The 144179-nt window shown below is 43.4% G+C and overlaps 2 protein-coding genes across 3 annotated transcripts; one reads left to right on the forward strand and one right to left on the reverse strand.

The window, feature by feature from the left end:
* Window positions 1–12460: 12460 nt before the first annotated feature.
* Window positions 12461–52197, reverse strand: TGDS (TDP-glucose 4,6-dehydratase). 2 transcript variants are annotated; one of them, XM_073664142.1, is made up of 12 exons: window positions 52135–52197; window positions 47660–47726; window positions 44622–44690; window positions 43957–44047; window positions 38009–38151; window positions 35287–35385; window positions 32948–33007; window positions 28332–28375; window positions 25825–25990; window positions 23312–23370; window positions 19880–19977; window positions 12461–14314 (listed from the first exon to the last, which is right to left on the reverse strand). In XM_073664142.1, exons 2-12 carry the CDS (start codon window positions 47714–47716, stop codon window positions 14238–14240), a joined length of 963 nt encoding a protein of 320 aa, XP_073520243.1. In that variant the 5' UTR covers window positions 47717–47726; window positions 52135–52197; the 3' UTR covers window positions 12461–14237. The 2 variants fall into 2 exon arrangements, with proteins under 2 accessions (XP_073520243.1, XP_073520242.1); XM_073664141.1 differs by having other exon boundaries at window positions 51900–52161.
* Window positions 51928–69723, forward strand: GPR180 (G protein-coupled receptor 180). Its single transcript, XM_073664140.1, has 9 exons — window positions 51928–52404; window positions 54913–55071; window positions 58346–58546; window positions 60069–60249; window positions 60338–60387; window positions 61426–61583; window positions 61697–61888; window positions 68166–68243; window positions 69071–69723. The coding sequence occupies exons 1-9, from the start codon at window positions 52272–52274 to the stop codon at window positions 69227–69229; spliced, it is 1311 nt and encodes a 436-aa protein (XP_073520241.1). The 5' UTR covers window positions 51928–52271; the 3' UTR covers window positions 69230–69723.
* Window positions 69724–144179: the final 74456 nt, after the last annotated feature.

A 144179-nucleotide genomic window follows, 5' to 3' on the forward strand; every position in this document is an offset into this window, starting at 1 on the left:
CTGGAGCCTTCTCCGCTCCTCTTCCTTCCTTCTCCCTCTTGCAGGCCTGGGCCTCTGTTACTAGGCCCGCCTCCGGAGCAGAGCTCATGCAGAGCCCCTGCTCCCTGCCACTTCTGCTCAGACTTCTCTGCACTGAACTAAGATGGTGCCCACCTTTTATACTCCCTTCTCAATGCACCCAGGAACTGCTTCCTCCCTGCTCCTGCACTGCAGGGTTCCCCTTCCTCAGTGTTCCCTCCCCCCACTCCAGCCAGGGACAGGGACTGTCGTGCCCATCTCAGGGGCATATTGGTCGCCCTGCCCCACGGCAATGTGGTGTAATGCATGCAGGTGTCGGGTCCTGATCCACACTCCATCCTTATCTGAGAGTGAGATATCACACCTCTGGGTGAGGTGCAATACGTCTGTAGCAACCGAGCCCTCGGTGCTACAGTTCCATTTATCTTCAGCCTAGGTGACGTATTGTGATACAGGGCCGTGATTTTGGCTATAAAAGGGTCCCCTAGACCCCTACCCCAAGCTTTTTAAGAGAATCATATATGGCGTGCCAGGAGACTCTATGGAATGCTTTCTCAGCATCCAACGAGAGTATCTACTTACAAATTTTTAACTGCATCTAGCCCAGGAAATACTTTGTGCCTAGTAGCAGTGTCTGCTAGTCAGCGGATTATCCCGGCTGTTAAGCAAGCTACACCACCTGTAGTTTGGACACTTAATTTTTTCAAAGGAAATGCTTCGGGACCACGGGATACTTAGTGAAGAGCATGAGGAGGCACCCCAAGGCATAGGGGCTGGGACTGGCACTAGGATGCCTTGCGGTGGACAGCCGAGCTCGATCCTTATAAAAACTTTTTAACTGCAGCAGCTTTAGTGGACGCTACTGGAGCTGGAATTACGCGGCTGCTGGCATGAGACTTGCCCTCCAATAGATCCTTGTAAATGGATTTAAAGTGTATTCATTCAAATTAGAGGGACAATTTAAATTAAAAAGCTTAGAGCTGCCTCCACCACAGGGGGGCTCTCTCGACCCACCAGCGGACAGGCACCAGTATTGGGAGAGGGGGGCTGGCCGTCAGGGTTCACCGCGGCTCTGGCACAAACCCGGCGACACGGAGGTGGCACGGGCAGGAGCGGACTGGCCGTCTCGGCTTCTCACTTTTTGGATTTTAGAAGGGCATGACATGCCTATATCTGTGTCTCCCCCTCCTTTTACTCCTCCACCTCTTTTCTTTTCGCATGACTATATGTACTTGTCACTTTTCCATGTGTTAGTTGTGTCTTCTGAGCAGTTTGTCAGCTTTTGGACACCTTTGAAGGTGTTTTCTATGTGTTTCTATGTGTTTTTGTTTGCCTGCCATTGGTTTTAACGGTGTTCGAAGGTGTTCGACGAACAGTTCGACGAACAGTTCGGCGAACACACGGGTGTTCGACGAACCGAACCGAACTCGAACACTACGGGGGTGGCTCAACACTAATGACAATATGATTCTCCAGGTCAGTACGAGCATGCACTGATTGGAAATATGAGAAAAAAGGAAATTTGCTTGTGTCACCATTTTCCGAGACCTCTAACATTTTCATTTTTTGGGATATGAGGTTCTGTGAGCTTATTTTTGCGCCCTGAGCTGATGTTTTTATTGATACAATTTTGGGCTAGATGCAGTTTTGATTGTCTCTTAATGCATTTTTTTTGCAGTGTTGGGGAGTTTTTCTTTTTACGCCATTTACCGATCAGGAAGATTTTTATATTTTGATAGATCTGACTTTTATGAATGCAGTAATACCAAATATGTGTATTTTTATTTCTTTATTTTTAATGGGGGAAAAGAGGGGTGATTCAAACTTCTATACCATATTTTTCAGACTATAAGATCCACCGGACCATAAGATGTACCCCAAATTTTGGGGTGGAATATATAAAAAATATATTTTTTTATAAAATGGGGTCCGTCTTATAGTCTTAATAGGTACAGTATCTTACCTGGGGGTCAGAGGAGCGAAGATCACAGGAAGCAGGGTCCTTCAGGAATCCGGTGCTCCAGCAGAGGGGAGTTGAGGTGGAGCAGGATTGCAGGGCCCTCCGTTCCCTCCCTCAGGAACCTGGCAGCTGGAGCAGAAGAGATGGCTGGGGCCCGATGCCAGGCTGGGGCCCGATGCCAGGCAGGGGGCCGGGGCCTGATGCCAGGCTGGGGGCTGGGGCCTGGCTGAGGCCCAGTGCATGGCTGGGGGCCTGGCTCTGGCTGATTGCCGCCGAGGCCTGCCTAGGGACCGGGACCGGTGGTGGTCATGGTGGCGGCGGCAACAGCAAAGGAGGAGGTGAGGTGCTGCGGGTGTCTGGCTGAGGGCCCTTGGTGTCTGGCTGGGGTTAGACTGGATGTGGGCAGTGTCTGACTGTGGGCCAGGGCGGTGAGCGGCGCAGGTTTCCTGTGTGCGTGGCCATCTTCCTGAAGCTGTGGTCTACAGGAAAATGGCCACCCGAGCTACATGTCAACGCAAGCGCCGGCTCGGGCGGCCATTTTCCTGTGGATCACATATTCAGGAAGTGACTGTGCAGCACATTCAGTCCAACCCGCGCTGGCCCCCAGCCAGACACCCGCAGCATCTCACCTCCTCCTCCTTTGCTGCCACCACCACCTTAAGGGAGGGAGATCCCGCTCCACCACCACCGCAGATACGCAACGTTCGGACCATAAGACGCACCCCCATTTTCCTCCCAAATTTGGGGGGGAAAAAAGTGTGTCTTATGGTATACGGTATATATTTTTTAAAAATTTTGAAAAACATTTTTTTTAAATTTTCGCTGTACTTGTTAGTCTCCTTAGGGGATTTGAAACTGCGAGTGTCCGATCGCTTGCACTATATAAAGTAATACCACAGTATTGCTGTTTATAGCAAAAAATCACGGTCTCCTATGAACACCAGCCAGAAGGTAGCGTTCACAGAAGTGCCATCATGACAGACACAAGGGTCTTAAGCAGACCCCCGGCTGTCATGGCAACTCATTGGCACCCCACTATTGCGTCATCTGCCTCTAACAGCTGCGGGTTAAACGGAGCTTCGCTCATGGCTGTTAACATGTTGGATGCCGCTGTCAATCTCTGACAGCGGCATTTAAAGGGGTTTTCCCATGAATAAAAGTTAATTTTAATCAATATACAGTACAGACCAAAAGTTTGGACACACATTATATACTTAACAAAAAAAGTGTGAAACAACTGAAAATATGTCTTATATTCTAGGTTCTTCAAAGTAGCCACCTTTTGCTTTGATGACTGCTTTGCACACTCTTGGCATTCTCTTGATGAGCTTCAAGATGTAGTCACCGGAAATGGTCTTCCAACAATCTTGAATGAGTTCCCAGAGATGCTTAGCACTTGTTGGCCCTTTTGCCTTCACTCTGCGGTCCAGCTCACCCCAAACCATCTCAATTGGGTTCAGGTCTGGTGACTGTGGAGGCCAGGTCATCTGGCGAAGCACCCCATCACTCCCCTTCTTGGTCAAATAGCCCTTACACAGCCTGGAGGTGTTTGGGGTCATTGTCCTGTTGAAAAATAAATTATGGTCCAACTAAACGCAAACCGGATGGAATAGCATGCCGCTGCAAGATGCTGTGGTAGCCATGCTGGTTCAGTATGCCTTCAATTTTGAATAAATCCCCAACAGTGTCACTAGCAAAGCACCCCCACACCATCACACCTCCTCCTCCATGCTTCACGGTGGGAACCAGGCATGTAGAGTCCATCCGTTCACCTTTTCTGCGTCGCACAAAGACACGGTGGTTGGAACCAAAGATCTCAAATGTGGACTCAACAGACCAAAGCACAGATTTCCACTGGTCTAATGTCCATTCCTTGTGTTCTTTAGCCCAAACAAGTCTCTTCTGCTTGTTGCCTGTCCTTAGCAGTGGTTTCCTAGCAGCTATTTTACCATGAAGGCCTGCTGCACAAAGTCTCCTCTTAACAGTTGTTGTATAGATGTGTCTGCTGCTAGAACTCTGTGTGGCATTGACCTGGTCACTAATTTGAGCTGTTAACCTGCGATTTCTGAGGCTGGTGACTTGGATAAACTTATCCTCAGAAGCAGAGGTGACTCTTGGTCTTCCTTTCCTGGGGCAGTCCTCATGTGAGCCAGTTTCTTTGTAGTGCTTGATGTTTTTTGCAACTTCACATGGGGACACTTTCAAAGTTAGCCCAATTTTTCGGACTGACTGACCTTCATTTCTTAAAGTAATGATGGCCACTCGTTTTTCTTTCCTTAGCTGCTTTTTTCTTGCCATAATACAAATTCTAACAGTCTATTCAGTAGGACTATCAGCTGTGTATCCACCTGACTTCTGCACAACACAACTGATGGTCCCAACCCCATTTATAAGACAAGAAATCCCACTTATTAAACCTGACAGGGAACACCTGTGAAGTGAAAACCATTTCCGGTGACTACCTCTTGAAGCTCATCAAGAGAATGCCAAGAGTGTGCAAAGCAGTCATCAAAGCAAAATGTGGCTACTTTGAAGAACCTAGAATATAAGACATATTTTCAGTTTTTTCACACTTTTTTGTTAAGTATATAATTCCACATGTGTTAATTCATAGTTTTGATGCCTTCAGTGTGAATGTACAATTTTCATAGTCATGAAAATACAGAAAAATCTTTAAATGAGAAGGTGTGTCCAAACTTTTGGTCTGTACTGTATATGCAAGCTTTTAGAGCACAGAGGCTCCTTTGTCAGGCAAGATTACAAATGTATCCATAAGACAAAAGGCACAACATTTGAGAGATGTTACAACATGACATTTATTCATGAGGTGTAAGTTGTGATTCCTCCTGCTGATAAGTCAGGAAGATCAAATTAGTTTTTTTTGTTGCAAAATGAGAGGCCTTGGGAATGTTTAATCATCTGGAGGTGTGAATTGTGTCCATGTAGTGAGTCATAAACCCAGGTGTTCTATTTAGTCCTGTTGTCAGTGAATTGAACATCCTTATCAGTTTGAATTCCCAAATTTTTCTTTCTCTGTTGCCCTTGAAGTGACCTTTTAGTATTAAAACTTATAGATCTGTCATACAGTGTCCACGGCCAGAGAAATGTTTTCCCACAGGTGTGTCCAGTTCATTCTTAATTGTGTGTCTGTGTAAATTCATTCTCGTTTGCAGTTTTTGCATAGTTTCTCCAATATAAACTCCTTCCGGGCACCTTGTACATTGTATCATGTACACCACGTTGGAAGATGTACATGAAAAGACATCCATGATTTTGTAGTCCTGATTTGTGTTAGGTATGCAGACTGTATTTGATGGTAATATGTGGGTACAAGTTTTGGATTATTTGTTTTTTACATGGGAATGTGCCCGTCACTGATGATGATGAGAGGACACTTCTGACAAGGAGATTCCTTAAGTTAGGGGGCTGTTTGTAGGAGAGAAGTGGTAGTTCTGGGCATATTTCTTTCAGTTTGTGGTCTCTGTGGAATATGGGTTGGAGATCAGCACCAATTTTCCTTAGGATGTTCATGTGGGGGTTGTATGTGACCACAAGAGGTACCTTGTTGTTGTCCTACCTTTGTCTGTAATTCAGAAGGCTGCTTCTTGGTATTCTTGTAGCTCTGTGAATCTGTTCATCTATTACCAGTGGATGATATCCTTGTTGTAGGAATGTATTCCTCAGTGATAGTAGCTGCAGTTTTCTGTCCTTGCTGTCTGAACAGGTTCAAATGTACCTCAGAGCTTGACTGTATATGATGGATTTTTTTGTGTCATTTGACACATCAAACTTATTGAGAATTTCATAAGAAAAACAATGGTGTGTTTGGTTTTAATGTAACTTTATTCTTTCATGAGTTATTTACAAGTTTATGACCACTTATAAAATGTGTTCAAAGTGCTGCCCATTGTGTTGGATTGTCAATGCAACCCTCTTCTCCCACTCTTGACACACTGATAGCAACACCGCAGAAGAAATGCTAGCACAGGCTTCCAGTATCCGTTGTTTCAGATGCTGCACATCTCGTATCTTCACAGCATAGACAATTGCCTTCAGATGACCCCAAAGATAAAAGTCTAAGGGGGTCAGATCGGGAGACCTTGGTGGCCATTCAACTGGCCCACGATGACCAATCCACTTTCCAGGAAACTGTTAATGTAGGAATGCTGAGACCTGACACCCATAATGTGGTGGTGCACCATCCTGTTGGAAAAACTCAGGGAACGTGCCATCTTCAGTGCATAAAGAGGGTAACACATCATCATGTAGCAATTTCAGATATCCAGTGGCATTGAGGTTTCCATTGATGAAGAATGGCCCCACTGTCTTTGTACCCCATATACCACACCATACCATCAATTTTTGTGTTCCAACAGTCTTGGATGGATCTATTCACTGTGGGTTAGTGTCAGACCAATAGCGGTGGTTTTGTTTGTTAACTTCACCATTCAAAAAAAGTTTGCCTCATCACTGAACATAATGTTCTGTGTAAACTGAGGGTCCTGTTCTAAATTTTTGTTTTTCCCACTCTGCAAATTCAGTGCACCAATCTTGGTCATCCTCGTTGAGATGCTGCAGCAGCTGGATTTTGTAAGGGTGCCATTTGTGAGTAGCTAATATCCGCCGAAGGGATGTTCGACTGATGCCACTCTCCAGTGACATGCGGCGAGTGCTATGCTGTGGGCTCTTGCTGAATGAAGCTAGGACAGCCACTGATGTTTCTTCATTAGTGACAGCTTTCTTGCATCCACATTTTGGCAAATCCAACACTGAACCTGTTTCATGAAATTTGACAAGCAGTTTGCTAACTGTAGCATGGGAGATGGGGAGGACTTGTAGGGTGTCTTGCAATGAAATCTGCTGCAGTGACCCGGGTACTGCGTTCACCAGACATCAACACAATTTCTATCCACTCCTCACATGTTAACCTTTGCGACAGGTCAATGGCTGTAAACAAAGAGAAACTTGTAAATAACTCATGAAAGAATAAAGTTATGTTAAAACCAAACACACCATTGTTTTTCTTATGAAATTCTCAATAAGTTTGATGTCACATGACCCTCTTCCCATTGAAAAAAATAAAGTTGAATCCAAAATGGCCGACTTCAAAATGGCCACCATGGTCACCACCCATCTAGAAGTTTTCCCACTCCCATGTACTAATGTGCCACAAAGTTGATATCACCAACCATTTCCATTTTATTTAGGTGTATCCATATAAATGGCCCACCCTGTTTATGGTCGTGTCCAGAAAATGTATTTAGGATTTTGAGAAGTTGAGGGTGAGCTTGATGGTTGGGTGGAACCTGTTGAAGTTATCGTGGAAGGTCAGCAGATCATCTTTTGAGCCTGTCCAGATTATTAGCAGATCATCAATGTAGCGGAAGTATGGTAGGGGTTTAATAGAGCAAGATGACAAAAACTCCTCTAGTTTAGCCATAAATAGGTTAGCATATTGTGGGGACATTTTGCGGCCCATACATTAAAGAGAATACTTTTGTCATTTTTGGCTACCACGGTACCACAATATAACTTTGTATTGTGCATTAATCCTTTAGTGTAAATGCATCTTAAAGGCTTGTTTACATGTTGCATTTTTCCATGTGTTTTTTCAAGGGTAAATAATGGTGCACATTAAGTACCAACAAAGTGAATGAGATTTGTTTAATCTCATGCACATTCTGAATATTTCTCCCTGGGGATTTGAACAATCAAAGCATTTTTTTTCATATCTGCAGGATGTCCGTTCTTTCAGCAATTTTTTCAGCCTGTTTCACCCATTCAAATGAATGGGAAAAAAAACAAGTAAAAAATGCACATAAAAAAGTGCCAATTTTACACATTTTTTCCTCCCAAAACTCTGGTTTTTGGTGCAGAAAAATCTGCTGCAAATACTCAACGTGTGAACATACCCCAAGGTTATGTGCACAGATTCAGAATAAACTAATGGAATCCGTGGTGGAAATCCACAGCATTTCCACAATAGATGGCTAGCTTTTGCTTTTAATTTTACATATAAAATAGTGTTGGCTTCCAAGTGGATGCTACCAGAAGACTGGACCGGTCACTTCTTTCAGCCACTTCAGGACTTTCAAAGCCTGAAGCTGTTAAAGGGAACGTGTAATGTCCGATAACGCTATTAACCTGCAGGTTAATAGCGTTATGAGGGTGTTCAGCCAAAGTACTGAAAGTGTGGCTCCCAAGAAAATTAACTTTATTTCTGCCAGGAGCTGCCAGCTATCAGTCATGCAGGCGTGCCCCGAGCAATTACACTCACCGCTCACAGCACTGAAAGTGGCGGCTGTAAGCACACCCACGGCGCCGACTGACAGCCAGCTCTACACTAATGCCGCACAGCAGAAGATCACCTTCATGAAGCTATTAACCTGCAGAAAAGAATCCTATATCTGCAGGTTAATAACGTTATCGGACCTGACAAGACTCACTTTAAAAGAATTTACAAAAGACGGAATGAATGTACAGCAAACCATAATTATTTTTTACATTTTTTTAGCTTTTTCAGGCGGGTTAAAGGCCAAATTCACATGAAAAGATGCAATGTGCACATACCCGAAAAGCATATAACCAATCACCATGCAGCCTGTTATCTAGTGGAGATGTGCCTCTTCTGGTGGTGACTGCTACATTAGGAACTTCCCATAATTACATGGCAATGTGCCTAACCTGAGTGAAAACTACATCAAAACCATATTTGGCTGCTTTCACACTTCCGTTTTGATATTTCATTTGTTCAATTTTTAGGAAAAGACAAGCAAAATGAATGTAAAAAATGGATCTGCTGCATTAAATTAAAACTGAAGTTAAGGAGCCCCGTTGATTATTAAGAAGTCGGTGTGGGTACCATTTTGTATCAGAACTTTGGTTTCCACTCTAAATACTGAAACATAACAAAAACCAGACAGACTCCATAAAGATCAATGGGACACTTATGCAGTTGATCTCTTTTTGACTTTCTTCTGTTTGTCTGTTCCTAAAAATCAATGACAATATGGCCTTTTGCGTAGCTTTTATTACACTTTTTGTTTACAAAATTTTCCTAGGCAAGGTTACTAGAATTCGTTGTACAAAAAATAAAATAAAATTCTACCTATAAAAAATTGCAAACACAACCTTTAGGCTATGTTCACACACATTTTTTTCTGCAACTAAAACTGCTGCAAATCTGCTGACAACTTTTCTCTGGCAGGATAACAGCTGCGTTTTTTGATGAGTTTTTTTTCACTGTCCTTCTGTCGCTAGGCATGTACATAAAGTTTTGTTTTTTCTTCTTCCTTTTCTCTGAAGAGGCAATTTGCATAATAAATTTCCCAGAGGAGCATTGCATGGCGAATAAGTCTCCTTACCTTGACGTGCCAGAGCTGGTGTGTCACTCTCCATAAGGAGAAACGTTACCCCTTAGACCTCAGTCCAGAGCCTCTCACCTAGCCAAATCAGATCTCATACTTTGCACTGACGAGAGCCAATAGCCCGAAACACCGTGTCTGCAAACTGAGATTCGGATTTGGCTTTTATCCCAAGTCATATTGCACGACTCGTTAAAGGGTTGATTGTGACTTGTAGGATTGCTGCTTCCAATAGGTGGTGCTATAGAGTACAAGTCCTCTTTTTCTCTGAAGAGGCAATTTGCACATGAAAAAATAAAGAATCCCATTCTACTTTGCCATCAAAAACGCGTTTTTGCAGTGTTTTTTTCACCACCCATTACTTCCTATGGGTGAAAAAACATTGAAAGAAGTGACATGCACTATTTTCCAAAAACGCAAGCAAGGCAGAAAATAAGCAGCAAACAAAAAGCAAAATGTGAACAGAGAATTCTGGTTTCTCATACACTTTAATGGTACTGCAAGATGCAGCTGAGAATTGGCATAAAAATCTGCTGCAAAATATGCAGCAAAACAACGTGTGTGAACATGTGCACACGTTCAGTATTTGGTCGGTACTTCACATCAGTATTTGGAAGCGAAAAACCAGGAGTGGGTGATAAATACAGAAGTGGTGACGTGTTTCTATTATACTTTTCCTCTGATTGTTCCACTCCTGGTTTTGGCTTACACATACTGATGCAAAATACTGACCAAATACCAAAGAAGTGAACGTGGCCTTTAGGCAACATTCAGACAGCTTTTTTGCACATGAGAAAAAAAAAAAAAGACCATGTGCTAGATTTGGTTTTTATCCACTTTCAGTTTGTTTGCCCGTTTTCCCATATGCAGAGAAAAAAAATTTCCAAGCTTTTTCATGGACCCATTGATTTGAATGGGCGAGTTTGATCCATGACTCTGATCAAAACCGGAAATGTCTAGAATTTTTTTTACAGTCTATATAAATTAGAATAAGTACATTTTCAATCCATAAAAAACAGACATTGAAATGAGGCCTTAGTTGTGGTCTACAGCACTGAATTATTTCCACTGGGAAAACACTTCCCCATTAGAAGTACACACTACCGGCTTTACTCCTTCACTTGCTCATGCAGATTTCTGACTTTCCTTGTCCCTCGTTATGTATTCTCCAGTAGGAGGGATGAACTTTCAGGTTCTGCGTTACCAACCTTTCGCTCTTTAATTTGTCCTCTAACTTTGCATTATATTTCTTTTTTGTTTTCAAGTACATAATAAAATTAGATATTTTTTAATTAGGAATAATACGTTTTATACCTGAGTTTTTGTGATTGGTAAGTAACTTTATGTTGCATTCTTGACCGGTCTTGGTTTTTTCTGAACTTACTGTGATTTCTAGATGTTTTATTATTTGCAGGTGATGTACTGGTTATAAGGCTATGTGCCCACGTTGCGGACCTGAAGCATATTTTTTACGCTTCTCCCTGGCGGGAAAATCGCATGCGGATATTACATGCGGTTTTCCCGCCAGGTAGAAGCGTTTGTGAGGCGTCTTTGCATGCATTTCCGCATGCGGGTTATCAAGCACTTCTCCAAGCATCACTTGGAAAAGTGCTTGACAACTTGTTCAGAATGGTAAAAAATAAAAAAATAAACTTTATACTCACCTTCTGATGCATTCTCTGCCCCGTCCGGAGGCTTGAGCGGCTCACGCTGTGTGCAGGACCTGCGGTGACGTCATTGAGTCATGTGGTGGGTCACATGACTCAATGACGTGGCAGGTCCTTCAGACAACAGCGCGACGGAGGGAAAACATCAGAAGATAAGTATAAACTTTATTTTATTCTTTTTTTTACAGGTTCTTTGGTACCCAGGTCTGGATGAGAGTCTCCTCTCCTCCAGACTTGGGTACCATCCGCACATTGATTCCGCAGCGCTTCCGCAAAATTAATGAACATGCTGCGGATTTTTGACTGCAGCATATACGCTGCGGAAAAATCCGCAGCATGGGCATTGACATTGCGGAATGCCATTGGGGACCATGGGGTGCGGATCTACATGCGTTTTTCAAGCGTTTACGCTGCGGAAATTCCGCAGCATATACGCTTGAAAAACGCTACGTGGGCACACAGCCTAAGGGCTGTCAGATAAATCACCAGACCTCTGTAGGTGAGGGGAGCCTCTACTGAACAAGCTGGATTACCTTCTTTACTGCAGTTCCAGAATGATCAGTTTACTAAGTGCTGAAGCCAATGAAGCAAATAGACATGTAAAGGATTATTCCCATCCTCATACATGGATACTGTCAGGTAGTGATTGTATAAACAAGCACGTCTGCAATTTATTGATTCTAGTTTGCATGCATGACTTAATCAAAGTTTTCTCAAAGCCAAATACCAGGAAGTATCAAAAACCTAGCAGCTTTATTTAAAACATGACATATCAAAAAGAAACAAACGCAGGGTAAAAAAACACAAGTAATCGAATGTACCTAATAGCTGCAGAAAATTTGCAGCAGCGAAGACTCATCGTGGGAACATAACCTTAAATGGTATATCTGAGTTTCTGTGAAAAACTAAAAATATACCTGAGCACCAACAGGCAGGTGGTTGCTACCGAGCTGACTATTGTGCCTGGCGGCGTACATCACTGGTACAGAGCGGTCACAGACAGCTCCTGCCGGGTCTTCAGTTGTTTCTTTTCTGCCCTGCTCTGTCGACGGGGTGTGGTTTCCGACGTCATCCTGATTGACAGTCGGCTTCCCCAGTTAGGCAGCGGGAATCGGGCTGTCAATCAGAATGACTCACAGTCCCGCCCCGTCAGCAGAGCGGAGCGGAAAAGAAGCAGGCGCTCTGTTGACATGACATCAGTAGAGGCGGCTGAATCCCCGGCAGGAGCGGTCTGTGCCCGCTCTGTACCAGTGATGAACGGCGCAAAGTCCCAGATATTCCCTTTAAACAATGTCTTTTAGAAATCAATCTATGCCAAAGTAAAAAGAGGATTTCCCAGCCGATCTCAAAAGAACAATGCTGTACTCCAAAGCATTTTAACAGTGTAGACTGATTATGGAGGCTCATAATATGGGAGAACATTACATTCAAGGGTAAAGAAACAAACAGAATAGTGTAAAATATACCACATTTATTACTTACAAAAGTTGGATTTATTCAGCAATTAATACAAAATTATTTTACAATTAAAAAAATCTCATATTGACTTTTTTTGTTCAGAATGTTCCACCTAATATAGAGGAAAGTTTCTACCCCGTGCTACAGTTAATATTTCCACTGGCATTTACGGGGCCTGCGCAGGAGCCTCAGCTTTCATGAATGGCACACAATAAGGCCAGGTTCAGATGACGGTCTGCAAACTCGTCTGGATTTCTTCCAGAAAAAGATGACAGTTTTTCATCTGTATGTAATCAGTGTGTTACTTTTTTACATGAATAAATAATAAGAGGTCAAATACAGTTTTATATCTTCAGAATTGTAAGGGACCTGTGAAAAACACAAGACATACAGATGGTATGTGACCAGTATTTTGCACGCCCATTAACTTATAATGGGCGAGTCTGATCGGGACTCATTCGATTTTCTACATGCAGACCATGTAAAAACAAATGCGTAAAAAACAACAATGTGACTAGCACATTGACTAGCATTGGGCAGTGTGCTGTCCGTATGCTACACAGGACACAGACCAATTGTACGCTCATCTGAACAAGTATAACGAGCACTGTGTGATGTCAGGGACAAGAAAAGCATAAAACTAACTGTTCAATCTATTAACATTGGAAAGATTTGTGCAAATTGTACATTATCATAAAAAATTTCCTTCATATAATTCAGAACATTTGTAATAACTAAACAAACAATCTAGTTAACACTCCCACTAGGCTGCCAAAGATGACATGGTCCTAAAGGTCAATGGAAATATGCAGTCACACTTTCATCACTTATAAAATCTGACTATACATTTAGAAGCCACTCATATCAACACATATTTAGAAGGTGCATGAGCTTTACCCCCGGTGGGTTACAGCTGAGGCCAATCACGGCTTCATTTTCTGACGGCTGCTGGGTCAAAGATTTATTGCAGAAATTGAAGAGCTCGTCTAAATGAATGTTGCTTTAGATCCACATGGACGGGCCCGTTAACGAGCGGATCGACTATATACACATCGATCGGCACTTGTTTACTAGCCCGTTTATAGAGGCGGCTGAATACTGATGAGAGCAGAACAATTCTGTCTGCCTACAGTATCTTGCTATCGCATCACATCCCGTTTACATGGGGCAATGTGCTGCTAATAAAGAAAATATTTATGTGGCGTAAACAATCCAATCACAAAAAGAACTAGCATTTTGAAATCTCATTCACTGTCTATGGGGCTGCCATTCATAGCAATTTATGAACCGGTGGTTGATAGAGTTGGAACCCCTTTAAATTATAATTGCACTTCTCAAAACTTTTGACATATGAGAGGTTTTGTTCAGTGGGGTCTGGATGCTCAAATTCCCAACTTGTAAAGCAAATGAGCAGAAGTGCTCAGCCGAGCGCTGCCCTCCTCACACACTGAAGACGAGCCAAGCTGGAAAGTCTATGGAGTTCATCCTTAGGGTACAATCAGAGCAGCACGTGGCCGAGTCTCAGAACCTGGACCCCCACGATTAAAATTTGTTATGTCTCTCTGACATGCTAAAAGTTGTTTATTTTTTTTTTTTACAGTGTAGTTCTCTTTTAATTGCACAGTAGTCAAACATTCAGATGTAACCGTTCTACAATTCATATTGTAACTTGGAATGTGCCTTCACTTCAATCCCATGTATCTCTCATCACGTCTTCTTCAGAGGATAATTAAACAATTGGTGTTCCCAGAATTCTCCATTCCTTAATGGCTATGCTTGGCAACCAAATGGCTCTAGTGCACTCTCTGCATTCTTCCAATTGTGGAAATTGGTTTTATACCATTGAACTAAAACAAATGGGGGAAAAAAAAATTAACAGATCTGACATTTAATAATTAATTATATACCGCACAACTTAACTTTTCACCTAGAATAAACATCACAATTCGATATAAATTGCAGCTTTAATAAAGTCTATTCAGCTAGGTGACCGCCAAGATGCCCAGCTCCTAAAGGCATTCAGCTAGGTGACCGCCAAGCAGGGCTGTGGAGTCGGTAAGTCAAACCTTCGACTCCTCAATTTACATGACACCGACTCCAACTCCACGACTCCCTCATACATGGCTCATGTTTAAGTGATAAATTTACTGCAGCACAGATTCATCTCAGCTAAAAGTCTAGATCCTTAGATCAGGAATAGGACATTTCATAACTTTCCCAAATTTTTAGGAAAAAATATTCCCCACAAACTGCATTGAACTACTGTACCCAATTTATTATATATTTTAGGAGTCGGAGTCAGTCCATTTTATACTGACTCAGACTCCACCAAAATGGGCTCCGACTCCACAGCCCTGCCGCCAAGATGCCCAGCTCCTAAAGGAATTCAGCTAGGTGACCGCCAAGATGACCAGCTACTAAAGGCATTGTCACCGAGCCTACTTCAGCTCCTGATGTATCACAGCCTCTTCATTACACAGTGATATACCCACAATCCTAGATCGTAGCTTTCCTGAAAACCTCCAAACTATGGGAAGCTTTTCATACTTCAATAATGTATAGGATTCTAATTTCAATCACAATCATCCCAGCAAGTAAAGACTTGCAGGCAACAACGTAGTAGGAATCTCCATAGCATGCCTTCAAGAGTGTTAACCACGTTGATTGCAAGATCAGAAGATTGTTGCGTGTAAATGCAACTACTCAATCATCTTGTAAAAGGATATGCCAAATTACACCACACGATTGTAACAGATTTCTACTTTCTTCATGACAGGGATCTACAGTGGATATAAAAAGTCTACACAAATCTTACTAGAACAGCCAAACTTTGTGTTCTTAATTAGAATCACTGTAAACTATAATTTACGGTAATAAGGCAATTATGGCAGCTGCTCACTCACTACTATTTACCAGGAGTTTATATGTGAATGGCTAATTCTGAACACAACCACATCCCCAATTATAAGAGGGTGTTCACACTTATGCAACCACATTTTTAGTTTTGTTAGTTTCCCTCTCAAATTGATTTCAGTGTGTTTCTCAATGGATTTGTGCAGATTATGGGCGACAATAAAAAGGTGGAAAATGTTCTGAAATCATCCTTCACATGACAAAAACTTGGCATTTTAACATGGGTGTGTAGATGTTTTACATCCATTGGTTGAATAGTCATAATGATGAATCAGACGTATTACTGAAACATGGAAAGCCATGCTAAAAACTATTCCAGCCTAAAGAGCTACCACAGCAAAAAAAATAGCAACTTTATGTGAATCAGGCCCCAAGCTCAACTGTAATTATGCGTCACAAGTGACACAAGGCTGAGCTCTGCCTCCTGTACAGGGCAGCACGTCATGCCTATATAGCTAGACATGTAACGCCTACTCAAGAGTAAGTGTCAGCCAGGTTCTAAAAGTATATGTGTTATACATAATGAAAGAACAAGATGGATGATACGTAAGGTAAGGTTATTTGGCCTGCTCCACCACCAGGGACAGATGGGCACAGGCCATTCATATCATACATACATTTCAGAAATACGGCCGGTAGGGCTAAAGAGTGGGAGGGGGAGCCATAACCTAGGTAAAAATTATTGTTTGGAAGTGGAATCACATACTACCTTTATTCAACAGGCATGTGAAGAGGTCAGTGTGAGTGCACACGCACCAATCATATGGCGACCGGCGTTTCGCACTGTGGCCTGTGACATGTGCACGCTTATTCCAATCAGCCGTAGGTGGTTTTAATTAGCTGGTTCCTTCCTGCCCCATAAATTGTAGGCTTTGTAGTCCAAGAGAGTTTTTCATCAGGACAGGGACCCAACAACAAGGTATGCTTTGACATTAGCTGTTGGGCTCATAGACAATGGCCAATTTATGTGCCAAGTACCTTCCTTCTGCAGAATTTTCTAGATCAATATTGCGGTTCCATTGTGCCAAAGTTCTCCATGTACATAATGTGCACTTATCTGTTTTTTCATGGCAGTAATGTAGTTCCAATCAGGGGCGTACATAGAAATGATGGGGTCCCATAGCAAAAGTCCCAATGAGGGCCCCCCATCAAAAAAAAAAAATTGAGTGGAGTAGTTTTGGTCACAATGCATAGGCACAAGCACATAAGGGCATATCTTCTGTGTATTGTGGCACTTATAAAGTCATTTTGCCACTATTGAAGCCCCTTAGTGTCACGGGCTCGACTCATGGACCCCATAGTGGCCTCATTGTCTGTCACCATTAGTGGTCAGCTACTGTTTCATAGAATGATTTTGCTGGCTCTGATTTGCTCCTATTCAAATTGGTGATGTCTAGAGAATAAAGGAGAACCTGTCAGGCGGTTCATGCTGCCCAGCCCAGCATGAATCGCATCCTGGCTGCTGCAGGATTGTAGCTGTGTAGAATATTCTCTGAAACACTGCAGTATAATTAGAAGATCGGGCTCGACCCCGTCTGTCTTCTCCCAGCGTTGCAGAAGGTGATTTAAAGGTCTCTTGTGGAGGGGATCTGTTAAAGAACACCTGTCAGCAGGATTGTGCTCAGTAAACTACATACACTGTCAGGTGGGCGACATTACAGTGATTAAAATGATACCTGGGTTGATGAAATCCGTCCTGTGGTTCTTGTGTAATCTTTACTTTCAGTTTGGAGATAATGATATACTCATGCTTTGGGGCGCGCTCTATCTGGTGCTCTGCTTACATATTCATCTGTAGGCTCTTATGATAGCTCACTGTGCCTTCACTGACCTGCCTCCTATTTTACATAATGCATCTAGTAGTGCGGGCCTAGGTAAAATAGGAGGCAGGTCAGTGAAGGCACACTTCTAAATATGCATGGTGTCCATATATGGCTCCTCTCCGTGCAATGTACAGGACATGTATACCCTCTACTGAGATGCTTTGCCACTCTACTAATGGGGCTTTCCCCAATGCAACAGTGGCATATATATGACCTGGCGTTCCTGAGGACTGCCGCTAAACAATAGACGGGTGGTGAGGTAGCACTTATATGAACATGTACATACGGTGGTGCTCAGTGCAGTGGGCACAGAGGGTGGGGAGGGGGTTATAAAGACTCCTGGAATACAAGGCCTAAATAAGTTATATTTGTATAGCAAAAGAAATGAGGCAGCGATGCAACGTCTAGGAGTAAAAAGTGAAAAAGCCTCTATTCCTCATGCAGCTCTTCTCTAATTATCCGATCTCAAGCTGGAGGGCGACCTCAATTCTTTTTATATGCAATACTGTGGGATTTTTTTCATTACTCCACTTAATAGACTGCGTGTCAGATATACAGTATACACATATTTCACAAGCACATAAATATTATTCATAAATGTGCTTGTGAAATATGTTTATACTGTATATCTGACAAGCAGTCTATGAATGAGTATAGGTATATATTCATTTCCTAGAGGTGTTATATATAAAATTACATCTAGGAAATGAATATATACCTTAGCTATACATGTGCTGCCATGGGTCATATAGGCATTCCTTCTGTACAGGGGGTGATGGAGGGGTCACCAGCACAGAGCACTGCCGCTGCTTATCATGATTTATAGATATAATGTAGAAAGGGGTTGGGAGCTAGCAGAGCCGGCTGCTCTGCTCACCGATAGTATATCTCCTACAACAGCTGCCTGGAGCAGTCCGAAGTCCAGACATCCATCACAACACTTTAGTATTGCATTGCAGACTCACCCCCACCATGACCACTCTGCTGCTTCTGATAGTACTGCAGGAGAGTGAGCTCAGCGGGGATTGGATGACAAAGTCCCGCCCCTCCTTTTCTAGGCTTTGGATTGGCTGCTCTCCCAGGCTGCCTGTCAAAATCAAGCTCCGCCTTCCTACTGCCTCTGAACACTGGGAAGAACTTCATACAGAAAAAAAAACAGACTGTCGGTAAATTTACAGACTGTTGGCAACCCTGGCACAGTGGCCATTTTTTTCATGTTATAACCCTCTTCTCAGTCAGGGAGTATATGTGCTCCAATTGTCTCATATAAGGGCGATTTTTTTTTTCCAATTGGAAGGTTAAATGAGTTGCCGAACAGTTAAATATATTCTTTTAAGCATGGATTGAGTAAAAATGATAAACAGATAAACCCCCCTTCCAGCGCCCCCACAGATCTAGCGCAGGCTGCTCCAGAGAGACATCCGTTGCTCTTCTAATCACCTGACCACTAGTCAGTTGAAGGGCAGACACCACTACCGGAACAGCCACAGCGGCAAGCTTTGGATCCAACGGGGCGTGGAAAGGAGAGGATGTGTACGTTTATTATTGCCACAATCCGCTGCATTTGATTTGATGGCAAAAAGTTAAAAAAAATGAAAATTACCAATAAGTCATTATTGGGAATGTGGTGTTGGGATGAACGTGTCCCAATCAAATAGGCTCCTCCACCCAGGGTCATGTTCAGATGAACGTATTATACAGAAATATGCATTTTACATCGGACAGCACAAGGACCAATGTTACCCTATGGGGTTCTCCAGGTGACAATTCTTTTTTACATGTACTGTATGGGAAAAAAAACCCAGCATGCACTATCGTCTTCCGTATTTCTTATAAGACTCGCTTAATCAAGTCTATGGGTGCACAAAAAAAAAAACCCAACTGATATTATAAGAATTGTGTGAGTAGCATCTGATTTTTAAGGACACATTACCAATATTAACATGGGTATCTGATCATGTACATGTTTAACTGCTGACATATAAACACAGATGCCACATGGATGTAATAAATGGACACCCTGCATATGTGGATCATAATATGGTGGAAAATTGTCCCAAGTCCAAATGACAATTTTTCCTATGCCCACCTGAAACCGACCTAAAACTTATCCCCAGTTAATAGTGATCAGATCTTCACAATAGAAGATCCAGGTTTTCGGGATGAGTGTGAACAATCCTATATGTTTAGTGAATTCTGAGTTTGGTTTTGTAACAAAAAAGCCCCACAATAAAATGTTCCCATCTCACACAGTGATCACATACAGCTAGGATGTGCCATCCCTATGACCAGTGCTTGTCTGGCCTCTGAAACGCCTATCGATCTTGTGAACAGAGGACAAGCCCTGATGTAAAGCTCTGCCCCATTCACTGCTTTCCTCTGTAAGATGGAGCCTTTACCGCCTGGTAGCAGCACAGCCCCATGCAAGTGAATGAGGCTGGCACAGCAGGGTGATTGGGAGCATTGCAGGGAGAATTAGAAGGCGAGATAGCGCTTTCTACCCTTCATTTTCATCACCTGTGAGATCCTAGCGGTCAGACCCAAGGAATCATAAAGTGATGGCATATCCAAGAGATATGAAACACTGCTTCAAAAAGAGAATTATGATAATCAATGCAAATTCTGTGTGTAATGCAAATTCTGAAGCTTTCTCCCTGAAGAGATTATACAGCATACTTGTCCTTTTGATGCCTTCTTTCCACTCCACTTTTGGTCTCCATCCCAGAGTATTCATTTTTTCACACTTCATCACATAACGAAGATCATTGACAGGTCTGTAGAAGAAAAGGTAAATATGTCTAAGATCAGCGACATTTGGGTTACAGGGCATGTCATTTATATGCTATGCGTAAATATTAAAGGGAACTATCAGTTGATTCATTCTGCCCAAGTGACTGCAGATCAGCAGGCTTTTCTCTGTAGCACAATATATTAAATATATAATAAACAGAGGAGACTAGTCTGGAAGCGCCTCAGCCAGCTATTTGCAACGGTGCTCTTGGTGAAAGAAGCCGGCTGGGCACAGCGCCAGACATTGGGTGCAGCCCCGGACTAGTCTAGTCTCTTCAAACTGTATTTTCTTTAAACCCTGGCGGGAGCTTTGGACAACATAAATCAGCTGATTTTGTGGGCTATCCATTGAAAAGGCCAATAATATCGGATTGGTGAAGTTGGTTCTCTGCACCCCTGAAGAACATTTGTTCGAAGAGGCCAAGGCAACCGCTTCATTGTTTACATTGCTTTGTGTGCCCTGAACATTGTGCCACGCCTCACTTTGAAGTGAATGGGACAGTGCTGAAATGCCCAGCTCAGCCTCGACTATTAACAGGATGTGCAGCGAGATGGAGCAGTGTAAACAGGTCTGCAAATCGCTGATTAGCAGGATGCTGAGAGTTGGGCCCCCATTAATCTGTTATTGACAGCCTATCATAAAGAGAGGCCATTATACTGCGATCCTAGAAAACCTCTATCAAATTTAAACATTAAGTTATATGACTTATTATTGTCATTTGTATTAGCACAGTAGTCACAATCAGCTGCCACATCTCAGGATCTGGCATGCTCAACACAGGACATTTCCTCTGTCAGCATGTGAAAGGGGCAGATGGACTGTGTTTTAGCATCTAAGCCAGCATATATACAGTGCCTACAAGTAGTATTCAACCCCCTGCAGATTTAGCTGGTTTGATAAGATGCAAATAAGTTAGAGCCTTCAAACTGCAAACGAGAGTAGGTTTTATAAGACCTGATCAGGCCGGCACAGGTCTGTGGAGTTATCTTGGCCCACTCCTCCATGCAGATTTTCTCCAAGTTATCTAGGTTCTTTGGGTGTCTCATGTGGACTTTATTCTTGAGCTCCTTCCACAAGTTTTCAATTGGGTTAAGGTCAGGAGACTGACTAGGCCACTCCAACACCTTGTCTTTTTCCCTCTTGAACCAGGCCTTGGTTTTCTTGGCTGTGTGCTTTGGGTCGTTGTCTTGTTGGAAGATGAAATTACGACCCATCTTAAGATCCTTGATGGAGGAGCGGAGGTTCTTGGCCAAAATCTCCAGGTAGGCCGTGCTATCCATCTTCCCATGGATGCGGACCAGATGGCCAGGCCCCTTGGCTGAGAAACAGCCCCACAGCATGATGCTGCCACCACCATGCTTGACTGTAGGGATGGTATTCTTGGGGTCGTATGCAGTGCCATCCAGTCTCCAAACGTCACGTGTGTGGTTGGCACCAAAGATCTCGATCTTGGTCTCATCAGACCATAGAACCTTGAACCAGTCTGTCTCAGAGTCCTCCAAGTGATCATGAGCAAACTGTAGACGAGCCTTGACATGACTCTTTGAAAGTAAAGGTACCATACAGGCTCGTCTGGAACGGAGACCATTGCGGTGGAGTACGTTACTTATGGTATTGACTGAAACCAATGTCCCCACTGCCATGAGATCTTCCCGGAGCTCCTTCCTTGTTGTCCTTGGGTTAGCCTTGACTCTTCGGACAAGCCTGGCCTCGGCACGGGAGGACACTTTCAAAGGCCGTACAGGCCGTGGAAGGCTAACAGTAGTTCCATAAGCCTTCCACTTACAGATGATGCTCCCAACAGTGGAGACAGGTAGGCCCAACTCCTTGGAAAGGGTTTTGTACCCCTTGCCAGCCTTGTGACCCTCCACGATCTTGTCTCTGATGGCCTTGGAATGCTCCTTTGTCTTTCCCATGTTGACCATGTCTGAGTGCTGTTCACAAGTTTGGGGAGGGTCTTAAATAGTCAGAAAAGGCTGGCAAAAGAGATCTTTAATCCACACATGTGAAGCTCATTATTCTTGGTGCCTGAACTACTTCTTAATACTTTAGGGGGACCAAACAGAATTCTTGTGGTTTGAGGGGTTGAATAATAAAGGACACTCTGAATTAACTTTTAACGTTTAAAAAAAAAAAAAAAAATTGCTGCAGTGCATTTCCCACTTCCAGGCTGATCTACAGTACAAATGTCACAATGCCAAGTTAATTCCGCATGTGTCAACCAGCTAAATCTGCAAGGGGTTGAATACTACTTGTAGGCACTGTAATATATTTATTATTATTTTTTTGACCCATGGACAGAAGGTAGTAATCCTCGTGAAGACAGCAGCTCCAAAGTCTCAAAGCCTCAGGTTGCAAGAGTTCTCTTTGTGCCTACTGGAAGATTCTTTACATGCAAGTAGGAAAATTAGGCACCTCCAAAAACACCAAGGTTACAAAGGGGGCGTGATGGTCTATTTCACACAAAGTACATAACTATAGTTTGGGGCCCTTTAAGACAATTTAAGCTTTTCTGGTAAACAACTATGATGACCTCTTTGGGATATTCAATCAATTGAGAAGATATTGAAGGATACCAATGGTCCTATGGGAAGTCCATTTCATGGCAGCACTTGAGAGACCACTCTCAATGTCCATACAGCTATAAAGAATCCAATGTTTATTCCATTTAAAAATTACATTGAAAACAGTTAAGCCAAACAACCTGGCTCCCACGCTTTGCATCTAATCCTCATTGAGGCTATGAGTAGATTAGACCGCATTCTCATGTCCGTGTATGGCGTGCATGTATTGACAGCAATCCCAGTATCGGCCGCACTTCTTTTGGTCTGAGCACAGCAGCCTCATAACATAGGAGACTCTGGAGTTCAGGTCAGGAAACAAGCAGAAGATACGGACTGCGAAACGCGGCCAGGTGAACGCAGCCTCATGCTGTTCTAATGCATATACTGGGTTGTTCCCTGTAAACTCTAGTAGAAGTCCTACATTTTGTATGGCACACACTCTGATACTGGATTTCATCGTTCATACCAGTGACAAGCCTCGTCTCCGGGCTTTCTGTGCACACATGAACTCTTCAGCCTCGGTTACCATGTGGATGAACCTCGTACTCCAGCTCCATCCCATTTAAGAATAGGCAAAACCAGTCAAAAAGGGCAGAATGAGGGGCTGTAATGTCCAGCAGTGACAAGCCCCTGCCCTGTGCTGACCATTGGGGGCACACATTCACATGTTGGATTATACGTAATTATTGATAGAAAAGGATGGACTGTAATATCTTAAGTGCAGATAGTGATGGTAAAGGAGCATGATATTACCTGTCATTAACATAATCCATCCAAAGCTCCGTTTCGGTGTCGGAGGAGGTATTTTGTATCTTAAAAACAGAAAAGTACAACAGAAAATGTTTTGAAGAAACTTTCTTCCATTACAAAGAACATACCAAAGTAGCTATAAGACTGCAAAGTAGCGTAGTGATGAGGAGCTAAGTGGACATCAGTCTTATGCCGCTCCATCCATAACTGTAGACTATTTTATTAACAACAACTTGGCAGTAATAGGCAATCAGGCAATGTTTGCACGGAGGCCAGAGAGGCAGAAATGAAAATATCACACATTTTCTAATAAAGAAGCTATATGGTAGTCTGAAACTGCTTAATGGGAATCTGTCAGCCGGTTCTTGCTACCTCATCTGAGAGCAGCCTGATGTAGGCAAAGGGAAGCTGAATCTAACGATGTATCACTTAGTTTACTGGATGCAGCAGTTGTGACAGAGTTTTTAGATTTAGCATGAAGCAGAGCTGAGGAAGCTAGCCCCGCCCACACCAGGGTTTATCGCAGAAGGGGGCGAAGTCTGACTACCAGGCATGAGCTGCTCTACACCAGCAATGATCAGATCCAGATGCTAAAACAATCATTACAACTAAACAGAAAGAGCTTGATAAGAGGCATCACTGAAATCTGTGTTTTAACCCCTACCTCATTCTGTTTTTAGATTACATAGCAAATTTTCAGTTTTTTGCACTTTTGTTTTTTTGCTCCCCTTCTTCCCAGAGACATAACTTTTTTATTTTTCTGTCAATATGGCCATGTGAGGGCTTGTTTTTTGCGAGACAAGTTGTACTTTTGAATGACACGATTGGTTTTACTATATCATGTGCTGGACAGGAAAAAAATGTGAAGTGCGGTGAAACTGCAATTCCACAGTTGTTTTTTGTTTTTTTACCACGTTCACAATACGGTACAACTGACGTGCCATTACGATTCTCATTACGAGTTCGTAGACACCAAACATGTATAGGTTCTTTTTTTATTAAAGTGGTGAAAAAAAAATCCAAAGTTTGTTAAAAAAAATAAAATAAAAAAAATAAATATAAATAGATCTATATCTCTATCTATCTGGGCCGTGTGCCATTTTTTGTGCGTCGAGCTGACATTTTTAGTGAAACCATTTTGGAGTAGATACAATGTTTTAGTCGCCCGTTATTACATTATATCGCAGTGTTGCGGCGTCCAAAAAAACAGTAATTCTGGCATTTTAATTTTTCTTTCTCGTTACGCCGTTTACCGATCGGATTAATTCTTTTTATATATTGATAGATCAGGCAATTCTGAAAGCGGCGATACCAAATATATGTAGATTTGATTTTTTTTTTATAGTTTTATTTTGAATCGGGGCGAAAGGGGGGTGATTTCAACTTTTATATTTTTTTTTTGTATTTTTAAAAAACATTGTCTTTCTACATTTCACTTGCTTCAATAGTCTCCATGGGAGACTAGAAGCTGTGATTATCTGATCATCTCTGCTACACACAGGTGATGACCAGATCGCCTGTGTGTAGCAGAAATTCTCACTTGCTATGTCATGCCAACCCATCGGCGACTCGCAGTCATGTGACACGGGTGCCACTTATGACGTCCTTCCGCCGCGGCCATGTTAAATGCCGCTGTCAGATTCACAGCGACATTTAACATGTTAACAGCCGTGGGTAGATGGCGATTCCACCAGCGGCTGTTAGGGGCACATGACAGGTGTGCAGATCAGCTGTCATGTCCCCGGAAAGGTGCGGGCTCATCGCCAGAGCCCCCGCCAAAGGGAGAGACACGACATGTTCCGTACATGTACGGCGCATGTCGCAAAGGGATTAATGTGCTTCAATCTGCTGCAAGAAAAACAACAAAGACATTTCTAATGAGTGTCTGTGCCCACAGCCATATTACTGCACTGAGCAGGAACTGTACATTGGATAATCTTTCAAAGGAAGTTTACTTGATCTTACAAGAAGGGATCCCATCCAACCCTTAGCACTGAATCTACAGTATCACATCACTTCTTTGCCTAGTAAAACAGTAGTTTTTATCTGACAATACTGCATGGATACAGAAAAGCATTCAATAAAATGCACCACTGTATGGCAAGAGCTTGTTCACACACTACATTTTTGCTGAAATCTTTCCGAGTGTTTTTCGTGCAAAAAAAAAAACGTTTCACTTTACAGTAGCTGCAAATTAAATGAGATTCCTAAACTTTTATTCAGTGCATTGTTTTTCTGTTTTTTTTTTTTAGCTCAGATGCATTTTTTTTTTTACCTCACAGCAAGTCAATTTTTTCAGCATTTTTGCCGAGTTATTTTACTCATTCAACTAAATGATTTTTAAAAAAAAGCATCAAAAATGTACGTAGCAGAAAAAAAGAATCGCTGCAAAAAAGCACTGTGCGAACATACCCTAAAACTGCACTTCGGCTAAACAATGGCTGCTAGATGTGGCCCTATCCTTACAGGGGTTGTTTCACAGTTAAGACTGAACTTCAGCAACTACTACAACTCACCGTTCGGATTAGTTCTTTAGCAAGCTGGGTGACAGATATTTCAAAGGTGGCTCCAATATTGTAGATCTCTCCAACCTTTCCCAGCTTTAGAATGGTCAATATGGCGTCCACTGCATCAGAGGCATATAAAAAACTCCGAGTTTGTCTCCCAGAACCATGAATAAAGCTTTAAAGCAGAAAAAAAATAAAATTGTCAAATACATTCAGCCATTATAAATAAATGCACAATAAATAAAAGTAACAGACAGATATCTAGAATGTGTGTCAGGGTCACACTGGTGGTTAACATGGCTATGTGCTTGAGCACTCGGCCCAATGTTATACTATCAAGTAGTGCAGATCTACGATTGTTTTCTCATGCTGAATTGCCATGAGAAAACAATTTAATAATTGAATCGCACACACCCATACAAGTCTATGGGTGCATGTGAAACAACGGACTACACTCTGATGTCATCAGATGTACGCTCATAGATACAATGGAGAAAGTAAGTTCTCCGTCTTCTCCACTCCTGGGATACCATTCTCTCATGTGAGAGAATCAGATCACACTCCGATAACCCTCGGATCAAACTGTGACAGAGTTTGAGCCTTGTGTCATTAGCATAATCTGCCTGACTCTCTGAGAGAATATACACTAGTGTGAGCAAGCCCTTAGGCTGAGTTAACTTGACCAGTAATCATCAGTCTTAAATGGATCCAGTAAGCCAAAGAACTGGATCAGTTTCACAATGATGAAAACCAGATAGTCACACGGACTTCCAATTATTTCAAAGGGTTGTCCAGGTTGGGACAAAAGTCTGTCTATGTAACTGCAGACTACTGAATTGTGACAGCATGTAGTGAGAACACTCACAATTCCACGATTTGTATACAAACGGTCACATGCCAACTAGATGTGGTCAACTTCTCTAAAGTCACTTCTATTGAGAGAAGCCGAACAAATCTACTTAGCATTTGACTGCAAATATGCAAATCATATAAATGAGGTCACATGACCGCCCGTTCTCATTGGGGAATCACGATTCAGTAGTTTAAAATCATATAGAGTGAATGACGACTTTTTTCCAAAACCTGGACAACCCCTTTAACAAACCAATCCAGCTAATTTTTTTTCAGGAAAACAAAAAAATAGCGCAGACAAAATATGTCAGTCGGGTATAATGTAGGGTTTACTGTAGAAAGCCAGAAAGCTTGATGGGATTGGGAGCACCCTCAGAGCGTTTGTTAGATAGTTTGCATAATGGATCAATAGTTTGTTTTCTCTAGCAGTCTAAAAGAGCACTTACACTGCACGGTTATTGTGTACAAGCATTTCTAAATTGCTTGTTCCATAATAATCTCAAAGTGTAAACAGCCTGCTAATCATCTGAACAAACAAGCAAAACACTAGTTCATCAGGTGAAATGATATTTTGATTTCCCCAAAAGATCATCTGTCTTGCCAGCGTGTCATCTTGTGTAAAGAGGATCTGTGCTACCGAGAACTGCAGCTTATGCACACTGACAGAACAATCGATAACAGATTCATGATCTATAAAGCCCCCGTCTCACATAGCGAGATCGCTAGCGAGATCGCTGCTGAGTCACGGTTTTAGTGACGCAACAGCGACCTCACCAGCGATGTCGCTATATGTGACGCTTTGCAGCGATCAGGCCCCTGCTGTGAGGTCGCTGATCGCTGCAAAATGTCTTGGACCATTTTTTGGTCTTTGCCCTCCCGCTGGTCAGCACACATCACTGTGTGTGACAAGCGGGACCAGCGATCAGGCTGGTAACCATGATAAACAGCGGGTTACTAGGGGCACACGCGCTCCTAGTAACCCGCTGTTTATCATGGTTACGAGCCTGCTACGGTGAGCGGGAGGTTACCGCTCACCGTTGCAGGCTCCTAACAATGATAAACAGCGGGTTACTAGGAGCGCGTGTGCCCCTAGTAACCCGCTGTTTATCATGGTCACCAGCCTGCTCCTGCTTCAGCAGGCTGGTAACCAGAGGCAGGACATCGTGGAAAGATTCTTTCCACGATGTCGCTGCCCCCCTGATCGCTGGTGAGCCTGCCTGTTTGACAGCTCACCAGCGATCACATAGCGACGCAGCAACGATCCCTGACAGGTCGTATCGTTGTCGGGATCGCTGTAGCGTCGCTAAGTGTGACGGGGCCTTTTAACAGATTCATCTATCAGCACGCATCTAAAGAGCGGTCAGCTAGGTAAACAGGTTATTAAACGAATGCTAATCAGCAAGCAAGTAGCCAATCAGCAGTTGTTTAGTGTCGCCTGTCAGCTAGTGTAAACATACTTCAAGTATATATACAGCAACAATGGTATGTTCGCACATGTGTTACCATGCTACCCAGCAGTGTAATAGCTTTAATGACCAAGAAACGCATTACAGACTCCAGGACGATGTCACTGGATTCCACCATATGACTGCATTAATAAAATATCTCAACTGATTCACGTGGCTTCCGGATTTCTCACATCAGCATTTACTGGAATAACTCACCACTTTCTGTTGTGTTGCAATAATGAAATAAACTTGGGTATAACCTGAAAGCAAACAAACCAATTATTAGTAGGGTATCAACTATAACAGTGTAAAGATGAAGCATATTAATAGGAAAAAAGATATCAGAAGGAAATCTGTCTGCTCCATGTGACACTTTCTAAGAACACTGCGCTCACACAATAAACCACCAGCAGTGACCTCTTCCAGCAGGTAACATGCACTGCCTCACTCTAAAAAGTGGTCAGGAATCAATGAAAGGAACTCTTCAAAAAGTTTAAAGTTTTATTGTTCCTTCCAGATTCTCTAGTTGTATCAGATCAAACATCTGTGAGATGTGCTGAAAATACCTATCTCCTTACAGGACTTCTAGAGGTTGTCCACTACTCAGACAAGCCCTTCTGAATCTGTATATTTGCCCCCATAAAAATAACAAATCTTATACTCGCTTCCAGATTGAGAAAGTTGTCTGAGTAGTGGACAACCCATTTAAAGAAGCTGCTGTTAATATCAGACACACCAGGACACCTAAAGAGGTATTCTGGAGGCCATGCCTTGATGGATCAGAGCAAAGAGAAGGACCTAGAAATTAATAGCCGGGTTGTTTTAATGTTATGGTTGATGTGTGAATACCTTACAGTCTGTATGACCCTATATAACACATGCTAGAACGTGTCCTCCTGGTACAGAACGCAGCCATTTATCCCACACAGTAGGATAAAAGCTCACAAGTATAACCCATCAATTAGACCTTTACCAGCCTACTGAGTGCTTAAACACACAGCGGTGACATTTTAGCGGGTAATTTCAGGCCCCGTGCAGATTTACGCAGTAATGGTAAACCTAACACAGCAAAGTGCAATTAAGATCACATAATGGCTTTCTTTCATACTGCTTTACTTAAGAAATAACATGGTGTGCAGGCAATAAAACCAGAATTACAGAACAGGAAAACAGATGTTAACCATGCTTTCTGCAATTAATGCCGCATTTACAATCACACTGGAGCAGGAAACACTTCAAACCTTCTGAATGGATCACTATTAGGAGAAAGATAGATGAAGACTACAGTAAAGTGTAAAGATCTGCAGTCCTCCAAGAACTAAGACTAAACACCAGCTCTCCAGTGCACAAGTCCTCCTAGACATGCATCACAAATCTATAGAGGGGACATATCATCCCCCTCTGGCATAAAAATATGGACAACCAACAACCATATCCCCACTTGGCAAATGTCAGGGGAAAAAAGGATCAAGCCTCTTGGATTTCAACATAGTCTGACAAAGGCCTATTCTTCTCTCCCCATGGAAAGCGCATGTATACTTGGCTAAATCGGGAGAAAACCTGTCAGCCAAGCAGCAATGGGCAAACAGCTGGATAAAGTAAATGGATAGTTTTAGGGAATCATCTGTGAGCCCAAGTCTCCTATCCTGTGTGGGTACTACAATGTACTATTGTGGAAAATTGCACCATACATACCTCACTGTGTACCCCTCCTCTAATGTGCAAGTGTGTATGCATGAAGATATATATGTATGAAAAAAGAAGAAAACGGTTGCACTCACCGCCCATTTAAAAGTCCTTTATTGCACTGCAGCTAAAAAAAACGCAGGCAGGGGAACGAAGTGGATCAAAGTCAGACGACGGCCGTTTCGCGCTCCCTGCGCTTCAACGAATTCTCGGAGTCCGAAACGGCCGTCATCCGACTTTGATCCACTTCGTTCCCCTGCCTGCGTTTTTTTTAGCTGCAGTGCAATAAAGGACTTTTAAAGGGACAGTGAGTGTAACCTTTTTCTTCTTTTTTCATGGTCTTTTCTGCCAACTGCTTTCTTAAGGTTTGCACCCATGATCCCGGTATATCAGTTTGCTATATGCTGTGCGGCAGGTAATTATATATAGCGCACAGAAAAGGACATGAATTATAAAAAAAAAAAAAAAATCACAGAAAAGAAGCAGGCCTTACCAACACCAGGTCAGATTATCAATGCACAAGCAAGATGCTGTAAGCCAGACACTGTGCATCACACCTATAAGTGTGACTGGGGTCCTATGCAAGCCCCATCTGTGTGCAATTGTAGTACTACAAAGCCACTCACATATCTGCCAATTCATGGAGGGGGTGGCTGTCACATCAGTATTTTGCACCTGTGTTTGCCCCCACCTTTATCACTGGGGTCTGCTGCATCTCGCATTGGTAATGTGACCTGGTGTTGGGAAGGCCGGCTTCTTTTCTGTGATGTTTTTTTGAAAGCAAGTAAATATATGAAAGGTTGCAATGCAGAATAGTCCGCATGGCGGATAAGCAGATATATATATCCCAAAAGCAGAAAACAAATAAAAAATCTGCACCAAAAATCCCACTATCGCTGGTGTATATATAGTACATCTTCGTAAACTGCAGTCTAGAACTTGATTGGGGCTGCTTATCCACCATGCGGACTATTCTGCATTGCAACCTTTCATCATTTTTTCTCTGCTGTCCATGTCCAGGGAGATTAGCTACAGTGCTATGGGTTGTAAACCTCTTGATTATGTTCCTGGACAAAGGAATATCAATATCTCTGGAGATGGACTTGTAACCTTGAGATTGGTGATATTTTTCAACAATTTTGGTTCTCATGACCTCAGCCAGTTCTCTTCTTTCTGTTCTGCATGCTCAGTGTGGCACACACTGACAAGCAATGCAAAGATTGAGTCAACTTCTCGCTTTTTTATCTGGCTTCAGGTGTGATTTTCATATTGCCCACACATGTTACTTGCCACAGGTGAGTTTGAACGAGCATCACATGAGAGAGATTAGATATAGATATACACCACAATGTAAGGTGGATTTTAGACACCTAGTGGCTGGGAGATGAACTTGAAGTAATGCTTTAGTGCATATTGGACTAAAAGGGGTTAATCAGCCATGACAGGTTGATTGGGGGCAGCTGAACTGCTGCTCACTACATATAGGTGCATCTCACTAAATTAGAATATCATCAAAAAGTTAATTTATTTCAGTTCTTCAATAGAAAAAGTGAAACTCATATTATATTGAGTCATTACAAACAGAGTGATCTATTTCAAGTGTTTATTTCTGTTAATGTTGATGATTATGGCTTACAGCCAATGAAAACACAAAAGTCAGGAACTCAGTAAATTAGAATAATTAACAAAAAACACCTGCAAAGGCTTCCTGAGCATTTAAAAAGGTCCCTTAGTCTGTTTCAGTAGGCTCCACAATCATATACAAAACTGCCTTCTGGACATCTGTCAAGTCAGCAGTCATTGGCACTAAGTAAATGCAAAGTAAATTTGGCATTTCATTTGGAAATGAAGAGTCTGGAGGAAGAGCGGAGAGGCACACAATCCAAGCTGCTTGAGGTCTAGTATGAAGTTTCCACAAACAGTGATGGTTTGGGGAGCCATGTCATCTGCTTTGTAGGTCCACTGTGTTTTATGAAGAACAAAGTCAGCGCAGCCGCCTACCAGGAAATTTTAGAGCACTTCATGCTTCTCTCTGCCGACAAGCTTTTTGGAGATGGAAATTTCATTCTCCAGCAGGACTTGCCACCTGTCCACACTGCCAAAAGTACCAATACCTGGTTTAAAAACAACAGTATCACTGTGCTTGATTGGCCAGCAAACTCGTCTGACCTTATCCCCATAGAGAATCTATGGGGTATTGTCAAGAGGAAGATGAGAGACACCAGACCCAACAATGCAGACGAGCTGAAGGCTGATATCAAAGCAACCTGGGCTTCCATAACACCTCAGCAGTGCCACAGGCTGATCGCCTCCATGCCACGCCACATTGATGCAGTAATTGATGCAAGTATTGAGTGCATTTACTGAACATACATTTCAGTAGGCCAACATTTTGGATTTTAAAAACATTTTTAAGCTGTTGTTATTAAGTATTCTAATTTACTGAGATAATGACTTTTGTGTTTTCATTGGCTGTAAGCCATAATCATCAACATTAACAGAAATAAACACTTGAAATAGATCACTCTGCTCGTAATCACTCCATATAATATATGAGTTTCACTTTTTGTATTGAAGAACTGAAATAAATTAACTTTTTGATGATATTCTAATTTAGTGAGATGCACCTGTATCTCCACCCATGGGGGAGACTGACTGTGGGGTAAACTGAGAGCTGTTTGTTTCAGACATGGTGGATGTATGGAGATTGCAGGTCTCCTGGAATGAATGCCTTTGCTAAAGGACATGGAAGCTGGACTCTAAGCCAGGTGGGCTAACCAGCACTATTGTATGGACTTGTTATTTTATGTTTTTCCTTCTACAGGACAAATGCTGTATTTATGTTTTCTGGTGACGTGGTTTATGAGGATTGCACTAAACCAGTCGCACTTAAAACATAAACGCTTCCTGTACCTACTTCTTTAAGAAACAGAGTGAGTTGATCTACCACAATACATACACAAACATACAAGTGAGTATTGGGTGCACATACAGTGGTCCAGACACTGAAGCTGGCTACTTCATAGATCAGATTTAATTCAAAAAAGCAAATGCCGAAATTCTGCAAATGGATCCAAATCAGTTCAGAAACTGTTTTATACATGGGAAAAAAAATGAGCAAACAAAAAAGATAAAATGACAATTACTTTTTCTGGATACTGATGTGGTCCATACACATTGCTACTTCGGGTGATGATAACTGGAAACTGCAGAGAAACAACATGTGGATCAATCATAAATATTAAACTGGTGAACAACCAAAGGCAAATATTGCCCTGAATGTATACAGTACAGACATGGGCATCCTACATGATCAGCTACATAACTTATCAGAAGTCACAAAGCGAGAGCTTAGAAATCACAGGATATCACATGCAGTTGTCAGTAGGACATGACAGGTCATACTGCGGATTTCTGGTTACATCACACTGCAGGCACCAAGATTACACACCAAAAATGAGAAACCTCTCAGTAAAGTAACACGATGCATCATCTGCAGTTTTATTTCTGCAATTTGTGCATAAAAATCCTATGTAACTCATAGTGGCTACTGTAATCTCAGCCATGCCATACAGAAAATACATAGAGCCTATGCAGCAATAACACACAAGCTATGCAGTCTGTGAATTCTCTTCTTCCCCCTTTTGCTACCTACAACATAGCCTATTGGTATTTTGTTTTGTGGCACGTGGCTGAAAAATCCATCTTCACAGTGAACCTCCACCTTCAGTCGCCTACACTGATGGGGAACTACAGCATTTCCAAAGTCTTACTACAATCTCCACATGTGACGGCACTGAATGGAGAGATGCTGTCACTGGACACTACATCTGCGCCTCTGCTCTGGTGCCTTATTTATTGCTCGTTGTTATATTATGGTCTATATGCTGATATACTCAGCTCCAGGGGACAGACCCATCACATGATGGATCCCACTGGCATCAGACAGCCACCAATAAGTTAGATTAGGGACTATTGGGTTTCCATGTAGTGTAATTTTATCAAAAAAGGATAGCACAGCAGAATGTGGATTTTATTTTAACTGAAAGTTAAAGGGGTATTCCCATCTCCTAGATCCTATCTTCATACTCTATGTAGTAGGTGTAATAATATTGGCAAATCTAGTTCATCTGATTCGCTATGCTGCTTACCCCATGTGCAGTGCATTGCAGAGGCTTAGGTATCCAAGGTTACAACCCAACCATTAATACAGTGACAGTTAGTAGTTAGTGGTTTTAAAGATGGAAACCTAAGCTACTGCAGTGCCCTGCACATGGGGTAAGCGACATAGAGAATCAGATGAACTATACTACATTTCTAATCTTAGATCTTGGAGATGGGAATATCCCTTTAATCTGTAAATAAATTCTGGCTTCAGAAATTTGCGGTCTAAATGTGGACTATGATGCCCAGAATGTCCACTGGTCTTCTAATCCGAACTCTACAGCTTCATAGACATACAATATATATGGCTTTTGAGATTGGGTCAGGAGACCCTTGACTCCTCCCAGACCTTGCAGTCCAAACACGGCCAGTGAACTGCAGACATATGAACCGGTCTAAGGCCGCGGCCCCACTATCAGTATTTGGTCAGTATTTTTTCTCAGGAGTGGGAGCCAAAACCAGGAGTGGGTGATAAATGCAGAATTGGTGACTTGTTTCTATTATACCTTTTCTCTGATTGTTCCTCACCTGGTTTTGGCTCCCACTCCTGAGAAAAAATACTGACCGAATACTGATAGTGGGGCCGAGGCCTTAAAGGAATTGTCTCATCAGAGTCAACCCCTTCCACATTACAGATGGCATGGCGACCAGCAGTTGCAGGAAAACTGTGGTATTAGATGGAGGCCCCATACAGATGAATGTAGCACCAGAGAAGAGTGACTTTTTGTGCTGGTTTGTAGACGTGAGGTTCCGAGCAGTGCAAGAATGGTCTCTATGAGACGACCCCTATAAGTCCTCCTTCAGACCTTCCCTGCATATGGCAGGATAGTGCATTCAGCCACTGTACGCGGATCAATCACTGCTTATTACCACCCACACACAAAGCTCTGCGTGCGGTGCTATTTCTGATAAGTGCTGCAGTCATGTATTACTAGACATAACATATATGCTGCACTGACAACTTTCTATCATGTAAACTTATATTTTTAAGGCAATTGATTAAACTGAACAATCCTCACAAGGGGTAAAAGTACCACAGATGCTGTGCAAAGGCAAAAAATGGCAAGAGTGTATTTCTGCTGTCACCCTGGACAGATTACAGGCAGTAGCTTCATAGGTAAGAGACATGAATGACAGCTGGTGCACCGCAGAGCAGGTGGGACACTTTGGTCTACGTCCTAAATCCATCCAGCAGTATAAAGAATCATTTTGCACTTCACAACATATGGCCGTGTGATGCTTCATTTACACACATACCCCGCTGAATAGAGCTAGGACTCCCAGTGCTAATATATCCTTGGCTCTCCCATTGCCTCCTTACCTTGTATCTTTCCCAGAAAGACAGTACAAAGCTTTCTGCAGCTGCTTTGGATGACGCATATGGATTCGTTGGCCGTTTTGGAGAGGTTTCATCAAATTCCTAATGAAATATGAATTTTTAAAGATGGCAATGAAGTGGAATAATGTTCAGAAAACTGGGCAAGATATTCTGTAATGAAGAGATTCATCTACATAATGTTGTGCTGGGAATAACACAATCCAAATTTTCAGCATCATTGTTTCCATCAATGTGACCTCTAACCACCAGACTCTGTATAGAAAGGGAGCGTCAGTAAGTGACTGCTGCCAACAGGACAGGGGGCAGCGCTGTGTGGAAGCAGCTTTAGCACAGTATGGCACTTTTAGGGAACTGGCTAGATACCCCAGGACAGCCAGCGCTCTCAGTTATTGTGGTTTTGTATATACAAATTCCGACATTCTCACCTGTCAGTGCACATGTGGGGACATACCGTAATGACCCCTATCCTCTAATGACTGGACACTTTCACATGGAATGAAATATTAACCCCTTATACACGGAGCCATTTTGTTGGCTTTAGGGACTGTGACAATTTGGACCTATTTAAATACTTGTTATTTTTTTCATATTTTTCTTACATATCAATTTCGGGTATATAGTACATCTATTTGAGGAAAAGTTTATTTTTAGTTCTTATTGAAATATAGATAGATATTTACATTTTTAGGTCTTCTTGGGGTTATTTTAATTTGTAACAATTTTTGTTTCAACATAATTCTTTATGACAGCACATTACTGCCTGTGGACCTAAGGAATACTCTAATACACAGTTACTAGACATACTTAGGGGCCACATGCTGCCCAATAGATTTCTATAATCCCAACCGTGCTGGCACAGCCACTCATACAATCCAATGTACATATATTACAGGACAAGATTACTATGCACTTCTCATTTCAGCTCCAAAGACACACTGATAGGGAATGTGGATTGTGAGCCCCAATGGGGACAGTGCCGGTAATGTCTGTAAATTGTCAGAATTGTAAAGTGCTGCAGAATATGTTGGTGCTATATAAATAAAAAGATTATTGTTATTATTATTATTATTAAAGAGGACCTTTCACAAAATTTTTCATGTTGAACTGGACACAGGATGTAATAGTGGCTGCAGAGCTGAATACTCCTTTTTTCATTATTTATTTTGACTCTGTTCAAGTGGGCATTATCAGAGTTCACTGGGGGGGGTGTACTACTTCTTCCTGTATGATGCTGACCAATCACAAGCAGGCAGTAACAGCAGAAACAACACGGCTCACAATAACTTAGAGTGATTCTCTCAGTGTGAGATGTAATGATACAGCCCTGATCTCCTGGTCTAACCTCCTGTATGATTCAGTGTGTGTGTGTGTGTGTGTGGGGGGGGACAGTACAGCTGAGTCTAGCTGTGTCTCAGTACAAACACTTCAATCAGCACTCCTTTCACCTCTACTGTACTGCCCCTCCCCCACACACTGCCTGTCCAGGGATAGGACAGAAATCACATTAATGTCTGTTGTGCTCAGGCAACTTGTAATCAGTCTGCCATGAGATCAGTGCAGTGTGTCCTTAGGTCTCACACAGGAGTAGCCCAGAACAGACTGCTCCTGTGTCAGACATATGACATCCCTGATCTCACTGGAGAGCGAGACATAAATGTCATTACATCTCACAAGATCAGATCAGCAATACTTAATACTCCATCAATATTTAGTTGGCCTGTGAAACAGGTCAGTAAACGTCTGTGAATTGGCTATCATATAGTCAATCGGAAGTCATTTAATGGTCTGGATCATCCTCTCTAAGTTGGCAATTAGGTCTCCTGAAAATAAACTGATCTTATAGGGTTAATAATAAGCTACTATCTGAGGGGGCCAAGAAAGCCAAGATGACTACCAGACGAACAATGGTTCGGCCGGCTCCCTTCTCATGTTTATGGCAGACTTAAATGTTCATGCGCTAGGGTTTTATTGAGGGGAATTGCCAGATCTTACACTGTAGCGTCAAGAATTTGAGAGTCACAAAGTGATTTTACAATATATTCTCAAGGTGGATTCTGCAAAATTATTATTTTTTTTTACTTTGAGGTGAATTACTTTAAGGCTACGTTGGGATTTGTGAGTTTGATGTTGCAGAATGTGTGCACCTAGTATTTAAATTAGGTTACTTGCGTTTTTGTGTTTGGTTTTTTTACCTGCGGAATTTCCGCATCTAAATGTAATTTTATGGGAAAATTCTGCACAGAAAACTCTACATACCTGACATGCTGCAGATTGGAAAAAATGCACCGCAGGTGAGTTTACAAGGCGTTGGAAGGAAGCATAGGGGGCATGAGATTTCCAGAAATCCCATCCACTTTGCTGCATTTGTGACGCAGGATCAACATGCAGCATCAAAAAAGCGATAAAAACTCATTGGGGGAATGTAGTCTAAGAGTATGTTCACACTGCATCTTTTTCTAGCAGTCAAATACAGACACTTTTCAAGCAGAAGACGCTTCAGGAATCACTCCTTTCATATTGAGTTTTGTAAACCTGGTGCATCTTTTTTTAGCGGTTTTTGATCATCTGAGCACTTTTTCATGGTCTATAGGGGGCTTCCGTTTTTTTCATCCAGACACTGTCTATAGGGGACTTCCGTTTTTTTCGTCCAGACACTGTCTATAGGGGGCTGTCTTTATATCACAAACCCTTTATAAGCAGGTACCTCATTGAGGCTTCCACCATAAACTTCATCTGTACTTATGTAGACAAACTTTTCCACTCCGGCTTCATAGGCAGCATTGAGAAGAATGTGTGTTCCAACGATATTCACATATGCAAACTTAAAGGAATCCAAAAAAGACAGATCTGTTGGGAAAAAGCACTTTTAAGTAATGCAGCTGGTTAGAGTTCCCAACATATTTCTTCCAGTAGTCAAATACACAGTAGGTCTTTCCTAAAAGCCAACCTTAGAACCCCTGTCATATTTATAAAACGTACTCCTTATATATAGGTCCGCATTATGGATTAAAGACAAAGATTGCTCCTTGTGAACATTCACCACATTGTAGGCTGTCTTACAGGTTGGTTGCCACACACCGGGAAACATTTACTAAATGCACCAGAATTTTGGCTGAGCGAGCGCCAATAAACAGCCACGAAAAGTTTATCTGCTTTTTAACCACTTTTTTGCACCTCACTAGATCTGGTCTTTATAAAAAAATAAAAAAAATATTAAGTATTGCTTAATAGGCACCTACATGCTACAATAATTTTGACACAAAAATAAGTCAACCAAAAAGAACCAGTAAGGCTGTGTGCCCACTATGAGTTTTTAAGCGTTTCCACAGAGGCAGTTACGCTGAAGAAATGCTTAAACGCTTGGTAGAAAGTCTGCCATGTTCCCCAATGATAATCCGCATGTGCTGTGCACATGCTGCGGAAATTTCCGCTGCGGATTATCCTTGCGGAAAAAACGCAGCACTACCAATTATTTTGTGGAAGAGCGGCGTTTTTGCCGCCATTGACTTGCGTTGAATCGCTTAATATCCGCATGACTACATGTGCACATGTGGATATCATGCGGTTCAATGTGCGGATGGTACCCAGGTTTGGAGAAGAGGAGACTCTCATCCAGACCCGGTACCATAGAACCTGTAAAAAACAAAAAGAATTTAAAATAAAAAAAAAACAAAACAAACATTATACTCAGCTTCTAATGGCCCGCGATCTTCTATCCGGTACATCCTGGCACCCTGGTGGCTCGTGATGGTGTAAAAGGACCTTTCATGACGTCACTCAGTCATGAGACAGGTCACGCGACAGCTGATGTTGGCGGTCGCGTGACCTGTCACGTGACTAAATGACGTCATGGAAGGTCCTTTTACACCACTGCGAGACACCGGGGATACCGGAGAAGGAGACTGGGGGCCATCGGAAGGTGAGTATAATGTTTTTATTTTATTTCTTACCATTTTTATTCTTTTTTTTTTAACTAACTTGGTCACACTATATAAAATCCATGCTGGTTGCATGGATTTATATAGTGTGACCAAGTTGTCAAGCACTTTCCAAGTGATGCTAAAATCGCTTGGAAAGCGCTTGACAACCCGCATGCGGAAATGCATGTGAAGAACGCTTGACAAACGCTTCTACCTGGCAGGAAAAACGCATGTACAATCCGCATGTGTTTTTTCTGCCAGGGAGATGCAGAAACGCTCAGAAAAAATCCGCAGCATTTCTGCATCGTAGTCCCATAGCCTGAGCCAGTAAATAAGGAATAGTATCTAACAAGATGTGCCAGACTTATCACACAGTTTGCACCAGACAAACCTTGTGCATCTTATACCTGCCTGGTCTAGGTATAAGTAATCTACAATTAAATACACATTTTAAAATATTTTTGTTTACATTTTTTTATTTCTCATTAAATATCCAGTCGGAAAAAAAACAGGAAAATATTACAAAGCGTAGGTGAATTAATGATACTGTTATACTACTAAATAAGTAAGGATATCTGATGTAAATGTGTTAGTGTAAAAAAACCAAAAAAAAAACCACAATAAGTGCGATTCATTCTGGCTGGCACGGTACTTAGTATGCATAAAGATAACGTTCTGTATACATCGACCCCAGTCTACATACGACTGTGGAGACTGTAATCTATGACATTTCTCTGCCATTAAGCCTATGTTCACATGTTGCATTTTTTTTATGCAAATATTAAGCTGCGTTTCACAGTACCGCAAAGTCTATGAGATTTCAGAAATCTTATGCACACACATTGTTTTTTTCCCTGACTAATATGGCACACTGCTGCGTTTTTGCAAAGTGCAGTGTGTCATTTCTTTCAGCGTTTTCTCAGCATTTTTCACCCATAGAAAGCAATGGGTAGTGCAAAAAATCTGAAAAAAATGCAGGTATCAGGCTTTGCTGTGTTTATGGTGCCAAAACCTGATAAAGTTGAATCATGTTATTTTTTTATGCGCTAAACTTTATCAGCAGGGCCGGCTCCAGGTTTTTCTGGGCCTCGGGCGAAAGAGTCTCAGTGGGCCCCTTTAACACATACCACGATTCATGATGCAGAGATGTGGCGTAGAAAAAAAAAAAAAATATTATATTATATTATAGTACAATGCAAAGATTTCACTTCTTACATTACATGAGTGATATCTATTGTAAACTCCACAATAGCTCAGAAACCGGCGAATCGCTCCATACAGAATACTGGCCCCCATATAAGGCTCCATACGGAATACTGGCCCCCATATAAGGCTCCATACGGAATACTGGCCCCCATATAAGGCTCCATACGGAATACTGGCCCCCATATAAAGGCTCCATACGGAATACTGGCCCCCATATAAAGGCTCCATACGGAATACTGGCCCCCATATAAAGGCTCCATACGAAATACTGGCCCCCATATAAGGCTCCATACGGAATACTGGCCTCCATATAAGGCTCCATACGGAATACTGGCCCCCATATAAGGCTCCATACAGAATACTGGCCCCCATATAAGGCTCCATACAGAATACTGGCCCCCATATAAGGCTCCATACAGGATACTGGTCCCCATATAATGCTCCATACAGGATACTGGTCCCCTTATAAAACTCCATACAGGATACTGGCCCCTATATAACGCTCCATACAGGATACTGGCCCCCATATAACGCTCCATACAGGATACTGGCCCCCATATAATGCCGCATGCAGGCTGTTACCCCCCACATAATGCCCCATACAGGCTGTCCCCCCCTTATAATGCTCCATGCAGGCTGTTACCCCCCCCACATAATGCCCCATACAGCCCCCCCCCCCCTTTAATGCTCCATGCAGGCTGTTACCCCCCACATAATGCACTATGCAGGCTGCCCCCCCCCCCCTTTATAATGCCCCATGCAGGCTGTTCCCCACCTTATAATGCCCCATACAGGCTGTCCCCCCCCCCTTATAATGCTCCATGCAGGCTGTTACCCCCCACATAATGCCCCATACAGGCCCCCCCCCCTTTTAATGCTCCATGCAGGCTGTTACCCCCCACATAATGCACTATGCAGGCTGCCCCCCCCTTTATAATGCCCCATGCAGGCTGTTCCCCACCTTATAATGCCCCATGCAGGATGTCACCCCCCCTTCTTTATAATGCCCCATGCAGGATGTCCCCCCCTCTCTTTATACTGCCCCATGCCTCCATACATTAAAAAAAAAAAATCAAATACTCACCTCCCTTCTCCTCACCTGCTACCTGCTGCCCGCTGCTCGGGTCCGAACTCCAGCGTTGTCGGCGTCTTCCTGCTCAGCGCTCCCTGTGACGGCTCAGGGGAGGGCGCGGTGTAAAGACGTCACCACGCCCTCTGACCTGAGACGTCACAGAGAGCGCAGAGCAGGAAGACAGCGGATCTGCGGAGGCACGGGGAGGGGTAAGTATCCAGCTGCCGGGGCTCTGAGAAAGCGGGGGAGAAGGGCGGGCGCTGACACCGCTCTCCTCCGCCCATAGCCCAGCGGGGTGCGCGACCGCCAGTGGGCCCCTCTGCCTGCTCAGGGCCCCGGCATTTGCCCGGGTGCGCCGGGTGCTGACGCCGGCTCTGTTTATCAGCATGCACAAGAGACAAATGTACCCTGACAAAATGCAGTAAAAAAAAAAAAAAAGCCACAAACTCAGCAAAACCTGCTTTTTTTGACGTTGCTTCTTTTCTGCCAAGAGCAGATTTTGCCTGCGGAAAACAAACGCAGCAAAAATGCAACGTGTGAACATAGCCTAAGCGTACACACCCCTGCTGGACTATACAGGAGAGAAGTGTGTGTTACCAATGTAGCCAGCCCCAGAGAAGGGGGTCATTAAAAAAATATATGCCACCATACGGGCCCGATAATCATTAGAGGGTTTTTTTTTTTTTTTTAAATCACTTTTCTTTTTGTCTTCTGGTATTAACTGATATTTTTTTTCACTAAATTCTTCAAAATGACGCACGGGGTTCCTGAATTTTGTGCAAAACTAGAAATGTTCTTTTATTTTTTTTCCTTAAAGCGCCTTTCCAGGGATTTTTTTCCCTTTTGTTAGTTCTTGTGTCTTAAGTGTCATGAAAGTAGTGACATACCCACCGGTTGTGTCATCTGTCGGTTTCAGTGGCTCTCCAGTCCGCTGTGGCACCACGTGACGGTATATTTGGTTACCTGTGTTTGCTGTGTGGAGCAGAGGTCACTTTTTCAACACAAATCTATGAGACTCAGAAAGACGCTACAGAGTGTTGTTCCGAGCCTCATAAACTGACATTGAGAGAGTAATCATCGCTCCAAATAGTGATCTAGCCGGTTACAGATGTGGTTACACGGTACTGAAGCTGAAAGAATATGGTGGCCAGGGAGTATGTTACTACTTCTACAACACTGACATGCATGATACCTAACAAAGAGGCAAATCTAAAAATATGACATATCAAGAGAGGACTTTGACCTTTTATTTTAATTTTATGAAAATCGCGTGTTCTACTGAAATGTCCCTAAATTTGAACAAAAATTTCAGACACACTCAAGATCACTCCAGGTGGGGCGAGGGGCTAGAGGGAATGTGCACAACTATTTGGTGAGTTTTAAAAACTCGCAACTGATGAATCAGCCGAGTAGATCTGGAAATCCCACCCACAAAGACAAACATAAAAAACAAAGGTGAACACATAAAATAGACTATGGAAAAGATGCAAAAGAACAAGAAAGCGCAAATTAAAAACACACAAAAACTAATCGAATAACAGACGCAAATGCAATAGTGAATCTGTCTCTAAGTTCATGACCAGGAACATTGGGGCATATTCATCAAGTTAAATGCATCATAACTGTGCCAAAAAACCTTTCCTGACTTGCACCAAATTGATGATAGGTTTTAGAAACTTTTAACTATATGTTTGAAAAGGAGCGTAGCCTTTCTGAAAAGGTTGTGGCTGAGCGTACAAGACCGTGGCAGGATTGTGGTGCCCATTTTTGGAACAAAGTAAGCCAGTTGCTAGGTGGTGTAAACCTTAGGGGGCCATACACCTTAGATGGCTGTCAGCCAGCTCTACCACACATAGTAGCGCTTCAGTGTTCTGTATCAGACAGCAGTCACTAGACATCTCTGGCAATGTCGTATCTCTAGAAGACAATATGATCGGCAGTCCAAAATTGGACATGCCGGATCACTATCTTCCCCAACAATAAGTTGTCTGGAGCCTCCATACACATTGGACTAGTGCTTGAACCCATGAATATTAGTTGGTTCGGCCGACAGTCTAATGTGTATGGGAAGCTTTAGACTAAATAGTCTTACAATAAGGCCACGTTCACACACTCAGTATTTGGTCAGTATTTTACATCAGTAACCAAAACCAGGAGTGGGTGATACTTTTCCTCTGATTGTTCCTTTCCTGGTTTTGGCTTACACATACTGAGGTAAAAAAAAACTGAAGCAAAATACTGAACGTGTGAACGTGGCTTTAGACAGATCTATCACACAACATGGAGCAGTTTGATTGTTTTTGCACATTTTAAGGCTGTCTAAGGACAGTTTTGATAAATATGCCCCATTAACTTATTCACCAAGTTTATAAACTACATAATAAAACTAACCTGGATTACATGATACATTTTCCATGAGGACAATGGGAGTAATAATAGTGTCAGCACACTCACCTACATGGGTCTGTGCAGCAAAATGTAAAACCACATCTATATTTTCGGTTTCAAAGAGCTGCTTTATAAAGTGCGAGTCACAGATATCCCCCTGAGGTATAAGGATAGATGTAATCAGCCATAACACGACATCACATATTGACTCCCATTTCATTTCTGGAATTTGTCTGCAATCAGCAGCTTTAAAGACTGCACAACAAATCACTATATGGACTTATGTCCTATAGCAAGGACAGAATTGTACTTTTCTACCACACCTTACAGTACTTTTTGTGAAATCTCAAGTTGTGATTGTTGTGAAGCCGAGACACAATCCAAACTAGTTTTACCACAAAATGCTGCAGTTTTGTGTCGCACCTTTGGTCTCAATCTGTTAGGCCACATTCACACTTTCAGTATTTTACCTCAGCATTTTTAAGCCAAAACCAGGAGTGGGTGATAGATACAGAAGTGGTGACTTGTTTCTATTATACTTTTCCTCTGATTGTTCCTGTCCTGGTTTTGGCTTACAAATACTGAGGTAAAATACTGATGAAACACTGAAGGTGTGCACAGGCCCTTCCAGGTTTTTGTGTCACCGCTCCATTTTGTGGTAAAATGGCATGTCTGTCTCTGACCGCTGGGCTCTCCTGGTAATCACGCGGGATGTGAAGGACGTACCATACCTGTAAGAACTTGTAATTGGCTTTACTTGAAATGGCATCAAGATTTTTCAAGCTGGCACAATAATCAAGCTGAGGAGAAAAAGAAGTCGCACTATTAGAAATCAATTCACTCTAAGAGTAAAAGCTATATAATAACCCATCATGAATCTATGCGTGAATATTAGAACACCGCGTCCCGTCAGTACAGAACCTCATTTATTCATCTTTTTTGTTGTTGTTTTACCACATGCTGGAAATGACATCTCTGGTATATACCAAGGCTGTGGAGTAGGAGTCGGAATATAATGGGCCGACTCCTAAAATATATAATAAATTGGGTACAGTAGTTAAATGTAGTTTGTGGGGAATATTTTTTTCATAAGAATTTGGGAAAGTTATGAAATGTCCTATAAATGTCTTTTGTTCCTGATCTAAGGATCTTGGCTTTTAGTTGAGATGAATCTTTATGTACACGCTCAGTAGTGAGGCCGTGCTGTGGAGTCGGAGTCAGGGAAATTGAGGAGCCGGAGGTTTGGCTTACAGACTCCACAGCCCTGGTATATACTATCACTTTAGAGCCAGTGTGTTCCAACCATCAGGACCCCCACAAATCGAGAGGAGAGAGGCCGTAGGGCGTAAAGCTGCGTCTCCTTCGTAGTTTTTCTCTGCCCAATGCTAATAAATACAGCCGGCTGCACAAGTGCCTCTGTGCAGGGAAAATACTGAAGGGGATGCAACCCCTGAATTCTCAGGATCAAACATGGTCCCAGAGGCCAGACCCCCATCTATCATAGTTATGGGATATAACAGAAATACGTCATCATTCTGGAAGATGAAACGACCCTTCGGGTATGTGCACATGACGTCCGCTGAGAAACCCGCCTGAAAAGGTGCCCAGAAAATGCTCAAAAGAATGAACATTACTAGGGAAAAATAACTTGTACATATGTTCAGCCTCTCGAGCAGCTTTTAACCTCTTCAGGTTTCCAAAGACACCAAGTGGTTAAAAGAAGTGAGCTGACCATTCTTTCGGCATTTTCCGATCTGAACACGCTCTATACCTTACAAGAATTGTAAACGGGAAAGCTCAAAAAATGGCCAGGCATCTTTATGAGCATTTTGCGTGAAAAACTGATAGCGGTTGAATTGATTTAAAAAAAAAAAAAAAAAAAAGTCCAGAATATGGCACTAAAAAAAATAAAAATGCAGGATCAAAAAATGTTGGAAATCAAGAAATGACAAAAAAAAAAAAAACATTTTTCTGCAGAGTCTTCCTTAGAAAATGTGGCAGGTGAAAAAGACGTGTGCACATATCCTAAATGTTTCGGCAATGCCTTTTTGCAACACGACTGTGATAAAAGCCTTGACAGATAAACTATGTGTCCTCACCAGGGCTGTGGAGTCGGTAAGCCAAAGCCGCGGCTGTGACTCCTCAATTTCCCTTACACCGACTCCCACTCCACGACTCCGACTCCCACATATATTGCTTATATTTAAGTGAAAAATTTATTGTAGTACAATGTGAACATCAGACATTTAATCATTTTTATGATACAATAATCAAGATATTTAGATAGAATATAATATATATTTATTGGAATACAACTTTAGAACACAAAAAACTGTAATAAATTGTAAATATGTAATACACTATGTAGTATCGAATATATATATTATAAACTATGTAAGTGGCAACAAACAGTTTTCAACAAAAACATACTAAATAACATCTGTGCAGTCTATGAATTTGTTCTAAGAAATAGAATTGCCTCCATCAGATCCTCCTTCATAGATGACCTCAAATCTGACCTAATAATTTTAAGGCTAGAGAACAACCTCTCTACACTAACGTGGGTTGGAGGCAAAGCCGTAACCACATGGGCATCATCTCTAACAATTTCCGGGTATAAAGAAATTGCCTCATGCACAGTCGGTTTTGATGAACTGTTGAATTTTTCTATTTCTTTGAGAGCAAGTGAAACATTTTGCTGAAATATGGTCAATCTGCTTGCTATAGGAGACGGAGAGAAATCTTTTTCCTTGCGGCAATGCTTTGCCTGCTCCATGTCAAAGTCAAACTCCTCATCTGATGAGGATGAAGATATGGCAGCAGTAGCACTGTCAGGTCCCAAGTTCTCTTGCGCCTGGCAGACCTCCTGTAGGCCACTCATCCTAACTGCTACCTCAGTCAGAGCTTCTTTTCCTTTAGTAAGCTGTTGATCATCACGCAGTATATGATGACTTGAGTCCACATAAACAGCTGCCAGAAAAATTTTATTTTCCAATAGCTGTCTCTCTCTCTGTTTCATTGAAGCAGAAATGCCATCTGCGATTATCCCCTTTACAGCCTGTGACGTATTAGTACGCACAGACTGTAATCCCCCGGTTCAGTGAGGGCTCCGGCGGTGAGCCTGCGCTGAACCGAGCACATGTCAGCTGATTATTACAGCTGACATGTGCCCGCAACAGCCGCAGGTGGAATCGCGATCCACCCGTGGCTGTTAACATGTTAAATGCCGCTGTCGATCTCTGACAGCGGCATTTAACTCGCGCTTCCGGGAAGTGCGTCCTAAAATCCGCCCATCGGATCCTCACAAAGAATGAGCATGTCAGTTTGTGCGGCATTTTTCTAATCGGCTTTTGCTATTGAAAACATTATCTATGAGCTCAAAAACCTTTCAGGTGATGCGGTTTTTTAAAAAGCTGATCTGCTTTTGCAGCTGAAAAACGTATCCTCAAAAAAAGCAGCAAAAACGCTGTGTGTGAATGTAGCCTTAGATCAGGAATAGAACAGCCATTTATAGGACATTTCATAACTTTCCAAAATTCCTATGAAAAAATATTCAGCACATTCTGCACTGAACTACTGTACCCAATTTATTATATATTTTAGGAGTCTGAGTCGGTCCATTTTATACCGACTCAGACTCCATAGCCCTGGTCCTCACCCTATACAAGAACAAATCTAATGCTGATGTATGCTGGGAAGCTGCATCTATATAAATTCCTAATGTAACGTCACCCACAACGGCTTCTGCATTCAGAGCAGCACATCTTACCTTATCCAGATTTATCACCTGGTAATCGGGATGGTTTTCAACCAGTGAAATGATCATATGGGACGCTCTGCAAGAGAAACAGAGAAGGCTATCTTCTGCACTAGACATGGGGGACCAGCAGCGAGATGTGACAGGTTATACCCGCAGACCCAACCACGGCCACACGTGCCATACAACCCTCCGCGTGTGGCTCACCATGTGCGGCCATACAGCATCCACAATGACCATAGAGCAGACCATCCCAGATCAGGGCAAATACAGAAGAGACAATAGCAGGGAGTACAATGTAATACTTTGCTTTCCTCGCTTAGCACATCTCTTCTCGGTTTTGGAGTTTAATAAGGTAGTTTAATACATGTCCCTAAAGGACACCCGTGTGCCCCGCTCACACTAGGGACCATAGTACAATGCGGAGATTCCTAGCAGCACATGCTTTGGGGCAGCTGACTGACTCTAGGCCTCCATACTGAATGCTGAGGAGGTCAGATTGCTTCCAGCATTTCTAGATACAACATGTGCTTACAAATATCTGCATTACATAAAGGCACAAGACCCTCACAAGGTCCAGGGACCCTGACCAGAGGCCTCCACGTGGCTCAGAGTACAATGGGACACTTATATTAAGGAACAAACACAGAAGAGATGGAAGACAATACTGCCACAAATACGTTTGATCACATTAACCACTTCAGTACTCTTTCCAAGCCTCTTTCATTCAAGTGTAATATTCTTGGGTTGTTCAGTTTTTACACACAATGACCCCGATTCATTTAGAACAGCGTTTTGTATGCCAGTCTTAGTCCACACTATCAGTACTCGATCAGTATTTTTTCTCAGGAGTGGGAGCCAAAACCGGGTGAGGAACAATCAGAGAAAAGGTACAAAAGAAACAAGTCACCAATTCTGCATTTATCACCCACTCCTGGTTTTGGTTCCCACTCCTGAGAAAAAATACTGACTGAATACTGATAGTGGGGCAGGCAGGAATAAGATGCACCAAAGTTCAATAAGAGGCGAACACCACTCAAGAGCAGAAATATGAGCACTTAATGAGAGAGATAATAATATACAGATGAAATGTAGCCTTATAGAGGATCTGTCTATAAGGCCATGTTCACACGTTCAGTATTTAGTCAGTTTTTTTTGTAAGCCAAAACCTGGAGTGGTTGATAAATGCATTAGTGGTGACGTGTTTCTATTAGGGTATGTGCACACGATCCGGACAAGCAGCGCTTTGGGTGCAGTATACTTTATGCTGCGTCCAAAGCGCTGTGTTATATGAACGCAGGCGAATCCTCATGTATTCATTGAACCATGTGGATTCACCGCATTCAATACATTGTAGTGATCTAATTTCTCTTGCAGAGACTAGCGACTCCACGAGAGAAATTGACAAACTGGAAGGACGCGCCGCATGTCCGTGTCTGCATGTGATCCACAGGTGCACGGAGACGCATAGTGGGCATGAGATCTCTACAAATCCCATCCACTATGCTGTAACTTCTGGCTGCTGCGGGTTTGACGCTGCATAACACACAGTGACAAACCCGCAGCGGCTCCTGACCATGTGCACAAACCCTTATACTTTTCCTCTGATTGTTCCTCTCCTGATTTGGGCTTACAAACATGGCTGTGGAGTCTGAGTCCATTTTGGTGGAGTCGGTATAAAATGGACCGACTCCAACTCCTAAAATATATAATAAATTGGGTACAGTAGTTCAATGCAGTTTGTGGGGAATATTTTTTTCATAAGAATTTGGGAAAGTTATGAAATGTCCTATAAATGTATGTCCTATTCTTGATCTAAAGGTCTAGACTTTTAGCTGAGATTAATCTGTGCTACAGTAAATTTATCACTTAAACATGAGCCATGTATGAGGGAGTCGTGGAAACTGAATCGGAGGTTTGGCTTACTGACTCCACAGTCCTGCTTACAAATTCTGAGGTAAAAAAGCTCACGCTGAGTATTTGGTGTGAATGTGGCTCTCTCCCTAGCATTGTGTATGTGTTGTACACATGGCAGCACTCAGTCTGAAAGCCCAGGTACTGGGAGAAAAGGAACAATACATATTTTATTTCTCCCTGCAGCCTCCGGTTTTCAGTCACAGCTCAGTACACAGTGAGTGGCGGCTATACCCATGCCTGGCACTGACTGACGACAGCTGTGTCTGCATTGATATGCCGATGAGCCGGCTGCCAGTCAGTGCCAGGGCATGGTTACAGCTGACACTCACTGTATACTGAGCGGTGACAGAAGCCGGGCCGGCTTCTTTAACTGAAAGCAGGGGGCTGTTGGAAGGAACAAAGTTAATTTCTTCTCGGTAGCCAGGCTTTCAGGTCAGACAGCTTCAGAACGCTATTAACCTGCAGATTAAACCTATATTTGCAGGATAACAGCTTTTGGGGACATGACAGGTTTCCTTTAAGACAGACACATTTAGAACAAAATCTAAACCAGTGAAACCTGGTGGTGACCGCATCATGCTGTGGGGAGGTTTTCCAGCAGCAGAGACAGGGAAAATAGTTGAGGGGAAGATGGATGGTGCGAAATACAGGGATATTCTTGAGCAAAACCTGTTTCAGTCCATCAGTGATTTGAGACTGGGATGGAGGTTCACCTTCCAACAAGACAATGATCCAAAGCATACTGCTAAAGCAATACTCATGTGGTTTAAGGGGAAACGTGTAAATGTTTTGCAGTGGCCTAGTCAGAGCCGGGACCTTAGTCCTATTGAGAATCTGTGGTCAGAATTGAAGATTGCTGTTCACCAGAGTAAACCTTCTAACTTGAAGGAGTTGGAGCAGTTTTGCCTTGAGGAATGGGCAAAAACCCCAGTGGCAAGATGTGGAAAGCTCATAGAGACTTATCCAAAAAGGGGGGGCTCTACAAAGTACTAACTTTACGGGGGTGAATAGTTATGCACATTGAAGTTTTCAGTTATTTTGTTCTATTTGTTGTTTGTTTCACAATAAATAGAAAGCCAAATGTTCACAGTTGTAGACGTGTTCTTTACATGAACTGATGCAAACCCTCAAAAACAACCGTGAAATTCCAGGTTGTGAGGCAGCAAAACATGAAAAATGACAAGGGGGTGAATACTTTTCAAAGTCACCGTATATGACCGTTATTTTCATGCTCAGAGGAGCGGGACCCCCTTCCCCAGTCGTCCCCGCGTCCGGAAGAGCGGGACCCCCTTCCCCAGTCGTCCCCGCGTCCGGAAGAGCGGGACCCCCTTCCCCAGTCGTCCCCGCGTCCGGAAGAGCGGGACCCCCTTCCCCAGTCGTCCCCGCGTCCGGAGGAGCGGGACCCCCTTCCCCAGTCGTCCCCGCGTCCGGAGGAGCGGGACCCCCTTCCCCAGTCGTCCCCGCGTCCGGAGGAGCGGGACCCCCTTCCCCAGTCGTCCCCGCGTCCGGAAGAGCGGGACCCCCTTCCCCAGTCGTCCCCGCGTCCGGAGGAGCGGGACCCCCTTCCCCAGTCGTCCCCGCGTCCGGAGGAGCGGGACCCCCTTCCCCAGTCGTCCCCGCGTCCGGAGGAGCGGGACCCCCTTCCCCAGTCGTCCCCGCGTCCGGAGGAGCGGGACCCCCTTCCCCAGTCGTCCCCGCGTCCGGAGGAGCGGGACCCCCTTCCCCAGTCGTCCCCGCGTCCGGAGGAGCGGGACCCCCTTCCCCAGTCGTCCCCTCGTCCGGAGGAGCGGGACCCCCTTCCCCAGTCGTCCCCGCGTCCGGAGGAGCGGGACCCCCTTCCCCAGTCGTCCCCGCGTCCGGAGGAGCGGGACCCCCTTCCCCAGTCGTCCCCGCGTCCGGAGGAGCGGGACCCCCTTCCCCAGTCGTCCCCGCGTCCGGAGGAGCGGGACCCCCTTCCCCAGTCGTCCCCGCGTCCGGAGGAGCGGGACCCCCTTCCCCAGTCGTCCCCGCGTCCGGAGGAGCGGGACCCCCTTCCCCAGTCGTCCCCGCGTCCGGAGGAGCGGGACCCCCTTCCCCAGTCGTCCCCGCGTCCGGAGGAGCGGGACCCCCTTCCCCAGTCCTCCCCGCGTCCGGAGGAGCGGGACCCCCTTCCCCAGTCCTCCCCGCGTCCGGAGGAGCGGGACCCCTTCCCCAGTCCTCCCCGCGTCCGGAGGAGCGGGACCCCTTCCCCAGTCCTCCCCGCGTCCGTGCCCGCACACTATGGCAGCGATGCTGGATGTACATATACAGCAGCGCACGTGACCAGACGGCAGGGCTGGTCCCTGTTCACACTTACATGAAGCCGGCCCCTCCGGTCACCAGAAGCCTCTTGCGGAAGCCCCCTGGCGGCTGGTGATCACTGCTCATGGTGTGATGTGGCGCCTATCACAAGGCCTGAGGAACACGACATGTGGCTGCAGACAGCCCACTGCTCGGATACACGTAACGCCTCTGTACAGCGCACATCGTATGTCGCGACACTGTACTGGACTGCAGACGGACGTTACGACAGCCGCGCTTGACGACTTTACCTGGTGTCACTTACACGTAGCCAGTGTTTAGACACCAGCGGATTGGTCGCACGTCGTGACGTCAAGGCCACGCCCCGTTGACTCTGCAGATGTGGCGGCTGGAGCTGCACATGTCACCGGGCAGTTCATGAGAGGAGATGCTCGGGCTGCTTCTGGCCGTGGGGGCGCTCCTGCCACACACCGGGTGGGCGAAAACGGTGCATGGCAGCTTTGACAGCGCCCTGGCGTGGCACAGCCGGGGGCAGCACATCTTCACCTTTCTCTTTCATGGTGGGTATACGGTGGCAGCTGGAGACACTGCTGATCGTGATCGTGCTGTGCAGCTCCTGGGCCTAGTGCTGGAGGCTTGTATAGTCTCCTGCCAGCGACTGAGCGGTGCGAGGGGGCACCAGTGTGGCTGATAACAGGGAGCAATTACACTAATAATACTGAGCCCATTCATCCCCTGTAATGAGGAAATGTTTAGTGTTATACAGCGGGTAGTGTGCTCATATATGTGCCCGGATGGCCGGTGTCGTGCGTGCTCATCCCGTGCCCGGATGGCCGGTGTCGTGCGTGCTCATCCCGTGCCCGGATGGCCGGTGTCGTGCGTGCTCATCCCGTGCCCGGATGGCCGGTGTCGTGCGTGCTCATCCCGTGCCCGGATGGCCGGTGTCGTGCGTGCTCATCCCGTGCCCGGATGTCTAGGACTGTACAGTGGCATATAAACGTTTGGGCATCCCTGATAAAAATTACTGTTATTGTGAACAATTAAACAAGTTGAAGATTACATAATCTCTAAAAGGGGTAAAGTTAAAGATGACACTTTTCCTTTGCATGTTATGTGATCAAAATATATTATATTTTTTCTTTTTAATTTTAAAAATGACAAAAAGGAAAATGGGCTGATGCAAAAGTTTAGGCACCCTGCATGGTTAGTACCTAGCAGCACGCCCTTTTGAAAGTATCACAGCTTGTAAACGCTTTTTGTAGCCAGACAAGAGTCTTTCAATTCTTGTTTGAGGGATTTTCATCCATTCTTACTTGGAAAATTCTTCCTGTTCTGTGTGATTCCTGGGTCATCTTGCATGCACTGCGATTTTGAGGTCTAGCCACAGATTTTCAATGATGTTCAGATCAGGGGACTGTGAGGGCCATTGTGACACCTTCAGCATGTTTCTTTGAGGTAGTCTATTGTGGATTTTGATACAGTGTTTAGGATCATTATCCATTTGTAGAAGCCATCGTCTTTTCAACTTCAGCTTTATAACTGATGATGTTATGTTTGCATCAAGAATTTGTTGAAATTTCATTGAATCCATTCCACCCTCTACCCGTGAAATGTTCCCCGTGCCATTGCCTGCAACATAAACCCAAAGCATGATTGATCCACCCCCATGCTTAATGATTGGTGAGATGTTCTTTTCTGGAAATTCTGTGCCCTTTTTTCTCCACACATACCTTTTGATCATTGTGGCCAAAGAGTTCTATTTTAATCTCATCGTTTCACAGGACTTGTTTCCAAAATGCATCAGGCTTGTTTGGATGTTCGTTTGCATACTTCTGACACTGAATTTTATGGTGAAGACATAGAGGATTTCTTCCAATGATTCCCTTTGATGAAGGCCATATTTGTTCAGGTGTCTCTGAACAGTAGAACGATGTACCACAACTCCAGAGTCTAATAAATCTTTCTGAAGGTCTTTTGCAGTCAAGCGGGGGATCTGATTTGCCTCTCTAGGAATCCTAAGAGCATAGCTCATTGGAATTTTGCTTGGTCTTCCAGACCTTATCTTGTTCACTGCCATTTCTTAATTACATTTCAAACTGAGGAAAGGGGAACTTGAAAACGCTTTGCTATCTTCTTATAGCCTTCTCCTGCCTTATGGGCCTCTACCATTTCCATTTTCTGAGTTCTAGGCAGCTGCTTAGAAGAACCCATGACTGCTGTTTTTTGGCGCTAGGTTTTTATAAAGCTGGGAAATTTGCATCACCTGGCCTTTCCTAACGATAATAGTGAACAAGCCATAACCCTAACAGGCTAATTAAGGTCTGAAACCTTGGTCAAAGTTATCTGAGCACACAAATATCCAAGGATGCCCAAACTTTTACATTGGCCCATTTCCCTTTTGTTAATTGTTTTTTAAAAAAATATCTATCTATATATATATCCTAACAACATACAAAGGAAATGTATCATCTTTAACTTTAGGGCTTTTGGAGATCATTTCATCTTCAACTTGTGTAACTGTTCACAATAACAGTAATTTTGACTATGGTTGCCCAAACTTTTACATGCCACTGTAGTCATCCTGTGCCCCAGTGTCTAGTATCATACAGACTAATCCTGTGCCCAGATGGCTAATATCCTACATACTCATCTTGTGCCCGAGTGTCTAGTATCCTACATACACATTGTGTGCCTGGACGTCTAGTATTTTACATGGGGCACTATGGCCATAAATGTACTGAACACATGTGATTTTGCCTGTTAAATGCCCATCCTGTTGCAGACAACAACCAGTGCCGGCTTTTCTGCCTTATGTGGTTGGGTTATAGATGCATAATGGGCACTGCTGGCTGTTCTAATCCATGATATAAGCTACGACCTAATACCAGATGACAGTACTTGTACATGGATATAGCTGATACAATTCACCAGGAAAGGCCACATTTTCCTTCTCCTCCATCACTATAGTAATACACAATAACCTGGTGGTCTCCAGATCACCAGCACTGGTGATCTGTCTGGCTATATATATCTGACGCTGTAACTCTTTGTTTGCTTCTTCCGAGCAGGAGAACAAGCTGTGCTGCGTGTCCGGATCAGCAATGTGGCAGCAGCGGTTGGGAAAGATGCTGCCCTGTATCTATACCAGGATGAAGAATGGGTGAGACTGCACGGAAACATGGAGGAGTACAGCTGCCCGGAGAGACTGTCGCTGGCACAAATATCCAGTATGTACATATAGGCTTGTGTATACATCTTCTCCCTCGGGAGCTTGACCAAAAGCTTCTTCTCTGTAACACAAGGCCATTAGTGAGTGATGGCCTGGCACAGGCTTTACATGTAGAGGATGACATTGATCTCCACAAAAGTAGCAGCTCTACTGCTCTGCCATGATGGGCTCTAATCCCATTTTTGGCCATAAATAGACGCCTTCCACCTGTAGTCATTGTTTGCTTGTGAATAGTGCTTTTAGGGCTGTCTCATGCCATAGGGCATGTGGGCATCACAGATGGGTGTCCACCAGGACCTTGGAGTCGGTAAGCCAAACCTCCAACTCCGACTCCTCAATTTCCATGACTCCGACTCCCTCATACATGGCTCATGTTTAAGTGATAAATTTACTGTAGCACAGATTCATCTCAGCTAAAAGTCTAGACCCTTAGATCAGGAATAGGACAGACATTTATAGGACCTTTCATAACTTTCCCAAATTCTTATGAAAAAGTTTTCCCCACAAGCTGCACTGAACTACTGTACCCAATTTATTATATATTTTAGGAGTTGGAGTCTGTCCATTTTATACCGACACCAACCCCACGACTCCGACTCCACAGCCCTGGTGTCCTCAGCTAAGGACTGTGTATCCTGTTATCTCTATGAGGACAGTTATAATGCATTTCTACCATTTAACATGTGGCCTCCATACAGTGGATCTGTGAGGGCTGCGTGTCACGTGGCAACTGTCCTGCCTGTGGCATTTGAGAACTCCAGTTCCTGCCACTTTGTCATTGTATTCTTACGATGGATGTATGATACTTCTATGGGCACACTGCACTTCGTCTGGTCCTATACGAGGTCACCATAATGACTGCTCTATGGGGGGAAATCATCGGTAAGATCTAGAAGGAAGGACATCTGACTGCCGTTATTGCCCACTTACTAGGCCATTGATTTCCATGATACAAAAGTTTGAACAGGCTTCTTACGGTTTTATTAACCCTTTCTTCAGAGTTTGCACTTTAAGAAAGATAACTGTTCTGTTTACATCATGGTGACCAGTTATTGCTAAAGCTGCCAATTCTGGCTATAAGTCTAATGTCCTTAAATGGGAGAAAAGGCTGTATAGAGACACTAGTAACATATATCGGGGGTGCTCAGCCTGCAATGCCGTTCTGTGCAGCCCCCAACCTCTGGTCACATGTATTCCCCACATCAGACAGACGAGAGAGAGAGAGAGTGCGGTGTAGGTGGGAGCAGGGCCGAATAAGTACTAACCGTTCTCTATGTGGCCATCTTTGTATCAGATGTCCATCGATCCCGAGAACGGGGCTCTTCGTGGCTGAGAATGTGCACCTCCTCTCCATTCATTCTCTATGGGACTGCCAGAAAAAGAGGAGTTGTGTACTTGGCTATCTCTAGCAATGCAGGGCTGTGGAGTCGGTATAAAATGGACCAACTCCGACTCCTAAAATATATAATAAATTGGGTGCAGTAGTTCAATGCAGTTTGTGGGGAATATTTTTTTCATAAGAATTTAGGAAAGTTATGAAATGTCTTATAAATGTCTGTCCTATTCCTGATCTAAGGGTCTAGACTTTTATCACTTAAACATAAGCCATGTATGAGGGAGTCGTGGAGTTGGAGTTGTTGTCATGGAAATTGAGGAGTTGGAGGTTTGGCTTACCGAATCCACAGCCCTGTTTTCAATGCCATAGAGAATGAATGGAGCAGTGATGCATATGTGCTGCCCCCTCTGCATTCATACAGGCCTATGCCGAGTCCCATTCTCGGGATTGGTGGGGGCCCAGTGGTTAGAATTCTACAGTCCTTCACATAGGTGATCACTTCTAAAGATGAGTGACTCAGTTAAATTGAGGCTTTTGGGATTGATTAATCTTGACGGCGTGGACCTTGTACTAGGAAAGGTCGTGCACCCCTGACATCGAGATATGACACATAGTGGTTATAAGAGGAACTACCCTGATGTACCGGTCTGTGGATCTTCTGTAAGTTATCAGTGGTGGTGTGCTTTATGTGCACTTACCACTATTCCTCATGCTATAGTCTGAAATGCAAGATTTCTGTGTGCACATCCTCTGATTTGGCCAATTATTTAGAAAGGCAACCAGCATTTATAATGTGGGCTCCTGACTGAGCTTTCCCATCCAGAAGAAAAACAGAAGGTGGTAAGTGCATCAGAATAGTACTTGGCTGAATCTGAAGGGTATACAGAAGGAGAATTGGGATGCTGGTCTCCAATGAGTACAGTTTTTTTTTTTTTTTTTGGGGGGGGGGGGTTGTAAATTCTTGACATATTAAAGGGATTTTTCCACTAACAAAGTTCATTTTAATCAATAGATCTTGTAATAATAATAACTTCCACAATTGGATGTAGTTAAATAAAATGTTCCTGTGCTGAGATAATCTTATACACGTGCCCCTGCTGTGTACTGTTTAATGGCTATATCTGACCATAAAGAGACATGGTCTGATCATACCGCAGCTCCTGGGCAGAGGAGGAAGCAAAAGAGGATACAGACAGTACACCAGGGGATCACAGCTGATTCTTTGATAAAAGTTTTTGTAAAAAATTCTCACTGCTTGATTTAAACCGGCAGGTAAATGTTTTACCTTACGGAAAGCTGCAGCTAAGATTCCCCTCTGTCCTGTCTGTACACTCTTTTGTTTCCTCCCTCCTTATCTCTCCCGGCATCATCTGTCAGGGGAGAGTCGGGAGGTCCCCATATACATTAGACCGTTGGCCGATTTGGACAGGTTTCGGCTGGTGTTAGACTAATGTGTATGGGGCCTTCAGGCTTTTATCTCAGTTTTTCCTTCTGTAAACCATGTAGGGAAAGCTGTCTACGTCTAGGTTTACCATAAGGCTGTGAAGGTATGCCATGCAGTGACCTCCTTAATGGAAGGCTATGATTCGTGTCATACAGTGGCACTTGTCACCCATAGGCCATAGAAAAATAATATATACAGCGTGGAATAGCGTTTTTACTGTATCCTACTGTGTGAAATGAAACAGCTGCCATCTGGTGAATGTGCACAGCAGATACAGCGAGAGAAGCCATACTGCATAACCTGGTTATTGTACAGATTCCGCACACGCTGAAACATTAATTGTCATGTTCTGTGTTATCAGACAGGTACTGGAAAAAGTATATTTGGTAACCCAGCACCTCTCAGATCTCCCAGACTATGTAGCCACAAACTGCCACTTTAGTGGCTTGTATTGCCACTGATATTTTACATGTCCTTCTTCTTTTTTTTCAGTTCCTTTGAACCAAACTGAATATAACTACACTCTGCCACAGGCCATCTCTCCTGTAGCGTGGTACGCCATATATGTGGACAAGTACACCTGCCTGATGAGCTATGAGGACCCGCGGACAGATGAGATCACATTTCAAGTCACTTTGTTGAATCCCGATTCTGCGGGGAATCCTTTTGATCATTTTGGAGCAGATGAATCCGGTAAGGGTCGATGTACCGGACAGTTTACTTATAAGTTGTAATTTCCATGTAAATGTGAACAGTGTGTTACTTTATCCATAGTTGGAGAATACCCAGAAATCAAACGCCTTGGCTACACTACGAATTGTAGTAGCATTACTGATTGATTTTAACTATTTAGCTACAGCTGCAGTACTTTGACTTGTCTATAGTTGGGTAGACTGCAGCTGCCACTTAAGGCCGGGACCACAGGACCGTCGATTCTCTCAAGCGAGAGAATCGGGCCGATTATACTAATGACACTCTGCTGAAACTGTCAGTGTCACCTTAGTGCATGAGATAATGGTATCACAGGTGAGGAGAAGGAGATCTCCATTGTGCCTGTGAGCGTACATCTGATGACATCCGAGTGCAGTCTGATGTTTCACACGCACCCATAGACTTGTATGGGTGCATGCAATCCAAACATCAGAGCCACTTGCAGCATGTTGTGATTGTTCTCTCATGCTGAATCATCATAGAAAATGTCAGATCTGCACTGCACCATAGTATAACATTGGGTCGAGTGCTATCCGATAAAACATCTGATAGCACTCAACTGTGTTATCCGCCAGTTTGAGCGACATGGAGTCTGAGTCGGAGCCCATTTTAGTGGAGTCGGTATAAAATGGTCCGACTCCTAAAATATATAATGAATTGGGTACAGTAATTCAATGCAGTTTGTGGGGAATATTTTTTCCTAAGAATTTGGGAAAGTTATGAAATGTCCTATAAATGTCTATCCTATTCCTGATCTAAGGGTCTAGACTTTTAGCGGAGATGAATCTGTGCTACAGTAAATTTATCACTTAAGCATGGGCCATGTATGAGGGAGCTGGAGGTTTGGCTTACCGATTCCACAGCCCTGGTGAGCAAGCCCTATTAGCTAACATCAATCAGTAGCGCTACAACTTTTTTTTTCGGTGACTGCAGAACCCCCAATAATACGACGTTGTGTGCTCTTTTTATTGTATGTATGCCAGAATGGTGTCATTAAAAATGCAGAAAACAAATCTTTACAAAGCTCCATTGATGGAAAAATTAAAAAGTTTCAGGTCTCAGAATATGACGGCACAAACCAATTTTTTTTTCTTCTTTTTTTTACAACTTTCCAAATTTTTTTGTATAATTGAAATCTAAAATACCCTGTAGATTTAGTATCTCTGTAATCAGATTGACCTGAGGAATCATGCAACAGGTTGTTTTTACCACATAATGAGTGCCATAAAAGATTCAGTTTTCCGTATATTGCATGGTATAGGTAATGGTGTTCTTCAAAATTACAACTCGTCCTGAAGAAAAATACAAACTCTCATACGTCTAAGTTGATCGACAAGTAAAAAAAGTTATGACTCTTGGAAGAAGGAGAGTAAAATAAAGAGAGCTCAAAAACTGACACTTTCCTGGTCATGATGAGGTTAAATTAAAAGTTAATTACTTGTGACTTCTTGTTTGCCATTATGAACCCACAAGCAGCTTTTTCTTCGCTCTCGTCTTTCCCCAGGTTTACATGAGTTCTTTTTCCTGCTTGTCCTGGTGTATTTTGTGGCTGCTTGTATTTACATCCAGGCGCTGTGGCAGACCATTAAGAAAGGTGGGCCGATGCATACCGTCCTGAAAGTGCTATCCAATGCACTCTTGCTGCAAGTCGTGTCTGCCCTGGCAAACTACCTGCATTTCTCATGGTAAATATCCCAAGTCTTTTTTTTTTTTCTTTCTTTCTTTGATTTGTTGATGTACTTTTCTATTTCCACCAATTTCTCTTTTTTTCAGGTATGCCAAGGACGGTAAAGGAGCTCCTTTTATTGGCAGTTTGGCAGAATGTGAGCATTACAGTGCCAATATATAAATGTATTTTACTAATATATATGACCCTAGAAGTGTGTAAAATAAGTAAATTATAATTGGTGCAGCAGTTCAGGAATTCGGTGCCCTGACCATGTTCTCAGCACCCAGTATGCCAGCCATGGCTTATGATGTTCTTCAGCGCCACCTAGCTTTACACCTAAAGTACTATTTATAATACGGCGTGTCTGTATAGTGGGTGATCTACATATACAGACTCAATTTTGGACCTTTAAAAAATATATTCACTATAATTAAAGGTGAATATATGCAGTATTAGTTGGTGTATTTTATTAGGATAATATTTAGTATGTCAACATTTTTTTTCCGTCCACTTCTCAAATGGTTCCAGATTGTAAATACATTCTTATTTATTTTCTTGTGTTTTTTCTGTATTAATGCATTTAAGGCCACATATCAATACATCTTTAGAAGCTGTATAAATAGTGCAATGCACTAGTATTGTGCAGAAAAGCCGGGCAGAGGTGTATGATTTTTATATATAAAGTGTACATTATTTTTATATTTCTTTTTGAGCACCTTTTCATGATAATGTCAAGTTGAAAGGGAACCTGTCAGCCGATTCATGTTTCCCAAACCAAGGACAGCATGAATCTGAGCCTGGACGCACGACTGCAGCCAGTTATGTATTTCTATGAAATGCTGCAATGTTTCAGAGAAAACTTAGTTTGAAAATCCATCCGGTGACTATAGGGGGAGACGAGATGAATCTGATGCGGTCCCTGGTTGGATCTTCCACATCCATCTCTCCCGATGTACACACATGAGACCTGTTGAGAAGTGCAGAGAGAAGCTGGCAGGCACTGTATCAGGCTCCTCACTTCTCTCCCAATGAACGCCCCAGCATTTCCTGGAAGTATATAACCGGCTGCAATCGGGCAGCCAGGCTCTGATTCATGCTGACTGTAGTTTGTGCTGCTTGATTCGCCTGACAAGGTTCCCTTGAGCAAAAAGGTATTGCACATGTTACACATCGTCTTCCATTTCTGTTCTAGTATGTGACATAGCCTCCGAGGTACAGATGTTATATTTGCTCCTCAGCCTGTGTATAGGATGGACTCTCAGCAGAATGAAGAAATCACAAGGAAGACCTCTTCAGTGGGATTCCACACCAACCTCCACTGGGATTGCTGTGATTGCCGTTATTGCTCAGGTCTGTGGGTTTGTTGTATTGCTCCTCTGTGTGTGTATGTAGGTATGTGTGTGTATCTATTATATTATGTTACAATACAAGTATATCCCTTCTCTTCTGTGTGTTTTTTGCAGGTCATCTTACTGGTTTGGGAGCAGTTTGAAGACACCAATCACCACAGTTACCATGCCCATCAGAGCCTGGCCGGCGTCCTCCTGATTGCTATGAAGGTTTGTTTAGCCGCATCTCTGGCATGTGGTCTGTACCAGATTATCACAGTTGAGAGGAGCACAATGAAACGCCAATTCTACATTACATTTGCCAAGGTATGTGTCTCATAATAAACATTATGATTAGTCTAGTACCTTCACATTTTTCACACTAAATTACTAGGTGTCGTAGGCTTAAGGGGGTCTCCAAGTCTACACACCTAACTTTTATGCTATTTATTTTTTGAGGAAAAAGTATAAGGATTTTTGGGATAGTGTTAAAAAAATACATTTACACATGTTTGAAGTATGCTTACAAATTTTTTATATCCTGAAAAGAGTATAATAAGTACTGTAAAAATGCAGTGAATGGTGGCCACAATCCCGGCTGTTGTACTTGTCTGAAACAAAAAAGAGATTCTTAATTACTATGATTGTCTCTATCTCCAGTAGCAGAATCAAAAGAACTGAAAATTAAAAAAAATGCGTCATGCTGAAAATTGAGTATTTTGATTTTTTGCACAATTGGAGGCCTGTCAAAATAACAAAAAAAAAAAAAAGATTTTGACTTGATTCTGGTACAGGAGATAGGCACTTATATACTGAAAACGTGTGCACAAGCCCAATTCAATTGACCAATTGGTTCTGGAGATATCGTGGCCACCGATAGTGGCTGTGAGGAAAAACGCGTTAAAGTTTTTCATACTGATTACACAGACACGTTTACTTCCGATCAATCAGCTATTCCAGGACCATAGAGTGATCCTTCTCATACTCATAAAATTTCTGCAGAGCTGCTCTCTTTTCTGCGATGAAATCTGTCTTCTTGAACGAGTCACAGAAACACCGCTCCAAGCCGCGAGTGTACGCATACATATCTGCTTGCTATCCAAAAGTCATTCCCATCACGTCCATTACTTTAAGAATTGGCATAAATCCCTCGTTAAAGATAATTATTGCCAAAGACGTAGCTATGTTCACAATCTTTGCACCTGACTGAAGATGTCTCTGAGCAAAAGTCCAAATGAGTGAGTTGAGCGACTCATTGTTATTTTGTGTTTCTGCTCCAACACAACATTTCAGCAAATCCTATGACAGCTCTTCATAAATTGGCTTTATTACCTCCAATACCTTCGCAGTAAGAGGTGGTTTATCATGATGGAAGGTTGCAAGTGTACCATTGGCTTTACGCCACTTGCTACCAGGTGGGCAGTTATGTTGCGGTTAACATTGGTGGGACTTTTCTGATAGTACGTTGCACATGTCTGCGAATAGTCAAGCCTTAATACTTAGTGAGTTCACCAATAACTTTCCAGCACCTTTGCCACCGATACCTTTTTGGGTTTTTTTTCGCATTGCGAAGTCTAATGCCATTTCTTTTTTCACGACAGCAGCTTCATCTTCATATAGATTGGCATTTAAAATTCTGCGACACGTTTTTCTGTCCCCATCTCCAATATGCTTTTCGTAAAGAACTGTGCTTCTCCTGCGATCTCAAAAACATATCAGTGCTAGTGTCAATCTCCATTTTTCCACACTGTCTTCGTGATTTGTGGAGCAAATTTGTTTGTCTGTTTCATAACATTCATTGTATTCCTCAATATTGTCGTCCTTTTTTTTTTGTTCCACACACTACACGCTTGACACAACCTACTTCTAACCACCGCATCGACTACTTTTTTTTTTTTATATTTTCCAATTAGAGTAGACACCACAAATAAAGATGAGAATCTTTTTTTTTTTTTTTTTTTTTCCATACTTTGAAATGTGTTGCAACATTTTCAGCTTCTTCATCTTTTCTTCGTCAACTGCTTCCATTAAAATGCAATTGTACACTGCAGATGCTATTATATATATTTTCAAGGCAAGCGTAGTAAGTGTTTATAGCCATGGCAAATGTCCATAAAGCCGCAAAATAAATTTAGGCCTTCTTGTCCTACACCTAAAAGTCAAAAAACAAACACAATTCGACTGTTGATTTCAAATGCTTTGTCAAGAATTGGAGAGGCATCTGTGAACATCGTTACAGCAGCACTTGACCTTAATTTTGAATCCTACACCTCAAAGTGGCGTCTGAGAGAATTTTATATTGTTTTTGCATATTACGAGTGATGCAGTTGTCGAAAACACGGTGAAAAAATTCAGAATGCAGTAACCAAATTCTCTCGAAACAGGCAACTTGATATTTTTCAAAGTTGTTAGTTTTTTTGCCGACATGCTCGCAAACTGTGAATTCTGATCACTTGTGTGTTGGTTGCCTCAAAATATCAGTTTTTTTAGAACAATATGGACACTCTTTATAATCTCTCAACCCTTTTTTATTCATTTCCACAAATTTTTTTAAACTTCTAAAATTCACGAATAACTTCATTAGCGTCCACTTGCCTCGACACAGATCGCCTATAGCAAGCAGAGTGCCGCTTTCAGCATTGAAGCTGCTGAGGTAAAGTGAAAGCTGAGCTCTGATTGGTCGCTTTGGAAAACTAGAACAGTCCGACTGTGAGGCAGTTCTCATAACTCCAGGACACACATTTTCTGCTTTGTAGATAGATTCACATATTAGTTCTCTGATTAGTTTGAGGTGATTACTAAGGACTTTTTTTTTAAAAAATGCTGTCCAAAAAAACGACCGTCTATTGGGCAAGTTATTCCAAAAGCTAAGAAAGCATACACACACGGCTGACTGAATGCTCCGTTGTGCACCGCACGGTCTTATAGGGAGATCGCTCTCTAGAAGATGCTATAACTTTTTTAATATTGCGAATCGAGCTAAATCGTTTTGCAGATATATTCTCCAGAATAAACACGAGGAAAAAAAAAATGTTTTTTTTTTCCTATCCGCTAGACTAGAAGGCCCCCTTAACCCATTTCAGGCCCAGGGCATACTAATACGTATCAGTGCCCTGGGCCTTATGGGCCTGACACGTATTACTACGCCTTGGCAATTTCGCCCGCACACAAGCAGTGCAGGGCGATCGCCGCCGGGTGTCAGCTGATTGTCACAGCTGACACCCGGTGCTATGTGCAGGGAGCGATCCCGCACCTCTCTGTGCACATTAACCCCTCGAAATCGATCGCAGCATTCCGGTGGCAAGGGGAGGTAAGCACGATACTTACCTCCTCTCCGGCGGTCAACGGCATCTCTGAGTCCGGTCCCGGATGTTGTCATGGTGACCCAATGTCATCATGACAACATCCGGGTCACCAGCAGGCAGGAAATTACTTTGGTCATGCGCAGTGCGCGACCAAAGTGACTTCTCCCTGTGCAGCGCTGACAGGCTGCATAGCACAGGGATAGTGCTGCATTCCTGTGCTATACAGCTGATCAGGCTGCAAAAAGTGAAAGTCCCATAGTGGGACATAGTGTAAAAGTAAGAATAGTGTCAAAGTGGAAAAAAAAATTTGAAAAAATATTTAAAAAAAAAAATTAAAATATATTATACCCATAAATAATCTTATGGAAAAAAAAAAGCAGTAAAAGTACACACATTTGGTATTGCCGCGTCCGGAATGACCTGACCTATAAAACTGTCCCACTAGTTAACCCCTTTAGAGAACACGGTAAAAAAAAAACGATTCTTTATCATCACACCGCCCCCCAAAAAATGTAATAAAACGCGATCAAAAAGACGAATGTAAATAAAAATGGTACCGCTGAAAACGTCATCTTGTCCCACAAAAAGCAAACTGCCATACAGCTCCAACGGCTGAAAAATAAAAAAAGTTATAGATCTCAGAATAAAGCGATGCAAAAACAATAATTTTTTCTATAAAATAGTTTTTATAGTTTAAAAGCGGCAAAACACAAAAAAAAAAATATATAAATGTGGTACCGCTGTAAACGTACTGACCCGAAGAATAACGCTGCCTTATCCATTTTACCACATGCGGAACGGCATAAAGAAACCAAAAAAACAATTCCTGACTTGTTGGTTTTTGTTTATTCTGCCCCCTAAAAATCGGAATAGAAAGCGATCAAAAACTGTCACGTGCTCGAAAAATGGTACCAATAAAAACGTCAACTTGTCCTGCAAAAAACTAGCCGTCACATGACTGTCGGCCAAAATATGGAAAAATTATAGCTCTCAAATTATGGCGATGCAAAAACTAGTCTTTGCAAAAAAAAAAAAAGGTTTTTTTAATGTGTGACAGCTGTCAATGATAAAAACCTGATATATGAATCTTGTATTGCTGTAATTGCATCGACCCGAAGAATAAAGTCCTCTAATCACTTATACAGCACGAGAAACAGTGTAAAAAATAAACTCTGGGGTTTGGACTGGAATTTTTTCAGAAGTAAAGAAAAAAAATGACTATGATATGGCAACTAGTGTTGAGCGCAAGTGCTCCCTACTTGAGTTTGCATCGATTATAGCGGGTGCTCGAGTCTCTGCCCCATGTGTTTGGCAGCTGTTATACAGCCAAAAAAAACTTGCAGGGATTGCCTGCCATGCATGAGCGATCCCGCGCATGTTTTTTTTTGGGTGTCTAATAACCGTGAAACGGGCGGGGACTCGAGCATGTCACTTGAGCACCCACGATACTTGGTGCATACGAGAGAACCTGATGCAAACTTAAGTAGCGAGCACTTGTGCTCAAGACTATTGACAACTTATTCAATATGGTGACCTGATGTTATCAAATTCTGTCGTACCTCTGGGTTCAAAATGTTCACTATACCCCTTGATAAAATCCTGGAGTGGTGTAGTTTCCAAAATGGTGTCACTTGTGACTAAACATTGGAAACCCCCCACATCAGGGGCTCTCCAAATGCAACATGGCGTCCGCTAATTATTCAAAAAAATTTTGCATTCAAAAAGTCAAATGGCTTCCGAACCCTGCCGTGTGCCCAAACAGTGGTTTTCCCCCACAAATGGGGTATCAGCGTGCTCAGGAGGAATTGCACAACAAATTGCATGCTGCAATTTCTCCTGTTACCCTTATGAAAATACAAAATTGGAGGATGAAAAATATTTTGTTGAAAAAATGTAAAAATTTATTTTTTACAGCTCAATGTTATAAACATCTGTGAAGCACCTGGGGGTTCAGGGTGTTCACCACACATCTAGATAAGTTCCCTGAGGGGTCTAGTTTCCAAAATGGGGTCACTTGTGACGGGTTTCCACTGTTTAGGTACATCGGGGGCTCCCCAAACGCAACATGGCGTCTGCTAATTATTCAAGCAAATTTTACATTCAAAAAGTCAAATGGCGCTCCTTCCCTTCTGAACCCTGCCGTGTGCCCAAATAGTGGTTTTCCCCCACATATTGGGTATCCGCGTGCTTAGGAGGAATTGCACAACAAATTTTGAGGTTAATTTTTTAATGAAACCCTTCTAAAATAAAAAAAATTGGGGTCTAAAGTAACATTTTTGTGAAAACAAAAATGTTCATTTTTTTTCTTCCACATTCCAAAAATTCCTGTGAAGCACCTGAAGGGTTAAAAAACTTCTTGAATGTGGTTTTGAGCACCTTGAGGGGTGCAGTTTTTAGAATGGTGTCGCTTTTGGGTGTTTTCTGTCATATGGATCCCTCAAAGTCACTTCAAATGTGATGTGGTCCCTTTAAAAAAAAAATATATATATATTTTTGTAAATTTTGTTGTAAAATTGAGTAATCACTGGTCAATTTTTAACCCTTCTAGCTCCCTAACAAGCAAAAAAAAACTTTGGTTCCAAAATTGTGCTGATGTAAAGTAGACATGTGGTAAATGTTATTTATTAACTATTTTTTGTGTGTCATATCTCTCTGATTTAAAGGCATAAAAATTCAAAGTTAGGAAATTGTAAAATGTTCAAAATTTTTGCCAAATTTTCATTTTTTTCACAAATAAACGCAAGTGATATCGAAGAAATTTACCACAATCATGAAGTACAATATGTCACGAAAAAACAGTCTCCGAATCAGTGGGATCCATTGAAGCGTTCCAGAGTAATTACATCATGAAGTGACAGTGGTCAGAATTGTAAAAATTGGCCCGGTCATTAACGTGCAAACCACCCTCGGAGGTAAAGGGGTTAAACACACAACCTAGTGATTGCCTACGTATAATATAGGAAATAATCCCCTCTGCCATTTAATTTCTTAATTTTGCTGAGCTGTAAGATTACAAAAAAATGCCGGGCTCCTACTGTTAATGTAAATCTGTATAAATAAGACAACGCCGTCTGTTATAACAAGGTTGCAGGTGATTTTATTTTTTTCTTTCTTTGGGATAGTTTCAATGTCGCTTGTGACTCATAAGAAAACATTGTGGTCACATTACAAAAAACGGCACAATTTAATGCAATTTAGGCATATCCAATTATTGCCTTGTAGCCCCAGACTTTGAGCATTATATTCTTCATTTGTATTGCTTTAAAATCTAAATGAGTATTATCCGTGTTCATTTTTAGGGTTGTTTCCTGTGGTTCTTGTGCCACCCATGTTTTGTTGCCATCTCATTCTTCTTTAAAGAGTATCAGAGAGAGAAGGTGAGCACTGTGGTTTGTTTGTTTTTTTTTCCTCGTCTATAAAACCCTTAGAAAAATCTGTTGCTATAAATTCTTTAATAGCAACAGTTTAACGTTTTTAAAGGGATTATCCTCTTTCAGAAAATGCCAGCCCCCGGGCGCAGTTTGTTTAAAATGGAAAAAAAAAAAAAAAAATCTTTACTCACCTTCCCTGGGTCCAGCGCTGAGTTACTGCCACTGCTCCCTGTGTCTATTATTGGCTGCAGCGCGTCGACAGTGCAGCAGCCAATCAGCGAGCTCAGAGGCTGTACCCTTGTGGACTGAACGTCCTACTTAGACCCGCTGTACTCGCTTATTGGCTGCCGTGTTGTCAACATGACATAAGCGCTGCACCAGTAACTGACATCGGGAGCAGCAGTGGAAACTCAATGCTGGACCTGGGGAGAATGAAAAAAGCGTGATTAAACTGCCCTGGGGACCGAGAATTTCTGAAAGAAAAATCCCCTTTAGCTCATATAACCATACCTTTCTGTACTTAACTACGTAAACTAAGTAAAAAAAGCAGTGAAGAATACATACAAAGAATCATGCGTATTAAATGTTTTGTATCTGAAAGAATGTGTGGGCTTTGGCGGCTTCTGTGTTCTGAGCCATGTCTAGAAGTTGCCATGAGTCTTTCCTGCACGTTTTAACCCCTTCACGGCTGGTGACTTATATTTCTGACAGCACATTGGTCTATTTATTAAACGTTTCTTACATAGTGCCATCATATTGTCTAATAAATGGTCCGAATTGTAGCAATAATCACATGTATCTGTCACACTAACTGCCTGTGTTTTCTTCATTAGGTGATCACTGTGGGAGTCATCTTGTCTCAGTCGCTCTCCATGATTATACTCTATAGACTCTTCCTGTCACATAGTCTTTATTGGGAGGTATCTTCCCTTTCATCAGTGACCCTTCCATTAACTGTATCGTCAGGACACAAAAGTCGGTATTACTCTTGATATGATCTGGGTGCCTTGGTTGTTTGCTGTGCCCCCATCGCCATCACCGAGTCCACAAGGATTCTTTATTGGGAAGCATTACTATTAGGACTGCATCCTCCATTCAAGCTGGTCGCTCCTTCCAGGTTAATGGACCTATACTCTAATGATTTACCCCAAGCTAAGACTGGTGGTTGTGACAGGTCGATTCAGGGGTTTCTCATTACACTACTTGGTGTGTCTAGTAAGAGGCCAGCATTGAATACGTTCACGAACTACGAACTAGTGTGTACTTTATTGGTCCTTATGTATTTCAAAATTTTTTTTGGTGCGGATTGGTTTGCAGTAACAACTTTGCCACTAGATATCTGTAGATGAAGTGGCGTTCTGCTTCTATTTTTATACATGCATGTTATATAAGTGTCTTATTTATACGACGTGTGACTACTGTATGGATGATGTATGAACAAATGCGGACTGTACTGTTGCATAAAATGTTTTTATGTTTTATTTTATTCTGTTTTTAATTTTATCCACCATGCAAAAAAAAACAAAACAGCAAATTCAAGATTCCAGTACTTAAGAAAACCACTCTCATAAAATCTGTCAAAAGATGAGCTGAAAATGTTCTAATTAAGGATTACAACCAGATTACAAGCTAAATAAAGTAACATTATGTATTTCCAGGTATGTGCCCGGTCTTGTACAGTTAGGTAAATGTAACGCTGTGATATAAGGGAATGATCTGCAGATGGCAGAGTCTCTCCATCTACCACTGAAATCCTCTCTGCGATGCAGATGTAGCACTGCACGGCTGTAGACAGTCACTTTATAATAAGGTACATCACTCCTAAAGGGGTTTTCTATCTAGAGACACTTGTGGAATTTTCACACCTGTGAGAGTTCACGCAGAGGTGACATGATTATTCACTATGCATTAAAGTCTATGAGAAATATAGCAGTGCTCTCAAAAGTTTGCCTTAGGTCTCATTAAGACGAGTGTATAATCGGTCCATGTACACCATAGATCCAACACCCCCGATGTACCAGTGCCCGTGGATCCAACACACTCTGTGCACTGGGCCAATTTCCCACACAGACGGATGGTCTGGGAGGCAGGGGGGAAATGAGCATGCACTATTCATACTACTGATTCATCTTACAGACCACATTGCATTTATTAATGTTAGTAAAAGTATTTTGATATACACACATGGTCAAAATTGTTGGTACCCCTTGTTTAATGAAAGAAAAACCCATAATGGTCACAGAAATAACTTGAATCCGACAAAAGTAATAATAAATTAAAAAGCTATGAAAATGAACAAATTAAAGTCAGACATTGCTTTTCAACCCTGCTTCCACAATTTTTAAAAAAAAAATAAACTCCTGAAATAGGCCTGGACATAAATGATGGTACCCTTAACTTAATATTTTGTTGAACAAACTTTTGAGGCAATCACTGCACTCAAACGATTCCTGTAACTGTCAATGAGACTTCTGCACCTCTCGACAGGTATTTTGGCCCACTCCTCATGAGCAATAGGATTTAGGTCAGGGCTCATAGAAGGCCACTTCAGAATAGTCCAGTGTTTTCCTCTTAGCCATTCTTGGGTGTTTTTAGCTGTGTGTTTTGGGTCATTATCCTGTTGCAAGACCCATGGCCTGTGACTGAGACCAAGCTTTCTGACACTGAGCAACACTTATTCCTCTCTAGAATCCCTTGATAGTCTTGAGATTTCATTGTACCCTGCACAGATTCAAGACACCCTGTGCCAGATGCAGCAAAGCCGCCCCAGAGCATAACAGAGCCTCCTCCATGTTTCACAGTAGGGACAGTGTTCTTTTTTTGATATGCTTCATTTTTCCATCTGTGAACATAGAGCTGATGTGCCTTGTCAAAACTTCCATTTTTGTCTCATCTGTCCAAAGGACATTCTCCCAGAAGCTTTGTGGCTTGTCAACATGTAGTTTGGCAAATTCCAGTCTGGCTTTTTTATGATTTTTTTTTCAACAATGGTGTTCTCCTTGGTCGTCTCCCATGAAGTCCACTGTGGATCAAACAACGACGGATGGTGCGATCTGACACTGATGTTCTTTGAGTTCTTTAATCTCTTTAGAAGTTATCCTGGGCTCTTTTGTTACCATTCTATTATCCGTCTTTGATTTGTCATCAATTTTCCTTCTGCGGCCACATCCAGGGAGGTTGGCTACAGTCCCATGGATCTTAAATTTCTGAATAATATGTGCAACTGTAGTCACAGGAACATCAAGCTGCTTGGAGATGGTTTTATAACCTTTACCTTGAACATGCTTGTCTATATAATTTTCTTTCTAATCTCCTGAGACAACTCTTTGCTTTGCTTCCTTTGGTCCATGTTGAGTGTGGTACACACCATGTCACCAAACAGTACAGTGAGTATCTGTAGCCCTATATACAGGCCGACTGACTGATTACAAGATTGTAGACACCTGTGATGCTCACACAAATTGATTTAACATGTCCCTTTTGTCACATTATTTTCAGGGGTACCATCATTTCTGTCCAGGCCTATTTCATGAGTTTAATTTTTTTTTAAATTCTGTGGAAGCAGGGTTGAAAAGCAATGACTGACTTTCATTTGTTCATTTTCATAGATTTTTAATTTATTACTTTTATCAGATTCAAGTTATTTCGGTGACCATTGTGAGTTTTTCTTTCATTAAACGAGGGGTACCAACAATTTTGTCCACGTGTGTAGCTCCCCTTGCCATTGTAATTTTGGTACACGGTTGAAATCCTCACGAGGGTGCCGATCCCACTGGTGAAAGCAGCTGAATGAAGGATTAGGGGAAGGGGGGAGGGGTGGAGTTTGATCCAGCACAACCATACAGTATAATAAAAATTAATGCTTTATTCTAAATCCATTTAAAAAACAAAACCTGACGTATTTTCCTATCACCCATGACAGCACCACAACGAGAGAGGGGATCCGCCCTTCCTGGACAGGAAACCTACAGAATAAAAGGGCGGCGCCTCTCCACCACCTCAGTTGGTTTCCTGTCCTTGAGGGGGGAAAATTATCCTAGCCTCTATTTTGAGACAGAGGGTGGCAGTATTCCTGGCTGGTGCATAACTGGCTCGGTGGAATGCCGTTTGGAGGCAGGTGACAATAAGAGCGCTTCCTTAGTTTTGCAGGTTAATAATAAACCTTGTAGGTTTTCACTCTTAAAGGTAGGAAGCATCACGTAGTGCTCATACAGCCATTGTGGGTTTGGTCCAATCAAGCGCAGTTTTAGTGCTTTTTACAGGTTCCCCAGAAGTCATAAACATAATATTTCTGGTCTTGTCCAAGCGCTGACTAAATAAGACATACCCTTACTACTCATATACTGCTCGGCTAACCCAGCTTGATCAAACAAAACAATATTTATCCAGGGCAACCACTGATACTTGCAGATTCAGCTCAGGTAGAGTCTGGCCTGTGTCTCTGATTAGCTCCAAGACGCATACAGTCTGCTCTGCTTTCCAGCAGTCTGACTAAGATGAATGCCTAGCCTGCTCTGGTGTATAGCTCTCCAAGTGCCCTAATCAAGACCTGTAAAGCTATTATTTAACCCAGTCCTACCTGGGATTGCTACAACCCGAAGGGGCTGTACAGATTCCTGAGAGTTAGATCATTCGAAATTGACTCTATAAGATCTGCTATTAAATCTGCAGTTCCAGGTTGCTATATAGTAGTATAGGCGTTTAAGGAGGTCTATAATCAGATTCCAATTCACATGAAACATCAAATTTCCTGAGAATAGTTGTTGGCATAAAATGAGGATTTAGGCTTTCAGTTTGTGTCCTTCCATTCAGATGTTAATGAGCCTTAAGGCTTTATGGAGACGTATAGTAGTTAGGACAACTCTCATATCGAAGGAAGAGGCATTGACAATAGTTTACCTCAACTATTTCGGGATTATGGGCAGATCCATCGAGCGCTCCAGAACTCACTGGGCAGTGAGTAAGAGTTGTGGTCCTGCTATATGTCAAAATTAAGAAGCAGTCTGGCCACAACTCTGAACAAGATAGTGCTGTTAATAACTCTAATCTCCTACATTCCAGTAGTAGCATGGTCACAGGTACACACCCGTGGGCTGCCTCTAAAGATTCAGTTCCTCTAACCTAATGAAGCAATGAAGCCTTAGGCAGTATATAAGAACGCTCCATTCATCTATACATGGTCACCATGTAAAGGTCTTGTCATACAACAGAGTAGTTTCAGCTTATGTAAACCATTATGGAGGAACTCAGCCAAGATCCCTAATGACACTGCCTAATCAGTTCAGATGGCGAAGTCTCACCTTTTATCTTTAACAGCACCTCCATATAAAGAGGAAAAGAATTGCAAGTGGACCTTTTTAGCCATAGACTCCTGGAACAGTGTCCAACCTGCATTGAATAAGCAAGGAATGTGAAATTGAGCTTTGGATCTAGGCCCATTTCCAGTCCAAAGATGGCATCCTGGGATCTGAATCCAGTGCTTACGGCTCTAACAAGCCTTCGCTTGAACCCATGGATTCAGGGTCTTCACATTAAAGACTATTATCCCGGTGGCCCTGACTTCAGCATGGTAAGTTAGTGACATTCAAGCTTTGTCGGTTAATCCTCTTTATACAGACCCTTTCTTCCGAAGATTGCTTCCAATTTCCATAGAAGTCAGGAAATTGTGCACCCTACTTTCTGTGCTAATCCGGGGAATCCATGGCAGAACAATAAAAAAGCGGATGTCCCCATCAAGCATTATGTAAGGTTGCGATTCAGTCTTCACCTTGCACCTTCTATAGACACTATAGGCTTGATTTGGGATCTTCTGCTGTCCTTCCCTTTAGGAAAACTGTTCTACAGGCTGTGGTCCCAGCCTAACTTTAAAGTTTTTTCTCTGTAAATCTCTCGTTGTGGTGCTGTCATGGGTGATAGGAAAACACTAAATTACTTACCGGTAATGTGATTTTCCTGAGCCCATGACAGCACCCTTATATTCCCTCCCGTCACTGGTAGAAGTTGATCACTTCATTTCCTTCGTGGTGTTTGATTCACGCGGTGTGTAGAAGGAAAAATCATGGGATATATAACTAAGTAGTGTCCTCTCATGCTCTGTAAACAACTGAGGTGGTGGAGAGGCGCCTCCCTTTTATTCTGTAGGTTTTCTGTCCTGGAAGGGCGGATCCCCTCTCTCGTTGTAGTGCTGTCATGGGCTCAGGAAAATCAATTACCGGTAAGTAATTTAGTGTTTCTGGCACATAATGTGCTCTTAGTCATAGTCAATACAGTGCAGTGACGTCTAACCCTTTGATTGAATGACGCAGCCATTGCTATTATCTAATGTAAACGTCCCTGATTAGATGCCATCCAAATCCGGGGTCTGCCTTCACCAGCGCTCCACTCTCATAGGAGTATACCATCGCAAACGTCACACTGAAGCAGCGCATTCAGGTTGGCTGCAATAGCGGCCACATGATAGTGACGCCTAGCTCTCCGATTGGATTACAACAAAGGTTGTCATTTTAATGTACAAATCCCTCATTGGTTGTCATTTATTATAATGTTCTTCACTCCGATTGGATGTTTCAATAAAGGCATCATAGTGGTTTTACATGTGCTGATTAAATATACCAGTTTGCTCATCATAAGATTAGTAATCAACTTCTCTTAATATAATAAATAGTTTCTTACCACTAAGTTAATATTATAAGTTAATTATTGATCAACTGTCTATTGCTGATAAGTTAATTATTATATTATACTGCACATTTTTAACATACTTGCTCGTATTAAATTATGTCAATAAAGAAATATTTTTATTCCTCTGTAAATGACGCCAATAAAGAGACATTTAAAGGAAGAATTAAGGGGTTGGACGTCACTGCCATGTGACTGCTTTCATAGCCAATTAGAGTGAGCCACGTCATTTTTACGTTTCCGATGACAAACTCCTGTGTTTGGAGTATGGGAAAGAGCGGATCTCTATATTGGATGGGCATTTCTATAGCAACAACAGGGTAAGACGCTCTTTGATAGCGACGTATCACTGTCTCTCATTTAGTTATGATGTAATGTGATTGGTCCGTTACTCTGACACTGTCTATTAGTATTTTATCACTTAGATCATTTCCTGCACTTTGTTAGTTACTCACATTGGTTGTGACTAGTGATAATCGAGTATGCCTCATTAACCCTTTATTTTGGTGTGCTCGGCGTTTCATTCATGGTCGCCGCGTCTGCAAGTGTCACGGCTGTTAACCTGTTTGCCCGGTTATCTCTGCATGTGTCACAGCTGTCTAACAGCCGTGACACTTGCAGGCTCGGTGACCATGAATGATACGCCGAGCACACCAAAATACTCGGCGATAACCCGATAAGGGTTAATGAGGCATACTTGATCATCACTAGTTGTGACCTTTACACAAAGGCTATATTTAAGTGCTGTGAAGGTTAATTGGGACAAAGCAAAAAAATGCATATTTTTGAATATTTAATAATAAAATGTTATAATGCACTGTTACATACTAATTTTAGTAAGAAATATGTCCTCCTTTAGCAGATATGAGATTTTCAATGCGTTTTGGCATTGATTATACCAAGTTTTTGCATAAATTCTTCATCATGGAACCACACTTATATGGCACTGTTTATCATGCGTTCTTTGGTTGTACAGTCCATTTTGCCAAGAAGTCTCTTCATAATGCTCCACAAATTTTCTATAGGATTTAAGTCTGGTCAATTGCCAGGCCAATCCAGCACTTTTACTTTATTTTCTACCAGGAATTTCTTCACACACTTGGAATTGTGGCATGGAGCCAAATCTTGTTTGAATGTCCCTTCAAGTTTATGCATGAATGGCACAATAAACGTTTTAAAACGACTATGTATTTGGATGAATTCATCATACCATCAACAAAAAATAAGCTCCCTGTACCATCAGCTGTAAAAAAGCCCCAAAACATCTGTTTTTGAGGGTGTTTTACAGTTTGTTGAAATATGATCAGCTCACAATGGTTCATTTTTTCTTCTTCTAACAACACTTGTTCTGTAAAAGATGGGTTTCATCACTGAAAATTACCTTTTTCCACTGGTTAGTTGTCCAAGATTTATATATTTTTTTGCCTATGCGAGTCTTTTTGCCTTCATTGGAGATGTCAGAAGTTGTTTTTTTTACTGGCTTTTGTTGCCCTCCGACCAACTTCCAGAAGCCTGCGCTGTACAGTCGAATTGCTGATATCAATACCTGCAGCGAATAAGTCTCTTTGGAGGTCTTTACTTGTTTTTATTACATCAATTTTACTATTTCTGATAAGTGTTTTATCAGTTTTTGGTGTCGTTTTCCTTTTTTTTTTTCCACATTTCCCTTTTTCGTTTTGGAGAAAACGATCCAGTTTCATTGTGTCTGCGAATTATTCTTGAAACGGTAGATTTTCCAATACCAACGTGGAAGCGATTTCTCTTACAGTCAGACTTGTATGTTCATTAAGAGTAATAATTCTAGACCTCTTCCGTGGAGTAACATCCATTTTTACAGGCACGAATCACACTGAGAGAAAAAGTACACTAAACCACTCCTCACAGAAACAAGCTCTCAACTGAAGCTGAGGGGCAGCTAGCTGTTATTTTCTGACTAAAACCAATCAAACCACATTTTGTTACTCAAGGTTGTACACTCACACCTGTTCAAAGCAGTTAAAACTGGTTTGAATCACTGACTTGTAACCAACTTACGATTTTACTTAAAAAATGCTTTGTCCCAATTAATTTGCACAGCACTGTAGAAGGCGTGTATGACTGGCAACCATTTATGGCAGTGTTCCATCCCCTGATGACGCCAGACATGGGGTGAAACATGTTAGGGGGACTTGTGCTAGAAGTACAAATTGTCCTATTCTGCTCTACAAATGGTGGCACCCCGGGGTGTCATCAAATGAATACATACAAGTGTTTATTGCTATTTGGTGTATGCATCGGGAGCAAACTTTAACAATTCTAACCAGAAACACAACACTAAGAGGCCAACACATCAAAGTGTTTACCTAAAACACTATCAAAAGTCGCAAACTTTTTGCACAATGCGAAGTTGCGCAAGAATTTTTCGACTTTTAGTGTTTTCATGCCACTACCTTACGGCCCGAAATTGCATTAAAAAAGTAGTTATTGCTTAGACACGGTTACGGTTATGCTCTGTACACACATGTAGTTTGGTTTTCGGTGTCTATTAAAGGTCAGAATGGCTTAGTATACCTGATGTGTTCTGCCTGAGCCTAAACTAATATTTTCACATTTCTGAGCCTTTTCATCACATGTGAAACTCTGGCCCGTGGGCCAAATCTGGCCCGCAGAGTGAGTATATTTGTCCTCGACATGATCCTGGATTCCGATACAGTTGAAAGCAATGATGGAGGTGGGAGCATCAGCTGGCGCTCCCTCTCCCGTCATTCCCCCTCTGCATCTGACGTCTCAGTGGAGTGGTGCGATGACGTCATTACAACACGCACGCTGTACTGAGATGTGCAGAGGATCTGAAGACACCATGAAGAGACTGGAGCAGTGGGGGAATGAGAAGAGCTGAATACCACTTGAAGCTCATCAAGAGAATGCCAAGAGTGTGCAAAGCAGTCATCAAAGCAAAAGGTGGCTACTTTGAAGAACCTAGAATATAAGACATATTTTCAGTTGTTTCACACTTTTTGTTAAGTATATAATTCCACATGTTAATTCATAATTTTGATACCTTCAGTGTGAATGTACAATTTTCATAGTCATGAAAATACAGAAAAATCTTTAAATGAGAAGGTGTGTCCAAACTTTTGGTCTGTACTGTATATATATATATTTTTTTTATGTGAGGCCATTATACTGTATGGAACACTGTGTGGGGCCCATTATACTGTATTGGAGGCAATGCAGGGCCCCATTATACTGTATAGAGGACTATGTGGGGCCCATTATACTGTATGGAGCACGTTTTGTGGCCATTATATTGTATGGAGGGCTGTGTTTGGAGAATCATGCTGTGATGGGAGTCACCATTCTTTGGCGGGGGCATTGAGGGTACAGTAGGGTCATATCATATGCTTGTGGAGGAATTCACTGTCAGTGTATCTTGCTGTGTTTTGGGGGCACTTTTGTCAGCATCATACCTTTTTATTATCTGTATTATTCAAGGTTTTTTATCCTTTGTTACATATTTAAATTGGGCCATATGCTTTTTACTGCTTTTACATAACATTCCAATATTTTATTCTAAGATCTGTTAATTAAAATGTACTTTGTTCGTGGGACAACCCCTCTAAGTTTGTTTCTATATGAAAAAGTTTTATATTTGATGAGGAAAAACTTCCTCAATTGTAGACATTTATATTTATTAAAAAAAAAAGTAGTTTCGAGACTTTGTCCAAGCTTTTACTTTTGGCCCTCCGTGTATTTGAGTTTGACTTCCTTGCTTTACATGAAGAAATTTCTACTTTCCTGTAAACAGATTTATATGAAGTTTGTTATTCACACTAGTGATTTGGTAATAATACGTTAGGAACTCTTCATGTTATACTGTAGCCGCACATTACAATAACAGAAGCCGTGTATCTACACTACAGGAATCTTTGCCCAACGATACTTAATCAGGATTACATTTTCCTGTGAATAATTGAAAAACAAAAATTCTTGTCGGGTTTCCTTTAATCCATGCTGGCACGTAGTATTAAAAATATGCCAGCCAGCATGCATTGTTGTAAAGCCATGTTCATGCATTTTCTTAATTTTCAAATTGTCAGTTTTATCTTGATACAGATATTTGTGTTATGCAGCAAATCAAAATGAATAAATGATACCGACACTATCCATACACGTGCTTGTGAAATCGTGTCTATGGAGTAGGGCTAAGGAGACCTACCGGCTCTGCGAGTCATTAAAATGGGGCTTCCGGTCACTATAAAGCAATGGGCACAGATCGGTACAGTAAAGTTTTTATTAATGGAGTGCTTGTCTTACGATTCTTTGAAAATAGAAACTTTGGTGGAAGGGCCCCTTCAATCAACTGCTATTTCTAGATAATACTGAAGCTGGCTGTGCATTACCGGGTAGACACATGGTAAAACAAATATAACCTACGACCATGCCAGGGGTGTCAGAGCAAGACAAGTGGAGGTGGCTTAATTAGGGTACCTTACTTTCAAGGGGCAAAGCCCATAAAGACAAGTGTACCTTACCAATGTGGTGAACTTGGCTGTAAGAAATAGAAAAGAGATGCTTTGTGGTACATTTAATGAAAAGAGCACTGGAGTAAAATGCGATGCATTCATTAGAAGTAGGTAATAAGTTTGTTGCATTTTTCCTGTCTGTGCACCAGAAAAGCAAATCGGCCCCAGCTATGGGTCTTTTCGTCAGTAAATTATATTAAATATGATGTAAAAACTGTCTGAAACATAGTTTCTGCAAAGTTTGGAACTTTTCTTCAGGGGCAGACCCTGCCATTAACTGTTCTCTAACCTTTAGGACTCATGCAGATAAATGCATTTTCTGGCAGTGGGCTGTCCATGTGAGCAACAGAAAGCACACTGACCATCATTAACCTATGTAAAAGTGTACGATTGGTTTTCCACACGGACCATGTTCCTAGTATGCATTCTTGTCAGTGTTGCGGACCAGAAAAGTACATGAAATAGCTGGTCACTGCTGCACCCAGCCATGATGTTAGTAGGCACATGAAGCCAGTATGTAATTTCTGGTTGTTATTGACCCAAATTTAGCAATGGCTATCTGAACCCAGCTTGTGTTTAGTGGCAACTCTTCCGGAGTTGAAGACCTGGTTAATCAGCTAAAACCCCACATTTATGCTATTTCCTGAGCGCTTCTGCTTGGAAATCAAAAACAGGAATTCAAGCATATGACATGGTACATCCATTCACTTTATTGGGTCAATCATCGTTCAGAAGCGTATAGTTTTCAGTAGATTTTACCTCCTTTACCCTAACACACGCTATTTTAAGGGCCGAAGGCCTGCACTATTCTGCCATGCAACAAAAATGTGTACTACAATGTATTTTTTTTATATTATAATCAATAGGTCACATATGGAAACGGAATGATTTAAAAGGGTTGTCCAGTCTTTGAAAGTCTGGAAACGTCTGAATCTTTGCAGCGTGTACATCACATACTGTCAGAATTCTCCAGTACTGCTGGTGACAGCAGGCAGTCATGTGACTGCAGGTATGCGATTAGCCTGCCGGAAACCACTTAGATTTCACACTGTGCACAATTATTAGGCAAGTGAGTATTTTGACCATATCATTTTTATGCATAATCCCAACTCCAAGCTGTATAAACGTGAATGCTTATTGGATGAAGCAGATCAGGTGATGTGTATTTGTGTAATGAGGGAGGTTGTGGCCTAAGAATATCATCACCTGTTATCAATGTGTGCAGAATTATTAGGCAGCTTGTTTTCCTCTGCAAATGGGCCAAAAAAGAGATTTAACTGACTCTGAAAAGTCAAGTCGTGAAAAGTCTTACACAGGACCCAGCAATCTTGAAATTATTAAGATATTGGACCCTGATAACAGAACCATCAAAAGTTTTTTTGCAAATAGTCACCAGGGTTGCAAAAAGCATGTTGAGAAAAAAAAAACATTAACCCTCCGTCACATACAATAGGCCTGACAGGCACATCTCTTTTACTTTCATTTCTCCTTCCTCACCAGATTGTGAGGAAATCCCCTCCCTCCAGGTAGTCTCTTGGCTCTAGTAGCTCTGTGAAACCTCATACCACAGTTGGATTGCAGAGCTTCAGGAGGACAGATATAACTGCGCTAATCTCTCAGGCTCATTGTATGTGAACACGTCACACTCAATAAGGTTGGTATTTTATGCTTTTATTCATCACAATTGTTTATTTAGCTTGTTTTATGAATGTATAGCACAAAGTGTGAGGATATTTCATAGAAATAAGGCAGATTAAAAAAGAAAGTGTGCTGCTCAGGCATATACAGTAGTTCCCTAACACATATTCCTTCTCTTGCTTCAGATTATCTGCTGAAATGGAGAGGAAAATGTACAATTTATCAAAAAACCTTGATGTTGAGGAAGTAACAAACATGCTGTTAGATGATGCAGACCCCACACTGAATGAGGATTTAGGAGAGGAAAGTGAGATTGATTCTCATGATGAGGTGGAAGTATGTGAAGTGGATTCTGAAACAGAGCAAGATGGTGACAGTGATGAGGATGAAGATGTAGAAACTTATTATATGGGAAAAGATAAAAAAAAAACAATGGAACAAGAAGCCACTCCAGAAAAAACGTAGGGAACCTCAAAACATTATTACTCACCTTCCTGTAGTTATAGGAACTGCAAGTAATGCAAAAACTGCAGTTGAATGCTGGAATAGTTTATTCACAGATGACATTCTGGACTCTATTGTCACATATACCAACCAATATCTAGACATTATAAAGGACAAGTTCATCTGCAACAGAACCATCAAGGCCACAGATGAAATGGAACTGCGTGCTTTTTTTGGATTATTATACCTTGCAGGAGCTTATAGGGCAAATAGACAAAGTTTGGAGGAACTTTGGAGTAAAGATGGGGATGGAGTTGAAAAATTTGGCCTTATGTCCATAAACAGATTCAAGCTTCTAATTCGTTGCCTTCGGTTTGACGACAGAACTACCCGAACCGAATGTAAAACACATGACCGACTTGCTCCAATTCGTGATATATTCCAAAAATTTGTTGAAAACTGTAAAAAAAGCTATTGCCCTGGGGAGAATCTCACTATTGACGAAATGCTCCCTGGTTGTCGTGGTAAATGTGCCTTTCGTCAATATATTCCATCAAGCCTAACAAATATGGAATAAAAATGTATGCCCTTGTTGATGCCAGTAAGACCTACACTTACAACCTGGAAGTTTATGCAGGAAAACAACCAGAAGGTCCTTACTGTGTCAGCAACAAAACCAGTGATGTTGTAAAAAGACTGGCTGAGCCCTTATTTGGATCGGGTCACAATATAACAGCTGACAATTGGTTTTCAAATTGTGATTGATTGATTGAAAATGCAGAAGCTTTCATATGTCGGAACTGTAAGAAAAAATAAAAAAGAATTGCCTACACAGTTTGTAAGTGTGAAAGGGAGAAAACAGTACAGCAGTATGTTTGCATTCCATAATGGAAAGGTTTTGGTTTCCTATGTACCACAAGCAAAAAACATTGTACTTCTTCTATCAACACTTCATGATGATGATGCCATCGATCCTGGGACTGAGGCACAAAAAAAAAACGGAGATAATTACATTTTATAATGCAACCAAAGGGGGTGTTGATACAGCTGATCAGATGTGCTCAACTTTCAACGTCGGCAGAAACACCAAACGCTGGCCAATGGTCATATTTTTTGCTATGTTGAATTTGGGTGGTATAAATTCACAAGTCATTTACCTTGAAAACAAGCTTGAACCACTCCGTAGACGATTCTATCTGAAAAAAATGGCCCATGAACTAGTGCTTGGAGAGCTACGCAGGAGAAGTATGAAAACAATCGGTATCCCCTCTCGCCTTCAAGTTCAGCTCAAAAGATGCCGCCCAGATGATGATAGTGAAAATTCACCACCTGCACCACCTCCCAAAAGAAGGAGATGCACCACCTGCACCACGGAAAGCGGAATCAGAAGGCTTTCTAATTATGAATGTCACAAATGTCATAATACAATCTGCCTGACACATGCAAAAATGATGTGTAATTCTTGCTCTTTGCTCTGCAAGTGTAATTTTTCTGGGGAAACTTCAGGATCTAATTCTGATTGAATGTGTTTAATAGTACTTAAGGTACCTTAAAATTAAGTTTGTTTCCATAAATTTTCTTTGTAGAGTTTTCTGACAGTCGAACTGGGGACTATTTGGCGGGAGTTTTGAAATGTTTGTATTTCAGAGTTATTAGTTTTATGTTAAGTAAATGTTTTTTTTTTGCTCCTGATTATGTGTAGTCTCTTTTATTACATCCCTATGAAGGTCACTGATCACTTTTAGAGCACTGAAATTGCAAACATTAGATATTATAGGTATTTTTCTAGCCTGCGCCTGACAGTCACATTGTATGTGATCTCGTTAGAACCGATATTGTATGTGACGGAGGGTTAATTGCCAGAGACTTTAGAAGAATCAAACATGAAGCGACCTGTAACCCATTATATTCTAGTGCTGTCATATTCCAGAACTGCAACCTCCTTGCAGGGCTCAGAAGTACAAGGTGTTCAGAGGTCAGAGACCTTGCCGAGGTAAGGGAGGCTGAAACCTGACCACCACTGAACAAGACACAAGTTGAAATGTCAAGACTGGGGCAAGAAATGGCTGGCCAAGCAGTGGAATACTTTGATGCATGGAGCTTTGTCCTTCATAAAAATCATGATATTCTTGAAAGATGCAGACTTTTTCCTGTACCATTGCTTGAAGAAATTGGCTTCTACAAACTGGCAGTAGCTTTGGGAGTTGATTTTGAGTCAATCTTCAACCTGAAAAGGTCCAACAAGTTCATCTTTATTATTACCAGCTCATAGCAGTGCCCCTCCTCCACTTTGCTGGTGTCTGAGTGGAAGTGGAGGTCTGTTCCCGTTACTCATCCAGCCAAAGATGTTTCACGGTGTATTTGGTGGCAACTGTCAGCCATTGTTTTTTTTAAAAAAAAAAAAAAGAAATGTGTAGCACGTTACAGTTTTGTAACTTGATGCTTCTGTATTGAATAGTTTGCTTAACTCTGCTGTTTTAAGGGAGTTGTCCACTACTTTCACATTGAATCCCTATCCATAGGATAGGGCATCAATGTATGATCGGCCGAGGTCCCGCATGCGGCCCCCCCGCCGCATGAAGCGGAAGTGCTTACTTGCGGTGCTTGGCCGTCAAGTTGTAATGGCCACAGCGGAGTACTGCACAGCCGCTTCCCATTCAATTGAATAGGAGGCATATGTGCAGTAACAAGTGCCGGCCACTACAACTTGACGGCCAACCACCGCAGGTAAGCACTTCCGGCCTGTGGCTGCCGCCGCCGGGACGGTAACAGCTGATCGGCGGGGGTGCCACGTGCGGGACCCTAGCTGATCATACATTTAGGCCCTATCCTATGGATAGGGCATCAATGTGAAAGTAGTGGACAACTCCTTTAAGCAGTAAAAAAAGGAATCCAGACATACCGTTGTATGAGCACTAGAAAGACAGTCTTGTATGTCAGGTCAATGGGCCCTATTTGTTCTGTGCTCCAGGAACCTTCTCAGTGAATATGTGGACGATAGTGTTAAAACAGAGAGTAGAGCTTATCCTAGTCTGAACTCGGATTTTATGATATTCAGTACACAGGAAACCATATATTTAACCACATAAAATTCAGTAATATGTCCTAGGAAACAATAGAAATATTCTAAGAAACAAGGGAAAAAAATAGCACCAAAAAGACCAAAGTTCACTTGAAGAGACAATACCTATTGCGCACAATACATTTTCATCTTGGTCAAAAAAACGCATGCACTCCTTTAGCGAGGAGATAACTCTTTGACCAGCAATGCTGACCCTTTATCGCTGCCGGCTGGCTCCAGACATGCCAGTCACAACTCCCACACACCCCTGTTTATTATTATAGGAAGCACTGAGGTGTAACTCCTTTTTAAAGCACAGTCAGGACTGATAAACGTGCCATTAATGTTGTCTCCACACGCTGTGCGTTTGAATGCACATTTCTAAGAAGCTTGGAAGCAAGGGCAATGCTTTAATGCTAGAAATCAAATTCTGCTTGGACCTCTCATTTGCCTTTTGTGTTCTCACAATGTATTTTGATTTTAATGTATTCTTGATTTTGCATTTAAATTAAAAGAATATGAATGTTGTGGAACTTACAACAATGGGGTCACTGAAGAGCTTGTTAGTAATCACATATATTCTTTAAATCTGCATTTTTTTTAGTGCTTAGGAGCACACATTGACATTGGAAGTGCAAACTAGGTAACTTCTGTATTTGGGGTGAATAAGCCACCTACAGTTTTATAGTGGACTTCATATTTGACACTTTCATGTAAATATTTTGCTTCAATAATGGCAAACTCATCCATTGTATGTCCACCGTTTACTTACAGCCAAACATTTTTCGACAATATGCATATATGCTAAGTAGCATTTTTTTTTCTTTTGGAAAGAGGTATTATTCTTTATTATTATTATTATAGCGCCATGTAATCCATGGCGCCTTAAATGTGAAAAAGGGGGTATACATCGCAAAAACACAATCTTTAACAAAATGAGTCAGCGAGGAGAGAGAGAGAGAGAGGACCCTGCCCGCGAGGGCTCACAGTTTACAAGGAATGGGTGAGGATGCAGTAGGGTGGGGGTAGAGCTGGTCGTGTAGCAGTATGGTGGAGCGGTGGTTACTGCATGTTGTAGTCTTGTTGGAAGAGGTGGGTCTTCCGGTGCTTTCTGAAAGTTTCCACGGTAGGTGAGAGTCTGATATGTTGGGGTTCCAGAGTAGGGGGGATGCAGGGGAAAAATCTTGTATGTGATTGTGGCAAAAGGAAATAAGAGCGAAGTAGAGTAGGAGATCTTGTGAGGATCACAGGTTGTTTGTAGGTATGTACCGGTAGACTAAGTCAGTTGTATGGAGGAGACAGGTTGTGAATGACTTTGTACGCCATGGTTAGGGTTTTGAACTGGAGTCTCTGAGCAATGGGGAGCCAGTGAAGGGATTGACAGAGGGGAAAGGCCGGGGAGTAGTGGGGGACAGGTGCCTTAGTCGGGCAGCAGAATTTAGGATAGATTGGAGGGGTGCGAGAGTGTTAGGGAGGCCACAGAGCAGGAGGTTGCAGTAGTCGAGAGGATGAAGGTATGCACTAGTATTTTTGCAGAGTCTTGGTTGAGGAATGTGCTGATCCGAGAAGTATTTTTGAGTTGGAGTTGGCAGGAAGAGAAAAGGGCTTGAATATGTGGTTTGAAGAAGAGGTCAGAGTCCAGGGTTATCCCAAGGCTGCGAGCTTGCGGGACTGGGGAGAGTGAGCAGTCTTTGATGTTGATAGATAGGTCAGATGGGTTGAATGAGGTGGGAAAAGCTGATGAATTCAGTTTTATCCATGTTTTAGAAATCTAGCAGAGAAGAAGGATGAAATACAGACAGACATTGTGGGATTGAACAAGGATTTACAGTCACATTATATGCTGTACATTTACACGGAATAATGACAATCTAATGTTTAACAGATCAAGATGTTGGATTTCATCATGTCTAATCCTCTGTTCTGGAATAAACATACACTTGGCCCAGTCGCTCATGCACGTTTGTTGGCTGGGTAGAAGAGACCGTTGTACTGCGCACCAGCATTTGGCTGACTACTATCTTATATACATTCTAAAAAGAGTGACCTAGACTGCACATCTCAATATTTGACATTGATGTTTTGCCGCTGAGCTTTTTAAAAACTGAAAATTAGTTTACTAGTTAACAATTTAATCAAAGTATAGAAGCCCATTGCCACTTAACAATTTCATCACTGGATCCCTATTTTATTAGGTGTAGTACTGCACAGCAAACACCGCAACAATGTTCCTTCAGGGAAAGTGACTAGTGTTGATCGAGCACTGAAATGCTCGAGTGCTCGGTACTAAAATCGAGCACGTCTGATGCTTGGACATGCTCAACTCGAGTAGCGAGCATAATGGAAGTGAATGGCACTCAATCATTTTTCCGGAGCGCACTCTCTCCCTCTCCTTCTCCATGCAGTGCCTGGCTCAGATAATTCAAATGAGCTTCTTACGGGGACTCGAGCACCATGCGATACTCAGCACTGCTCGATACTCGATCGAGCACCCCAACTATGGTGTTGGTACTGTGTCTCTGGTGGGGCAACTCAGCCACTTTCTCTGCTGGTACAGTGTCTTGGCTGTGGCACAGTGCAGTGCTGCACCTAATAGAGCCAGGAATCACTAAAGAGGTGACATAGCAGAGGACTTACACGCTTTGTTCAAAATGGTAACTAAAAATCTCATGTTTAGTTTTACCAATTTTTGTGTAATTTTGGAGATCAATGTATAACATTTGGATGTGCAGACCATGCCTTCTTTTTCTACAATTATGGTGCAATTAAATAATCTGTCTTTGCTGGCGCCGTGTTGCGGTGGTTGTGCTTGCCATGTAGTACTACACCTTACAGATCAGGGATCCACTACACAGGTGGCAGTGACGTGACAGTGGGCTTAAGGAGCATCCGTCAGTAGGATCAACCTTCCTAGGCCATCTATATGGGTCATAGGAAACTGAATAAAAGGCTATACTGATAACTGTGATCCAATGTCTTATTCCAGAGAAATCCATGTTTTTCCTATATGTAAATGAGCTGTTAAGATCAGGGCTGTGGAGTCGGTGTCGGTGCTCATTTTGGTGAAGAAGGTATAAAATGGACCGACTCCTAAAATATATAATAAATTGGGTACATAGTTCAATGCAGAATGTGCTGAATATTTTTTGCATAGGAATTTGGGAAAGTTATGAAATGTCCTATAAATGGCTGTTCTATTCCTGATCTAAGGCTACATTCACACACAGCGTTTTTGCTGCGTTTTTTGAGGATATGTTTTTCAGCTGCAAAAGCAGATCAGCTTTTTAAAAAACTGCATCACCTGAAAGGTTTTTGAGCTCATAGATAATGTTTTCAATAGCAAAAGCAGATTAGAAAAACGCCGCACAAACTGACATGCTCATTCTTTGTGAGGATCCATTTTTGAGCCCAAAAACAGATCCTCTCAAAACGATGTGTCTGAATGTCATATCTTGGAACCCATTGACTTTGCTGGGATGCCCAGAGTCACTGCATTTTACTGCAAAAAACGGATCCGAAAAAACGCTGTGTGTGAATCATGGCCGTAGCCAGCGAGGGGCAGGAGGGGCAGCTGCCTCCCCGTAGAAGCAGGGGCACCCACCTATCAAAACTCACTTGTATGCTGCAGTGCTCCCGTCCTGCACCAGCTCCAGACTGCAGGGGGCAATCTCCCCTCCTCTGTCCTGTCTTCTGCTGTCTTCACCAGAGAGAGGAGGGGCAGGGGTGCCTGCCCTGAACAGGATCCGATTCTTGGGCCCCGAGCTGGAGAAAGTGAAAGTACTACTGCTCATCTCTGTCTCAGGAAGGTAACTAATGCTAATATTGTAGGTGATTATTATGTTCTCTCTGTACAATGTGTGAACTATATGTGCAATGTACTATTTGCTGTCTGTAGCTGTCATCTGTCTATCACACTCTATCCCTCCATATATTCATCTATCTATCCATCCCTCTATCTATCCATCTATCTATCCCTCCATCTATCCGTTCATCTATCCTTTCATTTATCCCTCTATCTATCCATCCATCCCTCTATCTATCTACCCATCCTTTCATCTATCCCTCCAGCTATCCATTCAGCTATCCATCCATATGGCTATCTATCATCTATCTATCCATATATTTATCCATCCCAGTATCTATATCTCAATCTATCCATCCCTCTATTTATCTATTCCTCCATCTATCCTACTATCTATCCATCCCTCCTTCTATCCATCCCTCTATCTATCTATCTATCTATGACTTTATCTATCCATCCATTTATCCATATCTGTCTATCCATATCTTATCTGTACCAAAAAGAATGAAGCTCTGACTGAGGTAGCAGTTAGGATGGACTGCGAGGCGTAAGAGAACTTGGGACCTGACAGTGCTACTGCTGCCATATCTTCATCCTCATCAGATGAAGAGTTTGACTTTGACAAGTATTTGGATGACATGGAGCAGGCAAAGCGTTGCCGCAAGGAAAAAGATTTCACTCCGTCTCCTATAGCAAGCAGATTGACCATATTTCAGCAAAATGTTTCACTTGCTCTCAAAGAAATAGAAAAATTCAACAGTTCATCAAAACTGACTGTGCATGAGGCAATTCCTTTATACCCGGAAATTGTTAGAGATGATGCCCATGTGGTTACGGCTTTGCCTCCAACCCACGTTAGTGTAGAGAGGTTGTTCTCTAGCCTTAAAATTATTAGGTCAGATTTGAGGTCATCTATGAAGGAGGATCTCATGGAGGCAATTCTATTTCTTAGAACAAATTCATAGACTGCACAGATGTTATATAGTATGTTTTTGTTGAAAACTGTGTTTTGCCACTTACATAGTATATTACATAGTGTTATATAATATATATATATGTAATCGATATTACATAGTGTATTACATATTTACAATTTATTACAGTTTTTTGTGTTCTAAAGTTGTATTCCAATAAATATATATTATGTTCTATCTAAATATCTTGATTATTGGATCATAAAAATGATTAAATGTCTGATGTTCACATTGTACTACAATAAATTTGTCACTTAAATATAAGCAATATATGTCTTAGTTGTGGAGTCGGAGTTGGTGTAAGCGAAATTGGGGAGTCGGAGTCACAGGTTTGGCTTACCGACTCCACAGCCCTGGTTAAGATCTATGGGCCGGACACAGATCTGAATGAGAATCTGCCTCTGGAGATTATTATAAATAAAATGGGAGTTATCAGTGTGTGACAAGTAACTAATACAGAACAGCAGAACTGAACTTTGTCTCCTTACAAACACATTTTGCAGCTCTCTGAGCTCTGCTGTATTACAACAATATTGCAACCCTGTCTGCCTGTGAGATGAAAGCTGGAGCTGAGAGGAACCGGCAGATGTGTCTGGTATAATCACACAGCTCTGAAGTGAGATCAGGAGAGCAGAGAGCGGCCATCACACATCACACTGGTAACGCAGCCTTCATGTAAAAGAAGTTTTAGCAGCAGATTCTCAAGCAGAGCAATGTCCGGCCCATAGTCCTGAACAGTTCATTTACATATGTGAAAAATGTGAATTTCTCTGGAATAAAACATCGGATCTCAGGTATCCTTTTATTCAGCTTCGTATGTCATACATGCCTATATAGGGGGGTTTATTCTACTGACTGATTCCTTTTGAGGCGCTTTGATCATATTGTTGACTAAGAATATCATGTTCAGTTTTGAACATTTTGTTTTGCTGCAGTAGTTCAATGTATAATATTTTACTGTGCGGACCAGGTCCTCTTTTTCAATATGTAACTATGTTCATACAGGCAATGCTATTGTGTCCATTTGATCAGAAGTGGATCTTTTAGTCACAGCTATAGCCCTCCCCTAAAGGAAATAAGAACCTTATACAAAAGTAGAGTTTAAAGGGAGGACCCCCATGTGTAGGATAGGGAATCTGGGACAGGCCGTTGGGACTCATACTTATTATGGACCATTGAGTACAGTGATGCTTTGCTATAATCCCTGTTGATAAGACATACTTGGAAATCTCTGAACAACTACCTGATTAATAAACACTAAAATAGAGCCGCGTATCTAATCTCATCATGTGTGATACAGCATGCAATACTGCATATCTAATGTCCATCATGTATGATACAGCCCACAAAGCCACTTATCTAATGCCCATCATGTATGATACAGCTTGCAAAGCCACATATCTAATGCCCATCATGTACGATACGGTCCAAAGATTTGCACATCTCATCCCCATCATGTGTGATGCAGCCTGCTGAGCTGTGTATCTAGTGCCCATTTGTCATACAGCCCACAGAGCTGCGTATCTAATCCCATCATGTGTAATACAGCCCACCGAGCCGCGTATTTAATGCTCATCATATGTGATACAGCCCACAGAACCATGTATCTAATCCCAATCTGTTCGATACACTCCGTGTATCTACTCCCAGTGCGTGATACAGTCTGTGTATCTAATTCCATTCTGTATGATATACTCTGCTGAGCTCTGCATACAATCCCAATATGTAATACACGCTAATGAGGACTGTATCTAATCCCATCCTGTGTGATATAGTCCATGTATCTAATCCCATCCTGTGTGATACAGTCTGTTTATCTAATCCCAGCATGTGATGCAGTCCACGTATCTAATACCAGCATGTGATGCAGTCCTCGTATCTAATCCCAGCACACGATACAATCAACGTATCTAATCCCATCGCGGGTTACAGTCCACTTATCTAATTCCATCACAGGATACAGTCCTCGCATCTAATCAAACTGTGGGATACAGTGCGCATATCTAATCCCAGCACGGGATCCAGTCCGTGTATTTATTCCCAACACGAGACACAGTGATCAGCACCAACTAACAGAATTGGCTCTGCCGGCCGTCCTCGGTGACACTGTCCACTTTTCAGTATCACTGGCAGTCACCAACAAAATGGCTCCACGTTGTAATCCTAAACTTCATCCTCTCTGATCCTTTTTCAAACATTTCTTAAGTTGTTGAAAAACATTTTTGATGGCATATTCCCTTAAAAAAATAAAACTCCAAATAAAAAAAATCTATGCAGTCAGAAAAAAAAAAAAATTATACAATAAATGTTATAAATGTAAGTCTAAATACATAAAATAATTGACACATATTTGGTACTGTCATATCTAAAGCATTGAATATAATAATTTTATAACATCATTTATGATGATCTGTTTCCTATTAAAATAATTAAAAAACTGCAGCAGAATTTTTTTTGTTCCGAGAATAAAAATGAATACAATTCAAGCACTGTATATTTATATATATTTATTTATTTACCAAAATATGACAAGTACATCTCACCGAGAGTGCCCCAGAATATAGAAGGTAAGTATATCTGACATTTGGGTGTTTTTACAAGTATATTGAGCTCCAGGGAAAACCTTGTAAATTCTGGTATGCCAAGAATATAAAAGTGTGATGCATCTCACCCACGTTGAAGTAGCTAGCGAATCCTTGGCTCGGATGAAACACCACCCCTGCTTGATGGCAGCAATAGGGAAAGGTAAGGATATACATAATTTTTTTTTGGATAAAAAATTGCAAAACAAATTTTATTTGTTGAATAGAATAAAACCTAACATTCCGAGAACTATAGAAAAAAAATAATAAATGTGAGAGCTTTCCCTACATGTTTCATACGAAGTCTCAGTCCTTACACATGGCGTTTTGGTTTGCCGTCTGCTCTATAAAGCAGCCACTAGAGGGGGATGCAGGGCAGCAGATCCGCTGGCAACTTCACTGTGCCTTATTGACAAAGACTTAAATCCCATCCTTCTCCGACAAAGGCGTAACGTAACATGTCAAATGATCCCACTAATTCTATCATTTTCTTCCAATGAATTTAACAGCTCATGAGGAGACTATTTGTTCTCTAGCACAGATGTGGATGTAATAATTGAGACATTACAAATACATTCCTATACTGTGTTTATCAGATGTTTCAGTAGTGCAGGATATTTTAATAAAATATTGCATAATCTTCATCAAAACACAAGTGACATAGAAGATTAAATTGAACAATCCATAAAGCTGCGTGCACATGTTGCGTTTTTTTCTGCGCAGATTTGTCACAAAACAGGAAGAGTTTCCTGATGCCAGCAAAGTGAATGAGAATCCTGAAGTCTCATGCACACGTTGCTTATTTGTGACTTGCAGATTTAAATCTTAAGTACGTCAATTCTTTCAGCACTTTTGCTGCAGATTTCACCCATACTAATGAGTGGGGAAAAATCTGCACCAAAAACGCAACAAAAGTGCTCATTTTTGCCTAGGCATTTTTCCAGTCTAGAGATGCAGAAATTTCTGCACCAAATGCTTAACGTGTGCACATACCCTTCAGGGTCAACATATCTACACTTAATAGAATATAGGTATTATTATAGTTATTTTCTTTTATTTATTTGTATGGGGAGAATGTTTGTTTGTTTTTTCATTTGAAGAAAATAAGGCAAATAAATCAACACATTTTTTCAAGCATTAATTTACTTGATATCTATAGATGCATTTAAAAGTCTTTATTTTTTATCGTCCATGTGCTTGCCAAATAAAGAGAACACGGAAACTTCATAAGTGCTTATATTAACTCTTCGCCCTGGGTCCAGGTTACATGATTAATATTTACGTGTGTAATCAATCATATTTGTGGATGTGTAGCTACTGTAAATGATCACCGTTCAGCTGCTCTATAATGTGACGGCGTGACTCTATCACAGCATGTTACAATTAATATATTCACCACCAGTCATGTGAAATTAACTGCCTATGTCCGTGTGGCTGGAAATCACACCCTGTCATATACAACCTTTCTCCTTTAAAAGCGATAAATGTCTTTAAATACAGCACAAGGCCGGAGAAAAGAGCCGCCCTGGATTGTGCATGATCTCTGTAGAATAAATTCTTATTCTATCGATAAAGTAGCCAATTTGACTATTTGTCCAATACATTATATACATTAAAAGTCAATATTTCTAGAAATGTTACTAAAAACGTTCACTCCTAAATACAACTAAAAATAAAACAGGACATCCACTGTTATATGTATTTTTGAATTTAGTATTTTTTGACATTTTCCCACACTTATTGTCTGACTTTGTATTTTGTATATACAAGGCTTAGCCGGTCAGTGATAAACTTCAATTAGAATGCTAATATGCCTTAGCCGTGCTTGAAAATACATGAAAGTTGGATTTATTTAAATTGTCTGTTCTCTCTGAAATGTTACACATGTCCTGTTTTAACCTGTTTAAGAAGATTTCATTTTTTAGTTTGAATAAGGACAAGTGTCTATTAATCAGGATTTTTCTTATTCCCTCGGAAAGTGTTAAAGTCTTCTCTGTGGTGGTCTAAAGCTATTCCGTCCGTCCTTTTTTTTCTTCTTTACTTTAACTAGCAAATCTATTTTTCTAAACAAATCTTTATACATATTTATAATGACCTTAATCCAGATATATTTTTAAGAAAAAAAAATGGTTTTCAGAATTGCAGAGGTAAACTATATGTAAATACTTCAAGTAATAGGCTTGTAGTGCAAATCGCATCATTTTATCTTCAATTTTGCATTCGTTTTTCTGGCTTAAAGGTGCATCAGAGATATGCATTTTAGCATATTCAGAACATGGGGCGTGAAATTAAATGTTTGACAGAGTGAGAAAAATATACAGACTTTGGAGATGCCTTAAAAATAGTAATTTATGCAGATCTAGAGCAGTGAAATCATTTGCTATGGAGTGACCCTCTCTCCAGGAATTTTGTGCTCAGTGTTCTTCCGTAATCTGCGTCTGTATCTTCGTTTTTCATTCAACTAGCCTGTTTCTGCCAGGCAGTCTTCCTGATAAGAGTAGTGCTGGGAGAAGAAAGAGGCAGCTCACTGGGGCCGTTTCTATTGCACTTTTACCCAAGGCAATGGGCAGAATTTAACGGATTCCTTCCAACATATGTTTTTGCCAGATAAGTAAACAGTGTGTGTCGGAAATGAAAAAGCATTTGCAATTTAATGACATTACAGCTCTCAGCTTAGGCTGGCGTGCTGCGAGGCGAGGAGCAGAAAGAGAGGAAAGTAGAAAGAGAGGGGGAAAAGAACAAAGTTCATCTTCCCTTTTGTGCATTTTTATCAAGGAAATATTACTTCTTTCCCCCCTCTTGTTCTCCTTTCTTCTTTCTTTTTTTTGTCTCATCCATTTGCATTTCTCTTTTCTCCCTTCCTGCCTTTTGTTCACTTTCTCTCCCTTTTATTGCCTTTTGATTTGGTTCTTTATATGTATTATGTGCACTTTATATGTCTCCTATTCTCTCTCTTCTTAGCCTAAAAGAAAATGTTTATCCAGCATTGTGTCATTTTTTTCTCTGCTTTGTGACTCGCCTGCTGTGGTTCAGCCCTACAAGAGGATTGTTGCGTTAAATAGCAGATTTCAAAGCCCAGCAAATCCTGCTCCCTCACTTTCTCATTCTCTGCTGTTTCTTCTTCAAGGACATGACCATCCTTAGGTGTAATCCGAGTAAATCAAAGTCACTTCCACTGAGATCCTTCAAATATTATCTCACCATTGATAATCTCCATTTAAACACATCCACTCTAGAAAATGAGATTTATATGGCCAAGTAGCCCCAGCTTGTATAATAACTAATGTGCGCAAAAACACAATATTTTCCTTTACTAGTATTGTATCATACTGAAAGTAAATACCTTGATCTTGGCTTTTTATCAACAGTATAAGGATTCGTTGAAGAACCTTAAAAATCATCCCAAATACATACCATAAATAGCCAATAAAATAATGGGAGATAAAATCAGATATTTGTAAGTAGACCTGTTTTTGTGATAACAAAACCACTGCCACATTCTAATATCAAATCAAATGTAAGGAATAATTCAGATCCATGTATATTCTTTGCCATGTAGGATCATGTAGGACTATCATCACCAACTTGTTTCTTCTCATTGCTTTAAATGTTTTACGGCCGCTGTAGAGTTGTATTTTGTTTTGTTTTTTATCTAATGTTAAACAGTTCCCTATGATCCTCTAGTGTTCCCTGATGAAGGTTCTTCATAGTACAGACATGTGCTCTGCTTGAATATTAAAAATGATTATACTAACATCAACAACAAAGTGTCTGTATGACTCTATAACAGACAAAACTTTGAGCTTTGTGTGGGGTAAACATGTAATCAACTGTGAGCATAACTAACAACAAATGATGGGTGGATTGCTTCCTGAAACCCCAGTCCATGGTCCTGGTCAGTGCTCTCTGGCCGTGGACAGGAGCTGTGTGAATCTGCTTACCCACCTGGACTCCAGGCTCAGATTATGATTAGTCAGGCTGGTGAGAAGTTACCTGTGGGTCACAGATGACGTCATGTAGTCCGGCGAATAAAATTCTGTGCCAAGGAATGCAAACTCTCAAGAAGTTCGCGCAGCTCCTGTCCATGGCCAGAGAGTAATGACAACAAACTGTGTCTTGTTTTCTTCCATTTTACCAGGAAAATGGCATGTCTTAAGGTGCCCGCCCATATTATGTAATTGTTCACCACATCCATCAATTTTGTTGGGCTGAGCTGACCATTACCATTTAGTGTCCATGGAAGTCACCAGACTCCAGCTAATGACAGATTCAAGCACACTTAACTATGCATCACCGTGAAAAAAAAAACGGTCCAATGTTTTTCCTGAAAAGTCGGGTGTTATGCGAGTGTCATGCAGACAGCTGCGGGCTGATATTAATAGCCTAGAAAGGGGCCATGGATATTGGCCCCCTCCCAGACTAAAAACATCAGCTCTCGGTTTCCTCAAAATAGGCGCATACATAAGATGCGCAATTCTGGCGCTTAGCCTCCGCTCTTCCCACTTGCCCTGATGTGGTAGCAGTGGGGTAATAGGGTTGGGGTTGATGTAAGATTTGTATTGACAGCTAACATCAAGTCCAGGGGTTAGTAATGGAGAGGCATCTATAAGACGCCCCCTTTATTAACCCTACAGTCAAAATGTAAATAAACACCCAGAATAAAGATTTTTATTTGAAATAATGACACAGACTGCTTTATTGAGTTAAAATTAAATAAACAATTATACTCACCTTTATGCCTAATCCACTGAAGCCAATGTCCCCTATAAAAGAATAAAAATAGTAAACTAACATTATCCTCACCTGTCCGACAAGTAGATAATCTATTTGTCCCTTGACACGTCTAGCTCTGCTACATCTAGATAGCATGCTGAATGTTTGCCTGATGCAAGCATTCAGCAGAGACCCTGAGCTGCGCGTACTTGCGCAGCATCAGTGCCTCGCGGTGATGGGAAAAAGGTGAGAAGAGTTCATAGCGAATGAGCTCCATTCACCTCACTGCCATGAGCATGAGATCATAGGAAAGTTCTCATGGGGCTCTCGCTGAAGTCATTGAGGTCAACGGAGTTCATTCGCTATAAACTCTGCTCACCTTATTCCCGTCACCACGAGTCACTGGTCTGTGCTAGCACGCGCAGCTCCGTGACTCTGCTGCATGTCAGACTGAATGGTTGCACTGAATTTTAAATATCTATTGATTAAAATTAATTTTGTTAGTGGGAAAACACCTTTAAGCAACAAATTTTTAAATGTTTGCCATAAAAGCCAGCCCTGTTGATATGCTGTATTCTATAACTCGAACTTTCTCTGTATTACAGGGACAGCGGAATGGCCACTATATAATACCACTTTTCCCCCGCAGCAGCCTCATTTAGCAAAATCTGCTTTATATCATGGGTGCTTGGTGCTGGAACTGTTAATGAGACAACCCTTTTACGTCCTGTAAGCTGAGGTCTGCATTGATCAGGATTGTTCTGCTAGAACATCTCACGGATTCTCAATCAGATTAACATCTGGGGTATTTGGACACCGGCAGCATCTTAAACTATTTGTCGTGTTCTACAATTTAGCAGGATACATTACCCTAATGAAAGAGACCACTGCCTTTACCAAATACCTACATCGCAATGTTTATGTACAGTGCTGGCCAAAAGTATTGGCACCCCTGCAATTCTGTCAGATAATACTCAGTTTCTCCCTGAAAATGATTGCAATCACAAATTCTTTGGTATTATTCTCTTCATTTAATTTGCTTACAAGGAAAAAACACAAAAGAGAATGAAGCAAAAATCAAATCATTAATCATTTCACACAAAACTCCAAAAAAGGGCCGGACAAAAGTATTGGCACCCTCAGCCTAATACTTGGTTGCACAACCTTTAGCCAAAATAACTGCGAACAACCGCTTCCGGTAACCATCAATGAGTTTCTTACAATGCTCTGCTTGAATTGTAGACCATTCTTCTTTGGCAAACTGCTCCAGGTCCCTGATATTTGAAGGGTGCCTTCTCCAAACTGCCATTTTGAGATCTCTCCACAGGTGTTTTATGGGATTCAGGTCTGGACTCATTGCTGGCCACCTTAGAAGTCTCCAGTGCTTTCTCTCAAACCATTTTATAGTGCTTTTGGAAGTGTGTTTTGGGTCATTGTCCTGCTGGAAGACCCATGACCTCTGAGGAAGACACAGCTTTCTCACACTGGGCCCTACATTATGCTGCAAAATTTGTTGGTAGTCTTCAGACTTCATAATGCCATGCACACGGTCAAGCAGTCCAGTGCCAGAAGCAGCAAAGCAACCCCAAAACATCAGGGAACCTCCACCATGTTTGACTGTAGGGACCGTGTTCTTTTCTTTGAATGCCTCTTTTTTTTTCCTGTACACTCTATGTTGATGCTTTTTCCCAAAAAGCTCTACTTTTGTCTCATCTGACCAGAGAACATTCTTCCAAAACGTTTTAGGCTTTCTCAGGTAAGTTTTGGCAAACTCCAGCCTGGCTTTTTTATGTCTCGGGGTAAGAAGTGGGGTCTTCCTGGGTATCCTACCATACAGTCCCTTTTCATTCAGACGCCGACGGATAGTACGGGTTGACACTGTTGTACCCTCGGACTGCAGGGCAGCTTGAACTTGTTTGGATGTTAGTCGAGGTTCTTTATCCACCATCCGCACAATCTTGCTTTGAAATCTCTCGTCAATTTTTCTTTTCCGTCCATATCTAGGGAGGTTAGCCACAGTGCCATGGGCTTTAAACTTCTTGATGACACTGCGCACGGAAGACACAGGAACATTCAGGTCTTTGGAGATGGACTTGTAGCCTTGAGATTGCTCATGCTTCCTCACAATTTGGTTTCTCAAGTCCTCAGACCGTTCTTTGGTCTTCTTTCTTTTCTCCATGCTCAATGTGGTACACACAAGGACCCAGGACAGAGGTTGAGTCAACTTTAATCCATGTTAACTGGCTGCAAGTGTGATTTAGTTATTGCCAACACCTGTTAGGTGCCACAGGTAAGTTACAGGTGCTGTTAATTACACGAATTAGAGAAGCATCACATGATTTTTCAAACAGTGCCAATGCTTTTGTCCACCCCCTTTTTAAGGTTTGGTGAGGAATTATATCCAATTTGGCTTTAGGACAATTCTTTTTGTGTTTTTTTCATTGAAGACAAATTAAATGAAGAGAATAATACCAAAGAATTTGTGATTCCAATCATTTTCAGGAAGAAACTGAGTATTATCTGACAGAATTGCAGGGGTGCCAATACTTTTGGCCAGCACTGTAGGTGGTATGTGTAAAAATAACATTTACATGAATGCCAAGACCCAAGATTTCCCTTTTGCCCATCATAGTAGCTCCACTTATTTACCATTTTCCTTTAGTAGACCCCGATACTATCTTTTCCCAGGTAATCAGTATATACAGGAGCTTCTCGCCAAATATCATGCGATAATGACTTTTGTGTTTTCATTTGGCAATAAGCTGTTAATGTTTTTTTTTTTCTTATCTTAATCCTGCTTATTTGCTTAAAAAGCAATCCAGAGTACATCATTTTTCTGCTCCATTTGCTTGTTAGCACTGCAGAATACAGCCATATTTCCATATTTCAACAGTGTTCAAAAATCAGTCATTTCTGCCTTCCATTTTGTTGCAGTGTGTCGGTTAAGCTATTCACATTAGGTCTCTGTGTAGACTAATATTAGTAAATTACAGGCCTGCTATTTAAAACTGTGGTTCTCTGTCAGACGTATCACATATAACTGCGTTCTAAAATCAGTCATTTCTCATGAACGTGGAAAATATTGTCATCCATTTAAAAGGGGGCAAGGTGGGTGGCAAGAGATGGGGAAGTGGACGTGATTGTGATGGTGCATGCAGAGGACAAGAACGTGGCCGTGGGCAAGCTGAAATTATGCTACAACAAACACCCACATCTTGTCTCTCGACTTTCTTGTCCCAATTACTAGGGGACCGCAGTACACCATTATTGAACCCAGAGCAGTGTCAAAACGTTGTTGGTTGGATAGCAGATAAAGCCCTAACCCTGTGTCCTATCCCTGCACCACCTTTTGCAGGTCTGGGGTCCCTCTCTATCTGGGTGAGTCTGGTGCAACATGATTTTTGGGACTTTTGGGAGCATACAACCCACATGGGAGTGATTCCTAATTATTTCAACTACACGTCCCTCTCCCTGTCTTAATTTTTGCACCATGTCCTGACCCTCGGGGTGAACCTTCTATTTAGACCTATTTATATGCAATATGAGGGATTATATGTCCGCTTGTCCTATCTATATGTCATTGTTACTAAAGTGATTTACTGTCGTTTAATATTTATCCAATAAAGTTTTTCTGTGCCATTCTACTCAGCTGTTCTCCCAATTTCTATGTATTGTTTTGAGTAGGCTATGTGGTAACGGGGTCCAATCTTTTGTGGAGACCCCTTACCCACATGATTTATTATGCGGGTCGTAATCTGTTTATTAAGGATAACTTTCTGTCTCATATTCCCTTGCTGGGCAGGCTTAATAAAATGGTGCAATACGAGAAGGCCCTTGTTGCGAAATTATTTAAAAAATTCCCATCTGAAAACGCAGGGGGCAGAGGTCACAGTTCTCTGGACAACCAAGGAGTACCGGCGAGAGAGACACAAATGCAATCCAGCAGAGGCAGGGGAACACTGTCAAAGTTCTGGGACAGTTTTCGCAGCCCCTTCCATCACACAGGCCCTGAGGCGCGGGGTATTCTCCCAAGGAGGGAAAAGTTTCGGAAGATGGTGAGGGAGTAGCTTGCTGACCGTACCAATATCCTCCGTAATTCCTCTGTGCCTTATGATTATTGGGTATCCAAGCTGGACACGTGGCATGAACTGGCTCTCTACGCCTTGGCGGTCCTGGCCTCCCTGCCCCCAGCGTTTTATCAGAGCGGGTTTTTAATGCCGCTGGTGGAATTATAACTGATAAGCGCATCCGCCTGTCAACTGAAAATGCTGACAGGCTGACTCTTATAAAAATGAACAAGGGCTGGATTGGGCCAGACTTCTCAAAACCACTGAATGATAGCAGCGTAACATAAACTCAAATATAGTGGGTTTTTTTGGGAGGTCTAACTCTATTCCCATGCACCTCTGGGTATATGCTTCCTGATTTTGTCTATTTGTTCTTGTCCTCCTCCTCCTCATCCTCCACATCCTCCTCCATATCACTACCATATCACCATAACTACGTCTCTTGCAAGGGACATTGGAGTTCCTCCAAATTTTTGGCAGCCGTTGCATTCACTGAATAGGCAAACAGTATGGGAGACCCACTTCCTAATAATGAGAACATTGTTTTCAGGAGGCCCTCCGACCTCTACATCTCTTGCAAGGGACATTGGAGTTTGGCATGGTTTTTTAAAGTTAAGACAACATAGATTCTAAATAAAGGCTTTGATTTATTGGTGTGTTATTGCCAGTGTTCTGACATAAAACATTTTGATAAGTTGCAAAATTGTTGTTGCAAAAATTTTGCAACTTTTAATGTTTTCAAAATAATTTTGGCCAGAGCTGGGGAAGACATTGGTGGAACAAGAGCGTGGAGCTGTAGCTCGTTTAATTCATGACTACTTGAGGCCCACCTTACGTTAGAAATCTTACTCCAGTCCCTAACTGGAATAAGACTTGTGCCGAGGCGCATGGAGGCACGTCACTTTTCAGACATACCTGAGTCATTAAGAAGAGCACACCTCTTAATGAATAAAGCACTTCTGACACCAACACGCATCCTCATCAAGACTAACATAGTTCATACCTGTCTTGGTGTATTGGGGCCAAATTATTTTCAGACTATCAAGATGAGATCAAGTTGTCTAAAAGTGCAGCCACCATCTGAAGTCACTGCAGTCTTTGCGGGCTCTTTTGTTTAGCTTTGAATATTGCATTACAGCTAATGAATGCAAACAAGTAAGGTCATTAAAGGCTTATTCCTGTCTCTGTCAGTTATAGTTGAGAGAAGTGATAACTGCATCTAGCTCCCAGCTACCAGATGCACCACACTGTTTGTGTACCTCCCTTGGAAATCAACACAGCGTACCTCTCTTTGCTGCACTATTTCCATAACTTCCATTCACTTCAGAGAAGAGCAGCTGTGCTTGGCTGTTTCCGGAAGCCAGCTTCTGGTGGCTGGAAACTACAAGTAGTTATTCCCAACTCAGCCTTGAAAGGCAAAGATGGCAGTAACCCTCTAAGAGTCTGGAAAAGCAAGTGTTTGTTGTATTTCTCTTAGTTTCTTTTGGCAGTACATTTAAACAATTATCTTGCTACTATTCTGCAAGCATTACTTATTAGTTTATTGTTCACTTCTGCTTTAAGAATTCCATCTTTCTGCCATGTTATAGGAACAGGAAAACAGAGTTCATATAGGGGATGGATCCATCAAATAACAACCCAAATGCTGCCCAGTGTAACCCTTTGACTATAATAGTCTCTGTCAGCAATCCAGTTTTGTGTTCCCCAGGCATACTACACATACTGATTCTACGTTTTCCTGAGAAAGTGGTCTTGGCATTGGTTGTAATAATGTCTCCCTGTGAAAGTGCAAAAAGTGTACAAATATTGTAGTTTCTACTCACTCGGTTGCACTTCAGGTAAGCACAGGTAGAGGTTGCAGTTGAATGTCCAGGCTGGTTTGTTGAAACTTCATAAACCGTTCAAGACAAACAAACCAAAAAAACAGCTACTTCCGGCACAAAGTGAAAACACAAAGTAAAAGAGTACATGCAGGAGTGCGAGTTCGCCCGCTTGGGTTAGTGTCCATCTCTTTAGTCCTTCGCAAGCACGAGCAACACTGGGGATCTGCACACCTCCATACACAGACACTGAATGAGACAACTAGTCTCCTTTTTATCTCCCGTACCACGCTCCGGGGTGGGGATATGTGAGCAGCCAGTCCCACCCAGCTCTTTGACTACTCGTAAATCCAGCCCTGAACATTAACTTTCTCAGCACTATACGTGCAGCAGCCGGATTTCCTGGGCATACATCACTAAGTATACCAGTCTCATTGATACTGTACATATCTCCCCTCGAGGACCTGTCCGGTGGCCATCTTACAATCGATTATCAGATATATTTGGTTAAGGCATAAAACCAATGGGTGAACACAAATGATACACGTGAAGCCAGCCTTACAACTGCTGATACATTACAGTTCATGGAAGTAAACTCTATCCGTGTTTCATTAATATTAGCTATTTATTTAATGTGCATGTCGGAACATCTCATCTTTACAAATTGATTGCCGATTGTAGGAACATTTTGTGTTTGATATGATGTATTCACTCTGTTGTATGGCTGAAAAATGGTTGAGATAAATAAACCCAGGGGCGGAACTACCGCCCGTGCAGCCGGTTCATTGAACGGGGGCCCCGAGGGAGAGGGGGCCCCTCCAGCAGGGCCGCCATCAGGGCATGACTGTCCTGACTCCAGTATGGGGCCCGGCCGGTAGGGGCCCCCTCGGAGCCCCGTTGGGGCCCCCCCTCTTGTGCGTCTCTCTCCTCATGGGGCCCCCGGCCCCATGCTAAGCGCCGGGTCCGGGACGTCTCAGCGCTGCGCTGCGATGCTGCGGCAGCGCCTTCATGATTCCCCTGACTTCCGGTCATGTGACGGCGCCGTCACATGGCCGGAAGTCAGGAGAACCTGGTGTCAGCGATTTGGACGAGCGCCAGGATTCTGCAGGGATCGCATGGGGGTAAGTATAACAAGTTTTATTTTTTTTAAATACAATTAACTAGGAGTGGGGGGGATGAGAGATGCACTATGGGGGGGGGATGAGAGATGCACTATGGGGGGGGATGAGAGATGCACTATGGGGGGGGGATGAGAGATGCACTATGGGGGGGGGATGAGAGATGCACTATGGGGGGGGGGATGAGAGATGCACTATGGGGGGGGGATGAGAGATGCACTATGGGGGGAGATGAGAGATGCACTATGGGGGGAGATGAGAGATGCACTATGGGGGGAGATGAGAGATGCACTATGGGGGGAGATGAGAGATGCACTATGGGGGGAGATGAGAGATGCACTATGGGGGGAGATGAGAGATGCACTATGGGGGGGGATGAGAGATGCACTATGGTGGGGGGGTGAGAGATGCACTATGGGGGGGGATGAGAGATGCACTATGGTGGGGGGGTGAGAGATGCACTATGGTGGGGGGGGTGAGAGATGCACTATGGGGGGGGGATGAGAGATGCACTATGGGGGGAGATGAGAGATGCACTATGGGGGGAGATGAGAGATGCACTATGGGGGGGGATGAGAGATGCACTATGGTGGGGGGGATGAGAGATGCACTATGGTGGGGGGGATGAGAGATGCACTATGGTGGGAGGGATGAGAGATGCATTATGGTGGGGGGATGAGAGATGCACTATGGTGGGAGGGGATGAGAGATGCACTATGATGGGAGGGGATGAGAGATGCACTATGGTGGGGGGGGGATGAGAGATGCACTATGGGGGGGGTGAGAGATGGACTACGGTGGGGGGATGAGAGATGCACTATGGTGGGGGGATGAGAGATGCACTATGGGGGGAGATGAGAGATGCACATGTGGGGGGGGAGATGAGGGATGCACTATGGTGGGGGGGTGAGAGATGCACTATGGTGGGGGGGGGATGAGAGATGCACTATGGTGGGGGGGGTGAGAGATGCACTATGGTGGGGGGGATGAGAGATGCACTATGGTGGGGGGGATGAGAGATGCACTATGGTGGGGGGGATGAGAGATGCACTATGGTGGGGGGGATGAGAGATGCACTATGGGGGGGGATGAGAGATGCACTATGGGGGGGGATGAGAGATGCACTATGGGGGGGGTGAGAGATGCACATGGGGGGATGAGAGATGCACATGGGGGGGGTGAGAGATGAACATGGGGGGGATGAGAGATGCACATGGGGGGGATGAGAGATGCACATGGGGGGATGAGAGATGCACATGGGGGGATGAAAGATGCACGGGGGGGGTGAGAGATGCACGGGGGGGTGAGAGATGCACGGTGGGGTGAGATGCACGGTGGGGTGAGCTGCACATGGGGGGGTTATGTTTACATAACTTTGTTGCCTTATGAAGAGCAGGGGGGGGCCCCCAAAAATTTCTTGCACAGGGGCCCACTACAGTCTGTGTCCGCCCCTGAATAAACCTCTGCCATTAAAACAAACAAGCACTGTGCTACTGTGCATGCCCCACTATCTGAGCCTCATGTGACACACTGCTTGTGCTGTTTTTTATCTTGTTTCATATAATATATATATATATATATATATATATATATATACAGTACAGACCAAAAGTTTGGACACACCTTCTCATTTAAAGATTTTTATGTATTTTCATGACTATAAAAATTGTACATTCACACTGAAGGCATCAAAACTATGAATTAACACATGTGGAATTATATACTTAACAAAAAAGTGTGAAACAACTGAAAATATGTCTTATATTCTAGGTTCTTCAAAGTAGCCACTTTTTGCTTTGATGACTGCTTTGCACACTCTTGGCATTCTCTTGATGAGCTTCAAGAGGTAGTTACCGGAAATGGTTTTCACTTCACAGGTGTGCCCTGTCAGGTTCAATAAGTGGGATTTCTTGCCTTATAAATGGGGTTGGGACCATCAGTTGTGTTGTGCAGAAGTCTGGTGGATACACAGCCAATAGTCCTACTGAATAGACTGTTAGAATTTGTATTATGGCAAGAAAAAAGCAGCTAAGTAAAGAAAAACGAGTGGCAATCATTACTTTAAGAAATGAAGGTCAGTCAGTGTGAAAAATTGGGAAAACTTTGAAAGTGTCCCCAAGTGTAGTTGCAAAAACCATCAAGCGCTACAAAGAAACTGGCTCACATGAGGACCGCCCCAGGAAAGGAAGACCAAGAGTCACCTCTGCTTCTGAGGATAAGTTTATCCGAGTCACCAGCCTCAGAAATCGCAGGTTAACAGCAGCTCAGATTAGAGACCAGGTCAATGCCACACAGAGTTCTAGCAGCAGATGCATCTCTTCAACAACTGTTAAGAGGAGACTTTGTGCAGCAGGCCTTCATGGTAAAATAGCTGCTAGGAAACCACTGCTAAGGACAGGCAACAAGCCGAAGAGACTTGTTTGGGCTAAAGAACACAAGGAATGGACATTAGACCAGTGGAAATCTGTGCTTTGGTCTGATGAGTCCAAATTTGAGATCTTTGGTTCCAACGACCGTGTCTTTGTGCGACGCAGAAAAGGTGAACGGATGGACTCTACATGCCTGGTTCCCACCATGAAGCATGGAGGAGGAGGTGTGATGGTGCTTTGCTGGTGACACTGTTGGGGATTTATTCAAAATTGAAGTCATACTGAATCAGCATGGATACCACAGCATCTTGCAGTGGCATGCTATTCCATCCGGTTTGTGTGTAGTTGGACCATCATATATTTTTCAACAGGACAATGACCCCAAACACACCTCCAGGCTGTGTAAGGGCTATTTGACCAAGAAGGAGAGTGATGGGGTGCTACGCCAGATGACCTGGCCTCCACAGTCACCAGACCTGAACCCAATCGAGATGGTTTGGGGTGAACTGGACCGCAGAGTGAAGGCAAAAGGGCCAACAAGTGCTATGTATCTCTGGGAACTCCTTCAAGATTGTTGGAAGACCATTTCCGGTGACTACCTCTTGAAGCTCATCAAGAGAATGCCAAGAGTGTGCAAAACAGTCATCAAAGCAAAAGGTGGCTACTTTGAAGAACCTAGAATATAAGACATATTTTCAGTCGTTTCACACTTTTTTGTTAAGTATATAATTCCACATGTGTTAATTCATAGTTTTGATGCCTTCAGTGTGAATGTACAATTTTCATAGTTATAAAAACACAGAAAAATCTTTAAATGAGGTGGTGTGTCCAAACGTTTGGTCTGTACTGTATATATATATATATATATATATATATATATATATATATATATATATAAGGTATATCAGAAGGCAGCACTCCAAATAATTTATTGTAAAAAATGGACTTTATTGAGCCCAAGAGCCTCTTGGGCTCAATAAAGTCCAAGTCCATTTTTTCTAAAAAAATTATTTGGAGTGCTGCCTTCTGATTTACCTTTTTGATATGCAACAGTTTGGACAGACTGTCTGGAGGCATGGCACCCATTAGTGAGTAATTGTTAAATGGTGCTGTTTTCAATATATTCATATATATATACATATTATTACATATATTAATATTATTGCATATACATATATATTATTATTACATATATTATTACATATATAATATATATATACATTTATTATTACATATATATTTTTGTTATATATATATATATATATATATATACACTGTATATATATATATACAGTACAGACCAAAAGTTTGGACACACCTTCTCATTTAAAGATTTTTCTGTATTTTCATGACTATGAAAATTGTACATTCACACTGAAGGCATCAAAACTATGAATTAACACATGTGGAATTATATACTTAACAAAAAAGTGTGAAGCAACTGAAAATATGTCTTATATTCTAGGTTCTTCAAAGTAGCCACTTTTTGCTTTGATGACTGCTTTGCACACTCTTGGCATTCTCTTCATGAGCTTCAAGAGGTAGTCACCGGGAATGGTCTTCCAACAATCTTGAAGGAGTTCCCAGAGATGCTTAGCACTTGTTGGCCCTTTTGCCTTCACTCTGCGGTCCAGCTCACCCCAAACCATCTCGATTGGATTCAGGTCTGGTGACTGTGGAAGTCAGATCATCTGGCGTAGCACCCCATCACTCTCCCTCTTGGTCAAATAGCCCTTACACAGCCTGGAGGTGTGTTTGGGGTCATTGTCCTGTTGAAAAATAAATGATGGTCCAACTAAACGCAAACCGGATGGAATAGCATGCCGCTGCAAGATGCTGTGGTAGCCATGCTGGTTCAGTATGTCTTCAATTTTGAATAAATCCCCAACAGTGTCACCAGCAAAGCACCCCCACACCATCACACCTCCTCCTCCATGCTTCACGGTGGGAACCAGGCATGTAGAGTCCATCCGTTCACCTTTTCTGCGTCGCACAAAGACACGGTGGTTGGAACCAAAGATCTCAAATTTGGACTCATCAGACCAAAGCACAGATTTCCACTGGTCTAATGTCCATTCCTTGTGTTCTTTAGCCCAAACAAGTCTCTTCGGCTTGTTGCATGTCCTTAGCAGTGGTTTCCTAGCAGCTATTTTACCATGAAGGCCTGCTGCACAAAGTCTCCTCTTAACAGTTGTTGTAGAGATGTGTCTGCTGCTAGAACTCTGTGTGGCATTGACCTGGTCTCTGAGCTGCTGTTAACCTGCGATTTCTGCGGCTAGTGACTCAGATAAACTTATCCTCAGAAGCAGAGGTGACTCTTGGTCTTCCTTTCCTGGGGCAGTCCTCATGTGAGCCAGTTTCTTTGTAGCGCTTGATGGTTTTTGCAACTGCACTTGGGGACACTTTCAAAGTTTTCCCAATTTTTCGGACTGACTGACCTTCATTTCTTAAAGTAATGATGGCCACTCATTTTTCTTTATTTAGAATTTGTATTATGGCAAGAAAAAAGCAGCTAACAGTCTATTCAGTAGGACTATCAGCTGTGTATCCACCAGACTTATGCACAACACAACTAATGGTCCCAACCCCATTTATAAGGCAAGAAATCCCACTTATTAAACCTTACAGGGCTCACCTGTGAAGTGAAAAACCATTTCCGGTGACTGCCTCTTGAAGCTCATCAAGAGAATGCCAAGAGTGTGCAAAGCAGTCATCAAAGCAAAAGGTGGCTACTTTGAAGAACCTAGAATATAAGACATATTTTCAGTTGTTTCAAACTTTTTTGTTAAGTATATAATTCCACAGGTGTTAATTCATAGTTTTGATGCCTTCAGTGTGATTGTACAATTTTCATAGTCATGAAAATACAGAAAAATCTTTAAATGAGAAGGTGTGTCCAAACTTTTGGTCTGTACTGTATATATATATATATATATATATATATATATATATATATATATACATATACATATACATATATATATACAGTGCCTTGAAAACTTATTCACACCCCGTGAATATTTGCACATTTATTCCCGGTACACCCACAAATTTGAATGTATTTTTTGGGGATTTTATGTGATATACAAACACTTAACTAGCAAATAATTGTGAAGTGCAACGGAAATGATACATAGTGTTTGAAATGTTTTAAAAATATAAATATGAAAATTGTGTGGTGCATTTGTATTCTGCTCCCCGAGTCAATACTTTGTAGGACCTTTCGCTGCAATTATTGCTCCAAGTCTTTTGTGTTAGTTGTCTACCAATTTTGCACATCTAGAAGTTGATATTCTTGCCTATTCTTCTTTGCAAACTAGCTCTAACTCAGTGAGATTGGTGAACAGCAATTTAAGTATTGCCACACATTTTAAATGGGATTTAAGTATGGACTTTGACTGAGGCATTCAAGCACATGAATATGTTTTGATCTAAACCTTTCCATTGTAGCTTTGGCAGTATTATGGTTGTTGTTCTGCTGAAAGGTGAACCTACGCCCCAGTCTCAAGTCTCTAACCAGTTTTCCTCCAGGATCACCCTGTATTTAGCTCCATTCATCTTCCCATCAACTCTGACCAGTATACCTGTCCCTGCTGAAGAAAAGCATCCCCACAGCATGATGTTGCCACCACCATGTTTACGGTGGGGATGATGTTTTGAGGGTAATGTGCAGTGTCAGTTTTCCGCCACATATAGCATTTTGCATTCAGCCCAAAAAGTTCTACTTGGTCTCATCTGACCAGTGCACCTTCTTCCACACATTAGCTGTGTCCCCTGCATGGCCTTTTAGAAACTGCAAATGGGACTTCTCATGGCTTGCTTTCAAAAATATGTTTGTCTTGCCACTCTTCCGTAAAGGACAGATTTGTGTGGTATATGACTAATTGTGGACAGATTCTCCCACCTGAGTTGTGGATTTCTGCTGCTTCTCTAATTTGTGCCCTCCTTGATTTAGATGTCAGTTTAGGTGGACGACCATGTCTTGGTAAGTTTGTAGTTGTGCCATACTCATTCTATTTTTGGATGATGGATTGAACAGTGCTTTGTGAGATATTCAGATCTTGCGCTATTTTTATAACTTAACCTGGCTTTAGTCTCCTCCACAACTTTCTCCCTGACTTGTCTTTTGTGTTCCTAGCATTTCATGATGATTTTTGATCCCTGATATTCTCAAACAAACCTCTGAGTTGTTCATAGAACAGCTTTAGTTATACTGAGAATAAATTACAAACAGATGGATTCAATTTAATAATTACGCAACTTCTGGAGGCAATTCGTCACTCAGGATTTTATCTAGGGGTACCAGGCTACGGGGGGCTGAATAATAATGCACACCACAATTTTCAGATTTATATTTTTAATGACTCCATGCAGCATGTGAACTGAGGCTTCGTTCGATAAATTGACATCATCGTATCTACTGCACTGATACTCAGACGCACAAACAGAATGGTGGAAGAGTGAACCGATGGTAATCAGTATGATAACCCCCCACAACCTCTACACAGTATGATACTCCCACAGCTCTTCGCACACAGTCTGATGGCCCGCACAACACCCCCCCACACACACAGTGTGATGCATGTCAGTTGCCCACATAGAAATATGGCCCACACAGCCTCAACACACAGTTATGACTCCCCCCACACACAGTATGATGCCTCCATAGGCCCCACACACAGCATAATGCCTTACAGTCCCCCAAACACAGTATGATGGCCCTACAGATCCCCACACAGTATGATTCCTTCACAGACTCCCACACCGTTTGATGTCCCAACAGCTCCCCCACACAGTATGATGTACCTTTAGTTCATCGCTCAGTATGATATCCCTACAGCCCCAACACAAGTACTGACTGACAAAAAAACAACTACTCACCTAGACTCATTCTGTCAATTTGCTTCAATCTAGTAACATCATCACACATACTGAGCTGACACTCAGGTGCATAAGCTGAATGGTAGAAGAAGGAGCCAATCAATGGTACCTACATCCATGCAGATGCCATTGAAATAAAGACACCAGAAAGGGGGATGGCTGCATGTTGCAATGCACTGCTGTTTTCAGCCTTCTAGCTTTCCTAGTCTGCATGCCGAACAGGAACAGCCAAATAGCTTGTTGTGGATGGATGCAGTTTGCCTTGGTCTGCTCCATGTTGTACCCTGACTTTTTTTGGCTTGTCTTCTTTGCGTTCATTCATTATGTCCTCAACTGGCATGAGTATACTAAAATAAAACATTTCTATTCCTTACAAAATATAGTGGCTTGTGAAAGTACTCACTCCTTTGGCATTTTTCTACCTCACAATCTGGAATTTCACAGTTTTTTTTGAGTGTTTGCATCAGCTCATGTAAAGAACATGCCTACAACTGTGAACATTTGGTTTTCTTTTTTTCTGTGAAGCAAACAACAAATAGGACAAAATAACTGAAAACTTCAGTGTGCATAACTATTCACCCCCCTAAAGTCCGTACTTTATAGAGCCTCCTTTTGCAGCAATTACAGCCGCAAATCACCTTGGATAAGTCTCTATTAACTTTCCACATCTTGCCACTGGGATTTTTGCCCATTCCTCAAGGCAAAACTACTACAGATCCTTCAAGTTAGATGGTTTCCTCTGGTGAATAGCAATCTTCAAGTCTGACCACAGATTCTCAATTGGATTAAGGTCTGGGCATAGTCTAGGCCACTCCAAAACATTTACACACGACTTGGACCATTTTACCTGTCCCTGCAGCTGAAAAACATCCCCACAGCATGATGCTGCCACCACATTTCACTGTGGGGATGGTGTTCTAGGAGTGATGAGCTGTGTTCGTTTGGGCCAGACATAGCGTTTACCTTGGTGGCCAAAAAGTTAAATTTTGATCTCATCTGACCACAGCCCCTTCCTCCATACATCTGGGGAGTCTCCCAAACAGTAAATGTTTTTTTTCTGCCCACTCTTCCATAAAGACCACCTCTATGGAGTGTACAGGTTATTGTGGTTTTATGAACAGATACTCCAGTCTCTGCTTGGGAACTCTCAGCTCCTTCAGGGTTACCTTTGGTCTCTGTGCCCACCTTGCCCGAGCTGAAAGTTTTGGTGGGTGGCTCTCTCTTGGCAGGTTTGTTGTGGTACCGTGTTCATTTCATTTGATCATAATGGATTTGATGGTGCTCCAGGGGATCATCAGAGATTGGGATATTTTTTTAGAACCCAAGCCTGACATGTACTTCTCAACATCTTTGCCCCTAACCTGTTTGGAGATCTCCTTGGTCTTCACGGTGTTGTTTTGTTAGTGGTGCCTCTTAATGGTGTTGCAGCCTCTGTGGCCTTTCAGAAAAGGTATGTATATACTAACAGATCACGTGACACTTAGATTGTACACAGGTGGACTTCCTTTCACTAAGCATGTGACTTATGAAGGTAATTACTTTTACCAGAATTTTTTAGGCGCTTCATAGCAAAAGGGGTTAATACATATGCACATACGCTGAAAAAAAAAGAGAATGTTAAACTAAGAACCTCATGTTCTATTATATATATTTTTGCCGAGAGGCATTAGATCAATGTATGACTTTTTGGAGGTGCGGCTCCTTTTTTTGCATTGCATATTCTTTCCCCTTTCTTGGATCAGCACTCCTCCCATTTGGAACAGGTGATTTTAATTAGCAGGAGACTGCAAACGGGGTTCAGCCTTTTTGCTCTCACATGAGAGCTTGAGGAAGGTGAGTTTTTTTTGTTTCTTCCATTGGGTGTTGCTGTTGTGTGGCAGCCATTGTTGCTGTGACTTTGTGTTTGTGGGACAGTGTGGTATGGAATCATGGTGACTCAGTCTTGCAGCATGGGTGCTGTAAGGCACCAGGCCGCCCATCCTGCTGGTGCATTGGCGCTGCAGCATTGGTTAGCGCATGCCGCTGCTCCTTTAATTCAGTAAAAGTTAGGGACCCACTAAGAGGATTGCCGTGACATGGCAGTGGACTTCATACAGCCTTCTCAGAATGTTAAACTGAGAACCTCATGTTCTATTATATATATTTTTGACGAGAGGCATTAGATCAATGTATGACTTTTTGAAGGTGCGGTCCATGCTCCTTTTTTTGCATTACATATTCACATGCCAATTTTTATTTTATCCCATAAATTTAATTTATGCCTATATTCTTCTCACTTCACTTCAACAACTTAGATTATTTAGTGCTGATGCATCACACACAAATCAGATTACAAAAATATTTAAACACAGGTTGTAACTGTAATGTAAAAAAAGGTAAAAAAAACAAGCGGGATAAATACTTTTACAAGCCACTGTATATTCTTTTAGGTATATTTCTGATGCTGTGTTATTATAGTATAGGAAAATAGGTAACACACCAAAACAGCAATTGACCCTGCCGGTTAGTGTGCAGACTAGAGATCCTGACCCCACAGTCCCTACAGGTTCCCTCATGAGCTGAGATAGCTCTAGCCACAGACTAGACGATGGCAACTCGGACCTATGCTTCCTGAAAGGCCGTCGAGTGCTTCATGTTTATGTGACGCCTCTTACTCGAAAAGCCCTTTTGTTTACCCTGGGAGATGGGGGACTCGGAGTCGGGACCTGTGATGGAGAGATGGGGTGCAGCCGTGGCCCGGACCCAACCCGTGCTCAGGGCCATCACAGTTAAAAAAGATGGTGTGGGCTTATCCGGGTTGAGTGGCTGGTTTACGACTACGCCACCTGTGGCACCTGATGAAGGCCACCAGTGCCGCTGCAGTCCGCTGAGGCATGGTGTCATGGCAGCCAAAGTTATTACTACTCCTCACAGGCGGAGCAGGGCCTCAGGGCAGAGGGACAGGATGGAGGGGGGTAGTAGTAGAGGAGAACGGGCTCCACGTCGTACAGTGTGGCGCAGAATAAACAGTCCGGAGGCCATAAGGGTGAACTTTCAAGGCTTTACTCACTTTAGAGTTGGCGACTCCCTGCTCCCCATGGAGTCCTGCGGTCACCAGTGACGGGGGGTCCGACAACCTCCGAGTAAGTCCAGCGTTCGATTGGGACCCTACACCAGAGTGTTCCTGAACAACAGACCAATTCCTTTCCTGTCCGTGTGTGCGAATAAGCCGGGTCTCCCTCTGAGCTCCTCTCAGAACAAGGGCACAGGTGGCAGCTCCGCTCCGTCCGATATCCGATGGGATCCTCGGGGTCTACCGGGCTTTCCCGACCAGGACATGGAGTAACAAGGTCGGGTGTCGGGGGCCGGTACCCCTCTTGCAGCCGGACTCCCTCTGAAATAACAGGTGGTGAGGACAGGTGGCATACACCGCTCCGTCTGCATCCTCCCCGGGATCCATTTGCTATGGAGCCACACTCTTAAGCTCCGGGCCTTCTTGGTCCTGGTCCTTGGCTGGGTTGAGACATTCCTGGTCTACAACCTGCCCCTCGTCCCAAGGCCGGGGTACGAGGGCTGTGTCTCCATCCGATGCAGGCCCACATAGGATCTGTGCTACGGGAGGGAGGTCACAGTGCCAAGACTTGACTACCGCTGTCAGTCAAAGAACGATCAGAGAACAGACAAAGAACCTGGACCAAAGATGGCTTTGAATTAAATATCAAATTTTAAGTGTCACTAACTTGTGAGTCCTCCACCCTCACCCACTAACTGGTTCCCCTAACTCTTTGTTCCCCAGTCTCCCTGTAACCAGGAGGGCAGCACCTAGTGCATACTAGCCCCCTCTGGTGGAGAAATGTGGTGTTGGATGCAAGGTTGGGTCACGACTATCACACTGTTCTTACCTCAGAGGAGGAACACTACACTCCATTAGAGAAGTGCAGCATCCCTGTGGCGGTCGAACCCTCAGGGGCGCCACATTTACATTGGTGGATAGTAATCATTCCCCTCATCTCTGCTGCAGACATTTTTAAATGTAGATGCAGTACCTACTCTTGACGACTTGAAGAAAACTATACCGGTGATGTAGGCTAAAAAGAGGGTTCCTGCAAGTAAAACCAGGTGAGTAGACACAATTTACACTTTGTATAATTTATATATCCTTTTATGTTTATAATCTATGCTTATGATATATACAATCTATGTTTATAAATAGTCTACACTATATCTACAGCTAATGATATATACTTTCTATACATATATACAGTCTAATTTATACAGTCTACACTATATGCACAATTATTTGTAAAGGAGTGGAAAAGCTGCCAATACTTCTCCTTGAAGATATTATGGTTATATAAGGCATTGCCATGGTTTACATGTTGTTTTATCTGTTTGTTTCTGTTGCAATAGTGGGTTAGCTGCAGATAGGGACTAGCCCAGGATGGGAGGAGCTAAGTGGGCATAAGAGAATGCAGTTTCCTGTTATTAGATAGGTAGGGATGAGTACCTGAGAAGTAAAGATCTATGATCTTGTTGCTCGCAGACCTGCATGTAAATGGGTGTTTGTGTGCCAAGAAAAGAGACCATAATATTGGAAAGCATGTTCTATAGGAAGGCAAGTATTAAGTGGCTGACAGATTCCTAATCTCAGGCAAGGGGGCCTAGTAAGGAGTAAAAGGTGGACGGGTTCCTTGTTTCAGTCCTAAAGCGAAGACTAAGCTGAAGGGAGGATTCCTTATCTTAGGCAAGTGTGCCTTAAAGGGGTTATCAGGATGGACTTCAGGCCTGGCTACACTTTAGCTTCTTGTCTAGTATAGATATAATCATTTGCTTAAAGGGGCTGTCCGGTCCAAACAAAAAAAGTGTGAGTGGGCACAGAAATAAAGACTGAGTAGTGTGGGCGAGGGTAGCATGGGGGGACAGAGAAAAGGCACAGCCAGGAGGGGACCGTATGCTAAGGAGGGGTAGTGTGATGAGGGATCACAGTATAGAGACTGGGCCCTATAGAGGGGACCCAGTGTGAGAGGACAGCATGAAGAGGGTGCCCAGTCTGGAAAGGAGAGAGCAGTATGGAGAGCATGAAGCATAAGAGGGACAGTGTATGGGTCATATTTTGTGCAGGGAATATAGTGAGAGGCAATTATTTATTCAGGGGCTTATTATAGGTCAGATATTTAAATGCATCATGTGGGGATGTGCTGCAGAATACAGGAGAAGATGGAAGTCTGCAGAGATGAGCTATGGATGAGAAAAGTTATCATGGTGTCTGGACAAGAGGAAGATGAAAAGAAAGAGAACAACTCCAGAGACAACGTCATCTGTCAGGAACCTGGATGTAAATGTTATTTGTGATACTGACTAATGCTCATGTTTTTATTTATGTTAGGAGCATTAAAGGGGCTGTCCAAGTTTGTGTTGAGTCTGCAGTCATTCCATGTGACTGCAGACTTCTGAATTCTCACAGTGCGCACTGCATGCAGTCATGATTCTCTCATGGCGGCGATTTACATACATGCGGTCACGTGCTGACTAGATACAGTGGGTACGGAAAGTATTCAGACCCCTTTAAATTTTTCACTCTTTGTTTCATTGCAGCCATTTAGTAAATTCTAAAAAGTTCATTTTTTTCTCATTAAAGTACACTCTGCACCCATCTTGACTGAAAAAAAAACAGAAATGTAGAAATTTTTGCAAATTTATTAAAAAAGAAAAACTGAAATATCACATGGTCATAAGTATTCAGACCCTTTGCTCAGACACATATTCAAGTCATATGCTGTCCATTTCCTTGTGATCCTCCTTGAGATGGTTCTACTCCTTCATTGGAGTCCTGCTGTGTTTAATTAAACTGATAGGAATTGATTTGGAAAGGCACACACCTGTCTATATAAGACCTCACAGCTCACAGTGCATGTCAGACCAAATGAGAAGCCCAAGGAGCTTAGAGACAGATTTGTGGCAAGGCACAGATCTGGCCAAGGTTACAAAAAAAATTCTGCATTTCTCCAGGTTCCTAAGAGCACAGTGGCCTCCATATTCCTTAAATGGAAGAAGTTTGGGACCACCAGAAGTCTTCCTAAACCTGGCCGTCCAGCCAAACTGAGCAATCGTGGGAGAAGAGCCTTGGTGAGAGAGGTAAAGAAGAACCCCAAGATCACTGTGGATGAACTCCAGAGATGCAGTAGGGAGATGAGAGAAAGTTCCACAAAGTCAACTATCACTGCAGCCCTCCACCAGTCGGGCCTTTATGGCAGAGTAGCCCAACGGAATCCTCTCCTCAGTGCAAGACATATGAAAGCCCGCATAAAATTTGCTCAAAAACACATGAAGGACTCCCAGATTATGAGAAATAAGATTCTCTGGTCTGATGAGACGAAGATAGAACTTTTTGGTGATAATTCTAAGTGGTATGTGTGGAGAAAAACAGGCACTACTCATCACCTGCCCAATACAATCCAAAAAGTGAAACATGATGGTGACAGCATCATTCTATGGGGGTGTTTTTCAGCTCCAGGGACAGGACGACTGGTTGCAATTGAAAGAAACAAGAATGCGGCCAAGTACAGAGATATCCTGGATGAAAACCTCTTCCAGAGTGCTCCGGACCTCAGACTTGGCTGAAGGTTCACATTCCAACAAGACAATGACCCTAAGCACACAGCTAAAATAAATAAGGAGTGGCTTCAGAACAACTCTGTGACCATTCCTGACTGGCCCAGCCAGAGCCCTACCCTAAAGCCAATTGAGCATCTCTGGAGAGACCTGAAAATGACTGTCCACCAACGTTCACCATCCAACCTGATGGAACTGGAGAGGATCTGCAAGAAAGAATGGTAGAGGATCCCCAAATCCAATACTGAGCATAGGGTCTGAATACTTATGACCATGTGATATTTCAGTTTTTGTTTTTTAATAAATTTGCAAAAATTTCTACATTTCTGTTTTTTTACAATCAAGATGGGGTGCAGAGTGTACTTTAATGAGAAAAAAAATAAACTTTTTAGAATTTACCAAATGGCTGCAATGAAACAAAGAGTGAAACATTTGAAGGGGTCTGAATACTTACCATACCAACTGTATATGTGACCTCATTCAATGAAAATAAATTGAGCAGGGCCAGACACGTCTAGTCAGAATATGGCCAGAAGTATACAAATCGCATACTTGTGCTGACATGACCATCCACCCTTGCCACCGGCAAAGGAGAATCCTAAAAGTGTGCAGTGCATGTGCTGTGAGAATTCAGAAGCCTGCAATCACTTAGAGTGACTGCAGACTTTCATCTCAAACCTGGACAAGCCCTTTACTTATAAAATGAAGCCCTGTAGCATGCCAATCCCAACAGCGTCTAATATACTCACTGTCAGGATTTAGCTCTGCTTGCAGGTTCCATCAGTCATCGCATGGTCACGAGATTCCCTTCCTGCTTCTCTCAGGCTATGTGCCCACGATGCAGAAATGAAGCAGAACATTTCTGCAGCATTTCTGCATCTCCCTGGCAGAAAAAACGCATGCAGATTGTACATGCGTTTTTCCTGCAGAATACATGCAGAATACATGCGGATTCACATGCGTATCCACATGCGTTAACGCATGTGTTTCCGCATGCGGACTGACAAGCACTTTCCAGGCGATAGCATCACTTGGAAAGTGCTTGACAGCTAGGTCACACTGTATAAATCCATGCAAACGGCATGGATTTATACAGTGTGACCGTAAAAATAAAAAATAAAGCTATACTTACCGATCCCCCGTCGCGTGTGTTGTCGCGCTACTTCCGGGTTGCCGGCATCTCGCGAGACAGCCTGCGGTCACATGACCGCGACGTCATCTCAGGTCCTGGAAGGAGAAGCGCTGCTGGGGCCGCCGGACAGGTGAATATAAACTTTATTTATTATTTTATTCTTTTTTTTACAGGTACAATGGTACCCAGGTCTGGATGAGAGTCTCCTCTCCTCCAGAACTGGATACCATCCGCACATAGAGACGCATAGAATCCGCTTGTACAAATGTACAGACGCGGATTCTATGCGTCTCAATACAAGTCAATGGCGGCGCTTCCGCTGCGCTTCCGCAAAATTAATGAACATGCTGCGGATTTATTTGCGCTGCAGAAACGCTGCGGAAAAATCCGCAGCATGTGTATTGACATTGCGGAATGCCATTGGAGACCATGGGGTGCGGATTACCATGTGTTTTTGATGCGTTTCTGCTGCGGAAATTCCGCAGCATAAACGCATGAAAAACGCATCGTGTGCACACAGCCTCAGTGTTTCACTGAACATTGAGAGAATTAGGGAGAGCATCTCGTCGACACGTGACTAAGTGTGCAAAGTGCATATGTGGCACCCCAGGGGTCTGGTTTTCCACAGTAATGTAATGTTATGTCTGAGAGCAGGTGGGAGGTCCTTTGGTCAGGGATCCTGTGCATGCCACACCTCCTGCCCAGTCTTGGGAGGGGAAGAACTTCCCCTGTATAAACCCTGGGCTGAGGCAGGGTTAGTCAGTCAAGGAGAGTAGAGACAAGAAACAGCAGAAGCAATACTACTACGAGTCAGGGGCTGGCAGCTGCAGAGCTCGCCCTGACTGAGAAGCTTTCTTACCGGACCCGGCGTCCGAGGCTGTGGGGACTAATCCTTACCCAGCAGCAGAAGCCGACCGGCAGGGGATTTCAGGTCCTCAGGCCCAGAAACCCGAAGGCACGGTCACACGCGTGGGACCAGCACCGCCATCGTGGAGCGGAAGCCATTAGAAGGCCCCGAGTCACCGGCCATACGGGTGAGCACCACACGGTACACTCAGGGACGTGGGCTACTTATATCCGCTTCTAGCAAGGTAGCCAGAAGAGTACAGTCAGTTTGGGAGGCCTACAACTCCGCCTGGCCAGGGGAGATCCCATCTGCTCAAGGACTGACCAGGCCCCGTTCACTAGCAAGTACTCCGGGAGGGTCTATCGTTGTTACCAGTAAAGACCCTGAATTACACCGCACCGTCTCTGAGTGGTTCCTGCTACCCCCATCATCCACATCTGCTGCCCTGAGGCCATACCCCTCCCGTTGGGTGTTATACCATCTACGCTGCACCATCCATCCACCGGCCTCAGCGGACTGTCCTGCAGCGGCAGCTCCATAGCTGCATTCAACGGGTGGCGTAGTCGTCCTACATCTACCGCTGTTACATCGCCGCTCAGTTTGACTCCCTGGGCACGGACCGGGTCACCGCCACGAGACTACAACCCTCAAGAGATCCGGCTCCGGGTAAGCTCCCGCGTGCGCAACGCAGCGCGACACAGGCCCAGGGGCGCGTCAACTTTGGCGTAGTCGGCAGGATTTCGTGCCCGCAACCACCGGGTACTGCGTGCCTGAAAAAGAGACTTTTCAAACTTACCTGTGGTGAAGATTCCCGCCATCCGGCGCCATCTTCAGCCTTCTTCCCGCCATCGGTGAAGTTTCCCGCCATCCGGCGCCATCTTCTGCCTTCTTCCCGCCATCCGTGGAGTTTTCCCGCCATTGGACGCCATCTTGAGGACGCCGCGCGGGAAGAAGAGGGGCGTGGACTCCGAAAGCGCGCGAGAACTGAAGCCCCGCCTCACGTCCGGACGTTGCGTAAGGTCCTGGAAGGAGCCCAGCAGACGCCGACGTCACAGGAGCGCGACGGAAGGTCCTCAACCCTGACGATCCACTGCGGAGCCGCGGCCTACGGAACAGGATCATCACAAGGTAGGCCACGGTCCACTAGGGGGGAGGAAGATGTCGGATACGGAGGAGAGCTTCACTGCCTCAACCCCCGCCAGCGCTACCGCTGCTGCAGTTATGCCCTTCACCATGCCCTATATCCCGGGAGCAGCTTGGCTACCCCAGTACTCAGGGGAGTCACATACCCTGCATGACTTTAGAGAAAAGCTGGATAGCCTCTTCCAGGTGTACCCCCTCACAGAAGAGCAAAAAGTGAGCATCCTGGTGGCCCAACTAACCGGGGCAGCCAAAAGGGAAGTAAAATCCTGGCCACCTGGGAGGAAGACTGTCGCAGGGATACTAACCCGGCTGAAGGACACCTTTGATACCCGCACCTCAGCCGAGATTAAGCTTAGATTCTACGGGTGCAAGCAGCGAGCGCATGAGAGTATAAGGGACTATGCACTAAACCTACAAGAGGCCCTGAGGGCCATTAAGCAGACCGACCCTGATGGAGTGGGAAACGAGGACAGGCTGTTGACCGAACAGTTTATAGAGGGACTGTATTGTAATACCCACCGAACCCAGTTGCGGGCAATGGCCTTACAGGATCCCCATCTGGGCTTTGCACAGTTCAAGGACAGAGCCATCCGGGTGCTCCGAGAACCGGCACCGGGTGGCGTTGTGACCCACAAGCGCCCTGCTATCACTTACCACCAGGAGGCGGCGCCCTTGTCGGCAGGGCCTGTGGGAGCTGATGCGCAGGCTTTGGACAATGACCCGGCTCCAGACCTACACCATCAGGTCCAAGAGCTAGCTAAGAGCGTTGCTGCGCTAACCCGAACTGTGCAGTCTTTACAGGTTTCCACCCCAGGGAAGATCCAGCTGGCATCCGGACCGGAGGACATCCCGTGGCGTCGACCAAGGAGGACCCCACCGGCCAGAGGAAGACCCAGTGACCGATACAGCGAGGACGGACGACCCATCTGCCACCGCTGCAATCAACCTGGACATATGGCAAGGTACTGTTCTTTAAACGGGCACAACCTGGGGTAGAGGGCCAACCCCCAGGAAAAAGATCACCAGGCCCATCGAACTGGCGCGACAGATATGTGGGAGGACGTCCAGTCTTGCCTGTGGTACTGGATGGCATTCCCATGAGTGCCCTACTGGACACCGGGTCACAGGTCACCACCATCCCGTACGTGCTCTTTAAGCAGTACTGGAATGACTCGGATATTACCTGCTACCCTGACGACGACTTGAGTATCATCGCCAGCAATGGCCAGCCCGTGCCACAGATCGGATTTAAAGAGGTGACCATCAAAATCGGTAGAGTCGAACTGGCAGCACAGGGACTGATCATTGTAGATATTGACAAACACGAGAGTCACCCAAAAATAACTCTAGGAACTAATGTAATTGAAAATTGTCTTGCAGAGGTGATTTTCCTTTTACAGCAGGTTGCCAAGAACGCCAGCTCCGGCGAGCAGCGGGTGCTCCAGAAAGAGATCCGGGCACTGATGCGACGGCAACAGGTGGAACTCTCCGGCGGTGAGATTGGTAGCGTAAGAATGTGTGACCCTTTTCCTATTGCCATGCCCCCAAAAAGTGAAATGATGATTTGGTGCCGGGCAGCTATTGGTCTGAGAGGTAGAGATTACCAGGCAATGGTAGAACCAGTTTACTCGGACAGTAGGCCCACCATTTTGACAGCACGGGGGGTGGTTGATGTACGCCATGGGAGGGTGCCCGTTCGCATAATAAATATCGGGGAGAGGGAAGTGTACCTGCCCCGGTATGCCACGCTAGCCAAATTATATACCATTAACCAAAATTCTATACAATCTGTGGAACCCTTGCCTCCATCTCACCCGGAGGAAGGTAACGGCTCTAAGAAAAACATGGAGGACTGGTGTCAGCAACTACATCTGGGTACTGACTCCACTCCCGCACACCAGAAACAAGGAGTCTATCGGGTGGTTCAGGAGTACGAGAGAGTGTTCAGTAAACACCCGTTAGACTTCGGGCGAGTCAAGGGGGTAGAACACCACATCCCCACGGGAGACCATCCTCCTATAAAAGAGAGGTATCGACCCGTACCCCCTGCACACTACCAACACGCCAAGGGGATGCTTAGAGACATGAAGGAGGCTGGGGTGATCAGGGATAGCTGTAGCCCCTGGGCAGCTCCACTAGTCTTAGTCCGAAAGAAAGACAACACCATGAGGATGTGTGTAGATTACCGGAAAATCAATCGTATCACACACAAGGATGCGTACCCCTTACCAAGGATAGAGGAGTCATTGGCTGTTTTAAGATCTGCTAACTTCTTCTCTACCTTGGATCTCACTAGCGGGTACTGGCAGGTTCCTGTAGCAGAGGCGGACCGGGAGAAGACCGCATTCACCACCCCGATGGGACTTAGCGAGTTCACCTGCATGCCGTTCGGACTCTGCAACGCACCGGGAACCTTCCAACGACTAATGGAGTGTTGTCTGGGCCACAGAAACTTCGAGACGGTCCTGTTGTACCTGGACGATGTCATCGTATATTCCAAGACGTATGAGGACCACCTGAAACACCTGGCGGAAGTGTTCGAAGCTCTGGCAAGTTACGGCCTAAAGGTGAAACCCTCCAAGTGTCACCTCCTGAAACCAAAGGTGCAGTACCTGGGACACGTGGTGAGCGCTGACGGAGTGGCTCCCGACCCTGATAAGATCACCGCAATTAAGGAATGGCCAAGCCCCTCCAGCGTAAAAGAAGTGCGGCAGTTCCTCGGGTTGGTAGGCTACTACCGAAGGTTTATTCCCGGTTTCACCAAAAAGGCAGCACCTATGCAGGACCTCCTGATAGGCCAGTCCCGGAAGGCCAAGAACCAGAAGCCGCCCTTCAAATGGGAGGAGCTGGAAGAAGAGTCCTTCCGCCAGCTGAAGATGGCCCTCACGGGGGACGAAATCCTGGCGTACCCGGATTATAGCCAGCCCTTTATCCTCTACACCGACGCCAGTAACATCGGGCTAGGAGCCGTACTGTCCCAGATCCAGCAGGGGAAGGAACGAGTAATCGCCTACGCCAGCCGAAAACTGCGACCCACCGAAAGGAACCCCGAGAATTACAGCTCATTTAAGTTAGAGTTCCTGGCCGTAGTATGGGCAGTCACCGAGCGCTTTAAGCATTACCTCGCTTCTTCCCGGTTCACCGTGTACACGGATAACAACCCGTTGACACACCTGGACACGGCAAGACTCGGTGCCCTGGAGCAGAGGTGGATGGCCCGTCTGTCCAACTACGAGTTCACAATCAAATACCGGGCAGGACGCTCCAATACCAACGCGGACGCCCTGTCCAGGATGCCCAACCTGCCGGACGGAGGAGAAGATCCGGAGGGACTGGAAGAAGTTGAACTCCCTGCATTCCACCGTCATGGGACTATCCAGTATTCCCACCGGGTAAGGAGTAAGCAGGCTGCTACGTTGAACCCTTTACCCCACTACAACTGGGCGGAAACGCAAGACAGCGACCCTGCCGTCCGACTGGTGAAGGAGATGCTGACTCGGCCGGAGGCTCGCCTTGAACCAGACGCTCCGGAGGAAGCCAAACAACTATGGGCAGAGAAGAGTCGACTGTTCCTTTACAAAGGGAAGTTGTGCCGCAGAATGGTTAACTCCCGGACGCATGAATTACTCTGGCAAGTAGTGGTGCCACGAAGAGACGCAGCCATGGTGATGGAGGCATACCACGACGGAGCTGGACACTTCGGGTGGAAGAAGCTGGAGTTCCTGCTGCGCGAGCGGTTCCACTGGGTAGGCATCAGGGGAACCATCGAGAAGTGGTGCAGAGACTGTGGCCCGTGCAACCTGAGAAGGAAGGACCGTGCCAGCCAGAAGACTCCCCTGTAGTCCATCGTCACCCGGCAACCGTTGGAACTGGTAGCCTTGGATCATGTAAAACTGACCCCAAGCAGAAGTGGCTACGTCTACGCGTTAACCATAGTGGATCATTACTCCCGGTTTCTGGTTGTCGTCCCCGTCAAGGACTTAACGGCTCAAACAGCAGCTAGAGCCTTCCAGCAGCACTTTTGCCGTCCACACGGGTACCCGGACCAAGTGCTGACGGACCAGGGACCTGCCTTTGAAGCCGAGGTCTTCCAGGAATTCTGCAATCTGTATGGCTGCCGGAAGATAAGGACGACACCCTACCATCCGCAAACTAATGGACTTTGTGAGAAAATGAACCAGGTGGTAATGGATCTTCTAAAAACGTTGCCCCTGGAAGAACGCAGTCTGTGGCCTGAGAAGTTGCCCGATCTGGTGGACCTATACAACCACATCCCGGTAGGTTCCACCAACTGTACCCCGGCTTACCTAATGAGGGCAAGACCTGGTAAGTTACCTGTTGACCTGGAAATGGGAGTCCTGACACCCGAGGACACTTCACCAGAAACAGACTGGGACACAGAGAGGCAGCAGCAGTACCGGAGAGTACAGGAGAGCGTGGAGCGAAGTCTCTGTCAGGCTAGGGAAAGACAAGAGAAAACTTACAACCAGTATGCTCCCGCTGTTCCCCTGGTACCCGGAGAGCAGGTCTTGAAGAGGAAGAGACGGCTCCACAAGTTGGATGACCAGTGGGAGAAGGACGCGTACACCGTACTGCCCTCAAGCCACGAGAACCCGAAGGTTTGTACCATCAGTAAAGACGGAGGGGAAACCACAGCCATTGTATCCCGGGACCACCTGAAGAAGTGTCCCGAACAACTGAGGAACCCTGAAGAGGAACAAGAAGACCATCGACCCGTAGAGGAAAGGGAAGATATGGTTAGTACTGTGCTCGGGGACTTCCCTCGGTCTTGGACTCAAGTCAATGGTGCAGTTGTGGTACCCGTACTCACCTTCCTCCAACCAGCATCCCAAGCACCTACGGAGCAACAGGTAGAGCTGGAAGAACAGCCGGTCCAGGAGGCAGAAGACTCCACACAAGCAGAACAGGAGGATCAACCCTCTGCTTATAGTGAGCCTGCCGTACCCCTAGTGAGACAAAGAGCCGGTAGACAGCTGCCCAGTTTACCCTTGACAGCTCCTACACCCTGTAGTTCAGGGCCAGACAGTCAGCTCCGTAGGTCCACTAGGGCCACTAGAGGCCAGTTACCCGCACGCTGGAGGATTTGAAGTGTATAAATTGTTTTATTTATGTTTATCTGTGTATTGTTGCTTGTGTATAATTTTGTGTTTCCAGTTATTTTTAGGAATCCTTGGTGGATTTACCGGGAATCCTTGTACATAGTTGGAGCGTAACCCAGGATGGACTAGAGACTGTTAAGGACTCAGGGTAGGACAGACCCCTACCTGGTTACGTCTCCATGTTTTGGTGAAATGGACACCTTGCTTTCTTCAAAGACTACACCCGGTTACGGACATGCCGTGACCACCTTTATGTGTTTCTTCTTATTGTACTATTATTGTTGTTATATCTTGTTATGTTTTTTCTAAAATATGTTTAGTCCCGGAGTACTAAATTTCGCTAGGGGGGAATGTGGCACCCCAGGGGTCTGGTTTTCCACAGTAATGTAATGTTATGTCTGAGAGCAGGTGGGAGGTCCTTTGGTCAGGGATCCTGTGCATGCCACACCTCCTGCCCAGTCTTGGGAGGGGAAGAACTTCCCCTGTATAAACCCTGGGCTGAGGCAGGGTTAGTCAGTCAAGGAGAGTAGAGACAAGAAACAGCAGAAGCAATACTACTACGAGTCAGGGGCTGGCAGCTGCAGAGCTCGCCCTGACTGAGAAGCTTTCTTACCGGACCCGGCGTCCGAGGCTGTGGGGACTAATCCTTACCCAGCAGCAGAAGCCGACCGGCAGGGGATTTCAGGTCCTCAGGCCCAGAAACCCGAAGGCACGGTCACACGCGTGGGACCAGCACCGCCATCGTGGAGCGGAAGCCATTAGAAGGCCCCGAGTCACCGGCCATACGGGTGAGCACCACACGGTACACTCAGGGACGTGGGCTACTTATATCCGCTTCTAGCAAGGTAGCCAGAAGAGTACAGTCAGTTTGGGAGGCCTACAACTCCGCCTGGCCAGGGGAGATCCCATCTGCTCAAGGACTGACCAGGCCCCGTTCACTAGCAAGTACTCCGGGAGGGTCTATCGTTGTTACCAGTAAAGACCCTGAATTACACCGCACCGTCTCTGAGTGGTTCCTGCTACCCCCATCATCCACATCTGCTGCCCTGAGGCCATACCCCTCCCGTTGGGTGTTATACCATCTACGCTGCACCATCCATCCACCGGCCTCAGCGGACTGTCCTGCAGCGGCAGCTCCATAGCTGCATTCAACGGGTGGCGTAGTCGTCCTACATCTACCGCTGTTACATCGCCGCTCAGTTTGACTCCCTGGGCACGGACCGGGTCACCGCCACGAGACTACAACCCTCAAGAGATCCGGCTCCGGGTAAGCTCCCGCGTGCGCAACGCAGCGCGACACAGGCCCAGGGGCGCGTCACATATGTGCTTGGGGGGGAGAGGCGCCAAACTGAATTCTTGCCCCGGACTCTAGAAGACCTAGATACACCTCTGCAGCAAGAAGCATGTGGCCCTCATCAAATGTACTCTGAGAATAATAGTGAGTCCGTAATATTGACGTACCTCAGCCTCTGAGGTCCTCACAAATCAACTGGGCATTGAGACTATCTGTGAGTGGCTGCAGCGTAACACCTTGACCCATTTGGTCCTCACAGGAGAAGATGGAGCTTCCCATAATAGTTTGCTGGACTTATGTAGCATGTAATTGAAGTAATGTACTGCCACGTGTAGTCCGTAAAGTTCCTGCCTCTGGATTGTGCAGAAGTTTTCATAACGTTTTGTGCCTGCTATCAGATGTATATACTTGTCATTAATTTTTTTTAGTAAAGAAAAGTTTATTTATGGACCCTGGTCTCCCTCATTCACATCTACCTCATCTGGTCCTGGCCGGCCAAGTCAAGCTGCTGCATGCCATCTACAGAGGCATATCGCCTACTAACAGCAGCTCACACACCCAGCCAGATCCCCCTTCTCTTGTGACATGGCGGGGCGCGGATGATGTGAGCCCCATCCACGGCTGATGCCCATGACCATGTTACATAATGATACACTGTATACAATCATTGTTTACATGTAGTCTACACTAAATACACAGTCAATGTAACATGTACAGTCTATACTACTGTATTTACACAGGGAGACTTAAAGGGGTAGTCCCACCTCCAAGATCATATCCCAATATGTAGTAGGTGTAATAATAGTAATATTAGCAAATATCTCCAATTAGAAATGTAGTATATTTTTTCTGATTCGCTATCTCTCTTTTCTTCATGTGCAGGCATCGCAGGACCTTAGGTATCCATGGTTACGTCCACTGATAAAGTCATAGTTAGTTAGCTAGTTGCTAGTGGACGTAACCATGGATACCTAAGGTCCTGCGATGCCTGCATATGAGGAAAGAGAGATAGCGAATCAAAAATACTATACTACATTTCTAATTGGAGATATTTGCTAATCTTATTATTATTACACCTACTACATATTGGGATAGGATCTTGGAGATGGGAATACCCCTTTAAAAGCCTCTCCTCTTCTGTTACTCCACACACTGCAGGGTGAAAGAATTTTATCATGTGACCATGATGTCACCAAAGGCCCGTCGACCCTTCCAATCTCAGAAAGTGCACTCATAATGCAGCGCTACCATTATCAGTGCATTGTTTTAAAATCAGGCAGCCCAGAGACTAACCAAATCTCCTACTCTGTAGGGTCTCGCAGGGGCCCCTTTGGTATGAAGGCCCTGGTCAATTGCCCTATGTCCCTACTCTCCTAACGCTGGCTTTGCACACATGACAGTTTATTCTGAAATCCCACCTGAAATTACTGGTAGAATTTATATGCTATGCTATTGAGTATATGAAAATTGTTTTCCTAACCCTCAGGAACATATTGTTTTGTACTCATCTTAAAATCTAGGTTTATGTCTATTCCTGTATAGATCTATGTGCTAGTAGAAAGTCATTCTAAATCCACAAGCAATACATTCTTTATTATATATCTTGTTTATGTTCTTAGCTGAGCTGACATATTTGTTTGGCATTTATACACCATGTACAACTCTTGCAGTGTAGGAGTACTTTTGTCATTTATTATTAAGTACAGACACTTACAAGGTTAGTTGATTGTTATAAAAAGGATATTGAGATTCAAGGTTAGTACATATTTAATTGAATGATTCATGCTAATGGCTATGCAAATTCATTTTACTGTAATCTGAGATTGAGATTTTACTCTGCTATAAAGAACAGTTACAAGGTTTCAAAAAGTATTCTCTAACACAATACTGGGATTGCCTGTGACCTCCCAAATATCTGTTCTTGTGTTTCAAGTATGTGTTGTAAAATTATGAATGAAATATTATGTATATTTACAGAAACTGTTGTTATTATTTTTTAGCCCTTTCAAGATCTGGCAATTTTCATTTGTTTGTTTTTGCTCTTTTGCTTTTTTCTCCCCTTTTTTTATTTTTCCATTGACATAGCCAAATAAAGGCTTGTCTTATGGGGAATGGGATGTACTTTTAGGTGACACAATTAATTTTACCATAAAATCTAGTGAAAAACAGGAAAAAAATTCCAAATGGGATTAAATGGTGAAAAAAAGTGCAATTCTGACATAGTAATTTGGATTTTATGTTGCGGCTTGGATTTTGTTTTGTTATTAGCAAACATGAGTTGACAATGTGATTCTCCAAGTAAGTACAATAATGGATACCAAACTTCTAAGGTTTTTTTTTATATACAGTACAGACCAAAAGTTTGGACACACCTTCTCATTTAAAGATTTTTCTGTATTTTCATGACTATGAAAATTGTACATTCACACTGAAGGCATCAAAACTATGAATTAACACATGTGGAATTATATACTTAACAAAAAAGTGTGAAACAACTGAAAATATGTCTTATATTCTAGGTTCTTCAAAGTAGCCACCTTTTGCTTTGATGACTGCTTTGCACACTCTTGGCATTCTCTTGATGAGCTTCAAGAGGTAGTCACCGGAAATGGTCTTCCAACAATCTTGAAGGAGTTCCCAGAGATGCTTAGCACTTGTTGGCCCTTTTGCCTTCACTCTGCTGTCCAGCTCAGCCCATTGGGTTCAGGTCTGGTGACTGTGGAGGCCAGGTCATCTGGCGTAGCACCCCATCACTCTCCTTCTTGGTCAAACAGCCCTTACACAGCCTGGAGGTGTGTTTGGGGTCATTGTCCTGTTAAAAAATAAACGATGGTCCAACTAAACGCAAACCGGATGGAATAGCATGCCGCTGCACGATGTTGTGGTAGCCATGCTGGTTCAGTATGCCTTCAATTTTGAATAAATCCCCAACAGTGTCACCAGCAAAGCACCCCCACACCATCACACCTCCTCCTCCATACTTCACGGTGGGAACCAGGCATGTAGAATCCATCCGTTCACCTTTTCTGCGTCGCACAAAGACACGGTGGTTGGAACCAAAGATCTCAAATTTGGACTCATCAGACCAAAGCACAGATTTCCACTGGTCTAATGTCCATTCCATGTGTTCTTTAGCCCAAACAAGTCTCTTCTGCTTGTTGCCTGTCTTTAGCAGTGGTTTCCTAGCAGCTATTTTACCATGAAGGCCTGTTGCACAAAGTCTCCTCTTAACAGTTATTCAAGAGATGTGTCTGCTGCTAGAACTCTGTGTGGCATTGACCTGGTCTCTAATCTGAGCTGCTGTTAACCTGCGATTTCTGAGGCTGGTGGCTCAGATAAACTTATCCTCAGAAGCAGAGGTGACTCTTGGTCTTCCTTTCCTGGGGCGGTCCTCATGTGAGCCAGTTTCTTTGTAGCGCTTGATGGTTTTTGCAACTGCACTTGGGGACACTTTCAAAGTTTTCCCAATTTTTCGCACTTACTGACCTTCATTTCTTAAAGTAATGATGGCCACTCATTTTTGTTTACTTAGCTGCTTTTTTCTTGCCATAATACAAATTCTAACAATCTATTCAGTAGGACTATCAGCTGTGTACCCGCCAGACTTCTACACAACGCCACTGATGGTCCCAGCTCCATTTTTAAGGAAAGAAATCCCACTTATTAAACCTGACAGGGCACACCTGTCAAGTGAAAACTATTTCCGGTGACTACCTCTTGAAGCTCATCAAGAGAATGCCAAGAGTGTGCAAAGCAGTCATCAAAGCAAAAGGTGGCTACTTTGAAGAACCTAGAATATAAGACATATTTTCAGTTGTTTCACACTTTTTTGTTAAGTATATAATTCCACATGTGTTAATTCATAGTTTTGATGCCTTCAGTGTGAATGTACAATTTTCATAGTTATGAAAATACAGAAAAATCTTTAAATGAGAAGGTGTGTCCAAACTTTTGGTCTGTACTGTATATATTTTAATTGTTGAAAGAAATTCAGAACCTTGTTAAAAAAACATTCTGCTTGCATTGCTTTATCTTATTTATCTTTATCTTTCTGTGGCTGGTCCTATGTGAGGAATTGTTTTTTAAACTATGAACTGTTATTTTTATTGATACCGTTTTGGGGTTCTTGACATTTTGAAATTTTTTTGTTGCATTTTCTGGGGCAACCGAAGAAGGGTATTTCTGGCATTTCAATTTGTTCTTCTTTTCGGTATTTAACGTATGGTTTAAATAATTTTGATAGATTGGACTTTTATGGATACAACGATACCAAATTTATTTATTTTTTTTTTATGTATTAATTTTTGAATGGCAAAGAAGCATGATGTGATTTTTTTTTTTAATTATTACATTAGTTTTTACTCCTCTTTTAAGGGTCTTGAAGTCGCTAATGTTTGATCGCTTATACTATGTGCTGCAATGCTATAATATTGCAGTATATAGTGTATTTATTTATTTGTTTTACTCTTTTCAATAGCACCATTAATTCCACAGTGCTTTACAGACACAATCAGTACAATGTAATTGACATTCTTCTATGAAGGCCTCTCTATGGCTGCCAGGCTATTTCTACTACAAAAGCCAAGCTTCTAGCTGGGCTTCGAAGTAGGACTAGGTTGGAAGCCATGGGATCTTCAGGAGGCCCATGACTGCCATGGAAACCTATTGACTGTCCATAATCACATTGTATCAGAGATTGACAGCGGCATTTAAATTGTTAAACATCAGCAATTAATCTGAGCTCCCATCACTATTGTTACAGGCAGATTCCAGCTGCATAGCACAGCCAACATCTACTCAGTATGTAGCGGGCTTAGGCTATGTGCACACAAAGCGATTTTAATGCATTTTGCGGTGTATTTTCGCCGCGAAAACGCATTAAAATCGCTTGTAATAGGTCTGCCATTTACTGCAATGCAAATCCGCATGTGCTGCGCACATCATGCAGAAATTTCCGCTGCAAATTCGCATTGCGGTAAAAGCCGCAGCAAGTCCAATTCTAGTGCGATTTCACTGCGAAATCGCCGCCATTGACTTGCATTGGATCACATAAGATTCTCATGACTACATGTAGTCATGCGGATCTTATGCGATTAATGTGTGGATGGTACCTGGGTCTGGAGAAGAGGAGACTCTCCTCCAGACCCGGGTACCATAGTACCTGTAGTTAAAAAAGAATTAAAATAAAAAATAAACATATACTTACCTTCTGATGGCCCCCTGTCTGCTCCCGGCGGTGCTGCTGGCTCTTCAGCTGCTCGCGGTGGTGTAAAAGGACCTTCCATGACGTCATTTAGTCATGTGACAGGTCACGCGACCACTGACATCGAAAAAAACGGACGCAACAGAGAAGGAGACCGGGGGCCATCGGAAGGTGCGTATAATGTTTTTTTTTTATTTTTCAACATTTTATTCTTTTTTTTACTATTGATGCTGGTTGCATGGATTTATATAATGTGACCAAGTTGTCAAGCAATTTTCCAAGTGATGCTAAAATCGCTTGGAAAAGCGCTTGACAACGCGCATGTGAAATCGCATGTAAAAACGCTTCACAAACGCTTCTACCTGGCAGGAAAAACGCATGTAAAATCCGCAGGTCTTTCTTCTGCCAGGGAGATGCAGAAACGCTCGGCAGCATTTCTGCATCGTGGGCACTTAGCCTTAGCTCGAGATCCTGCTTCATATACCACACATGAGACCTGTGACAAAAATGCACCTGGTTAAAGGGTTGGCCACTTATTTTCCAAATGTCATGAAAACAGCACATGAAGTCACACACTAATATAATATTGTTAAAAGGCTTGCACCAATGTTTTGATTTGTATACTGCCACCACCTTGTCTTGTCCAAACCTCATCAGTGACTGTAATGTAAGGACACTGTATTCCTAACATGGTCACTGATGGTAAGATGTGTGACCTGACCTATCCTATCATTGACCTACACTGAATAATACTGCACGTGGTACTGTGTATGTGGTATTTTTCCTTGCAATGCCCAATATTATTTATTGGAGGCTACTGATGAACAGGACTAGTCACTTTTCCCTTAATCAGTGACCATTTTGGGACTGGAATACTTTATGGTCAATTATGAAAATTGGACTAAAGAAGGTGGGGCACTATTCAAGATATTGGCAATTATCTTCTAATAACATTATATTAGAGAGTTGCCGTATGTGCTTTCTTTATTACATATGGGGAAATAAAGCTAACGTGGCCCATACCTTTAATTATATTCGGCCAACAATGAATATTCAAACTTTTACACAGTTCTAATGCTTCTCTCCCAACCAAAGAAAAGAAACTCTAAAGTATTATTACTAGTGTTGAGCGAGCATGCTCGACACTGCTCGGTACTCGCCCGAGCATCTCACTACTCGGGATGTTCGGCGAGCACCGAGCATTTCCGGGTTACTCGGTCGGGAGCTCGGGTCTCCGCCCTGCACGTTTGGCGCTCTTTACAGAGCCAATGAACATGCAGGGATTGCCAGCCAGTCACTGTAATGCCGCAGCCATGTTGGTTGTGGGCATTACAGTGATTGGCTGGCTGCACAGCGTCACCTCGAGTATTTAAAACCGGGCGTCGCCATCTTGGACACAGTCGCCCGGGATAAGACAGTGTAGGGTCAGTGCTGCTGAGTTAGGGAGAGATATATTGTGCGAAATAGGTAGTGTAGGGTCTCTATAGCCTGCCAAATCAAACAAACAGTCCTTCTCAGGACTAATATCCATCCCAGATATCAGGCAGGCAGACTGTATAGGAGACGTAGTGGTTATACCAACAAACACTGCATTACAGTCCTGTGTGCTACTGCTGCTCAAATTGCTAGACTTAGCCCCAGGTCTCAGGGGCCAGGAAAAAATCGATTTTTTTTCATCTAAATCCTCTTTTTTTTTTTCCTCAGTCAGACTGTACAAATACCCGTCTTATTAACCTTTTGGTATCCCCCCCCACCCCCCCAAAAAAAATTTGAGTGTGTCTGTGAGTGTTCAGACACAAATATATCTGTTTAAAAGAGTCTGGTGTAGGCCAGATAACTAGAACTGTGGTTTTGCAGTTCCACGGTTCAAATCTCTGTATTATCCACTTTTTTGCATAAAAAAAAACATTTTGAGTGTCTCGCTGACTGTTCAGACACAAATATATCTGTTTAAAAGAGTCTGGTGTAGGCCAGATAACTAGAACTGTGGTTTTGCAGTTCCATGGTTCAAATCTGGGTGTAATCCACCTTTTTGCATAAAAAAAACATTTTGAGTGTCTCGCTGACTGTTCAGACACAAATATATATGTTTAAAAGAGTCTGGTGTAGGCCAGATAACTAGAACTGTCGTTTTCCTCTCCCACGGTTCAAATCTCTGTATTATCCACTTTTTTGCCTTTTTTGCATAAAAAAAAACATTTTGAGTGTCTCGCTGACTGTTCAGACACAAATATATCTGTTTAAAAGAGTCTGGTGTAGGCCAGATAACTAGAACTGTGGTTTTGCAGTTCCACGGTTCAAATCTCTGTATTATCCACTTTTTTGCATTTTTTGCATAAAAAAAAACATTTTGAGTGTCTCGCTGACTGTTCAGACACAAATATATCTGTTTAAAAGAGTCTGGTGTAGGACAGGTAGCTAGAACTGTGGTTTTGCAGTTCCACGGTTCAAATCTCTGTATTATCCACTTTTTTGCCTTTTTTGCATAAAAAAAAACATTTTGAGTGTCTCGCTGACTGTTCAGACACAAATATATCTGTTTAAAAGAGTCTGGTGTAGGCCAGATAACTAGAACTGTGGTTTTGCAGTTCCACGGTTCAAATCTCTGTATTATCCACTTTTTTGCATTTCTTGCATAAAAAAAAACATTTTGAGTGTCTCGCTGACTGTTCAGACACAAATATATCTGTTTAAAAGAGTCTGGTGTAGACCAGATAACTACAAATGTGGTTTTCCTCTCCCACGGTTCAAATCTGGGTGTAATCCACCTTTTTCCATAAAAAAAACATTTTGAGTGTCTCGCTGACTGTTCAGACACAAATATATCTGTTTAAAAGAGTCTGGTGTAGGCCATTGATAGTGCGAGTGTAAGCTATTTTACTTCATTTACAATGGGCAAGGCGCGTGGCAAGGGACGTGGAACTGGATGTTCTGGTGATGGTGCATGCAGAGGACGGGGCCGTGGCCAAGGTGAAAATGTGCCACAACCAACAGCCACATCTTCTCGCTACCAGTTCTTGACCTAATTACTAGGGAAGCACACAACAGCACCACTATTGTGAACAGATCAGTGTGAACAGGTTATTAATTGGAAAGCAGCTAATACTTCCAGTCACCTGGGCACCACCACCTCCGGTCTGTCTTCCACACTGTCAAGTGTTAGTAGCCGTGAGTCTCGACTGCATACTCCTCCTCACCCTGATGCTTCTTCCTCCTACCATGCCGAGTGTCGTCAGACAGCAACTGATCCCACAGTTGGACACTCTGAAGAGCTGTTCACTGGTCCATTTCCATATTTGTGCCCCTTGCCTGCTCCGCTTGAAGTGGTGGAAGAGGAGATCCCATGTAGCGATTGGCAAATATTTGAACAACCACAGCCACAGGAAGGCGACGATGGCAATTTGTCACAAGAGGTGGACAATGACGAGACACAATTGCCACGAAGTGAGGAGGACCGTGGTGCAGAAGTGGAAGAGGAGGAGGTGGTGGATGATCTAGTAACTGTCCTAACGTGGCAGGACGACACGCAGAGCAAGGCCAGCAGCACATAGGGGGAGGGAGGCAGAGTACCCCAACAGGCAGGAAGAAGCAGTGTGGTGGCCGCAGACAGAAGGCGGGCAACCGTTCCCCGTAACACCAACACGAGGGACGTTGCCAGTAGTGTTGAGTAGTGTTGAGCCACCCCCGTAGTGTTCGAGTTCGGTTCGGTTCGTCGAACACCCGTGTGTTCGCCGAACTGTTCGTCGAACTGTTCGTCGAACACCTTCGAACACCGTTAAAACCAATGGCAGGCAAACAAAAACACATAGAAACACATAGAAAACACCTTCAAAGGTGTCCAAAAGCTGACAAACTGCTCAGAAGACACAACTAACACATGGAAAAGTGACAAGTACATATAGTCATGCGAAAAGAAAAGAGGTGGAGGAGTAAAAGGAGGGGGAGACACAGATATAGGCATGTCATGCCCTTCTAAAATCCAAAAAGTGAGAAGCCGAGACGGCCAGTCCGCTCCTGCCCGTGCCACCTCCGTGTCGCAGGGTTTGTGCCAGAGCCGCGGTGAACCCTGACGGCCAGCCCCCCTCTCCCAATACTGGTGCCTGTCCGCTGGTGGGTCGAGAGAGCCCCCCTGTGGTGGAGGCAGCTCTAAGCTTTTTAATTTAAATTGTCCCTCTAATTTGAATGAATACACTTTAAATCCATTTACAAGGATCTATTGGAGGGCAAGTCTCATGCCAGCAGCCGCGTAATTCCAGCTCCAGTAGCGTCCACTAAAGCTGCTGCAGTTAAAAAGCTTTTATAAGGATCGAGCTCGGCTGTCCACCGCAAGGCATCCTAGTGCCAGTCCCAGCCCCTATGCCTTGGGGTGCCTCCTGATGCTCTTCACTGAGTATCCCGTGGTCCCGAAGCATTTCCTTTGAAAAAATTAAGTGTCCAAACTACAGGTGGTGTAGCTTGCTTAACAGCCGGGATAATCCGCTGACTAGCAGACACTGCTACTAGGCACAAAGTATTTCCTGGGCTAGATGCAGTTAAAAATTTGTAAGTAGATACTCTCATTGGATGCTGAGAAAGCATTCCATAGAGTCTCCTGGCACGCCATATATGATTCTCTTAAAAAGCTTGGGGTAGGGGTCTAGGGGACCCTTTTATAGCCAAAATCACGGCCCTGTATCACAATACGTCACCTAGGCTGAAGATAAATGGAACTGTAGCACCGAGGGCTCGGTTGCTACAGACGTATTGCACCTCACCCAGAGGTGTGATATCTCACTCTCAGATAAGGATGGAGTGTGGATCAGGACCCGACACCTGCATGCATTACACCACATTGCCGTGGGGCAGGGTGACCAATATGCCCCTGAGATGGGCACGACAGTCCCTGTCCCTGGCTGGAGTGGGGGGAGGGAACACTGAGGAAGGGGAACCCTGCAGTGCAGGAGCAGGGAGGAAGCAGTTCCTGGGTGCATTGAGAAGGGAGTATAAAAGGTGGGCACCATCTAAGTTCAGTGCAGAGAAGTCTGAGCAGAAGTGGCAGGGAGCAGGGGCTCTGCATGAGCTCTGCTCCGGAGGCGGGCCTAGTAACAGAGGCCCAGGCCTGCAAGAGGGAGAAGGAAGGAAGAGGAGCGGAGAAGGCTCCAGGAACGAGGAATGAAGGGATCCCAGGGGTGCGGACGGGTGAATCGCCACCGCACGCCCGAATCCACCTGCGTGAAGGGGTCAGGCCAAAGGGGGAGACCGGTCCCCGAACTAGTGGAGGCAGGAAACGACCCTCAGCTAGAAACCGGAGGCTCTGACATTTTATGTGGCGCAGCCCCTTGCTCCACCCGCTAGGAAGGCACCACATAGGGTCAGGGAAACTGGCGCCAAGTTTACCAAGAGGAGGCCCGAGGCAGCCGGACAGAAGTGATGGTAAGAAAGGCCAGACAAAGGACACACAAAGGGGGTCCTGTGAAGCGCTCCAAAGTTATCTGGGAGTTGTCTGAGCCCCTCACCTGGTGAGCACAGTACGACGTGGGCAGCCGTTACCTGCAGACGTGGTCTGGATAATAAGAACTGTGAGTAAAGGCCCTGAACTGCATCACTGACTCCGTGTCGTTACTGCTGCTGCCCTGCACCATCACCCCCATCCTCCGCATACACTGCCCTGAGGCTATACTCCTCCCGTGGGGAGTTATGCTACGCTCTGCTGCACCCACAACACCAGCCTTAGCGGTCTGCCCTGTAGCGGCGGTTCACTCTGACCGCAATCCACGGGTGGCGTAGTCGGACATTTAAACATCAAAACCACATAAATAGTTCCGCCACTGGTTTGACCGCCCTGAGCCACGGAACCGGATCGCCGCCACGAAGACTACAACCACCAGCATCCACCAAAAAGGGTCCGGCTCCGGGTGTCCCAAGGCCCAGGGGGTGCGTCAGAACATTTTCATCACCTTTCACAATCACCAATGGGACAAGGCAGGGATGTCCTCTGTCCCCTCTCTTATACATCCTAGTGACGGAGCACCTGCTCTCATCAATTCGCCATAACCCCAATATTAGGTGGATTGAGGTGGGAGGCACCGAGTACAAGTGCTCTCTATTTGCTGATGATGTCCTAGTATATATCACTCAATCACATATATCCATCCCTGCTGTTATGGCTGAAACAGATCACTTTGTTACATGGTAAAATTTTAAAATCAATGCAGCGAAGTCTGAGGCCCTCGATGTCTCCCTCCCTAAATCCATATAGGATTCCATCCAGTCCAACTTTCCCTTTGCCTGGCCCTCACAGGGTATCAAATACTTAGGAATTCCTATTCATAGAGACCTCTCCCATCTATGTTATCTTAATTTTGGGCCCTTTATTGAACAATTCCATACAGACCACGGTTGGCAAGTTAGAACTGTAAGATTCACTACGTGAACCACTGGTGTTTTGTGGAAAAGCACATGTACACTGTGTTCCAAATTATTATGCAAAAAGTGTTTAGGAGTGATAAGGGAAGAATTTGTTTGTTTGTCAGTTAAACTCATTGATGGTGATGTGTGTCAGGGCTCTTTATATCACTGTAAGCAATTGCAGACACCTGTGCTAATTAGTTTGGCAGGTGTGTCCAATGAAAGGCAAGACTACTTAAGAAGGCTCTCTCACATTATTAAGCAGCCTACATTTTCTGCCAAAATGGGAAAGAAAAAGGATGTGTCGGCTGCTGAGAAGCAACAAATTGTGGAGTGTTTAGGTCAAGGCATGACTACAATCAACATTGTGCGATGATCAGGATGAAGTGTCTTGGCAATCAAGAAGTATGTAGCTGATTCACAGTACACACGTGTGCGTGCTGATAAGGGCAAATTGAGGACTCTTTCCTACAGGCAATTACGTCAGGTTGAAAGAGCAGCAGCAAAAAAGCCTTGTCATAGCAGCAGACAAGTTTTTGAAGCTGCTTGTGCCTCCAACGTCCCCCGAACAACAAGATGCAGGGTCCTTCAGAGGTTTGCAGCTGTGCATACGCCATCCTGTCGACCTCCTCTATCCACTTCACACAAGCAGAAACGGCTCCAGTGGGCCAAACATTACATGAAGACTGATTTCAAAACTGTTTTGTTCACGGATGAGTGCCGTGCAGCGCTCGATGGTCCAGATGAATGGAGTGGAGGATGGCTGGTTGATGGACACCCCACGCAAACACGGCTACAGCGCCAACAAGGAGGAGGTGGAGTAATGTTTTGGGCTGGAATCATGGGGAGAGAGATTGTCGGCCCCTTTAGGATCCCTGAAGGCGCTAAAGATGAACTCCATAATGTATGTGGATTTTCTCAAACAGCACTTCCTGCCATGGTTCAAGAAGAAGAACCGTGTATTTCACAGCAAGATCATTTTTCTGCATGATAATGCACCATCTCATGCTGCACATAAAACATCTGCATCTCTGGCTGATATGGGCATAAAAGGGGACAAACTTATGGTGTGACCCCCATGCTCCCCTGACCTCTACCCCATTCAGAACCTTTGGAGCATCATTAAAAGGAGTGTCTATGATGGCGGGAGGCAGTTCACATCTAAGCAACAGCTCTGGGAGGGTATTCTGTCCTCATGCAAAACAATTGAAGCAGAAACCATCCAAAACCTGACAAATTCAATGGACGAGAGAGTTCAGAAGCTCCTTTCGAACAAGGGGTCCTATGTGAAAATGTAACATCACCTAGAATAAAGTTTTGAGTTGAAAACTGTTTGATTTCAGTTTCTAACAACCTGCTAATGCTTATAATTTCAAAAATGACCATTTTTTTGGTCTTTATTAAAATGAAAAGGTTGATCGAAAAGTTTGGGGGATCTAAGAGTGTGGCAACCCAGTAGTCATGATTACTTCGAATTCTGACAATATGAGGGTCATGCTGCAGGTAGTGCAGCAAGAAGGCACTTATGTGTCTTGCGCATCTCGGAGCCCCAAAATTATTTTCCGGGCTAGATGCAGCTAAAAATTATTTTTAATTTTAAATCTGGTGAAGCTTATTATAGATGGCCTAATAGGATCAGTGCTGCACACTGCTACAAAGCCCAAATTATTTTCCAGTCAAGATACAGATAAACATGATTAGTAATTTGAAAGCTTAAAACGGTTGGTAGGGTGATTTTAACCAATCATCAAGCTTTTACTCTCCCCAGGATGACACAGGGGTAGAAAAGTCGTTTCGGATCCATGATTTGTTCATCTTTATGAACGTGAGTCTGTCTACATTATCAGTGGAGAGCCGCGTGCGCTTATCTGTCAGCACACCACCAGCAGCGCTGAACACACGTTCAGACAGAACGCTGGCTGCGGGGCATGACAAGATCTCCAAGGCGTAAGTGGCTAGCTCCGGCCATTTATCCAGATTGGAAGCCCAAAAAGAGCAAGGGTCCAGTGACACAGTCGTGGCTTCAATGTTTACTTGGAGATACTCCTGTACCATCGTCTCTAGGCGTTGACTATGTGTCAGACTTCTTGTCTCCTGTGGCCTTGCAAAGGATGGGCTAAAAAAGTGGTGAAATGATTCCGCAAAATTGATGTTACCAGCAGATACTGTGGTTCTGTTACGGTTTGAGTGCTGAACACTTGACGGTCCCACGGTTGGCAAGTTGGAACTGTGAGATTCACTACGTGCACCACTGGTATTTTGTGGAAAAGCACATGTAAGATTCTGCAACAGTCTCTGCTGATACTCCTGCATGCGTGCATCCCTTTCTATGGCAGGAATAATTTCTGCAAATTTACTTTTGTACCGGGGATCTAACAGTGTGGCAACCCAGTAGTCAGGATTATTTCTAATTCTCACAATTCGAGGGTCATGTTGCAGGTAGTGCAGCAAGAAGGCACTCATGTGTGTTGCGCATCCAGGAGCACCAAGTCCCTGTTGTGTTGGTGGCGAGGTAACAATCATGCTTCCTTCCTCTGTCCTCTCCCCCCAACCTCGCACAACAGAAATGTGATCAAGGTCTCCCTCATCTGATGAGTCTTCCATCAGTTCGTCCTCCACTTCTTCCTGGGCTCCTGCACCTTCCTCACTAGTTTGGCTGCTACCATGCGCCCTGGTAAAATCATCTCCCCCACCCTCACATGCCTGCCGCCTTGGTGCTGCCGACCGTCTGGACCTTGCAGATGTTAGCCCTTCCGCATACAACTCCTCCTCCTCTACTTCCTCCACCTCCTCTTGTGCCACCACCTGACTCCGAATTCTGTTTAACATGTGCTCCAGCATGTAAATCACCGGAATAGTCATGCTGATAATGGCATCGTCAGCACTAAACATCTTCGTCGCCATTTCAAAACTGTGCAGAAGGGTGCATAGGTCCCTGATCTGAGACCACTCCTCCAGCGTGATTTGCCCCACCTCTGAATCTCGTTGGCCCAGGCTATACGTCAGAACGTATTGCACCAGGGCTTGTCGGTGCTGCCACAGTCGCTGCAACATGTGCAGAGTTGAATTCCACCGGGTAGGCACATCGCATTTTAGCCGGTGAAGTGGCAGGCCCAACGACTTCTGTAGAGATGTAAGTCGCTGAGCTGCGGGATGCGAACGGCGGAAGTGAGCACACAGCGACCGTGCCCTCTGCAGAAGGCCATCTAGTCTGGGATAGTGGGCTAAAAATTGCTGGACAACCAGGTTCAACACGTGAGCCATACAAGGCACGTGTGTGACATTGCCCCGGCGAAGGGCCGCACCCAGGTTTGCAGCATTGTCGCACACGGCCTTCCCTGGTTTCAGGTCCAGTGGAGACAACCATTCATGAAATTGGTTCTCCAGAGCTGACCACAACTCCTCAGCTGTGTGACTCACATTTCCCAGACATTTCAATGTAAAAACCGCCTGATGACGTTGAGCCCTACTGCCAGCATAGTAAGGAGGTGTGCAGGATCCCTTTTGCGCAGTTAGAAAGCTTGTGGCATGACCAGACAGGCTTTGGGTGCAGGTGGAAGACCGAGAGGAGGTTGAGGAGGCAGAAGCAGTGGAGGAACTTTGACATAAAGAGGATTGACGCACAACTCGTGGGGACGGCAAGACTTGGACAGCAGCCCCTTGTCCTGCTGTCACCATAGTTACCCAGTGCCCAGTCAGCGACATGTAACGCCCCTGTCCATGCCTACTCGTCCAAGTGTCTGTGGTGAAATGCACCCTGTCACACACAGAGTTTCTCAAAGAAGCGGTGATGTTGTGTGCGACATGCTGGTGGAGCGCAGGCACACCTTTCTTTGAGAAGTAGTGCCGACTGGGCATCTGGTACTGGGGCACTGCGACGGACATAAGGTCTCGAAAATCCTCTGTGTCCACCAGGCGGAAAGGCAGCATTTCTGTAGCCAAGAGCTTGCAGATGGTGAAATTCAACCTCTTAGCTTTCTCATGGCTAGGAGGAAATGGTCTTTTACTTGTCCACATCTGAGGGACCGAGGGCTGGCTATTGTGCTTAGACGGGGTTGATAAGGGTGTCCCCGGCAAACTGCCGGTCTGTGAGGAAGATGCAGGCGGACATGTTAGGTTGCCTTGATCCAAAGGTGGTGCTATCGATGTCGGACAGCGCTCAAGACCAGCTGGTGTTACCACCTCCAAAGAAAATGATGACCTGCCAATCACGCTGGCTGTTGCGGGTAAAGAGGTGGCAGGTCTGCGCCCCAAAACAGGTGTGACTGCTGTCCCCCCAGTCACAGAGGATGAAGAGGCCGCGGATGCACAAGATATGGCAGACGGTGGTTGGCCCGGCCGGCTAGGCCGCATTGTAGCACACTGAGCTTCCCACTGCAACTTATGCTTCATGTCCATGTGCCGGTTCATGCATGAAGTACTCAAACTATGTATTTTTTGGCCTCTACTTAGCTTTTGCTGACAAATGTTACAGATAACACGAGTTGGGTCATCTTTATCGATCTGAAAAAATGCCCAGGCTATGCAAGGCTTAGTACCCATGCGACCTGAAGAGCCACCACGACTTGTGGTGAGAGGCAGAGTTGTGTTTGAGGATGCAGTTGTTGACGTGCTTCCAGTACTACGTCTCTGTCCAGGAAGGCGCAACCTGACCTCGTCGTCACTAGCATCTTCCTCCACCTCCTCTGCTGACCTCATCTCTTGGCTGACTGTGGGTTGACAGTAAGTGGGATCTCCGACCTCATCATCATCACCCTGTGCGTTATCACACCCGTCGTCCTCAGAGCCAACCTGTTCCTGCCCTGACAAAAAACTAAAGTTGTCGCTCCAATCAGGTATTTGAGTCTTATCATCGTCTTCCTCATTGTCTCCACCAACAGGAGTTACAGTTTGGGAATGAGGGTCTACATTATGGTCAGAACCTTCTGCGTCTTGTCCTGGATCAGACTCATAAAGATTCTGGGCATCAGTGTAGATCATTTCCTCGTCTGGATTCACAGAAGCGCTGGAGTCGACCTCTGATTCCCAGGCTATAGTATGAGTAAACAGCTCTGCAGACTCAACCATCTGTTCTACCTCATACTCAGACGGGCAGCTGGAGATTTGGGAGCTGTGAGGAAGCAAGTGCGATTTGGTTGACACCTTTGAGGACTGGAGTATTTGTGATGTTGAAGTTGATGTGGAGGAGAGCCCACTTAAAGGAGCACTTGATATCCGTTGAAGCACCTGCTGTTTTTGTGCCTCATCTGGAATTTGTAGCGATTGGCGTGGCCGTAAGAAAGGGATCTTATCACATTGTCCGCTAAAAGAAGTAGACATTTTAGTTTGGCTGGAAGATGGTCTTTCTTCTGCACCTACCCCACGGACACAACCTTTTTTCCCCTTCCCAACACGCCTATTCCCCTTTCCACCAGCAGCAGGCCTTTTTCCACTCATTTTGGTGGTTAACTAATTCACAACTCTGGAGTTGTTTGCACAAAAAAACAATGGATGGTAACCGAGCAGAGCTGAGTGGCCAAACTGTGGTATTAGGCCAAAACTATTGGCTGGGTTAGATGCAGAAAAAAAATATT

Source organism: Phyllobates terribilis, unplaced genomic scaffold, assembly GCF_046119375.1.
Source record: "Phyllobates terribilis strain yellow unplaced genomic scaffold, ASM4611937v1 Scaffold_2__4_contigs__length_985480577, whole genome shotgun sequence".
NCBI lineage: Eukaryota > Metazoa > Chordata > Amphibia > Anura > Dendrobatidae > Phyllobates > Phyllobates terribilis.

Coding starts and splice junctions, on each gene's coding strand:
- TGDS (XM_073664141.1), bottom strand. CDS start 51,970: ATGAGCAGTGATCACCAGCCGCCAGGGGGCTTCCGCAAGAGGCTTCTG. Junction 23,371..25,824: donor CTAAAGAACTAATCCGAACG/GTGAGTTGTAGT, acceptor TCTGTTTTTAAG/ATACAAAATACCTCCTCCGA. Junction 14,315..19,879: donor AGAAGGCATCAAAAGGACAA/GTATGCTGTATA, acceptor CATTTGTTTTAG/TTCAATGGTATAAAACCAAT.
- GPR180 (XM_073664140.1), top strand. CDS start 52,272: ATGCTCGGGCTGCTTCTGGCCGTGGGGGCGCTCCTGCCACACACCGGG. Junction 60,388..61,425: donor TATTGGCAGTTTGGCAGAAT/GTGAGCATTACA, acceptor TTTCTGTTCTAG/TATGTGACATAGCCTCCGAG. Junction 61,584..61,696: donor TGATTGCCGTTATTGCTCAG/GTCTGTGGGTTT, acceptor TGTTTTTTGCAG/GTCATCTTACTGGTTTGGGA.